Source organism: Cetorhinus maximus, chromosome 3, assembly GCF_964194155.1.
Source record: "Cetorhinus maximus chromosome 3, sCetMax3.hap1.1, whole genome shotgun sequence".
Taxonomy (NCBI): domain Eukaryota; kingdom Metazoa; phylum Chordata; class Chondrichthyes; order Lamniformes; family Cetorhinidae; genus Cetorhinus; species Cetorhinus maximus.
In genome coordinates, this window is record NC_135881.1 from 38,419,610 (window position 1) to 38,544,294 (window position 124,685).

The window sequence follows — 124,685 nt, forward strand, 5'->3', positions numbered from 1 at the left end:
TTCGGGGTGACCGAGTTGGTACCAAGCCAAAGAAGATCAGTAGCTCATTCTTAGAAGAAACACATTCTGTTTATTTACAAAAGAAACTCAGCAGCTACGCTTGTGTGGTCACAACTCAAAACTCTGTCTTTACTCTTCAGACTTTAACTCAAGACTACTGACTACAGAGGTAGCCTGCGCTACTCTGCTATTGGGTGTCAAGAACATGTAATCTTACATTACAACATTTGACTTAAAGGTATATTACACATCAGATTACTACAAGTATACAATATGCTTTTTTTGGACTCTTAAACAATTTCACCTGTCCTCCCACTTTGTAACTTAATTCTATGTGTGTACGTGAACTCTTGAATGCATATAAGTGAGAGTTGAGCGCTTCTTTAATTTTTATTTAGGTTGCTTGTTAAGTACAATAAATGCTATTCTTTTGTCTTTTAAAACCCACAAGAAAACCTTTCTGTGTGTGTCTTTTACAGTCACAGCACTTAAATAATTAAACACTCACTGAATTGATAAGCAAATACTAAAAAGAACACGTGTTGCAGTCAACTGAGAAGTGGAAGGAGAGGGGATTCGTTCTACCACTTCTCACCTGACCATAAAAACAACATTACCATCACTGAATCCCCACCATCAACATCCTGGGAGAACTACCATTGATCAGAATCTTAACTGGGCCAGTCATATAAATACTGTGGCTACAAGAGTAATTCAGAGGCTGGGAATTCTGCACCAAGTAACTCACCTCCTGACTCCCCACACCTGTCCACCATCTAGAAGGCATAACTCAGGAATGTGATGGAATAGTCCCAACTTGCCTGGATGAGTGAAGCTCCAACAACACTCCAGAAGCACAACACTCCAGAACAAAGCAGTCCACTTGATCAACATCCTGTCCACTACCTTAAACATACATTCCTTTCACTACCAGTGCACAATGGCAGCAGTATTGCCCATTGACAAGGTGCATCATAGCATTATTACAGCACACTGGAGGCCATTTGACCCATCAAGTCTCTGCCAGCTCTCTGTAGAGCAATCCAGTCAGTCCCATTCCCCGCTCTATCCCTGTCGCCCAACAAATTTATTTTACTCAAGTGCCCATCCAATTTCCTTTTGAAAGTGATTGATCATCTCCGCTCCACTTTGTAGGCAGTATGTTCCAAGTCATCACCACTTACTGTGTAGAAGTGTTCTTCTTCATAACCCCACCTGCATCACTTTCCAAAAATCTTAAATCTGCGGCCCCTAGTCCTAATATGATAAGTATTGGATATATGATTATTTCTCAATGTATATAGCTTTCAAAATATTGCTTTGTCTAATGTGGAGCTCAAACCCATGAACTTGAGATTAAGAGTCTATTACTCAATCAAGGGAGCCAGCCAGCAACTTGTTAAGGCTCTTCAACGGCACCTTCCAAACATGTGACCTCTATCATCCCGAAGAATAAGGACAGTCGACAAATGGCAACCAACTCCAAGTTCCCCTCCAAGTAATGCACCTTCCTGACTTGGAACAATGTCATGTTCCTTCACTGTCGTGAGGTAAAAATGTGAAAACCCCCTCCCTAACATGGACTGCTGCAGTTCTAAACACTGCACACCACCACCTTCTCAAGTGTATTTAGGGATGGGCAATAAATGTTGGCCTTGCCAGCGATGCTCACCTCCGATTAATTTTTTTTTAAATGGTGCTAGATCAATTTTTCATTTTAAAACTGAAATTGATAGATTTTTTGTTAGCTAAAGGTATTAAGGGATATGGGGCAAAGGTTTTAAGTCACAGATCTGCCATGATCTCATTAAATGGTGGAACAGAGTTAAAGGACTAAATGTTCTTCCCTTGTTTCTCTGTTCCCACTTTTGCTAATTTAAAGCCCAAATGACAAGAATTATTTTTCTACAATTTTTGCTCAAAATATCTGCAACAATTATTGTGAAAGGATTATTCAACTGACGGAATTTTCCGTGCTTGTTGGCGTCGGGCGTGTTCAGCGGCGTGAGAGGACAATATGGTGAGAAGGCCAAAAATTAGTTTCACAGCATCGTGAAACCAGTCTGCAGTCGTCCGCTCTGCCCTTCATTGGCAGGCCACGTTCCCTGCTGTCGAGACATCTCCAAGGAGATGAGGCCAGATGGACATGAGAGGGTGTGTGTGTGAGAATGGGTGGTGATGTCCCTTGTGCTGGCCGTGAGTGAGATGCCAGTGAATGTGTGATGGGCTTGAGTGTGTGAGTTTTGAGTGATGAGATGATACCTTACCCTGGTGGCACGGATGAGATCATTCATCCTCTATCTGCATTGGTTGGCCAACCTCTTCTCTGCAGCATTGGCACTGATCGCCACTGCCATCGCCTCTCAAGCCTGAGTGGTAATGTTGCTGCCCCTCCTGAGGCTAGAGCGGGGGTAGAGAACATCACGGCGGGCCTGCACGGGATTCAAAAGGCACTCGAGGGACATGTCACTAAACCTGGGGGCTGTAGTCTTCTTGCCTTTCAGGGCCATGTCTTCTTTGCAGCAGACCTGGGCTGGAAGCTCTGAGAGATGTGTGAATGGCTGCACTTTAAATGTGGCACCCAGCATGATGAAGCGGTGAGGTGATGGCATGGTGGACGAATTGGAACCCGCCCACCATCGAAATGGTGTGTTCCTGGAAATGCATGATTAATGAGGTGGGATTGGGACGATACAGCGTGAGAAGCCGCCATTGCGGCCAACGGGGGAAATGTTCTTTATCCCGCCCGCTACCACACTTGGTGCAAATCTAGGACAATTCTGACTAATATCTTTCCCATACCTTTATCCTAGACAATTATATTCTCATCTTCATCCAGAAGCAACAGCAACTTACATTTATATAGCACCTTTAACAAAGTTAAACATTTTACCCAAAACACTTCACAGGACTGTTGTGACACTGAGCCACATAAAAGTCAACATGATTTACAGCTCTAACATGATTTTCAACTGGGGGGGACTTTAAAGGTTACAGCAATTCATCTCTGAAGTCTGAATTCATGTGAATAGGCTTTTGTACATATAAAATGAAAATAGGTCTTGACATTTCAACATCAAAAATAAGTTATTGTTGCGTTCATTCTGAAGTGAGTTCTCAAGTAAAGTACAAAATCATTAAATGAACTCGTTTAATTTTTAACTCTATTTAAATTAATGCATTCATGAATCCTGCATCCTAGGATCTTAAAAAATGTTGCTACAGAGACAGTGGATGCATTGATTGTAGTGTTCCAAAGTTTCCTAGATTTTGGAAAGGTCGCAGCATATTGGAAAACTACAGGCCAGTTGCCTTGACATCTGTCATTGGAAAAATGCTGTAATCCATTATTAAGGAAGTAGTAGCAGAATATTTAGAGAATCATTAGACAATCAAGCAGACTCAACATGGTTTTATGAAAGGGAAATCATGTTTAACAAATTTATTAGAGCTCTTTGAGGGTGTAACAATGAAGCTGAATAAAGGGAAAGCAGTAGATGTATTTGTACTTTCAAAAGGCATTCAATAAGGTGCCACATAAAAGGGTACGGCACAAGCTGATGTTCGGAGTAATATATATGCGTAGACGGAGCATTGGCTAATTAACAGAAAACAGAGAGTCTGGATGAATGGGTCATTTTCAGGTTGGCAAATTGTAACTAGTGGATCTGTGCTGGAGCCTCAACTATTTAAAATCTATATTAATGATTTGGATGAAGGGACAGACTGTATTGTAGCCAAATTTGCTGATGATACAAAGATAGGTAGGAAAGCAGGTTGTGAGGAGAATGCAAAGAGTCTGCAAAGAGAAAGAGATGGTTAAGTGAGTTGGTAACAATTTGGCAGATGGAGTATAATGTGGAAAAAGGTGAGGTTGTCCACTTTGTAAGGAAGAATAGAAAAACAGAATACTATTTATAGGGAGGCCATGAGGGAGAGAGACTACAGAATGCTATGGTGCAGTGGGATCTGGGTGTCCTCATACATGTATCCCAAAAAGTTAGTATGCAGGTACAGCATGTAATTAGGAAGGCAAATGGAATTATGGCCGTTCTTGCAAGGGAGATGGAGTATAAAAGTAGGGATGTCTTGCTACAACTGTACAGGGTATTGATGAGGCCATACCTAGAGTACTGCATAGAGTTTTGGACTCCTTGTTTAGGGAGGGGTGTATTTGCATTGAAGGCAGTTCAGAGAAGGTCACTAGGTTGATTAAAAGCAAAAAACTGCGGATGCTAGAAATCCAACACAAAAACAAAAATAGCTGGAAAAACTCAGCAGGTCTGGCAGCATCTGCGGAGAGGAACACAGTTAACGTTTCGAGTCCGAATGACCCTTCAACAGAACTAAGTAAAAATAGAAGAGAGGTGAAATATAAGCTGGTTTAAGGGGGGGTGGGACAAGTAGAGCTGGGTAGAGGGCCAGTGATAGGTGGAGATAACCAAAAGATGTCATAGACAAAAGAACAAAGAGGTGTTGAAGGTGGTGATATTATCTAAGGAATGTGCTAATTAAGGGTAGAAAGCAGGACAAGCAAGGTACAGATAGCCCTAGTGGGGGTGGGGTGGGGTGAAGGAATCAAAAAAGGCTAAAAGGTAGAGATTAAACAATGGATGGAAATACATTTAAAAATAATGGAAATAGGTGGGAAAAGAAAAATCTATATAAATTATTGGAACAAAAGGCGGGGGGGGGGGAATCGGAAAGACAGACCAAAGGTGTTCTGCAAAGCGGTCACCCAGTCTGTGTTTGGTCTCTCCAATGTAGAGGAAACCGCATTGGGAGCAACGAATGCAGTAGACTAAATTGAGGGAAGTGCAAGTGAAATGCTGCTTCACTTGAAAGGAGTGTTTGGGTCCCTGGATGGTGAGGAGAGGGGAAGTAAAGGGGCAAGTGTTGCACCTTCTGCGGTTGCATGGGAAGGTGCCGTGGGAGGGGGTTGAGGTGTAGGGGGTGATGGAGGAGTGGACCAGGGTGTCCCAGAGGGAACAATCCCTGCGGAATGCTGCCAGGGGCGGTGAAGGGAAGATGTGTTTGGTGGTGGCATCATGCTGGAGTTGGCGGAAATGGCAGAGGATGATCCTTTGAATGCGGAGGCTGGTGGGGTGATAAGTGAGGACAAGGGGGACCCTATCATGTTTCTGGGAGGGAGAGGAAGGTGTGAGGGCGGATGCACGGGAGATGGGCTGGACACGGTTGAGGGCCCTGTCAACCACCGTGGGTGGAAAACCTCGGTTAAGGAAGAAGGAAGACATGTCAGAGGAACTGTTTTTGAAAGTGGCATCATCAGAACAGATGCGACGGAGGCGAAGGAACTGAGAGAATGGGATGGAGTCCTTACAGGAAGCGGGGTGTGAGGAGCTGTAGCCGGGGTAGCTGTGGGAATCGGTAGGCTTGTAATGGATATTGGTGGACAGTCTATCACCAGAAAAGGAGACAGAGAGGTCAAGAAAGGGAAGGGAAGTGTCAGAGATGGACCATGTGAAAATGATGGAGGGGTGGAAATTGGAAGCAAAATTAATAATTTTTCCAGGTCCAGACGAGAGCATGAAGCAGCACCGAAGTAATCATCGATGTACCGAAGAAAGAGTTGTGGGAGGGAGCCGGAGTAAGACTGGAACAAGGAATGTTCCACAAACCCCATAAAGAGACAGGCATAGCTGGGGCCTATGCGGGTACCCATAGCCACACCTTTTATTTGGAGGAAGTGAGAGGAGTTTAAGGAGAAATTGTTCAGTGTGAGAACAAGTTCAGCCAGACAGAGGAGAGTAGTGGTGGATGGGGATTGTTCGGGCCTCTGTTCGAGGAAGAAGCGGAGAGCCATCAGACCCTCCCGGTGGGGGATGGAGGTATAGAGGGATTGGACGTCCATGGTGAAGAGGAGGTGGTTGGGGCCAGGGAACTGGAAATTGTTGATATGATGTAGGATGTCAGAGGAATCACGGATGTAGGTGGGAAGGGACTGGACAAGGGGAGAGAGAATGGAGTCAAGATAGCAAGAAGTGAGTTCCATGGGGCAGGAACAGGCTGACACGATCGGTCTGCCGGTACAGTCCTGTTTGTGGATTTTGGGTAGGAGATAGAAGTGGGCTGTCCGAGGTTGGGAGACTATCAGGTTGGAAGCTGTGGAAGGAAGATCTCCAGAGGAGATGAGGTCAGTAACAGTCCTGGAAACAATGGCTTGATGTTTAGTGGTGGGGTCATGGTCCAGGGGGAGGTAGGAGGAAGTATCTGCGAGTTGACGCTCACCCTCTGCGAGGCAGAGGTCAGTGCACCAGACAACAACAGCACCACCCTTGTCAGCGGGTTTGATGACAATGTCAGGGTTGGACCTGAGAGAACGGAGTGCAGCAAGTTCAGAGAGAGACAGGTTAGAGTGGGTGAGAGGAGCAGAGAAATTGAGACGGCTAATGTCACGCCGACAGTTCTCAATGAAAAGATCAAGAGAAGGTAAGAATCCAGAGGGAAGGGCCCAGGCGGAGGGAGAATATTAGAGGTGGGTAAAAGGATCCATTGAACAGGGAGAGGACTCCTGCCCAAAGAAGTGAGCACGAAGACGAAGGCGGTGGAAGAAGAGTTCAGCATCGTGCCGAGCCCGAAATTCATTGAGATGAGGGCGTAAGGGTATGAAACTGCCATAAGCATTACCCAGACCTCCCTGTCGCTTGCCATTTCAACACTCCACCCTGCTCTCATGCCCACATGTCCGTCCTTGGCCTGCTGCATTGTTCCAGTGAAGCTCAACGCAAACTGGAGGAACAGTATCTCATCTTCCGACTAGGCACTTTACAGCCTTCCAGACTGAATAGTGAGTTCAACAATTTTAGATCATGAACTCTCTCCTCCATCCCCACCCCCTTTCCGATTCCCCTCCTTTTTGTTCCAATAATTTATATAGATTTTTCTTTTCCCACCTATTTCCATTATTTTTAAATGTATTTCCATCCATTGTTTTATCTCTACCTTTAGCCTTTTTTGATTCCTTCACCCCACCCCACCCCACCTCCAAACAGGGCTATCTGCACCTTGCTTGTCCTGCTTTCTATCCTTAATTAACACATTCCTTAGATAATATCACCACCTTCAACACCTCTTTGTTCTTTTGTCTGTGACATTTTTTGGTTATCTCCACTTATCACTGGCCCTCTATCCAGCTCTACCTGTCCCACCCCCCCTTAAACCAGCTTATATTTCACCTCTCTTCTATTTTTACTTAGTTCTGTTGAAGGGTCATTCGAACTCGTAACGTTAACTGTGTTCCTCTCCGCAGATGCTGCCAGACCTGCTGAGTTTTTCCAGCTATTTTTGTTTTCACTAGGTTGAATCCTGGATTGAAAGGGTTGTCTTATGAGGTTTGATCAAAAGCTGAGCAAGTTGGGCATACTATGTTCATTGGAGTTTAGAAGAATGAGAGATGATCTTATTGAAACATATAATATTTTGAGGGTAGGTGCTGGGATGAATTTTCCCTTCCTGGGAGAATGTAGAAACAGGGGCACAGTTTAAAAATGAGAGTCCCATTTAAGGCAAAGATGAGGAGGAATTTCTTCTCTCAGAGGTTCACCAATCTTTGGAATTCTCTACCCCAGAGAGCAGTGGAGGCTGGGTCATTGAATATATTCAAGGCTGAATTAGACAGATGCTTTGTCTACAAGTGAGTCAAGAGTTATGAGGTGGTGGGGGCGGGGGTGGGCAGCAGGCAGAAATGTGGAGCTGAGGCCATGATCAGATCAGCTACGATCTTACTGAATAGCCTCCACCTGCTCCTACTTTATGATCTGATGCAGTTACTTTAAAAGCAATTGATCAAAGTGTTACGAACTAGATATAGTTTAAGTAAGTTGTATTTGTAGATGTTAGGGATAAGCTTAGCTTTAAGTTTAAGTTTTCGTTTTACGTTTAAGTAAGTTATATGTTTTATTTGTGCATTAAAAGGGTGAAACTTGAGTTTTGGTTTCGCGTTAAAAGATGCCTGCATCATAATGAGGTTTTAGGACTCTTGAAGGGAAGCTAAAACAATCACAAGGTAGAAAAAAACTGTGCTGTTCCCTGGCTACAGGGGTCCAGAGAGATGGACACACAGAGACAGAGAAAAAGAGAGAAGTAGTTTCAGTTCAGTTGAAAGGAGTTGCCAGGAGAAGCAGCTTCAGAGAAGAACATATAGCAAGACCCAAACTAAAGAAGAAGCCAAAACCAGTGGGTGGGATAGGACAAAGATCCCAAGAAGGCCTTCTAGTAAAAGGGTAAGAACAGGAATCTGGAAAAAAGTCCTGTTAAGTGAAGTTAAGAGGGAGGACCAGAGGCTTGAAGTTTAAAGAAAGAAAGCTGCAGGATGCAGACTTAAAGCAAAATAGGCTTGCGAGAAGCAAGCAGGTCCGAGGAGACAGCCAAAGTTTGGTGATTCCTTATTATGGGCCTGTGAAGCAGTGATGTTCTGTTGGCACAGCTGAGCATCTGAGAGAGAGTGCATGGAAGGCAAAGCTTGAATGCATGTGGCAATCCAGGGGAGAGGAACGTCAGAAGGAGAGTTTGAAAACCTGGAGGTGGACCCTGGTGGAAGGTGTCCAAGAGAAAGCATCGTGTGTAGAGAAGAGTCCAATGTGAGTTTTTCAAGAGTGGAGATTGGAAACCCTCGTGTGATAGACAAAGTTCAATGAGACTGGTTGGCTCATGGTGGGGCAAGTGTCTCGGGTGAGTTGGTGAAGGATCCATAGCATTTGTTTGGGGTGGCATCTATCACTTAGTTTCAGAATGTGGTGTGCTTGAACACAGGTCACCTATTGGCTTTCATGGACTGAGTACTTACTGTGAACATGAGAATATAAGATAGCTTTTGTCACTTGTGTTATCCTATCAAATCTGTAAAAAATTTGTGAAGGTGTAGTTGTGGGTGAAGAAGTAATGTAATATAGTCATCGTTTCTTGTTTGATAAATGTTTTATTCTTTTGTTAAAAGTTCATCAGCTGACTCTTTTGACTCTGTTCAGTGGCCGCCTTCCACATTTCTAAACAAAAAATAAAAGTTAGGATCTATCAAGCCAGATTCTACCCTGAGACTTGCCTTGTCCAGTAGTAATATCAACTGGGATCATAACAGGAGATAGTCACGAATAAACCCACTGAGGAATTCAAGAGAAACCTCTTTACTCAGAGAGTGGTGAAAATGTGGAACGCACTGCTACATTGGAGACATTGGGACAAATAGCACAGATGCATTTAAGGGGAAGCTAGGTAAATAAATGAGACAGAAAGGAATAGAATGATACTGTGTACAATCCCCATCCACCACTACTCTCCTCCGTCTGGCTGAACTTGTTCTCACACTGAACAATTTCTCCTTTAACTCCTCTCACTTCCTCCAAATAAAAGGTATGGCTATGGGTACCCGCATGGGCCCCAGCAATGCCTGTCTCTTTATGGGGTATGTGGAACATTCCTTGTTCCAGTCCTACTCCGGCCCCCTCCCACAACTCTTTCTCCGGTACATCGATGATTACTTCGGTGCTGCTTCATGCTCTCGTCGGGACCTGGAAAAATTTATTAATTTTGCTTCCAATCTCCACCCCTCCATCATTTTCACATGGTCCATCTCTGACACTTCTCTTCCCTTCCTTGACCTCTCTGTCTCAATTTCTGATGATAGACTGTCCACCAATATCCATTACAAGCCTACTGACTCCCACAGCTACCTCGACTACAGCTCCTCACACCCCGCTTCCTGTAAAGACTCCATCCCATTTTCTCAGTTCCTTCGCCTCCGTCGCATCTGTTCTGATGACGCTACCTTCAAAAACAGCTCCTCTGACATGTCCTCCTTCTTCCTTAACCGAGGTTTTCCATCCACGGTCGTTGACAGGGCCCTCAACCGTGTCCGGCCCATATCCCGCGCATCCTCCCTCACGCCTTCTCCTCCTTCCCAGAAACATGATAGGGTTCCCCTTGTCCTCACTTATCACCCCACCAGCCTCCGCATTCAAAGGATCATCCTCCGCCATTTCCGCCAACTCCAGCATGATGCCACCACCAAACACATCTTCCCTTCACCCGCCCTGACGGCATTCCGTAGGGATCGTTCCCTCCGGGACACCCTGGTCCACTCCTCCATCACCCCCTACTCCTCAACCCCCACCTATGGCACCTCCCTATGCCCACGCAGAAGATGCAACACCTGCCCCTTCACTTCCTCTCTCCTCACCGTCCAAGGGCCCAAACACTCCTTTCAAGTGAAGCAGCATTTCACTTGCATTTCCCCTAACTTAGTCTACTGCATTCGTTGCTCCCAATGCTGTCTCCTCTACATTGGAGAGACCAAACGCAAACCGGGTGACCGTTTTGCAGAACACCTGCGCTCTGTCCGCAAGAAAGACCCAAACCTCCCTGTCGCTTGCCATTTTAACACTCCACCCTGTTCTCTTGCCCACATGTCTGTTCTTGGTTTGCTGCATTGTTCCAGTGAAGCCCAACGCAAACTGGAGGAACAGCACCTCATCTTCCGACTAGGCACTTTACAGCCTTCCGGGCTGAATATTGAATTCAACAACTTTAGATCTTAAACTCCCCCTCCCCCCATCCCCACCCCGTTTCTCCCCCCTCCCCTTTTTTTTCAATAATTTATATAGATTCTTCTTTCCCCACCTATTTCCATTATTTTTAAATCTAAAACTAAAACCTTGTTAGTCTTTCCACCCCACCCCCACTAAAGCTGTACTTTGAGTGTCCTGTCTTCCATTCTTAATTAGCACTTTTCTTAGACAAATATCACCACCTTCAACACCTCTTTGATCCTTTTGTCTGTGACATCTTTTGATTATCTGCTCCTATCACTGCTTGCTTATCTCCACAATCACCACACCCTCAACTTCTCTCTCCCCCCGCCCCCCCACCTTAAACCAGCTTATATTTCTCCTTTCTCCTAACTATGCTTCAGTTCTACCGAAGGGCCGTGAAGGCTCGAAACGTTAACTGATTTCTTCTCCACCGATGCTGCCAGACCTGCTGAGTTTTTCCAGGTAATTCTGTTTTTGTTTAGGATTTCCAGCATCCACAGTAGCTTTTAGCTTTTTGTTTTTATCTCTGTGTGTTGATGGTTTGAGTTGAAGTAAGGTGGGAGGAGACTTGTGTGTGTAATGAAAACCAGCATGGACCAGTTGGACCAAATGGCCTGTTTTTGTGCGGTAAATTCCATGAAAAATAAAATAACACCTCGGCTCTTTTTTGCCATACCTAATCCTGAACTAAACCTCATCAAAATATATCTCCTTCTTTATGGTGTGTTAGGTTTACTGTATATTGTGAGCATGGTGCAGAGCAATAAAGTGTCACTTGTCACTGCTGAAAGTGTGAGATTGTTTAATCTGAGGCCTTTAGGTAGTTTAAATTATTAAAATTACCTTCTAATAACATAATGCTTCAGACAGAAAGCAATATAAAAAGCATATGCCAGGGCTGTGAACCTGAAAAAACTTCAACATAAAGTAAAACTTGATAACTCATCATTATCGCAGTGACTAGGGTGAGCCAGTTCGCTAGCATGCAATTTGTGGAATCTTGGTCTAATTTTGGAGAGATTCAACTGCCAATCAATACCTACATTTAACTGGCTTCTATACTTGTTTTCAATATAAGTAAGTGAAGAAAATCCTATTTCATACAGACATTTCAGCAGCTTTTTGGGATAACATAGTGGTTATCCGAGACTTGGACTAATCCAGAGATGTGAGCTCAAATTTCACCACAGCAGTTGGGGAGTTTAAATTCAGTTAATTAAAAAACCATTCAACTTGAAAAAAAATTTGATCAAAAATTAGTATCAGTAATAGTGACCATGAAACTAGCGGATTGTCATAAAAATGCATCTGGTTCACTAATAACCTAAGGGAAGGAAACTTGCCTTCTTGCAAAGTCCAGCCTATATGTGATTCCATACGCATAGCAATGTGGTTGACTCTTAAATATCTGCTGAAAAGGCCGAGCAAGAAATTGCATCAGAAACTGTTCTGGTGGGCTGCAGCGGTTCAAAAAGGCGGCTGACTGTCAAGAAGATATAATAATGTCAACAATGATATTGAAAATTATTTTAAAATAGAGTTTAGTGACGTCTGTGTCTATGGCCAGAATATATTGCGCTCGTCGGGCAGGTGAGCGGCCAACCCGAACGAGCGTTAAATGACGCGCAATGACGTCGGGCGAGCATCCCGACGTCGTTGCACATTCGCACAATGTTTCGGTCAGTGGACGCACGCGGGGTTTGGCAGTGCGCCCTCTGACAATTGACAGGCCTATTAAGGCTATTAAAAATATAATTGAATTAAATTTTTCACTGCACATCCGACCTTACGGTTGGCGGGCAGGCGAAAAGGCTAAGCAGCCTTTGGATTTTTTGCGCAACCTCAACCACGGGTGGGGTGAGGTTTTGATCTGTCATTAAAACAAAATTTTTAATTTTCAAACTAATTTCTGTCATGTCCCTGCTCATGTGACAGAGTCACATGAGGGGACATGTTTTTAACATTTTAAAATTCTTTCCTTTTTTATTTTCATAAATCTTCATCTCCCTGAGGCAGCTCTGTGTCTCAGGGAGCTTTTCCTGTGCGTATGTGCAAACCTCCGTGCACACACAGGCAGCGCTGAGCGCTGCAGCACGCATTTCACACTGAGCTGGCCTTCATTGGCCTGCCAGCATGAAATTGTAGTCGCGGCCCAATCGCTGGCGGTGGTCGGCTTCCCAACTACTCCTGCTCACCCCCGCCAAGCCCACCCAATGAGGGCAAAATCCTGGCCTATGTCTGGTTTTTGTCTGTGTCTTAATTGGATTAAAGCCAGCTGGCCTAGGGACTTTGGTGCATAGAAGAGAAGTAGGTTTGAAGTGATAATTAGGTAAACATAGGAAAGTAAAAGGTGAGGTGTAAAGGGGGCAATTTGCATTTTTAAATAGACCATTCAAGAGAGCAGGTGAGCTATTACACCGAACCGGGCAAAGCTCAGAAACAATGTGCTTATTTTTTCCAAAGCTTACTAGTAAAGAGGGTATTATGAAAGGGTTTTATTGTTAAAAGATTTAAAGTTAAAAAAACCAAGTGACAATGAGAATTTGCATTCAAAAAGGAAAATATGTATAAAGGAGGGATTCTATGATCTAAAGCCTCCAGCCTGTAAGACTCAAGTCTGTCTGCAAGGACCCACAGCTGAAAGAAATTCAGTTTGAATGCGACTATCCAGGGTCTGCTTTGCCAGGGGTTTATTTAAATCGATGTGTTTTACTGTTGCCTTAACGAAGGAGTAACTGAGAGCCAGAGTTAGGGGATTTTTGTAGTTATTATAGTAGTAATTTTGTAGACATATATATGTGCTTACAATCTTTCTTGTATTAATGAATGTTTAATTTAGTTTTATAAAAAAAACCCTTGAGACTCGGTGGTCTTATTACTACTGAATTCAAAGGCTACATCTCGAAACATACAAATTGCAAAAATGGGTTATGATGGTTGTTTCAAGATTCCCTTTGGGATTTGAACAACTCGGCATTTACCATTGACTGTGTCATATTACTGACCACTAGCTTCAGAAAGGAAATTAGGAATGACAGTGGCATAGTGGTAATGTCACTGGACTAGTCATCCAGGGACATGGGTTTGGCCATTACCCCAGGGACATGGGTTTGGCTTTGAATCCCACCAAAGCACCTGGTGGAATTTGAATTCAATTAATTAATAAATTCAAAAAAATCTGGAATTGAAAGCTAGTCTCAGTAATAGTTCCATAAAACTATCAATGATTACCCATCTGGTTCATTAACTTCCTTTTAGGGAAGGAAATCTGCCATCCTTACTTGGTCTGGTCTACATGTGACTCCAAATCCACAGCATGTAATTGACCCTTAACTACCCTCTGAAATGGCCTCCCAAGGCACTTAGTTCAAGGGCAATTAAGGATGGGCAACAAATGCTGGTGACAAATTGCCAATGATGCCCACATCTCATGAAAGAATAAAAAAAAATTGGCCTTGCTGGTGATGCCCACATCCTGTGAATGAATATTAAAGTTGGGCGAGTGGCGGGAAAGAGCAAGACCAGGAGCAGGAATGTAAATAGCATGGAGAAGGTGAGAGTTCAGTTGGCGAGTGGCAGGAGCGGGTATACAAACAGTACAGAGAAAGTGAGACGTAAGTCGGTGAGCACCGGGAAAGGGCATGAGCAGAAACAATATACAGCTTGTCACCATTGCTGCCAGGAGCCAGTCAGAGCCTGCTGATGGAAAGAAAAATTGAGATGTGACATCACAGGGTCACGGGTAGGTGATTGGCTGGTGAGTATTTCCTATTTATTTTATCTAAACCAGGGAAGAAATTGGTGAGTCTTTCTTTTCTTTAAGTAAGACTTATTACTACCAGTAAGGTGTATTAAGTATTAGTAGGGCTTATCAGTATTTGTAAGGTTTATTAGTATTGGTAACATTTATTAATAGTAGTAAGGTTTATTAATATTGATAAAGTTTTATTCACAGTAGTATGATTTATTAGAAGTAGCAAGGTTATGAACTAACAGAGAAATGGCAGGACTGTTCCTTCAGCTGCTCCTCGAGAGTGCACATCCTGTGCTCTGTGGGAACTCCTGTGACCTACATAATCATTTGTGCAGGAAGTCTTGTCAGTTGCAGCAGCTTGAGCTCAAGGTTTCAGAACTTGAGCAGCAGCTGGCAGCATTGCGGTACATCATGAGGTTGGAAGCTTCATGGACAGCACGTTCATAGGCATGTTACAGCGCAGCTCAAGAGTATTTTTTTTTTATTCATGGGATGTGGGCATCGCTGGCTAGGCCAGCATTTATTAGAAGAGTCATGGTGGGCGAGATCAGGTGCTGCATAGGCGTGTGATCATTGGGTGGGCAGAGATGCAGGTCAGCTCATATGGACAATTGAAAGTGAACCCCAGCAGGCAGCATTGAAAATGCTCAGGATATTGAGGTGAGTGTGATACATGAAGGATCCGCATGTGTGAGAGAGTGCTTGCACGAGGCTCTGAAAGGCCCTGCCACACACACACACACTTCTCCCTCCAGAATAACTCATTGGCCTGCTGCTCCCTCTGCGGTGACGGAGGACAAGGTTGAGGGACTTACAGGCAAAGGGGACTCAGAGGGAGAGGACAGACTCTGAGATTCCTGAGTGGGTGACCCAGGGGTGTCCAGCTGTCACTCCTCCTCCTTTTGGGTGCCCAGGCGCCCCAGCCTGACTCCTTGAGGAGAACGAGCACCTGGAGGGACGTCGAGGTGCCTGTTTCCCTCTTGCATTGCCACCGCAGCAACTCACTGATGGCACCCGCGACAGAGTGCAGGTCTGCACACATATAAAAGGTTTTACTGGATCAGGGTCTCCATGGTGTCTGCCCCTTGGAGACGCCCATACATGCAAATGTGGATGCCACTTCATCAGAGAGCAGGCGGATGCATTCCTCCAACTCGCATGCCACTCTGTTGAGGGCTTCCAACAGCTCTGCGTGATGTTCCCCCACCTTCTGCTGACTTTCTACGAGGAGTTGGAAGACCAAATCCAGAGACTTGTCATCAGACTTTACAGAGATGCCTCTTCCCCAGCAGTCCTCCAAGTCTGGTGGGCTCAGCTGAACCTGCCTCCTCCTGCTGCGTGGTCCATGCAGTGACCACCAGATTGTGAACCCGAGTCTGCTCTAGATCCAGGTCCCACCGAGGTGTGTATCTCTGCGCTGGTGGAGAGTGTGGATAAGCGCTGTGAAAGGTCTTCCAGGCTGCTTATTTCCAGCTCTTCAATGGAGGAGGTGTCCGCTTGGCTGCAGGTGAGGACCTGGATGGAGCTGAGGGACAGTCTGGCTGAGGGTGTCAATCACTTGGCAGAGCTCCCTGTGAACCAAAGTAGAGATAATTAGTCCATGTCAGCAGAGTGAACAGCAGGGGAAAGAGCACACACAGTTGTGTTGAGAGAGGGATGATGTGGTGCAGGATGCTCACGAGGGTGTTCACCGCCGACCTCACCATCACCGCAGGCACGGTCCATGTCCTCACCAGTCAATGCAATAACACATTTCTCAAAGTGAGTGAGAGGCCTAATATGGGCCACTCCAGTTCTGGTCTGGAACCTCTCCCTGCTGATGTGAGCAGGCTTCTCCTGCATGGAAACAGATGGAGAGACTGTGAGCAGAACACATTGCACTGCATGGAATGTTTGTGTGGTGAGAGGAGCCATGGACAGGATGAGGACACGAGCTTGAGGGGGTATGAGCCTGATGGAGATGTGAGGGTGTGAGTTGAGAGTGCTGAGAAGAGTGAGTTACCCTGGCAGAATGGATGAGACCATTCATCGTGTGGTGGCACTGGGTGGCTGTCCTCTTTTGCAGGACATTAGTGCTGGCCACCAATGCCACCGCCTCCCATGCTGGATTGGTGATGTGGCTGCCCATCATGCGGCCAGATCGGGGGTAGAGGACATCACGGCCGCCTCTATGGCTTTCAAAAGACGCTCAAGGGACACATCACTGAAGTGGTGGGCTGTAGTCATTTTGCCTTTCGGGGCTATCCTGTCTTCCATGCAGTAGTCCTGAGCTGGAAGCACTGACAGGTGTGCACACGGCTGGACCTGAAATGTGGCACCCGGTGTAATGAAGCGGAGAGGTGATGGCATGGTGGGTGAATGAGAAACCGCCTGCCATAGAAACGGCATGTTTCCTAGGAATGCATAATTAATGCGGCAGGTTTGGGACAATACAGCATGAGGAGCCGCCATTACGGCCGGCAGGTAAAACGTTGTTTTACCCCATGTTGGACGATTGCGCCCAAAGTATTTGTTTATTTTGTCTGCCATTTCCTTATACCCCATTATAAAATCTCCTGTTTCTGACTGTAATGAGCCGACATTTGTCTCGCTAAATTTTTCCTTTTTACATAGCTATAGAAGCTTTTACGGTCTGTTTTTATATTTCTTGTAATATAAAGTTAATTTCATACTCTGTTTTCTCTTTCTTTATCAATTTCTTGATCCTCCTCCGCTGAATTCTAAAATGTTCCCAATCCTCAGTCTTACTACTTTTTTTGGGCAACTTTAATCAGCAGGAGATTTCCTTGCCCATGTTTGACCTGATGCCATGAGACTTCATAGGGTCTGAAGTCGATGTTGAGGACTTCCAGGGCAACTCCCTCCCGACTGTATATCACTGCGCCACCACCTCTGCTGAGCCTGTCCTGCTGGTGGGACAGGACATATTCAGGGATGGTGATGGTGCTGTCTGAGACATACATAATGTATGCTTTGTTAATCGCGTTCTCAAACTGTCCTACCACCTTCAATGGCTTACGCACATATACATCCCTCTGCTCCTGGTAATGTCATTGGATGTCCAGGGGTGATGGTCGGATTCTCTCTTGTTGGAGATGGTCTTGCCTGGCACTTGTGTGGCACGAATGTTACCTGCCGCTTGTAAGCCCAAGCCTGGATATTGTCCGGGTCTTGCTGCATTTGGACATGGTCTGCTTCAGTATCTGAGGAGTCATGAATGGTGCTGGACATTGTGCAATCATCAGTGAACATCCCCACTTCTAGCCTTATGATGGAGGGAAGGTTATTGATGAAGCTGCTGAAGATATTTGAGCCTAGGACACTATCCTGAGCAAATCCTACAGTGATGTGCTGTGGTTGGGATGATTGACCTCCAACAACCACAACCATCTTTCTATGTGCTAGGAATGACTCCAACCAGTGGAAACTTTTCCACCAATTCCCATTGACCCCCGTTTTGCTAGGGCTCCTTGATGTCACATTCATTCAAATGCGGCCTTGATGTCACATCTAGTCACTCTCACCTTACTTCTTGTGTTCAGCATTTTTTGCCCATGTTTGGAATGGAATGAGATCAGGGGCTGAGTGGCCCTGGCAGAGGTTATTGCTGAGTAAGTGTATTTTCCATCACTTTGCTGATGATCGAGAGTAACCTGATGGAGTGGTAATTGGCTGGGTTGGATTTGTCCTGCCTATAAACAACTCCTACCAATGTTTGCTGCCCCTTGTTGTTTCTTAGTTCCACCCAAACTGATTCTACATCTTGATCTTCTGATCTAAGAATCTCTCCCACTAATGTACTGATCTCATCCTTTATTAACTGTGCCACCCCACCTCCTTTTCCTTTTTGCCTATCCTTCCTAAATGTCAAAAACCCCAGCCTTCAACACCCTGCAGCCACGTCTCTGTAATGACAATTAGTTCATATCTGTTTCCTTCTAATTGTAATATCAATTCATCTACCTCGTTGCGAAAGCAAGCATTTACAAAGAGTGCCTTTAATTCTGTGTTTTTATTATTTCTACATCTAACCTTATCTGTTGGCGCACTCTTAAGTTTGTCGGCTCAGCCCCTTGCTACAACACTCTCTTAGTGTTACCTTGCTTTCTTGCCTTCTCCTCTTTCTTTAGTTTATCACATCTTTCCTCACATAATCCTTCACCCCACTGTCTAATTTAAAACCCTCTCTACTGCACTAGTTATTGGACTCACCAGAACACTGATCCCAGCATGGTTCAGGTGAAGACCATCCCAATGGTACAGCTCCCACTTTCCCCAATACTGGTGCCAGAAGCCCATTTCTCACACAACAATCTTTGAGACACACATTTAACTATCTAATCTTATTTACCTTATACCAATTTGATGGTGACTCATATAATAATCCAGACAGAATTACCTTTGAGGTTCTGCTTTTTAATTTAATCCCTGGCTGCTCAGATCCTCTAAGCAGAGCCTCTTTCCTCGTCCTACCTATGTTGTTGGTACCTATGTGGACCATGACAACTGGATCTCCCCTCCTCCTTTCCACTGCAAATTTCTCTTCAGCCCAGAGTAGATGTCCTGAGCCCTGGCACTGGGCAGGAAAACACCGCCTTATCGACTCTCACTCTCAGTTATACAGACAGTTCGGAGGGGAGGTGAAAAAGCACATAAGAGAAAAGAAAAGAGGGAATATGAAAAGAGACTGTAAGCCAACATAAAGGGGAATCCCGAAGTCTTCTAAGACATATAAATAGTAAATGGGTGGTCAAGGGAGGGGTAGGACTGATTAGGAATCAAAAAGTGGGTTTATGCATGGAGGCAGAGGGCATAGCTGGGGTGTTAAATTAATATTTTGCATCTGTTTAACCAGGGAAGAAGATGCTACCCAGGCTATGATGAAAAAGGAGGTAATTCAGACTCTAGAAGGGGTTAAATATGATAAGGAGGTGGTACTGGATCTGTACTTAAATTGATAAGGTACCAGGACTGGGTGAGATGCATCCAAGGATACAGAGGGAGTGGAAACTGAAGAGGCACTGGCCATAATTGTTTAGTCTTCTTAGACTCAAGGGTGAGTCAGAGGACTGGAGAATTGCAAACATTACACCCTTGTGCAAAAAAGGGTGTTAAAATAAGCCCAGCAACTTCAAGCCAGTCAGTTTAACTTCAGTGGTGGGGATACTTCTAGAAGCAATAATCCGGCACAAAATTAATAGCTACATGGACAAATGCAAACTAATTAAGGAAAGCCAGCATGGAATTCTTGAGGGAAATTATGTTACTGTAACTTGCTGGAGTGTTTTGATGAGGTAACAAAGAGTGTTGATGTGGTGTACATGGGCTTCCAAAGGGCATTTGATACAGTGCCCGCACAACAGACTTGTGATCAAAGTTATAGCTCGTGGAATAAAAGGGATGGTAGCAACATGGATACAAAATTGGTTGAGAGACAGGAAACAGAGAGTATTAGTTAATGGATGTTTTTTGGGCAGGAAGGAGGTTTGCGGTGGAGCTCCCCAGGGGTCAGTGTTGGGTCCTTTGCTTTTCCTGATATATATTAGTAACTCAGACCTTGGTGTACAGGGCACTATTTCAAACTTTGCAGATGATATGAAACTTGGAATCATTGTGGACTGTGAAGAGGATAGTGTAGAACTTCAAAAGTATATAGCCAACTTGGTGGAATGGGCAGACAGGTGGCAGGTGAAGTTCAATGCAGAGAAATGTGAAGTGATTCATTTTGGTCAGAAGAATATGAAGAGACAATACAAATGAAAGGGTACAATTCTAAAGGGGATGCAGGAGCAGAGGGATGTATATGTGCGTAAGCCATTGAAGGTGGTAGGACAGTTTGAGAACGCGATTAACAAAGCATACATTATGTATGTCTCAGACAGCACCATCACCATCCCTGAATATGTCCTGTCCCACCAGCAGGACAGGCTCAGCAGAGGTGGTGGCGCAGTGATATACAGTCGGGAGGGAGTTGCCCTGGAAGTCCTCAACATCGACTTCAGACCCTATGAAGTCTCATGGCATCAGGTCAAACATGGGCAAGGAAATCTCCTGCTGATTACCACATACCCCCCTCCGTCAGCTAATGATTCAGTGCTCCTCCATGTTGAACATCACTTGAAGGACGCACAAAGGGTGGCAAGGGCATAGAATGTACTCTGGGCATTCATGAGATGCTGTGGGCCATGAGCAGCAGAATTGTATTCTAATACAATCTGTAACCTCATGGCCTGGTATATCCTCCACTCTACCATTACCATCAAGCCAGGAGATCACCCCTGGTTCAATGAAGAGTGCAGGAGGGCATGCCAGGAGCAGCACCAGGCATACCTGAAAATAAGGTGTCAACCTGGTGAAGGTATAACTCAGGACTACTTGTGTGCCAAACAGCATAAGCAGCAAGTGATAGACAGAGCTAAGCGATCCACAACCAACGGATCAGATCTAAGCTCTGCAGTCCTGCCACATCCAGTCATGAATGGTGGTGGACAATTAAACAACTCACTGGAGGAGGAGGAGGCTCCACAAAATATCCCCATCCTCTATGATGGAGGAGCCCAGAGCATCAGTGCAAAAGATAAGGCTGAAACATTTGCTACAATCTTCAGCCAGAAGTACCGAGTGGATGATCCATCTCGGCCTCCTCTGGATGCCCCCAGCATTAAAGATGCCAGTCTTCAGCCAATTCGATTCACTCCACGTGATATCAAGAAACAGTTGAAGGCACTGGATGCTGCAAAGGGCTACGGGCCCCGACAATATTCCAGCACTAGTACTGAAGACTTGTGCTCCAGAGCTTGCTGTGCCCCTAGCCAAGCTGTTCCAGTGCAGCTACTACACTGGCATCCACCTGGCTATATGGAAAATTGACCAGATATGTCCTTTACACAAAAAGCAGGACAAATCCAACCCAGCCAATTACCCACCTCATCAGTCTACTCTCGATCAACAGTGAAGTAATGGAAGGGGTCATCAACAGTGCTATCAAGTGGCACTTGCTAAGCAATAACCTGCTCACTGATGCCCAGTTTGGCTTCCGCCAGGGCCACTCAGCTCCTGACCTCATTACTGCCTTGGTTCGAACATGGACAAAAGAGCAGAACTCCTGAGGTCTGGTGAGAGTGACTGCCCTTGACATCAAGGCAGCATTTGACAGAGTGTGGCATCAAGGAGCCCTAGCAAAACTGGAGTCAATGGGAACCAGGGGGAAAAACTCTCCGCTGGTTGGAGTCATACCTAGCACAAAGGATGATGGTTGTGGTTGTTGGAGGTCAGTCATCTCAGCTCCAGGACATCACTGCAGGAGTTCCTCAGGGTAGTGTCATTGACCCATCCATCTTCAGCTGCTTCATCAATGACCTTCCTTCTATCATAAGGTCAGAAGTGGGGATGTTTGCTGATGATTGCAAAATGTTCAGCACCATTCACGACTCTTCAGATACTGAACCAGCAAGACCTGGACAATATCCAGGCTTGGGCTGACAAGTGGCAAGTAACATTCGCGCCACACAAGTGTCAGGCAATGGCCATCTCCAACAAGAGAGAATCCAACCATCGCCCCTTGATGTTCAATGGCATTACCATCACTGAATCCCCCACTATCAACATCTTAGGGTTACCAATGACCAGAAACTGAACTGGACTAACCATATAAATACTGTGGCTACAAGAGCAGGTCAGAGGCTAGGAATCGTGCGACGAATGACCCACCTCCTGACTCCCCAAAGCCTGTCCACCATCCACAAGGCACAAGTCAGGAGTGTGATGGAATACTCCCCACTTACCTAGATGAGTGCAGCTCCCACAACACTCAAGAAGCTGGACAGCATCCAGGACAAAGCAGCCCACTTGACTGGCACCACATCCACAAACATTCACTTCATCCACCACCAACGCACAGTAGCAGTAGTGTGTACCATCTACAAGATGCACTTCAGGAATAAACCAAGGCTCCTTAGACAGCACCTTCCAAACCCACAATCACTACCATTTAGAAGGACAAGGGCAGCAGATAGATGGGAACACCACCACCTAGAATTTCCCCTCCAAATCAATCACCATCCTGACTTGGAAATATATCGCCATCCCTTCACTGTTGCTGGGTCAAAATCCTGGAACTCCCTTCCTAACAGTACTGTGGGTGCACCCACACGACCAGCCAGCAAATCCCACATCCCATGAATGAATAAAAGAAAAATTACAATACGGGCATACAGTACAAGATCAAGGAGGTTATGTTGAATAAAAATAAAATACCACAGATGCTGGAAATCTGAAACAAAAACAGAAAATGCTGGAAAAACTCAGCAAGTCTAACAGCATCTGTGGAGAGAAAGACAGAGTGAACGTTTCAAGTCCGTATAACTCTTCTTCAGAGCTGTTCAACTTGTAACCTTCAGAGGTTATGTTGAACTTGTATAAGATACTAGTTTCAGCCTCAGCTAGAATACTGCACCCAGTTTTGGGTGCCACATTTTAGGAAGGATGTGAAAGCTTTGGAGAGAGTGCAGAAAATATTCACTAGAATAATTCCAGGGATGAGGAACTTCAGTTATGAAGACAGATTGGAGAAGTTGGGACTGTTTTCCTTGGAGAAAAGAAGGCTGAGAGGAGATTTGATAGAGATATTCAAAATCGTGAAAGGTCTGGACAGAGGTCTGGATAGGGAGAAACTGTTCCCACTCAAAAGGTTTGAGAATGAGAGGGCAGAGATTTAAATTAATTGGTAAAAGAAGCAAAAGCGATATCAGAAAGAACTTTTTCATGCAGTGAGTGATTATGGTCTGGAATGCACTGCCTGAGAGTTTTGATGGTTCAGCTGAAGCATTCAAAAGGGAATTAGACTGTTATGTAAAAATGAAAAATATGCAGGCTTATGGGGAGAAGATGGGAGAATGGTACGAAGGGAAGTGCTCATTCAGTCAAGGTAAACAATCTGACATCAGTATGAGTGTATTTGAGCTGATGTCATTGTGGGACCTGGAGCTGAAACCATACTCAGTAAGTGAGCTGGAGGTGGGTCATTCTGTCTCAGTGATCTGAGTGTACTGGAGTTAGTATGATTGCTCTTCAGCTGGATTCAGAGTATGTGTGAGTGAGTATTTAAATCACATGGATCTAGAATTATTGTGAGTTGTCTGAAGTAGTGAGCGATCTGGAATCAATGTAAGTGATCCAGAGACAGTGTGAGTGATAGAATTAATGAATGCTCTGTTATCAGTGTAAGTAATCTAGAGCTTTTGTGAGTGAGGGGGCAAGTACTTGATCTGGAATCAGTGTAAGTGATCTTGAGTCAGTGTGAGTGAAGGAAGAAATGAGTGCTCTGGGAGTATAAATGATCTAGAGTTGATGTGAGCGAAGTAGCAATGTGCTTGCTCTAGAATCAGTATGAGAGGTTGATCTGGAATAAGTATGATTGAGTGAGTAGCCAATCTGGAGTCATTGTGAGTGTGTGGATGACTTGGAGTTAGTGTGAATGTGTGAGGTTGATCTAGAGTCAGTGTGAGGGTGCCTAATCTGGAGTCAGTGTGATTGAGTAAGTGGTTGACCTGAAGTCAGTCAGTGTGCCTGATCTGGAGTCATTGTGAGAGATTGCATATGGGCATACGAAATAGGAGCATAAGTAGGCCATTCAGCCTCGCGAGCCTGAACTGCCATTCAATAAAATCATGAGTGATCTGTTTGTGTTTTGAATTCCACATTTCCATCTATCTCTGATAACCTTTGATTCCCTTGCCCAAGAAGAATCTATCTAGCTCTGCCTTAAAAATAATCAATGACCCCACCTCCACTACCTTTACAGGCAGAGAGTTCCAAAGTTGCACAACCCTCTGAGAAGTTGATCTGGAGTCAGTGTGAGTGACTAGTTGATCTGGACAGCAAATGTGCCTGATCTGGAGTCAGTGTGACTGAGTGAGTGGTTGATCTGGAATGGCAGCTGGTGGAATTCAAATTCATTTAATTAATAAATTCATTTATTAAAAAAAACAATATAACAATTGAAAGCTATTGTCAGTAATGGCGACCATGAAACTATCATCAATTGTTGTAAAAAAAAAACCATCTGGTTCACCAATGTCCTTTAGAAAAGGAAATCTGCCATTCTTACCTGGTCTGGCCTACATGTGACTAAAGACCCACGGCAATGTGATTGACTCTTAACTGCCCTCTGAAATGGGCTAGCAAGCCATTCAATTATACCAAACCACTGCAAAAAAAGTTGAATCAAATGGACTGCATCTGTACAAGAAGGCAGCTTCTCAAGGGCAATTAGGGATGGGTGACAAATGCTGGCCTTGCTTGTCACACTAACATTCCATGAAAGAATACAAATCGTTTAAGAGGTTGATCTGGAGACGCTGGGTGAGGTTGGTCTGCAGTGAGGGTGAAAGGTTTATCTGGAGTCAGTGAGTAGTTGATCTGCAGTGAGTATGAGTGAGTGAGTGACTGATCTGGAGTTAGTGTGAGTGAGAGAGACATTGATCTGAAGTCAGTGTAAGAGATTGATCTGGGGACAGTGGTTGATCCGGAGTATGAGTGAGTGTTTGGTTGATCCAGAATCAGTCTAATGAGTGGTTGATATGGAGTTATTGATGAATCATTGATCTGGAATGGTTGATCCAGAGTCAGTGTGATCCAGCATCAATCTAAGATTGATCTGGAGTCAGTATGATCTGCAGTCAGTGTGATCCAGAGCCAGTGTGGGGTTGATCTGAAGTCAGTGTGTGGAGTGAGATGCTGATCCAGAGTCAGTGTGATCCAGAGACAATGTGATCCAGAGACAGTGTGATCCGGAGTCAATGTGATGAGAGGTTGATCCAGAGTCAGTGTGATCCAGAGTCAATGTGATGAGAGGTTGATTCAGAGTCAGTGTGATCTGAATTCAGCTTAATCTGGAGTTGGTGTGATGAGAGGTTGATCCAGAGTCAGTGTGTTCCAGTATCAGTGTGATGAGAGGTTGGTCTGGAGTGAGTGCGATCAGAGCTTGATCCAGAGTCAATGTGGTCAGAGGTTGAGTGGAGTCAGTGTGATCTGGAGTCAGTGTGATGAGAGGTTGATTCAGAGTCAGTGTGATCCAGAGTGAGTGTGATGAGAGGTTGATCCAGAGTCAATGTGATCCAGGGTGACTGTGATGAGAGGATGATCCAGAGTCAGTGTGATCCAGAGTCAGTGTGATGAGACATTGATCTGGTGTCAGTGTGATCCAGAGTGAATGTGATGAGAGGTTGATTCAGAGTCAGTGTGATCTGAATTCAGCGTGATCTGGAGTTGGTGTGATGAGAGGTTGATCCAGAGTCAGTGTGATCAGAGGTTGATTGGAATCAGTGTGATCTGAAGTCAGTGTGATGAGGTTGATTCAGAGTCAGTGTGATCCAGAGTGAGTGTGATGAGAGGTTGATTCAGAGTCAGTGTGATCCAGATTGAATTTGATGAGAGGTTGATCCAGAGTCAGTGTGATCCAGAGTGAGTGTGATGAGAGGTTGATCCAGAGTCAGTGTGATCTGGAGTCAGTGTGATGAGGTTGATTCAGAGTCAGTGTGATCCAGGGTGAGTGTGATGAGAGGTTGATCCAGAGTCAGTGTGATCTGGAGTCAGGGGGGAGAGACATTGATCTGGTGTCAGTGTGATCCAGAGTGAATGTGATGAGAGGTTGATTCAGAGTCAGTGTGATCTGAATTCAGCGTGATCTGGAGTTGGTGTGATGAGAGGTTGATCCAGAGTCAGTGTGATCAGAGGTTGATTGGAGTCAGTGTGATCTGAAGTCAGTGTGATGAGGTTGATTCAGAGTCAGTGTGATCCAGAGTGAGTGTGATGAGAAGTTGATTCAGAGTCAGTGTGATCCAGAGTGAATTTGATGAGAGGTTGATCCAGAGTCAGTGTGATCCAGAGTGAGTGTGATGAGAGGTTGATCCAGAGTCAGTGTGATCTGGAGTCAGTGTGATGAGGTTGATTCAGAGTCAGTGTGATCCAGGGTGAGTGTGATGAGAGGTTGATCCAGAGTCAGTGTGATCTGGAGTCAGGGGGGAGAGACATTGATCTGGTGTCAGTGTGATCCAGAGTGAATGTGATGAGAGGTTGATTCAGAGTCAGTGTGATCCAGAGCGAATGTGATGAGAGGTTGATCCAGAGTCAGTGTGATCCAGAGTGAGTGTGATGAGAGGTTGATCCAGTGTCAGTGTGATCCAGAGTGAGTGTGATAAGAGGTTGATCCAGAGTCAGTGTGATCCAGAGTGAGTGTGTTGAGAGGTTGATCCAGAGTCAGTGTGATCCAGAGTGAGTGTGATGAGAGGTTGATCCAGAGTCAGTGTGATCTGGAGTCAGTGTGATGAGGTTGATTCAGGGTCAGTGTGATCCAGAGTGAGTGTGATGAGAGGTTGATCCAGAGTCAGTGTGATCCAGAGTGAGTGTGATGAGAGGTTGATCCAGAGTCAGTGTGATCTGGAGTCAGTGTGATGAGGTTGATTCAGGGTCAGTGTGATCCAGAGTGAGTGTGATGAGAGGTTGATCCAGAGTCAGTGTGATCCAGAGTGAGTGTGTTGAGAGGTTGATCCAGAGTCAGTGTGATCTGGAGTCAGGGGGGAGAGACATTGATCTGGTGTCAGTGTGATCCAGAGTGAATGTGATGAGAGGTTGATTCAGAGTCAGTGTGATCTGAATTCAGCGTGATCTGGAGTTGGTGTGATGAGAGGTTGATCCAGAGTCAGTGTGATCAGAGGTTGATTGGAGTCAGTGTGATCTGAAGTCAGTGTGATGAGGTTGATTCAGAGTCAGTGTGATCCAGAGTGAGTGTGATGAGAGGTTGATTCAGAGTCAGTGTGATCCAGAGTGAATTTGATGAGAGGTTGATCCAGAGTCAGTGTGATCCAGAGTGAATGTGATGAGAGGTTGATCCAGAGTCAGTGTGATGAGAGGTTGATCCAGAGTCAGTGTGATCCAGAGTGAATGTGATGAGAGGTTGATCCAGGGTGAGTGTGATGAGAGGTTGATCCAGAGTCAGTGTGATCCACAGTGAGTGTGATGAGAGGTTGATCCAGAGTCAGTGTGATCCAGAGTGAGTGTGTTGAGAGGTTGATCCAGAGTCAGTGTGATCTGGAGTCAGTGTGATGAGGTTGATTCAGGGTCAGTGTGATCCAGAGTGAGTGTGATGAGAGGTTGATCCAGAGTCAGTGTGATCCAGAGTGAGTGTGATGAGAGGTTGATCCAGAGTCAGTGTGATCTGGAGTCAGTGTGATGAGGTTGATTCAGGGTCAGTGTGATCCAGAGTGAGTGTGATGAGAGGTTGATCCAGAGTCAGTGTGATCCAGAGTGAGTGTGTTGAGAGGTTGATCCAGAGTCAGTGTGATCCAGAGTGAGTGTGTTGAGAGGTTGATCCAGAGTCAGTGTGATCCAGAGTGAGTGTGATGAGAGGTTGATCCAGAGTCAGTGTGATCTGGAGTCAGGGGGAAGAGACATTGATCTGGTATCAGTGCGATCCAGAGTCAGTGCGATCCAGAGTGAGTGTGAGTCAGTGTGTAGCTGATCCGGATCCCCAGGCGGCCAGGGGTCGCTCTCTCTCTCTCTCTCAGTTTGAGTGCCGCGGCTGCCGTACACACGCTGCTGGGATCAGCCCCGTCCGGGAGCCGAGCGGCCGCCGTGGATTCAGCGCAGGCGATAAAGTTGAGGCCGGGCTCGGACGGTGAGAAGCGGGGATTGGGTGGGCGATGTCGCCTGTTGGGTTTGGCCCGGTTCTAGATCCTGCTCTACCGCCGGGCCGGCCTCTCCCGTGTCTGTCAGCCGGAGCCGGCTGTCCGCTCTCGGCCGCCGGGAAGCGGCCTTTCGGCCCCTGGCCGGCCGGCGCTACTTTAACGGTGACTCGGCGGCTTCGATCTGAGCCTGAGCGGAGAGGCCGCAGGGCCGCCGGCTGTCTCTGGCTGTGGGAGCAGGCTCCAGGCCTGTGTCCTCCAGGCCGGTCACTCAGGGAGGTGGGGGACACTGAGAGCCCGGACAGGCCGGGGGCCGAGGCTGCCACCCGGGGAATCAGAGCCGGGGTCCGGAGTGAGGGAGCCTCAGGGCAGGTCAGAGTCATCAGCTCAGAAATAATAATGCCCCTCACCTCCCATTACACCCCTCACCTCTCCCTCCTCCCCTCACCCTCCCTCCCTACACCCCTCATCTCTCCCCCTCACCCTCCCTCCTCCCCTCACCCTCCCTCCCTACACCCCTCCTCTCCTCCCTCCCCTCACCCCCCCTCCTCTCCCTCCCCTCACCCTAACCCTCCCTCCTCCCCCCTTCCCCCCCTCACCCTAACCCTCCCTCCTCCCCCCTCACCCTAACCCTCCCTCCTCCCCCCCTCACCCTAACCCTCCCTCCTCACCCTAACCCTCCCTCCTCCCCCCTCACCCTAACCCTCCCTCCTCCCCCCTCACCCTAACCCTCCCTCCTCCCCCCTTCACCCTAACCCTCCCTCCTCCCTCCTCACCCTAACCCTCCCTCCTCCCCCCTTCACCCTAACCCTCCCTCCTCCCCCCTCACCCTAACCCTCCCCCCTCACCCTAACCCTCCCTCCTCCCCCTCACCCTAACCCTCCCTCCTCCCCCCCTCACCCTAACCCTCCCTCCTCCCCTCCTCACCCTAACTCCCCCTCCTCCCCTCCTCACCCCCCTCCTCCCCTCCTCACCCCCCTCCTCCCCTCCTCACCCCCCTCCTCCCCTCCTCACCCCCCTCCTCCCCTCCTCACCCCCCTCCTCCCCTCCTCACCCCCCTCCTCCCTCCTCACCCCCCTCCTCCCCTCCTCACCCCCCTCCTCACCTCCTCACCCCCCTCCTCCCCTCCTCACCCCCCTCCTCCCCTCCTCACCCCCCTCCTCCCCTCCTCACCCCCCTCCTCCCCTCCTCACCCCCCTCCTCCCCTCCTCACCCCCCTCCTCCCCTCCTCACCCCCCTCCTCCCCTCCTCACCCCCCTCCTCCCCTCCTCACCCCCCCTCCTCCTCACCCCCCCCTCCTCCTCACCCCCCCACCCCTCCCCTCAGCCTAACCCCCCCACCCCTCCCCTCAGCCTAACCCCCCCACCCCTCCCCTCAGCCTAACCCCCCCACCCCTCCCCTCAGCCTAACCCCCCCACCCCTCCCCTCAGCCTAACCCCCCCACCCCTCCCCTCAGCCTAACCCCCCCACCCCTCCCCTCAGCCTAACCCCCCCTCACCCCTCCCCTCAGCCTAACCCCCCCACCCCACCCCTCAGCCTAACCCCCCCCACCCCACCCCTCACCCTAACCCCCCCCACCCCTCACCCTACCCCTCACCCTAACCCCCCCCACCCCTCACCCTAACCCCCCCCACCCCTCACCCTAACCCCCCCCACCCCTCACCCTAACCCCCCCCACCCCTCACCCTAACCCCCCTCACCCTAACCCCCCCCCACCCCTCACCCTAACCCCCCCACCCCTCACCCTAACCCCCCCCCACCCCTCACCCTAACCCCCCCCCACCCCTCACCCTCAACCCCCCCACCCCTCCCCTCACCCTAACCCCCCCCAGCCCTCCCCACCCCTTCCCACCCCTCCCCTCCCTCCCCTCCCTCCCCATCCCTCACCGACCTCCAGTCCCATACTCTCACATTTACCCCGCTCCCTCCCTCGCCCTTATATCCCCCCCGCCGTCTCACCTCTTTTCCTGCCCGAGGGACACCCTCCACCCAGAGGGACACCCCCCCACATCTCCTCCACATTTCCTAATCCCTGTTTCACTCTCTACCACCACAACTGCCTCAAATCCTTCCGCCCTTTCATCTCCCTTCTACTTTGTTTCAAAAGGCAACATCCTGATTGATCACCATTTAACTGACTGTTAACTTGTTTTCACATTGATTTATGAAATATTTTCTTATCATAGTGTAACATTTTTGATGGCATTAATTTCAGATCAAATTTTCAAAAGATAATTACAATGTTGTTTCTTTTTTAAGCGAAGCCATACAATGTCCCTGAAACCACGTGTGGTGGATTTTGATGAAACATGGAACAAGCTCCTGACAACAATCAGAGCAGTTGTCATGCTCGATTACGTTGAGAGATCTACCTGGAATGACCGGTTCTCGTATCCTTCATTCCTTAATGGCCAAATGAAAGAATTGTAGTTTTCAGCATAATTTCAACATTTTAAAATGATGCAAAATATTTGGTCATCAGAAAGTGGTTGGGTATTACCAAAATGGCAATCCCAGCAACTGCAAGGGATCCCAATAGTGCCAGAGATAATGTTTGTTTGGCAAGAATTTTTGTCCTCATTGATTTCATCAGCAAACTTCACACAAACAGTTGTGAATCTTTGGAATCTGTATCCTAGAAGGCTCTGAGTGCTCCTTAATATAACTCAGGCTAAACAGACTGTTCCAAATAAGTCACATTGGACTCGAAACGTTAACTCTGTTTCTCTTTCCACAGATGCAGCCTGACCTGCTGAGTTTCTCCAACGTTTTCTGTTTCTATTTATGAATAGGCAGATCTTTGGTTTCTTGGAATTAAGGGATATGGGGAGTGGGCAGGAAACTGATCAGCCATGATTGTATTGAATAGCAGAGCAGGCTTGAGGGGCCATTTGGTCTACTGCATTTTTTTCTTCTGCTCTTACAAATATATCTGTTACAGTCATGTGTGTTCGCTTTAACAACTTGATTATACTGTTGCTAATTGGTCATTGGTTTATGAGGGTTTTTCCCATAAATACTATATTTTTGGGCTTATTTAATACCGTTACTGCTTCATAGCATGCAGTTGGCCATCGTTTTGTTTTTAGGAACCAACTTTGGTGCCATTTCCCTTATGTTTTCAAATGAGCTCAATCATACCATTACCGAAACTGAAACAAAACAAGTCAAACACCCCAAAAACTTATTTCTAAAATTTAAACGATATTGTATTTAAAAGCTATTTATCATTTAGCTTTCAAAAGCCAATCTCTGATGTTGTAAATATATTCTGAAGTATATTTCTGTTGGTGATTTTGCTACATGGAAGACCACTTTGGAAGCTAGGCCACAACTGGAGTACTGCATGCAGTTCTGGTCACTACATTATGGGGAGGATGTGATTGCACTGGAGAGAGCGCAGAGGAAATTTACCAGGATGCTGTCTGGGCTGGAGGGTCTGAGCTATGAGGAAAGATTGGATAGGGCGGGGTCGTTTTCCTTGGAGCAGCAGAGGTTATGGGGGGACCTGATAGAGGTGTATAAGATTATGAGATATAGATAGGGTGGATAAGAAGGCACTTTTTCCATTAGTAGAGGGGTCAATAACCAGAGGGCATAGATTTAAGATAAGAGGTAGAAGGCTAAGAGGGGAGTTGAGAAATATTTTCCTCCAGAGGGTGGTGAAAGTATGGAACTCACTGCCTGAACGGGTGGTCGAGTCAGAAACTCTCGTAACATTTAAGAAGTATTTCGATATTCATTTGCATTGCCATAGCCTCCAGGGCTATGGACCAAGCGCTGGAAAATGGGATTAGTGTAGTCAGATCTTTGTTGACCAGCACGGACATGAAGGGCCGAATGGCCTCCTTCTGTGCTGTAAATGTCTCAGTCAATAATACTGAAAGGGAAAATTATACCTAAATTTTACTTCATAAGTTTTTATTTCTTCATTCAAAATTCCCAATTAGCGTGCTATTTAAGGGAGAGGGAAACCAGGGAATTATGGATCAGCTAACCTACCATCTGTTGTTGGGAAATGGCTAGAGTCAGTAATTCAAGATAAAGTGACTGAACACTTTTTAAAAATTTTCAGCTGATCAGAGAGCCAGCATGGATTTGTGAAGGGTAGATCATGCCTGAGACTCCTGACTAAGTTTTTGAAGAAGTGACAAAAGTAGTAGACAGAGGAATGTCTATGGATAACAAAAACAGAATTACCTGAAAAAAAATTCTGTTTTTGTTTTGGATTTCCAGCATCCGCAGTAGTTTTTTGTTTTTATCTCAATGTCTATGGATGTTGTTTATATGGAATTCCAGAAGGTATTTGATCTAATCCTTCATAAATGACTGTGAACTAAAATTATTGCTCATGGATTTGATCAAGTTAGGAAATTGGCCGAGTGGAAGGAGACAGAGTAAGGATAATGGGCAGGTTCTCTAATTGGCAGGATCTGATTTGTAAAGTTCTGTGTTAGGGCCTCAACTAATATATTATATCACATTATTATACCATAGTATACTATATAATACTACTATAGTTGTTAACAATTTAGATGGTTCAGTAGGAAATCACATACCTAAATTTGTGATGACACAAAGAAAGGTGACATTGAAGATGGAAGCATAAAACTACAAAGGGGGAGATTGATGAATTTAAATGAAAGAGAATACCATGACAAATAGATTTTAATGTAGGCAAATGTGATGTTTGAATCTAAATTTAATAGTGTGTTTTCTAAATGGTGAGAAGTTAGAAATGGCGGAGGTCCAAAGAGACTTTGAGGCCCAGGTACACCGATCATTAAAATATCATGAATGAATACAGAAAATAATTAAAAAGCCTCATGGAATGCTGGCCTTTATATTTATAGTAATGGGATACAACGGGGTAGAAGTTATGCTTCAACCCTACAAAGCCCTGGAGCACTGCACCTTAGGAAGAATGTATTGGCCTTGGAGGGAGTGCAGTATAGATTTCCTAGAATGATACCTGGATTCTAAGGGTTAAACTGTGTTTATGAGAAGAAATTAAGCAAACTAGAGTTGTTTGCCATCGAGTTTATCAGGTTAAGGGGTGATTGCATTGAAGTTTTCAATATGTTAAGGGGAACAGGTAAGGTAGATTGGAAGAAACTATTTCCGTAATTTGTAGAGGCTAGGACCAGGGTCATAATTTTAAAATTAAAGCAGCCTTTCGGGAGTGAAATTAGGAAACACTTATTCACACAGAGGGTAGTAGAAATTTGGAACACACTCTTCTGCAAACAACAAACATCAATAATATCACAGAATCTTTACAGTGCAGGAGGTGGCCATTTGGCCCATCAAGTCTGCACAGGCTCTCTGAAAGAGCATTCCACCTAGTCCCACCCCCCTGCCTTATCCCTGTAACCTTGCACATTACATCTTTTCAGGTAGCAATCCAATTTCCTTTTGAGCACCTTGGTCAAACCTGCCTCCACCACCCTCTCAGGAAGCTCATTCCAGACTTCAACCACCCTCTGGCTGAAAACATTTTTCCTCACATCACATTTTCTCCTTTTGCCAATTAATTTGAATCTATGCCCTCTAGTTCTTGATGTTCTCCTGAGTGGGAACAGTTTCTCACTATTTATCCTATCCATACCCCTCAGGATCTTGAATACCTCTACCAAGTCTCCTTTCAGCCTTCTTTTCTCCAAGGAAAAGAGTCCAACCCCTCCAATCTATCCTCACAGCTACAGTTCTTTCTCTCTGGAATCATTCACGTGAATCTCCTCTGTACTCTCTCCAATGGCAGGATTGAATTGGCTGAGTGGCAGGAAGCAGAGGGTGATGGTCAAGGGGTGTTTTTGTGACTGGATGCCTGTGTCCACTGGGGTCCCACAGGGATTGGTGTTGGGTCCCTTGCTGTTTGTGGTATATATAAATGATTTAGACTTGAATGTAGGCGGGTTGATCAGTAAGTTTGTGGATGACACGAAAATTGGTGGGGTGGTAAATAGTGAGCAGGATAGCCTTAGATTACAGGAGGATATAGACGGGCTGGTTGGATGGGCTGATCAGTGGCAAATGGAATTTAATCCGGATAAGCATGAAGTGATGCACTTGGGCAGGACAAACAAAGCGCGGGAATACACGATGAATGGTAGGACCCTGGGAAGTACCAAGGAACAGAGGTACCTTGGTGTGCATGTCCACTGGTCCCTTAAGGTAGTGGGATAGGTAGATAAGGTGGTTAAGAAGGCATATGGGATACTTGCCTTTATTAGCTGAGCCATAGAATATAAGAGCAGGGAGGTTATGCTGGAACTGTATAAAATGCTGGTTAGGCCACAGCTAGAGTATTAACGTACAGTTCTGGAACCCACAATTATAGGAAGGATGTGATTGCACTAGGGAGAGTGCAGAGGAGATTTACTAGGATGTTGCCTGGGCTGGAGAGTTTTAGTTATGAGGAGATAGACTGGGGTTATTTTCCTTGGAGCAGAGGAGATTGAGAGGGGGAACGTGATTGAGGTGTATAAAATTATGGGGCATAGATAGGGTAGACAGGAAGGAACTTTTCCCCTTGGTGGAGGGATCAATAACCAGGGGGCATAGATTTAAGGTAAGGGGCAGGAGGTTTAGAGGGGATGTGAGGAAGAATTTTTTCACCCAGAGGTTGGTGGGAACATGGAATTCACTGCCTGAAAGGTTGGTGGAGGCAGAAACCCTCATAACATTTAAGAAGCATTTTTAGATGTGCACTTGCGATGCCATGACATACGAGGTTATGGGCCTAGTGCTGGAAAATGGGATTAGAATAGTTAGGTACTTGTTTGACCGGCGCAGACTCGATGGGCTGACAGGCCTTTTTCTGTGCTGTAGACGTCGATGACTCAATGCCGTCACACCCTTCTTCATGTATGGTGCCCAGAACTAGATGCAGTACTCCATTGAGGCCTAACTAGTTTCTTTTACAAGTTCAACATGACCTCCTTACTCTTGTACTCAATGCCCCTATTATTAAACCCTAAGACACTGTTTGCTTTATTATCTGGGGTCTCAACATGCCCTGCCATCTTCAATGACCTGTGTACATGTACACCAACGTCCCTTTGTTCCTGCACCTCCTTTAGAGTCTCTCCCTTTATTTTATACTGTCTCACCATATTCTTCCTGCCAAAATGGATCACCCCACACTTCTCTGCATTGAACTTCATCTGCCACTTGTCTGCCCAATCCACCAACATGCCTATGTCCTTTTAAAGTTCAGAACTATCCTCATCACAGTTGACAACATTTCCAAATTTTGTATCATCTGCAAATTTTAAAATCATGCCCTGCACACCACAGTCTAGGTCATTAATATATATATCAGGATCCCAACACTGACCCTTGGGGAACTCCACTACAAACATTCCTCCAATCTGAAAAACAACCATTTATCACTACTCTCTGTTTCCTGTCACTCAGCCAATTTCTTATCCAAGTGCCTACTTTCCCTTTCATTCCATGCCCTAGAATTTTGCTTACAAGTCTGTTATGTGGCACTCTATCAAATGCCTTTTGCAAATCCATATGTACCACATTAACAGCATTTCCCTTATCAACCTTCTCTGTTAGATCTTTACTGTTAAAATACCTGTAACCTGCTGAACAATTAGTGCTGCGTTTTTCACTGAAATTCTGTATTACATGGATTGCATGAAAGAAATGTGGTTGATATTTAGAAGCAGAAAGCCCCTTTCAATGCTAAATTGGAAAACAGAATGCGCAGTATCCCTTTTGGAGATAAAACAACATTTGAAAGCCCAGCAGAATTTGTGATGAAGAAAAACAAAATAATATGAGAGAAATGTGACATGCTATTTACATTAACATCCTAAGGCAATACTCTATATATGGCCTAGCATTATAATTAGCACAATGCTATTACTACTTCATATTTAACTGTGCGTGGGTAATTTGTGAAAAATAATAGCCTGTAAAGGTCAAAGTCATAAATAGGTCAGGTAGTGATCCGTTTGATTAAAAATAATAAAATGATTATTAACTTTGTTCAGAGTGTATTGAAAACTCCGAGTACAACTGGCAAGGATTTAATTAACACAGCTCATAAATTTTCATGTAATATGAAAATATTGTACATACTGAGAAGAGGGATTATTAGTGCAAATAACTAATTGATGTTTATCAGCTAAACATGTGATTAAAACCATAAAAATAACTCCATTGCAGAATAAGTTGTGAAAATACTACATTGACTCAAATATATATAGCACTTTTTTTTTTAAAGCAATAAAAATTGTTTATTTTTATATATCTTTTGTATACAGGCTCTTTTTGCCTGGGAAAGAACTCCATTCTGAGGCATGTCAGCCTGCTTCATAGAGCAGCAATTTAGTTTAGTTTGTGTCTCAATGAATCATTAATAGAATTTTTAAGATTTACTTTTGATTGTTATTAAACCTGCTTTGTTCACTATTTTCCCCTCACTGTTTGCAATGAAGGTCCTTAACGTTCTATTCAGAGACATTTATGCTTTGTGTGTTGCCTACCCAGAACCTCTGGGAGAACGACTCTACACGGAAACAAAAATTTTTCTGGAAAATCACGTCCAACATTTGTACAAGGTACATCTTCACTTTGGTGAACTTTACTGCAGACTTTCACATGGCTGCATACTGTACAGAGTATAGAGCAAGAAAGGAATGACGGGCCAAATTTTCATTCCAGGATTGGGAACCCGACACCTAAAACATTTCTGAGTCCTGACCCCACACCATGTCAGCATCGGAAAGACAATGCAATTTTCAAAGCGCCAGCCACTCATTGGTCAGTAGCCAAATTCAGCACCCAGTTAGGGGCATTGGGTGCAGGCAGGAGATAAGCATGGAGAGATAATTTAAAAGGCAGCCTGCAGCAGTCACCACTCATTGTTGCCTTTGGAACAGGGAGAGTAGAGGGCCAGCATTGGTTTGGGAAACATTCCTGACGATCCACCCCCTTCCCCAATTTCTGATGCCTCCTTTGTGGCCCTGATTGAGGCTGTGGCAGACAGGAGAGCTGTAAATCTTCCCTACCTCTGGAAGAAGAGCTCCTGCGAGGTAGACCAAGCAGGAATGTTTGAGGTGACCACAGATTGCAGCAGCAGCCTCACATTCGTCAAAATCAAGCCACTTGCCTCAAGTGGTGACAACTCTCTGCCCCTACACGAGCAACTGGGTTTAAATCTCCCCTTTTTAAACACTGTTTTCACACTACAGTCATAAGCACTAATGGCTACCTGATGTGTTCCCAATAGCTATGCTCAAACATGTTCCAGATATTATGTTCCTCATGCTTGCCATGTGAAAATGAATTGTTGCTCCCTATACTCTAAAATGAGCTCAACAAGCGATTAATTGGAAGCATGCAAGTTGTCAGCTCCTCCTCTCCTGCCCTCCCTCTGAAATTCTAATTACATCACTGAGACAACAGGAACCAGTGACGCCTCCAGGTACACGATTTTCTGGGTCCATCCACACTCGAACTTGCCCCCACGGGTGAACTCTGCAATTTAACTTCCCTTAGGAAGTGAATACCCATAAATAGAACTTTAATTTTGTTAAAGACCCTCAAAGGTAATCGAAGGGAAATACTAATATATCTAAAATTCCAGTCTATGTTATTTAACATGGTTGGTTGTGTTCCACAGATAATACTTTTACAGTCCTAATAGGATCACAATCAAATATTCAATGATGCGGGTCAGTACTTTTCCTGCAACCACCCCGAAGTTCAAAAGTGGGTATTCAATAGTTTCCCTTTCAAACAAGGAGTTTTGCTAATGGGGATACCTTTTTAAAAATTGTACTTACTAGATGAACTAACATCATCAGTTGGTAACATTTTTTCCAGTTCCATACTTAAACGGTATGGACCAAAGAGTCTCGAGGTCAATCTCTTGTCAATGCTGAATTAGCTGGTGTAAACCGAGTTAAACTTATCTGCGCGGTCATTGTTTGGGATATTGCACAGCAGTTGATATGCTTCACTTAGCACCCTTTGCCATGATTCCCATTACTGATTTCTGCCCTGGGATTTGAATAGAAGATGCTTATTGTCTTTGCTCCATTCCTTCATGGACAAGTGTCTAATCTGTCACTTCCTCTTGATCAAGTGTTGAAGATGGGGACCTTTCTGTAATTGGGGCAACCTGTGTTCCATCATTGTTTAGTGTAGAGCTTACTGAAGCAGTTAAGCTGGAAGCCACCTTAATATTTTTATATCTTGGACTGCTGGAAAATATAAATCTGAATCGCGAAAACATATTTTTCAGTGTTCTTAATTGATGCAGAAAAATATAGGGTAGAAATTTTCTATTTTACCAAACCAGAAGCCATGTTATGCTAATTTTTCTGAAAGGAGTCTACTGGAAATATTTACTATTGTGATAATGCAGCTAGTTTTCACCTTTCCATTCTGAGAACCATTATATTACATATAGAGTACAGAATACTGCTTTTTTAATGAAATATAGGATATGCAGCACAGAAACAGACCATTTGGCCCATTGATATTTTGTCTATACAGCACCAGTGTTCATGCTCCACTTGAGCCTTCTCCCATCTTTCCTCATCTAAATCTATCATTATAACCCTCTATTTTCTTGTTCCTTGTATGCTTACCTAGTTTTTTTGCTTCAATCACTCCCTGAGACTGTGAATTCCATATTCTCACCTCTCTCTGGGTAAAGAAGTTCCTTCTGAATTCCCTTCTGAATTTCTTGGTGACATTTGGCCTAAATCCTACATCACATTCACTAAAATCCTATCCAGGCTGGTGGTTTGGCAATGGAGTGGTCAACTCTGATATAATAAAAACCCCAGAATCATGTGAAGTCATGACTTTAATGCAGTGGATATCTACAATACACTTCCAACTCCTTGCATCACGCATCAATAAACTATGCATTGGTAAACAACATGGACAGGAGATATCAGTCTATCCACTTTCCTCTAAAACTCAAGAGCACCAGATAAATATAGAGGGATGCTTCAAGCTTCATGGATCACCCAACTTTTGAATAAGTAGAACAGAGATAGTAAGTTCCCTGGTTCCAAAAATGTAACTGTTTTCAGGAAGAAATGTCCCACAAAGCAACTTAAAGCTAAATAAGGATATGAAAATAGCAGAAGTAATTTTGTACATCTTTCAAATATTGTACTTAAGAATGTCAGTGTATTTCTTAGTGCTGTGAAAGTTCCCACACAATCTCCAAATAAAATCTCCTTAGAGGTGTTAGACTTCGAAGTAAGTTGCCCTGGACTAGAATATTGACTTCTGCCACTTAGGTTCATCTAAATCATCCAGCTCTCATGATTTTGGAAATAGTTTTGTCCTTCAAAATGAAATGTTCTTTTATTTACAGAAAGTTCTGGATTCCGAAGAAAAGATTTTGACCATGTACCATAAATATTGGGAAGAGTACAGCAAGGGTGCTGATTACATGGACTGCTTATATAGGTAATACACTTTCTTTAAAAAAAAATTCAAAGTTGCTAGTTTTTTTTCTTTCAAGACACGTGTTGCAATTGACAGGTTAGAATCATAGAAAGTTTAAGGCACAGAAAGAGGCCACTTGGTCCATCGTGTCTGTGCTGGCCGAAAAACAAGCCACCCAGCCTAATCCCACTTTGTAGCATTTGGTCCGTACCCCTGCAGATTAAGGCACTGAGTGTATATACAGACATCTTTTAAATGAGTTGAAGGTTTCTGCCACTATTAGCTTTTCAGGCAGTGAGTTCAAGACCCTTACTACCTTCTGGGTGAAAAGAGTTTTCCTCATCTCCCCTCTAATCTTTCTATCGATCTCTAAATCGATGTTGAATCTAGTTTGAATTGGTAATAAAACTTTTACTTTTGTGTCCTTAGTTGACAAGGAGATCTACATGAACTGAACAGCAGTCGTGTACATATAATTTCCTCTACCTGTGATTCTAGCTTGATGAGGTCACTGTTAAAACCTCTTTCCCTAATTTGTGAGGATCAGAGTGCTATGTTGTTTCAGTAACAATCTGCTCATCAAATGTTTAACAAAAAAAATTAAAAACTTGTTGACCAATGTTGATCTTCCTCCCATCGTCATGATTCACTGTGCAGCTTTCTTAAGAAAAATATATAAAAATATGAATTTAAAACATATTCTTTGCGAATGCTTCAGGTTATCACTGTAACCAGTTGATTTCCCCTACGTTATGTGCATTTGTTTTCTGGCTGTGGGTGCCGCTGGCCAAGCTGCAGTTAATGCCTTGAGATGTTGGAAGTGGGTCGTCTTGACTTTCTGCAGCTCTTCTGATGATTGTGCACTCAGAATTGTTTTAGAAAGGAAATTCCAGTATTTTGATCCAATGAGGGAAGTTTGGAAGTGTTGGTGTTCTTGTGAGCTTTCTACTCTTGCTCTTGTAATAGAGGTTATAGGGCTTGAAGTGCCATCCAGATAAAATAGCCAAATTCATGTCTATACTGTAGCCACAGTGTGTCAGTAGTGGCGGGTAGATATTCAGCTCTGTCCTGGATGGCATTGATTGCTTGTCGCTGTAACTTCACCTAGCTAAGCCAGTAGTGAGTATCTTATCACAAGCCTGACTTAAGCCTTGTAGCTGCCAGAAATATTCCCTCTAAACTGCACAGCAACTTGGAAGTTGATGTGCAGGCTGCACTTAAGTCGGCTCCCTTAAATTACCATGTGTGCGTGACCCTGCAAAACAATTTCAAAAGGCCATAAACTTTAAGGAATCGCCTGCACACTCAACATAAAAATGACAGGGACCATTGGCTACCAGAGAACGTTTGAAGGGCCAGTAGATGAGCCTCTCATCGTAGTGTATCATCATCTCCCCTGTTCTTGTAACCATGTTGATATGGCTGGTGCAGTTAAATTTTTGGCCGGGGGTGACATCTCTATTGATGGCAGGAGACTTAGTGATTAAAGGTCAAAGGGAGCCAGATGGAACTTGTTTATGATGGTTATTGCTTGGTGCTTATGTAGTGTAAATGTTGCTTGCACAGTTCTAAATGTAGTTTCTTTTTAAATCATTTAAAACTTGCGAGCGGTTGAAAAACTAATGACGTGGAAAACAATCTGATGTGATTTGTGTAGTTTGAACAGCCCTTAGGCAGTCAGACACTGGTCAGCATGTGAGCTTTGCATACTAGCTTTGAATCAAGATATTCCTGTAGGATTTGAATTTACAACCTCCTTTTAAAAATACAACTGCAGCTGTTTAGATGTCTATGTGTGATGAAATATTGGTACAAAACACCATTCATCTGCTAATTACAACATACAGCAACAGTGTAGCACAGAATCTTAGAATTATACAGCTCAGAATGGACCAAATAGCCTCCTTGCGCCTGTGCCTGCTGTTTGGTAGAGCTAGCAATTACTCTCTTATTCTTTCCCATAGCCCTGCAGATTTTTCTGCTTAAAATATCTATCTAATTCCTTTGAAAAGCTGCCAACAAACCTGCTTCCACCAGCCCATCAGGCAGTGCATTCCAGATTACAACAACTTGCTGTGGAAAAATATTTTTCTCATTGCCTCAGATTCTTTTGCCAAACACCTTAAATCTGTGTCATCTCATTGCAAGCCCTTCTGTCATTGGAAACCATTTCTCCTTATTTACTCCATCAAAACCGTTCATGATTTTGCACATCACTTTTATCTCTTTCAAACCTCCTCTTGGCTTCCTCTGCTCGATGGAGAACAACCCCAGCTTCTCCGAGAACAAAATACAGCGGATACTGGAAATCTGAAATAAAAATAGAAATAGAAAATCCTGGAGGTACACAGGTTTGGTAGAAGCTGTGGAGAGAGAAACTGAGTTAAAGTCTCTCCACACAATTGAAGTCCCAGAATTGAACACAGTTACTCCAGCTGAACATAAGAACTAGGAGCAGGAGGAGGCAATTCAGCCCCTCGAGCTTGCCTCGCCATTCAATACGATCATGGCTGATCTCATTTCAGCCTCAACTCCAATTTCCCACCCTCTCCCCATAACTTTTCAACCCGTTACTAATTAAAAATCTGTCTATCTCCTCAAATTTATCCAGCATCCACTGCACTCTGAGGTAGTGAATTCCACAGATTCACGACCCTTTGAGAAAAGTAATTCCTCCTCATCTCTGATTTAAATATACTATAATATACTTAATTAGCCTAAAACTATGGCCTGTCATTCTAGAATGCCCCTCAAGGGAAAACATCCGCTCCACGTCTACTTTGTCTATCCCCTTTAGCATCTTATGTGCCTCAATTAGATCTCCTCTCATCCTTCTAAACTCTAGCGAGTATAGGTCTAAACTGCTCAACCTCTCCTCATAAGACAAGCCCCGCATCTCTGGAATCAATTTAGTGAACCTCCTCTGAACTGCCTCCAATGCAACTACGTCCTTCCTCAAGTAAAGGGACCACAGTACTCCAGGTGAAGTCTCACCAATGCCTTGTACAGTTGCAACAACACTTCCCTATTTTTATACTCTATTCGTTTAGCGTAGAGTATAGCTGAGGCCCAACCAATATTTTATAAAGTTTTAGCATAACTTTGCTTTTGTATTCTGTCTCTATTTCTAAGGCTGATTATCCCATATGCTTTATTAAGAGCCTTCTCATCTTGCCCTGATACCTTCAAAGATTTGAGCGCATATACCCCGGTCTCTGATCCTGTCCCTCCCTTCCTTAAAAATTATGCCATTTATACCGCTTCTCCTTATTCTTCTTTCCAAAATGCACCATTTCACAATTTTCTGCATTAAATTTAATTTGTCATGTGTCTGCTCTTTTCACGAGGCTGTCCATGACTACCTGAAGTCTGTTGCTTTCCTCCTGCATTTGAAATTCATGTCATTCGCAAACTTTGAAATTGTGCCCTGTATAACCAGATCCAGGTCACTAATATATATCAAAGAGCAATGGCCCTCATACCCACCCCTTGTGGAACACCATTGGATACTTCAAAACTACTCCTCTGCTTTCTGTCTCTTAGCCAGGTTTATAGCCATACCGTCGCTGTTCTTTTGATTTCTTATCGGCTGTGGTCGTAACAACGTTGTTATTTGCTGAGCAAGCCAAATCCTCGAGGGAAATTTGTCTTACTGATCAGAACCTTTTCTCCTCTTATTTTGAAAATGAGGGAAAGAACTACTGATCCCAGCAGCATAGAATCCCAACAACACTTTTAAGATTTTAAAATTAAAAGATTTATTAACAAGAAGGAAAAAAAAAACTAAAGCACACAAGATTAAAGTTACACAGTTAAAGGTTTTACAAAACATCTCCTCAAAAAACCCACTTGGCAAGAACACACAAGTAAACTACTTGGCAACAGTTCCCTTATAGATTTTTAACCATAAAAACCCAGTAATATTACCCAAGGCAATAACTGCTGTCACTTTAGTGAAGGTATGCCTCACAACTTTGCTGTGGTAATTTAAGAAAGTGCAGAAAACAGCCTGCTTTCTGAGACAAACACTTTTCTGGCCCCATTGGATAGCTTTTTAAGTTTCACACTTTTCCTCAGCACAGAGCTGGTCTCAGGATATCTCCCCATACAGCTACCACAACTCAACTAAACACCCTTCCCTTCCTTTCATCTTGGATTCCATTGTTCTCAAACACCTCTTTGAACTCAACTTGTCCAAAATATAAAAATCTTTCATGCTTTCCTATTGTATCTACTTTTGGGTCAAATAAAATTGAACAACCTTCCCTTGTTTACTTATGAAACCTTTGCAAGTTGTAAAAGTCCCTTGTCACTTTTAAACTCCCCTTGAAATATAACAGCTGAAAAGTTAAGTCCCTATCTATCACCTAATGCGAATTTTAAAATCCAACCTATTTACTTGTAAATCTACTTCACCAGAGCTTCTCATTACAAATTCATGCATCCAGCACCTTTACCTTTCATCTCTCAGTTCCCATAGACAAGCTGTCTCTATGAACCCTCCCCCGCCCCCAGTTTAATTGATCATGGACACACACACACATCCTTCTTTGCAGAATATCAGTATATTCTCAAAATATTTTTTTAAAAATCCATATTCACAACATGACGTTTTTTTTTCTCTCCCAGCCTTTTGGTTTTGCATGTAACCTGTTAGCTTTTTACTAGTATGAAAGATAAGGACAGGTTGGTGAATAATGCTGCAGTTGTGATTCAGAACACTTTGGAAGCGATTAACAGATTATCGTAGGGGTTCACAAAGTGGAGGTAACGGAGAAAGTCAGCTTGTGCTATAGCATACTTTGCAGTAGCTAATTCAGACAATACAGCAGGATTGGGATGGCAAATGTAATGTTGGCCTTCATTGCAAGGGGAATGGAGTGTAAAAGCAGGGAAGTGTAACTACAAAACAAAAACAAAAATACCTGGAAAAGCTCAGCAGGTCTGGCAGCATCTGCGGAGAGGAGCACAGTTAACGTTTCGAGTCCGTGAGTCTCTTCAACAGAACTAAGTAAAAATAGAAGAGAGGTGAAATATAAGCTGGTTTAAGGGGGGTGGGGGGAGACAAGTAGAGCTGGGTAGAGGGCCAGTGATAGGTGGAGATAACCAAAAGATGTCATAGACAAAAGGACAAAGAGGTGTTGAAGGTGGTGATATTATCTAAGGAATGTGCTAATTAAGAGTAGAAAGCAGGACAGGCAAGGTACAGATAGCCCTAGTGGGGGTGGGGTGGGGTGAAGGAATCAAAACAGGCTTAAAGGTAGAGATAAAACAATGGATGGAATACATTTAAAAATAACGGAAGTAGGTGGGAAAAGAAAAATCTATATAAATTATTGGAAAAAAGAGGGAGGGGAATCGGAAAGGGGGTGGGGATGGAGGAGAGAGTTCATGATCTAAAATTGTTGAACTCAATATTCAGTCCGGAAGGCTGTAAAGTGCCTAGTCGGAAGATGAGATGCTGTTCCTCCAGTTTGCGTTGAGCTTCACTGGAACAATGCAGCAGGCCAAGGATGGACATGTGGGCATGAGAGCAGGGTGGAATGTTGAAATGGCAAGCGACAGGGAGGTCTGGGTAATGCCTGCGGACAGACCGAAGGTGTTCTGCAAAGTGGTCACCCAGTCTGCGTTTGGTGTCTCCAATGTAGAGGAAACCACATTGGGAGCAACGAATGCAGTAGACTAAATTGAGGGAAGTGCAAGTGAAATGCTGCTTCACTTGAAAGGAGTGTTTGGGCCCTTGGACGGTGAGGAGAGGGGAAGTAAAGGGGCAGGTGTTGCACCTTTTGCGGTTGCATGGGAATGTGTCCCGGAGGGAACGATCCCTGCGGAATGCTGCCAGGGGGGGTGAAGGGAAGATGTGTTTGGTGGTGGCATCATGCTGGAGTTGGCGGAAATGGCGGAGGATGATCCTTTGAATGCGGAGGCTGGTGGGGTGATAAGTGAGGACAAGGGGGACCCTATCATGTTTCTGGGAGGGAGAAGAAGGTGTGAGGGCGGATGCGCGGGAGATGGGCCGGACACGGTTGAGGGCCCTGTCAACCACCGTGGGTGGAAAACCTTGGTTAAGGAAGAAGGAGGATATGTCAGAGGAACTGTTTTTGAAAGTGGCATCATCAGAACAATTTTAGATCATGAACTCTTTCCTCCAACCCCACCCCCTTTCCGATTTCCCCCCTTTTTTTCCCAATAATTTTTATAGATTCTTCTTTTCCCACCTACTTCCATTATTTTTAAATATATTTCCATCCATTGTTTTATCTCTACCTTTTAGCCTGTTTTGATTCCTTCCCCCCCACCCCACCCCCACTAGGGCTATCTGCACCTTGCTTGTCCTGCTATCTACCCTTAATTAGCACATTCCTTAGATAATATCACCACCTTCAACACCTCTTTGTCCTTTTGTCTATGACGTCTTTTGGTTACGTCCACCTATCACTGGCCCTCTACCCAGCTCTGCTTGTCTCCCCCACTCCCTTAAACCAGCTTATATCTCACCTCTCTTCTATTTTTACTCAGTTCTGTTGAAGAGTCATACGGACTCGAAACGTTAACTGTGCTCCTCTCCGCAGATGCTGCCAGACCTGAGTTTTTCCAGGTATTTTTGTTTTTGTTTTGGATTTCCAGCATCCACAGTTTTTTGCTTTTATCTAAGTGTAACTACAGTTGTACAAGGCCTTAGTGAGACTGCAGTACTGTGTACAGTTTTGGTCTCCTTAATTAAGGAAGGATATAATTGCATTGAAAGCAGTTCAGGGAAGGCTCATTCAGCTGATTCCTAGAATGAAAGGGTTGTCTTATGAGGAAAGGTTGAACAGGTTAAGCCAATACTCATTTGAGTTCAGAAAGATGAGAGGTGACCTGATTGCAACATAAAAGATCCTGAGGGGACACATAAAAGATCCTGAGGGGACTTGGCATGGTGGATGCAGGGAGGATGTTTCCCTTTGTAAGAAGTCTCGAACTAGGGGACACAGTTTTAAAAAAAAATAAAGAGTCTCCCACTTAATATGAAGGTGAGGAGAAATTCTTTCTGAGGGTCATTAGAGTTTGGAATTCTCTTCCCTAGAGAGCAGTGAATGTTGGGTCATTGAATAAAATCAAGGCTGAGTTACACATATTTTGATCAACAAGGGAGTCAAGGGTTATGGAGGGCAGGCAGGCATTTGGAGTTAAGGCCACAGCCAGATCAGCAGCAGTCTTATTGAATGGCAGATGCAGGCTCGAGGGGTCGAATGGCCTACTCAAGCTCCTATTCCTTATGATCTTTGGTGCTAAATTGATTACTTGCCATCGTGTCAGAGCTCTGAAGAAGAGTCAGATGGACTTGAAATGTCAACTCTGTTTCTCTCTATGTAGATGCTGTCAGACCTGCTGAGTTTTTCCAGTATTTTCTGTTTTTATTTCATATTTTCAGCATCTGCAGTATTTTGCTTTTATCTAACTGACCTTATGCTTGTATGTTAAAACAGATTAAATGCAAACCTTATAGGTCCTGGAAATCTAAAATACTACAGCCTGATATATAGGATGAAGAACATTCCTATAAAGTTGTTCTTCATTTTTAAGGAGTTTTTTGATATGTTTTCCTTTTATATCTTTTCTTCATCTACCTGACCTGTTGCCTGCAATCTAAAACACAGGGGCATGGACTACTCCTGGATCGTCATTGGTACCCATAACAACTTTTATTTATGTTGCACTTCTAACGTAGAAATAAAAATCACAAAATGGATCCGAAGAGGTTTCATAAAGAAATTGGATGCCAAGCTAAGTAAGATACTAGGAAGGATGAAAAGCTTAGTCAGAGGTGGGTTTTAAGGAGGGGCTCAAAGGAGAGGGTGGAGAGAGCAGGGTTTTGGGGAGAAAATCCTAGAACAGTATTCTTCGACAATTGAAGATACAGCTGTCAATGACGGACAGGGACATCCGAGTAGGGGATGTACTAGAGGCTAGACTCAAGGAACGGAGAGTTCTGGGCTTTAGCTTTTTCTGAATTTTAAACTTAAGAATGAACATTTTAACCTTGAAGATGTTGTGGGATTGAGCACCAGTGCAGGCAAGCAAGGAGGTGAGGTATGTGTGGGTCTTGGTGCAGGAAAGGATATAAGATAGACTGCAGATAACTATGACAAGGATGAGAGTTTCAGCAGCAGACTGATGGAGGCAGCAGTGTTACAGAGGTGGAAGTAAGTGGTCTTTGTGATGGAGAGGAAATTGACTCAAAACACGACTCAGAATCCAATTAGATGCCAAGGCTGGGAACGGTGTGATTTAGCATGAGTAACAGTTGAAAAGATACAGAATTTATGATGGGGACTAAAGACGATGGCTTTGGTCTTCCTGATCCTTAGCTGGAGGAAATTGTGGCTCAACCAGGATTGGATGTTGAGTAAGTAGTCTAGTAACACAGACAGCGGATGGCTCATGACAGTGAGCGCTGGGTGTGATCTGCATGCATTTAGAAATTGACCCGTGTCTGTCGATCATGTTGCACAGAGACAGCATATTTGATGAGAAAGAGGAAGGGACTAGAACAGACCCTTTGTGGGACTCCCAAGGTAACGATACACAGGTGGAAAGATGATGATCTGACTACAATTGGGTGGATAAGAGTGGAACGGAACTAAGCAATGTGATCAGCAATTTAGTGGAAATGGAATTAAGGGAGATGGCAGTGGTTCTCATGGGCGAGATGAGCTTTGGCGGGATGCAGGAGGGAAGATCTGGGAATGAAACTAGAGATTGTGCACAATTCTGGGTACAAACACTTCAGGAAATACGTAAATCCCTAAGAAAGGTTACAGAGGACATTTACCAGAATGTTAGCAGGAGTGAGGGACTTTGTTTGTAAGAAGTAGGAAAAGTTAACACTCTTATATTTGGAACAGAGAGGGTTGAGAGGTGATCCAGTAGAGGTTTTCAAGCTGCGAGGTTTTGATACAGTAGAAGGAGAAAATCTATTCTGGTGAGTCAGTGATCGTAGATTTAAAATCATTACCAATAGATCTAGAGGGGAGATAAGCAGAAATCTTTTTTCACTTTTTAATCATTTACAGGATGTTGGCATCACTGACAAGCCAGTGTTTATTTGCCCATCCATAATTGACCTTGAGAGATGGTAGCGAGCTGTTTTGGATTGCTGCAAGCCACGTGGTGAAGGTACTAGGTTTGTTATGTAGGGAATGTCTGGATTTTGACCCAGCAACAATGGAGGAATGGTAATATATTCCCAAGTCGGGATGGTGATATATTTCAAAGTTGGGACGGTAAGCGACTTGGAGGGATCTGGAACGGTCTACCTAAAAAGGCGGTGGAAACTGACTCCATAAGTAATTTTAAATGGGAATGGGACAAGTGAGGATTGAACTTGAGGATAATGAATTTTCAGAGTTATGGACAAAAAGTGAGCATATGGGACTAGACACAAGCACCCTTTCAATGAGCCAGCACGGGCATATTGGGCTGAATGACCTCCTATTGTTCAGTAAGTTTCTATTATAAAAATTGGGGATGTGCCAATTGGATTGGGCCAGAATTGGAGGAGGTAGAGATCTCAGAGGGTTGTCAGACTAGAGAGGATAACACAGATAGGGATATTTATAAGGGCTCAAAACATTCCTTTCAGTTATCTAACTCAAGAATTTGATTTAAGATGACAAGCTTGACAATTGGGGAATTAAGGTGACCTTCTGTGGCATACATGTGTGACACGAATGTTACTGATAAGTGGCAAATAACATTCGTATCACACAACTGCCAGGTAATGACCATCTCCAACAAGAGAAATTATAACCATCTGTCCTTGACATTCAGTGGTATTACCATTGCTCATTCCCCTACTATCAACATCCTCTGGGTAACCATTGACCAGAAACTGAACTGCTTCAGCCAAATAAATACTGTGGCTTCAAGAGAAGCCAGAGGCTGAGGATTCTGTGGTGACTCACGTCCTGACTCCCCAAAGCCTGTCCACAGTCTACAAGGCACAAGTCAGGAGTGTGATGGAATATTCTCCACTTGCCTGGATGGGTGCAGCTCCAACAACACTCAAGAAACTGGACACCATCCAGGACAAAGCAGCCTGCTTGATTGACACCCCATCCACCACCTTAAACAATCACATCCTCCCCACTGATGCACAGTGACAGCAGTGAGTACCATCTACAACATGCACTGCAGCACTATCAAAAGCTCCTTTGACAGCACCTTCCAAACCTTAGGAGCCGGAAAAGGCCGTTCTGCACCTCGAGCCTGCTTCGCCATTCAACTAGATCATGGTTGGTCGTCTGCCTCAATGCCATTTTCCTATGCTATCCACATATCCCTTGATCTCATTTGTATCTAGAAATCTAATGATCTCTGTTTTGAACGTACTCAATGATTGTCTTCCACAGCCCTCTGGGGTAAAGAGTTACAAAGATTCACTACCCTTTGAGTGAAAAAATTCCTCCTCATCTCAATCCTAAATGGCCTGCCCCTTATTCTGAGACTGTGTCCCTTATTAAAAGGTATGACAGGCAATGGCTAGCATTTAAAGAGTTAATACATGGTTTTCAGCAAATTTACATTCCTTTAAGGCACAAAACCCCAGCTCAAAAAGTGATCCAACCATGGCCAACAAGAGAAGTTAAGGATTGTATGAGATCAAAGAAAGGGACTTAAAAAGCTGCCCAAAAAATGTAGTAAGACTAAGGATTGGAAGCATTTTAGAATTTAGTAAAGGAGGACCAAGAAATAAAGAGAAAACAGAATATGAAATTAAACTCTCAAATAAAAAATGGACTGTAAAAGCTTCTATAGGTATGTATAAAGGAAAATATTAGCAAAGACAAATATGCACCCGTTACAGTCAGAGACAGGAGAATTTATAATGGGACATAAGGCAATGGCAGAGAAACTAAACAAATACCTTGTGTCTGTCTTCACAGAGGAAGATATAAAAAACCTCCATGAAATAGTAGAGAACCAAGGGACTAGCAAGATTGAGGACCTGAAAGAAATTAGTATTAGTAAAGAAGTAGTACGGGAGAAATTAATGGGACTGAAAGTTGATAAAACTCCCTGGACCTGATGATCTACATCCCAGAGTTTTGAAGTAGGTGGCTATAGAGATAGTGGCTGCATTGGTGATTATCTTCCACAATTCTATAGATTCTGGAACAGTTCCTGCAGACTGGAAGGTAGCAAATGTAACCTCACTGTGTCCCCTGGTTCTAGACCTCCCAGCCAGGGGAAACATCCTGCATGTACCCTGTCGAGCCCTGCAAGAGTTTTGTATGCTTCAAGAGACCACCTCTCATTCTTCTAAGTCGAGAAGATGGGCCCAATCTCCTCAATCTCTCCTCGTAGGACAGTCCTGCCATCCCTGGAATTAGTCTGGTGAACCTCTGCTGCATTCCCTCTATGGCAAGTATATAATTCCTTAGGTAAAGGGACCAAAACTGTACACAATCCTCCTGGTGTGGTCTAACCAAGATTCTATACAAGTGAAGCAAGATATCACTCCTGTACTCAAGTCCTCTTGAGAAGGCCAACATAGCATTTGCCTTCCTAATTGCTTGCTGCACTTGCATGTTAGTTTTCAGTGACATTTGAACACATACACCAGGTCCCTTTGGAACATCGTCACTTCACAATATCTCACTATTTAGAAATACTCTGCATCTCTGTTCCTCATACTAAATGGATAACCTCACACTTATCCACATTATATTCCATGTGCCATTTTCTTGCCCGATCACTAAACCTGTCCAAATCCCCTTGAAGTTTCTTTGCATTGTCCTCACAACACACATTCCCACCTGTATTCTACACATTTGGAAATATTTCATTTGGTCCCTACATCCAAATCATTGATATTGATTGTGAATGGCAGGGGCCCAAAATCTGATCCTTGTGGTACCCCACTAGTCAGAGCCTGCCAACATGAGAATGAACTGTTTATTCCTACTTTCTGTTTTCTGCCATTTAATCAATCCTTAATTCCATGCCAATATGTTACCTGCTTTGCTAACCTCTTGTGTGGGACCTTGGCGAAAGCCTTCTGAAAATCCAAATACACCACATCCACTGGTTCCCCCTTATCTATTCTGCTAATACCATTCTCAAAAAACTCCAACAGGTTTGTCAAACATGATACCCTTTTCATAAATCCATGTTGACTCTTCCCAATCAGATCCTTTTTAAGTGCCCAGTTATCACATCCTTCAACCCGTGACCTCTACCACCTAGAAAGACAAGGGCAGCAGATGCATGGGTACACCACCACCTGCAAGATCCCCTCCAAGCCACGTACCATCCTGATTTGGAACTCTATTGCTGTTCCTTCAATGTTGCTGGGTCGAAGTCCTGGAACCCACCCCCACCCCAACAGCACTTTTGGTGTACCTACACTGCAGGGATTGCAGCAGTTCAAGAAGGCAGCTCACTGCCACCTTCTCAAGGTCATTTAGGGATGGGCAATAAATGCTGGCCTAGGTGAAGGTCACATCTTGTGAAAGAATAAATTTCTTTTTAAAGTCGTTTGGTGGTACAGAACTTGGGAAACTGAAAAAAACAGCATGCTATCAAAGCTTTCCGTCTTGCACTCATCAGGATGGCCCGCAAGAAATTATCAAGAGTAAAGGGGAACAACAATTTATACTGCATGAGAAGAAAGTGCTGATTGGTTGGCAAGTGGACTCTGGTGGAGGCGTTGCCATGGAGAATGTAGCATGGAACAGTTAACCGCCCAGCTTTGTTCAAATTCAAACCAGGCAGGTGGACTCTGATCCCTGGGGAATGAATCAGGGAATGACTGTTCCCCAAGCTTTCGTTTAGTTGAAAAAGTCACAATGTGTGGTCATGTTCCTTCCGTCTGCAAAGGACAGGGCCATGTGTTTGAATTTATGTGGCTTCTAGCATGCCTAAGCGAGCCACACGACAAGCCTGACAATCTTCAATTGGTTTTCAGTATAATTCTTAGCACAATCAGGATCGTTAAGCAAGTGTTGTCCAATCATGAATTCACTTCTAATGTTGGACACTATGTTTTGAGTTTTGCAAGTACGGGCTGGTTGGTTACAGCCAATACTTTGCCTGTTGCGAGCAGCTAAAGGGACATGCTGTTTGATACAATCCACCAGTTATTGGGACAAACAGCCAATATACCTGGCATCACACTTGTTACTGAAATTCATATGCCATATATAGTTGCATAGCCGTGGAAGCTGAGGGTAGCAGAGATTTTGCATGGGCAACAAATTTTGTCTCGAGTTAACATCATCGTCGCCCAATTTAAAACTGCTCCTACTCCTTTGGCTAACTGTTTCCCTGTGTATTTGTACCCTGATCAGGAACTGAACCAAATAATTGATAGAACCACTTACTTTGTGGTACTGCATATTGGTGCTTCAGCACAGAGCACAGTAGCATTGTAAGCATCAATATTTCTTAATCTTTCTTATCAGCATGTTCACCAGAATAAAGTTAAAGTTCCTTGGTTTGCATTTTAGGGATCACTGAATAGTTGGTTACAGACTTAGAACTGTAAATGTACAAGATTTAACCCAGCTGATAATGTCATGAACAAATGTACATTTGTCATCTTGTACTTTTTACATAAATATGCGTATGAATAACCATAGAAGCGCTTGACATTTTTAAAATCTGCTGTTCTCCCAGATATCTCAACACACAGTTCATCAAGAAGAACAAATTGACAGAAGCTGACCTTCAGTATGGGTATGGTGGAGTGGATGTTATTGAACCACTGATGGAGATAGGAGAGGTAAGCTCTGCCAGAAAAAAATCCTTGAAAATATTTTGAATCATGGCATTAGCATGATCAGTAAGCTTGTTTGAAACCTGTGCTGGAACATTAACTGAAATTATGCAGTTGACAGGCCAATGGGTATTCTCTTCCGTGTAAAACTACGTTTTTAACTCCTGATTACATAATTTCTTTGCAGTTTCAAGCTACAAGAACATTCATCCAGATATATTGGGTGGTTAATAGGGTATTATTCAACGTGTAAGTCACAGGGCAATGCCTCTTACAATTTCAGATTCTCAGACTTGAAGGAATGCATGTGAGTCTCCTTAGAGCCAGTAAATTTGTGGTAGAAAGAAGTTCTCTAACCCATTGTGCCATCGTTGGTTTGTTTCTTTTTCAAGCAATTCAGAACGAAACCTATAGTCCCGTATGTTCCTCTACTTGAAATGTTTTACCCACTTGGTCCTTAAAAAATGAAATGGTCATTGTTTTGATTTCTCTCTTTCTCTCCCTTGCACATTGTACACTCTATAAATAACTGCTTTCTGGCCGCAGCCTTGACATTCTTCTGTCATCAGTGCCTTGCAGTTTTCAGGCAAGAGAAAGTTGTGTCCTTTGACAGTTATTCCATCTGAATGTTTCTTTTCTCTGTGTGGAATCTTTTTATGTTAGTCACTTCCATGACTTCCAGGCAAAAACTATTAGAATTTCTATGCAAAAGGGAGCTGCATTTTCAGAAGCAAGTTGAAGAGATGCTGGAACAATACAAATGAAATTAGATTGTACTGTATATTAATGATTAGTTTGAGTGCTTGAACATATTGGTTTTCCATCATTAAATATTGTAGTTCCTCTCTCTCTGTCTCTCTCTCTCTCTCTCTCTCTCTCCTCCCCCTCCTCCCCTCCCTCTCTCTCTCTCTCTCTCTCTCTCTCTCTCTCTCTCTCTCTCTCTCTTTTTGCTTGGCTTTATATTTGGAAATTTGCTGTATTTCAGCTTTGTCAATCAATAATTATATATTTCTAGCTAGCTCTTGACATGTGGAAAAAACTGATGATTGAACCATTACAGACCATCCTTATCCGAATGCTTCTCCGTGAAATAAAAAAGTGAGTGGGTTTCTACTTAAAGTAAACGTTTTCTCTTGCTCAGAAATGCTAATCACCTATTAACCTGAATGGTTCTTCTGAAACATAAGTTCCAATTCAATCTTTTTATTTTCAAGTTCAAATTCTATTTAAGACCTTTCTAGCATGGTGACAAGACAGTAGCTTTGGTCCCATGACTCTTTAAAAATCTATTCTGCAATGAATGGATTTGACAGCTTCAAGTGAAAGTAGAAAAATGGAGGATGCTTAAGTCATAAAACTAGAATGCAGCCAGACTAGTGGGACAACTATTGCCTCTTTCTATTGGCTATATGGATATTACAGGGAATAATAGTTGGAACAGAGTCAGTCTCAGTTCTACTGCTGTGTGCTCAGAGATGAAATTGCCTGTAATCTGACCTAGTTAGTACAAAATCTGGAAATTTGGTATGGATAGTATAATATTTCACACTGACATAGTAGGAAGTGCTCTGAAGATTTGAACCAAGACAAGTCAACTTATTTGCACTTAGTGTAACACCTTTCACAACCTCAGGATGTCCCAATACATTTTGTAGCCAATGAAGTACATTTATAATAAAAAAAATCAGCCACTGTTGTAATGTAGGGAAATGTTTCAGCCAGTTTGCACACATTTCCGTTTGTGATCTTTGGCCAGAACCAAGAGTATTTGGAGATGCAAAAGTTTTTAAGCCAGGCAGGGCAAGGGGGGAGGGGAGGGAAGAACAAACGAGAAATTCTGTGATAGGATAGAAGGCATGAGGACTTAAATGACAAATGGGATGATGGTGAAAGCAAACATAAGTGGCAATGGAACAAGTAGAGGAACAAAAGATGTGTCTAGAGGTGAAGTAAATGGGAAAGCAGAATCACCACCATCAGCTGGCATCCAAAATAAAGAGGTTATGATCTGAACTGTTACAGCACTACTCTCACATCTGATGAAGGGTCACCAATCTGAAACGTTAAGTCTGTTTTTCTGTCTACCAATGCACCAGACCTGCTGAGTACTTTGAGGATTTTAGAATTTTTCTGCCTTTATTTCAAATTACCAGCATCCACAATAATTTGCTCTTGAGGCCATTGCTAGTAGGTTAGGAAGTAGAGCTACAGGAGGTTGCAGAAATAGAGTGGGACATTGTTGCGGGAGGAATATGCAGAGAATGTTGATCATTTTTAGTTCTTTTCAAGGTTCGGGAACCATTGAAGCTCTGTAAATGCAGGTGGCGATGCAGCATAAGATGTGGGTAGTGGAGTTTTGAATACCTTCGACTTTATGCTGGCAAGAAGAGTGCAGGACATGTCAAGTTTGAAGGTAGCAAAGGTGTGAATGAGGACTTCAGGAAATAATTGATCTTGTTGATGTCTTAAACATTGTGTTCAAAATTCAGGACGCAAGGATTGTGCACCGTCAGAAATAAAAACACACAACGCTGGAAATAATCAGCAGGTCTGGCAACATTTGTGGAGAAGCAAACAGATTTAATATTTCAGGTCTGTAACTGGATAGCCTAAGTGAGCAGCTGAAAGGGAGGTGGAGTTTGGAGCAACTGTATGGAGCTTGTCAGTGTTAAGTTGAAGAAAATGATGCCTGATCTGAACCTTGACATGCAGTCCGACAGCACAATGTTAGTCATGGAGTCAAAGGTAGTGCCAGAGGGATGGAACGTTTTGTTGTATATATGTGTAAGTTGACCCCTATGTGTATATGCAATGCTGCAAAGGCAAGGGGGATGGGACTTCAGCATATCCTTGTTGCTACTGCGCTGAGCCAAGAGGAGCAGCCAATACAGGAGATGTACTGTCTGTGTTAGGGCAACTAGTGATGAAGGCTAGTCATGAAGAAGCAGTGAAGGAAGAAGCATTAGTGAACCAAAGCATTTGTGATGTCAGTGATTATTTTGAAGGAAAGATAGTTTTGTAGATGAGGGTTGCGAGCATAAGGGTGGGTTTCAGACAGGAGATTCGGCTGAACAGAAAAGATGAGAGTGATCTGGGCCATGACTGGTGCAAAGGAGGTCTTGGATGCCATGTTGAAGCTAAGTAGTCTTGACCTTGCAGAGATGAAAAAGAAAGCCATTACTTGCCCACACATAGTGTATACAGTTGAAAGTGGATACTCATCATTCAGGAGTGGAATCTGGATTATTCTTCTCCAGGAAGAAAAAATGATTTGGCCAAAGTGGAGGAAGAGCACTATTCTTTCATCATTCATGCCTAGGGTTAATTCTAAGTAGATATCTAAACTCCATTAACAACTTGAGTAGTGCAGTTTAGTGAATCAGAATGACCTAAAATGAAACCAATATGAGCTGGAGACTGGGAAAAGGCAACCTGTGATTCACATCGAAACTGAAATTCTGCAAGTGGAAATATTTGAGAAAATATTTCTTGAGGTAACTTAGCAAAAATAAATTAGATGCTATGTAAATATTTCTACCATGTCATTTTGAAACATCCTGAAGAACTTCCCATACAATGCAAAAAGGCTGAACTCCAAAGATGAAGAGAGAGTGACTGCCCTTGATATCAAGGCAGCATTTGCTGTGTGTGTGGCATCAAGGAGCCATCCCAAAACTAGAGTGAATGGGAATTGTCTGGGGAGAACTCACCACTGGTTGGAATCATACCTAGCACAAAGGAAGATGGTTGTTGTTGCCCCAGTTCCAGGACATCACTGCAGGAGTTCCTCAGGGTAGTGTCCTAGGCCCAACTTTCTTCAGCTGCTTCATCAATGACTGTTCGTCTATCATAAGGTTAGAAGTGGGGATGTTCATTGTACAATGTTCAGCAACATTCATGACTCCTCAGATACTGAAGCAGTCCATATCCAAAAGCAGCAAGACCTGGACAATATCCAGGCTTCAGCTGACCAAGTAGCAAGTAACATTCATGCCACACAAGTGCCAGGCAATGACTATCTCCAACAAGAGAGAATCTAACCATAGCTCCTTGACATTCAGTGGCATCACCATCACTAAATGCCCCAGCATCAACATCCTGAGGGTTACCAGTGACCAGAAACTGAACTGCTTCAGCCAGATAAATACTGTGGCTACAAGAGCAGGTCAGAGGCTAGGAATCCTGCGGCAAGTAACTCACCTCCTGATTTCCCCAAAGGCTGTTCACCACCTACAAGGCACAAGTCAGGAGTGTGATGGAATACTTGCCTGGATGGGTGCAGCTGCAAAATACTCAAGAAACTTGACACCATTCTGGACAAAGCAGACCACTTGATTGACACCACACCCACAAACATTCACTCCCTCCATCACCAATACACAGTGGCAGCAGTGTGCACCATCAACAAGATGCACGGCAGGAGCTCACCAAGGTTCCTTAGACAGCATCTTCCAAACCCACAACCACTACCACCTAGAAGGACAAGGGCAGCAGACACGTGGGAATGCCACCACCTGGAAGTTCCCCTCCAAGTCACTCACCATCCTGACTTGGAAATATATCGCCGTTCCTTCACTGTCACTGGGTCAAAATTCTGGAACTCCCTCCCTTACAGCACTGCGGTGTACCCACACCACATGGACTGCAGTGGTTCAAGAAGGCAGCTCACCACCACCTTCTCAAGGGCAATTAGGGATGGACAACAAATGCTGGCCTAGCCAGCGAAGCCCATGAATAATTTTTTTAAGAAGTAGGAGTGATACCAAGCTAATATCAGCTAACTACTTCATGATTATTTTACATTTGAGGTTGCTTTAACCTTTGAAGGTTAGCTACAGTTGTGCCTTAAGCAAACGGGTTCTCAAAATGAAATACGTAAATTAAAACTAAATGAATTTAAAAATCAACTTGTTACATTTTTCAACAAGGTTTCTTTCATTCCTTTGCAATGTAGTGATCGTTGTGGAGAAAACCCAAATCAAAAAGTAATCCATGGGGTTATCAACTCCTTTGTTCATGTTGAACAGTACAAAAAAAAGTTCCCTCTTAAGGTAAGAAAATTCTGGAATCATATGTTGATAACAAGGAATACGTTTTTATCTTTTGTGTTCATGAAGGGTGTTGGAAATGTGCATTTAGTTTAAGCAAAGTAAAAGGAACTGTTAGTGATTTTTGATGGCAACTCAACATACATTACCAAAGCCGTACAGCATCTGTCTGTTCAAAGTGTACATGTGATTTTTATGTTGCTAATGAAACTGAAAGTTTGTGAGGGTGTTCACTGCACTTTGAGACACTGGCGTGAGAATCATTGGCTTGGATGTTAGGTACAGCCTGATATCTGTCACATTTCCAAGCCAGCTCTTTCAGTTCATGCACCGTGAATCTGAAACAAATATGTTCATGTATTTACATTTAATTTACATTTTTATTGCATCATCTTTCCTGTTTATCTAAATTCTTAAAGAGAGATGTGGTTTTCCTTATATTGCTCTTTGCCCCTCCTACCTTTAAGATATTCAACAAGAAAACACTATTACACTATTACACTATGGGTGTACCTACACTACATGGACTGCAGCGGCTCAAGAAGGTTACTTGCCACCTTCACATGGGCAATCTCTGGCCTAGCCGGCGACACCCACATCCTGTGAAAGAATTAAAATAATGAAATCAAAGGGGAAATTGAGAAGAAACTTCTTCACCCTGAGATTAGTTAGAATGTGGAACTCACTACCAAAGGGAATGATTAGGCAAATAGTATAGATGCATTTAAGGGAAAGGAAAAAGAGGGCTATGCTGATAGGAATCCTTCCATTCTTCCTCATCTATGTAAAATGCACAAAGCTATTTGAATGTCAGGAATAATTATTATATGTAATATTATTCATCTGTTGCTAAAATGTACACTTACAAATACAATCTAAAAATAAGCAACATACTGCTCAAACTGGATACTCTTATTTTTCTACATTCTCTTGGTTTTATTTCAACTTCACTTCTGGTTTTTTTTCTCAAAGTTTGTTCAATGATAACATTACAATTTAAACACTTGAATTGCATTCCTTTCCAAGCTTTCTGTTCATGTTTCCCTGCTGAAAACCCAATAAAAATCTAAAGGCTAACGTTTTTGTAGATCAAGTGAGTCCTGGAATTCTGAAGAATGATCTAGTACGACCAGGCCAATTTTTGCTGCAGCTCTTATCACATTATGTCAAGATCTCCTACCACTTTAAGAATTATCTAATTGGCAGCTCTCCAGTGCTTATATAATGAGCAGCTTTCCTCTTCTTTTGAATCAGTCACTATGACTCAGAGATATTCAGCTATTTAACTTATAGAAATGTATAATGTACTTGGTTATTCACTGAAATTGGAAAGAGTTTAAACATGATCTCTTTATGATTACTTGCATGTTTTAGTCTCTCTCCTCTCTCTCTCTCTCCTCCCCTCTCTCTCTCTGTCCTCTCTCTCTCCTCCCCTCTCTCTCGCTCTCTCTCTCTCCTCCCCTCTCTCTCTCTCCTCCCCTCTCTCTCTCTCTCCTCCCCTCTCTCTCTCTCTCCTCCCCTCTCTCTCTCTCTCTCTCTCTCTCCTCCCCTCTCTCTCTTCTCCCCTCCCCTCTCTCTCTCTCTCCTCCCCTCCCCTCTCTCTCTCTCTCTCCTCCCCTCCCCTCTCTCTCTCTCTCTCCTCCCCCCTCTCTCTCTCTCTCTCTCCTCCCCTCTCTCTCTCTCTCTCTCTCTCTCTCTCTCCTCCCCTCTCTCTCTCTCTCTCTCTCCTCCCCTCTCTCTCTCCTCCCCCCTCTCTCTCTCCTCCCCCCCCTCTCTCTCCTTCAGTAGTGTTACCTATATCTAAGTTAAAACAAAATCAATGGTGGATGAGAACGAATTTAAAATTAAAGTTAGGATTTATGGCTTCATTCAGCTTCATACTTTTAAATGCTTAACCCTTGTTATTTTGAGGTATTGTAGCCATCCTTCCTTTCTTAGTAATTGTTCTTCCAACTTCAGTTTTATCAGGATCTCTTTGAAGGTTCATTTCTAACTGAAACAGGAGAGTATTACAAGCAAGAAGCTTCAAATTTACTTCAGGAGTCAAACTGCTCACAGTATATGGAAAAGGTATGTTGTAAAGTTGTACTGAAGTTAAACAGCTTTCAATGATGGTCATTTGGATCTTCAACTCAAAGATTAGAATGTTCAGTGTACTCCTGTTGCTGTAGGTTTTAGCAAGGTTAAAAGATGAAGAAGTTCGATGTCGGAAATACTTACATCCTAGCTCATATGCCAAAGTGATTCATGAATGCCAGCAACGAATGGTAGCAGACCACCTGCAATTTCTTCATGGGGAATGCCAGAATATCATTAAACAAGAAAGGAGAGAAGGTGAGAAATATGGTCAGTTTCTAATTCATTATGTATAAAATAATTGTTGTTGACCTGTACAAAATTGGAAAGGAGGGAATTGAACCTTGGCTGACATCCAACCCTACTTTCCAATCTAAGACACTTGAACAAATTGTACCTTGTGCTCTGGTCTTCCGTCTCCCAGAAGCACCTCTTTAAATCCATTCTGTGTTACTCGGTTATAAAGGATGCCCTTTGTGATAGTATAGGTGATACATTATCCCTCTATATTAGATACAGTCAGCTGTTTCATTCACCCACACCCACTAACTGCTTTCACTTGATTTCACTCTTATTTATCCCGATGTATCTCTAGCAATGACTTCTCATCCAAGTAGTGACATCTGGAATATCCCAAGTTACACTCTGTTCTCCTCCCTTATTTACACTCGATTCCCCTGAGACATCATCCAAAACTGGGGGCATGGGGTTAATTTTTATATATATGTTGACTACATCAAGTTTTAGCTTTCCATCACCACGCTTCCTTCCACAACTGTCTCTGTATTTCTGTCTATTAGGGATGGCCAATAAATATTGACCTTGCTTGTGAGGCTCGCAGCCCATGAATATATGGGAAAACGAATCTGATATCAAGCTGTAGATGAGTCAGAACTTTCTCCAGCTGAGTGTTGGGAAAACAGAGTGCGCATTATTCTGCTGGCACCAAAAATCATAGTTTTGCCTCGTATTATTGCTCTCTTCAACTGCTTGTCCAAGCAGAACCAGGCAGTGCTTTGGAGTCGTCTTTGACACCAAGCTCGAATCTGTAGATCCTATCCATCACCAAGGCCACTTACTTTCATCTCTATAACATTGCCTGCTTCTGCCTTATCTCACTCGTACCATTGCTCGAACTCTTATCCACGCTTGAGTTAGCTCAATTCCTATCCGATGTGTTCCTTGTGGAGCTCCCAAGTTCTAAAAACACAAATGCCAACTTTTCAAAATCTCACTGTCCTCATTCAGTCCTGCAGCAGGCTGCACTCATCCGTAATCCCTGCCTTTGTCAAAGTCCAGTGGCTTCCTGCCCTCCAGTCCACTGAATTTAAAATTTCTGTTTTTTAAAAACAATCCAATCCTGACCTGACCCCCGTCTCTGTAACTTACCCCGGCCAAAATCTTAGCTTAGAGCTTTGTTTTTCAGACATGTCTTTCTTTATTGAAATGCAGCTTATTGTTTCTATTTGCTATAACATGGGCAAATGTGTGCAGACAACTGCAGACCAGTCCTTCTCTTGGACTTCCAATTAAAGCCAATTGACCATCCTTAGTTCTGATTTATTGTTGCTGGCATCAGTTCTTTTTGTATTGTTCATTCCAGGAAGGAGTTGAGAGTATGGACCATAGGTGCCTGAAGGTATAGCCACTGGTTTAAGTTCAGTGCAGTGAAGGTTAGGAAGCCATTAGAGGGGACAGGAGGGAGGTTTGAGGATGGAGATGGCAAGCGGGAGGGCTAGGGAGGGGATGGCAAACGGGCAGGCAGGGGAGGGAGGCAGCGAGCAGAAGGGTCGGAGAGGAAGCGGCCAGTAAGAGGGTCAGGAAGGAAGGGGGAGTGGGAGAGATGGAAGCTGGAGGCGGGGAGTGACAAGCAGGAGGCCATTGCAAGAGTAAGTTATTAAGAGATAACAAGAAGATTTTTGGGCCAGTTAATACCTCTGACCTAATCATTCTGCTGCAGCTGTATTATAGAATTATTAAAGGAGGCTTGATCCCAAAGACATTCAACACATTAAAAACATAAGGGCATTTCGAGGGAATTTGGGCCTTGACAACCTTCTGGGAATAGTACCAAAGACTTGTGCTGCAGAACTTGCTGCACCCCTAGCCGAGCTGTTCCAGTACAGCTACAGCACTGGCATCTAACGGCTACAGGGAAAATTGCCCAGCTGTGCCCTGTACACAAAAATCAGGACAAATCCAACCCGGCCAATTCCGCACCATCAGCCTACTCTTGATCATAAGTAAAGTAATTGAAGGGGTTATCAACAGTGCTATCAAGCGGCACTTGTTTAGCAATAACCTGCTCACTGACACCCAGTTTGGGTTCCGCCAGGACCACTCAGCTCCTGACCTCTTTACAGCCTTATTTCAAACATGGACAAAAGAGCTGAACTCCTGAGGTAAGGTGAGAATGACTGCCCTTGACACCAAAGCAGCATTTGACCGAGTGTGGTATTAAGGAGCCCGAGCAAAACTGGAGTCAATGGGAACCAGGGGGAAAACGTTCTGCTGGTTGGAGTCATAACTAGCACAAAGGAAGATGGTTGTAGTTGTTGGAGGTCAGCATCTCAGCTCAAGGGTAGTGTCCTCGGCCCAACCATCTTCAGCTGCTTCATCAATGACCTTCCTTCCATCATAAGGTCAGAAGTAGGGATGTTCGCTGATGATTGCACAATGTTCAGCACCATTCGTGACTCTCAGATACTGAAGCAGTCCATGTCCAAATGTAGCAAGGCCTGAACAATATTCAGGCTTGGGCTGACAAGTGGCAAGTAACATTTACGCCACCAGGCAATGACCATCTCCAGCAAGAGAGAATCCAACAATCGCCCCTTGACATTCAATGGCATTACCATCACTGAAACCCCCACTATCAACATCCGGGGATTTATCATTGACCAGAAACTGAACTGGACTGGCCATATAAATAATATGGCTACCAGAGCATGTCAGAGGCTAGGAATCGTGCGATGAGTAACTCACTTCCTGACTCCCCAAAGCCTGTCCACCATCTACAAGGCACTAGTCAGGAGTGTGATGGAATACTCTCCACTTGTCTGGATGAGTGCAGCTCCCACAGCACTCAAGAAGCTTGACACCATCCAGGACAAAACAGCCTGCTTGATTGGCACCACACCCACAAACATTCACTCCCTCCACCACTGATGCAGAGCAGTAGCAGTGTGTGCCATCTACAAGATGCACTGCAAGAATTCACCAAGGCTCCTTCGACATCGCCTTCCAAACCCACAACCGCTACCATCTAGAAGGACAAGGGCAGATCGATGGGAACACCAGCTGATCGATGGGAACACCACCAGCTGGAAGTTCCCCTCCAAGTTGCTCACCAACCTGACTTGGAGATAAATCGCCGTTCCTTCACTGTCGCTGGGCCAAAATCCTGGAACTCCCTCCCTAACAGCACTGTGGGTTTATCTGCACCACGTGGACTGCAGCGGTTCAAGAAGCCAGCTCACCACCATCTTCTTAAGGGCAGCAAGGGATGGGCAGTAAATTCTGACCCAGCCAGCAAAGCCCACATCCCATGAATGAATAAAATAAAAGCACATTACCATGTCAAAGGCTGGGGGTGATATTCTTGCTTCTCCCTCCATACCTTTGGTAACATTTTAAAAATATGTTATGTATAGGGTTTTTGTTTCTATTGGTGGCACATTACCTTGATATTGGTGCACATTCACAAAATTCTGCACGTGGATGGAAAAAATTAGAGGGAACATCGCTCCGGTGTATTCATCCAGACCTAGCATAACTACTATGCCATCAGCCAAACATTGTTGCACTTAATGAGAGATGTGATACAATCCTATGTAAATACCAAGGATTTATTACAAAAAAGGTGCAAGAATAGAACAGGTAATGTGAAATGCAGTTATTGAAAGAATTCACTCCCTAAACCTCACCTCCCCCCTCTTTCTTTAAACCACCCCTTAAAGCCGACGTCAATAACACAACACTTTTGGTCACCTGTCCTAATATTCCCTTACGTGGCTCTGAGTCAAATTTAGTTTGATAATGCTCCTGTGAAGCCCTTTGGGTCATTTTACTATGTTAAGGGTGCTTTATAAATATAGGTTGTTGTGCAACATATAAATTAATAAAAGTTAAATTTCAGCTTTTTAACACTTTGCACTTAGTTGACACACTCTCTAAATCAGCAGTATGTACAAGAACCACTAGATCTAATTATATGAACCAGTGAACAATGCAGCTCTGAATTTTGTCAAGTTGCCATCTACTTCATTACTGGCTAGACTTGTTCAACCAACATTTCCTTGAACTGATGAAAAATTGTACTTGTTACATGTTTAAGTGCAAATGACTGAGCCAGTTACATCAAAATTTAAAAGTACTATTTGGAAGAAGCTGCAGCTTTATAATGCCATTATAATCTAGTTGAAACTTGTGTTAAAGGTCTTGCAAAATGGTTGGAAAACCACATATTGCATATCAATGTTGAGAATATTTGAGCAATCTGAATTTGTCGGTTTGGTTCATCAATAAAATGACCTGTCAGCTCAAATCTCAAGATTATGCATGAAGAATGGCCACTTGAGGTGCTGGCGGACTGTCAGTGCCCTAGGGAGTTCCACCTTGAGTCCCATTTACTCTAAAAATCAGTGCTGACCTGCCATTGGTGCACTGATTTCTGCCACTAAACTTGTTCATCTTGCATAAGGATTTCGGTATTTGTCAGGATCAGAATTTCTCCATGCACTGTTGAATATTTTGTACCATAATTTATGTTGGATTCAGTTGGACAGTGTTGAAAATTATTTTTTTCCTGTTCATCTAGTTAGTGATAGATATGCTTTTTAGAGAAATTTGTCCATTAAAATCCATTAAAAGCTTTTTTTCATTCTCAGGATCATTATTAGCAAGGCTGGCATTTTTTACCCATCTCTAATTGTCCTGAGAAGGTGTTTATGCAGCACCAAGTGGATTTCTAGAGCACTTCAGAGGACAATCAACCACAAAGGTCTTCCTTCCTTAAAGAACGTTAATGAAACAGTTGTTTTTATGATGAACTGACAGTTTCATGGTCATTCTATTTTTTTTACTGATACCAGTTTTTTTAATTCTAGATTTTTAAGTGTGAGTTCAAATTCTCAAACTGCCCAAGTAGGATTTGAACTCTTATTCTTTTGGATTAGTAGGCCTAGCTGCTGGATGGCCAGGAAGATAACCATTATGGCATCATACCCTTTTAAATTAACAAATTTTGTTTACAGCAGACTGGTAAATATCACTACCCTTCTTGTAAGGTCATTGAACAAGTACATGCCAATAAAGATGTGCAATTTCCCCTTTTCTCCCTATATCTTTTTCACCCTCCAGCAGACATGGCAAATATATATACTTTGCTTCGAGCTGTCTCAAATGGTTTACCTCACATGATTCAGGAGCTTCAGAATCACATTCATGATGAGGGCCTTAGATCTATCAGTAACCTCTCTCAGGAAAACGTGAGTACTCCTTTTAAAGATTTCCTTACTCTTAATCGTGAAGTTGAATAGTATGTTGTGGGCTATCTATTAGCTGTTAAGAGACATTTCTGTTCCTCGTAAATACTATCTAATTTTAAGCCTTGAGAAGTAAGAATCATCAGAAGGTGGTGTGACATGAGCACAACTTTGGCTTGTGATTTCTGTAGTCACAGAAAGTGCCTTTCACAAGTCACCCCAAAGCACTTTACATCCAATGAAGTGCTTCTAAAGTGTAGTCACTGTTGTAGGGAACATGACAGCCAACCTTCACACAACAAATTCCCACAAACAGTAATGTGACAATTGTTTTTTTGCCATGTTGATTGATAGATATTGTAAATAAATATTGGCAAGGTCACAGGTGAAATTTTATTTCTTTCCCTTCAGTAGAATTACTTCTTTAGTATGAAAGTTTCTCTTTACTAGAAAACAATCTATACAACAATCTCCGACTGTCATGTTCACCTTCTCTGTGTCATTGATATGCCCATGACTTGTCAGTTAATACTGACCAAAGTGTAGGAGGTTTTACTGTTTTTAAAAATTTAGGATTTTGAGCAGGCTGTCATGTCGTAATAGCAGAGGGGCTTCAGAGTGTTAGAGTAACACCAATCAAATCAGTTCTAGATTCACCCCAGAACTTAAATACACACTCTAATCTGAGGCTTAAGGGCAATTTTGAGGTTGCTTCCTTCAAATTAAATTTTAAACCATCTCCAAGAATTTTTCAAAAAGAAGAGGATAGTTGCCCCAGTATCTGAACTGACAACCATCCCTGAAGCAACACCACCAAAAAGGGTTAACTGGCTCTGCATCGCTTGCTGTTTTTGACATTTTGTGTGCAAAGTGACTGCCTTATTTACTTGAAAAAACCCCACAACACTGACTATCCCTCGAGTAATTTGTTGGGCATGAAGCACTTGAGTTTTCCTGAGGATATGTGAGGCACTATATACATATATATATATATAGCTACATGTTATAAGCAGGCTGCTTGAGGTGATGTACCCCAATCTCTTGTCTGTTTGTTTGCAGCAGCTTTCTTCCCTTTCCGTTCGTTGTTTTCTCAAGCTGGCTGATGTGTTAGGAAACTCTTTCCCGACCTTCATCTGCTAGGCAAAGAGTGCCCCCTTTCTCTCTGAGCACCCATTAGTGTACCTTATTTCTAGGGGCCGGTTGTTTACCCAATGTCAATCACTTGTTCTAGTCCGTCTGGCCAATAGCCAAAGGACAGGTACCCATGGTGTCACCTCCCCATTGTCCATCACTTTAGCTGAGGTCATCTTTTAGCTTAATTCATGCTGGATGCCATTTGTTAACTCCTGCCAGACACTTGTGTAGATAAGAGGGTACAAGACACCATCCTAACAACTTAGGAATATCACCATGAAGGCCTGTACAGGAAACCTCGACATGAGACCGTGAGAGCATCATTCTTCTTGGCCACTCAGAGAGAGAAGAGAAGCAGCTTTCTCCCAGATGGCCTCATACTGTCTCTGCTACTGCTTCCTTAATAATGGATTCTAACATTTTCTCAATGTTAGGCTAACTGGCCTTTAGTTTCCTCTCTGTCTCCCTCCTTTCTTGAACGTGGGCATTACAATCTAATTTTTTTTCGATTCGGGTGGGACCTTTCCAGAATCTAGGCAACTTTGGAAGATTACAGCAAATGCATTCGCTATCTGTGTAGCCACTTCTTTTAAAGTCCAAGAATGCGGGCCATCAGACCCAGGGGACTTGTCAGCCTTCAGCTCCATTCGTGTTCCTCGTACCTCTTGTCTAGTGATAATGATTGGTTAAAGTTCCTTCCTCCCTTTTACCCCTGATTTTCTCTGATTATTGGAACGCTTTTAGTGTCTTGTAGCTTGAAGACAGACACCAAATACTTATTCCAAGTCTGTGCCATTTCCTTGTTTCCCTTTATTAATTCCCCTGTCTCATCCTCTTAGGGACCAACATTTACTTCAGCTCCCTTCCTTTTTATATATTTGTAGAAGCTCTTTTTGTCTCTTTCTATATTTCTTGCTAGTTACCCTCCTAATCTATCCTTTACCAGCTTTTAAAATTTTCCTAATCTCCAGCCTAACAGTAATCTTTCAATTCGATGCTATCTTTAACCTCTTCAGTTAGTCACGGATGGTTCATCCTTCTTGTCGTGCCTTTCTCTCTCAATGGAATTTATCTTTGTTGAAAATTATGAAATAGCTCCTTAAATATCTGTAAATGCATATTTACCATCTTATGTTTTAATCTATTTTAGCAGTCCACTTTCACCAATATTGTCTTCATACTTTGTAATTGCCTTTATTTAAGTTTATGGCATTAGTTTCAGACCTACATTTCCTCACCCTCAAACTGAATGTGAAATTCTGCTGTGTTATGATTGTTCTTCCCTAGAGAATCCTTTACAGTGAGATCATGACTCAATTCTGTCTCTGTACGTGTTACCAGATCTAAAATAGCCTGGTTGGTTCCACAATGTATTGTTCTAAGAAGCTGTCTCAAATGTATTTTATGAACTCAATCTCAAGACTACCTTTATCAATTCGGTTTGTCAAATCTATGAAGTTTTAAGTTGCCTGTGATTATTGTAATAGCTTTCTTACCAGTCCCAATTACTTATTGATTTATACTCTGTCCTAGAATGTAGCTGCTATTAAGGGAACCTACACACTACTCCCACCAGTGCCTTCACTGCCTTGCTTATTTCGACCCTAACTGATTCTATGTCTTGATCTTCTGAGCCAAGATCGTTTCTCACTACTGTATTGATCTCATCTTTTATTAAAGCCACCCCACACCCTTTCCTTGCTGCCTATCGTTCCGAAATGTCAAATACCCCTGAATATTTAGTTCCCAGCTATAATAGTTATCAAAATCATACCCATTTATTTATATTTGTGTCATCTATGCATCTATCTTGTTACGAATGTGTGCATTCGGATATATGGCCTTTAATTTTTGTACAGTTTTTCTCTACTCTGACCCTGTTTGCTGGTGCACTGTTTGTACACTCCACTGGTTGGAGTCATACCTAGCACGAAGGAAGATGGTTGTGGTTGTTGGAAGTCAATCATCTCAGTCCCAGGACACCACTGCAGGAGTTACCTCTCCTACCTGTCCGATGACATGACAGCAGCCTATCACATAAAATTCTGTTCTATCCTGGATTAAGAGACTGATTAAAAATTTGGTGATGAGAGGGAAATTATAATCATTGGTTGTGTTCAGCTGGAATAGTTTAAATATTTTTATGATAAAATATGGAGCACAATCATCCTGAGAGGTGACAGGGGAGGAGCTGATTCATCTTTGTGAATGCCTCTGCACATATTTTCCTATTTAAAGGCAAAAAAAATGCGCAATACTTAGAGCTCCATTTGTGGCTTGATAGACAGGTAGTGAAAACATCCAGTGATGTGTCCAGGTAACGTATCAAGTTCATATTTGTTCAAAACTTCTGCCCAAGCTATACTGTTTTAATTGCTGCAAAAATCATGTAGATTTATTTAAAAGGGAACAACTGCGTGTTTTTGAGGGAAAGTAAGGAAAGAATGAGCAAGACTCGAAGACAAATATACACTAGAATGGCATGAAATTGTGAGACAACCACATGGAAGAAAAGAGAACAGGAGACAGTGAAAGACAAAAAAAAAACTAATTAAACCAATCCAAACTGATTCAAGAAGGCAGCTCACCACCACCTTCTCAAGGGCAACTCGGAATGGGCAATAAATGCTGGCCCAGCCAGCGAAGCCCACGTCCCCTGAATGACCCCACCTCCACCACCCTCTGAGGCAGAGCCCAAAAGTCTCACAACCCTCAGAGAAAAAAAATTCTCACCCAGTGAGCCCAACAGCAAACGTGGGAGAGAAATGGCCTGTAATTAGAGGAGCAGCCCCTTGCAAAATCTCCAACTTCACTTACCTGCCTAAACAGCATTTTGAACAGTGAACACATGGCTTCGGGGGCCACAATCCAGGCCGCTGAGTGGACAAGTCTGCGGTAAAGTGAATGAATCGTGCTAAAGTACGGTTTGTTGGCTTTCAGGGCTATTGGCCAAATAGTAATTTTTCACCTGTGGCCCCAATGGTAAATTTTTGCAGCTCGTTTGACTTTTAGGATTGTCCTCAGCACCTCACGGCCTGATGCCCATGCATTCATTCTTTTCACCAGTGAATAAGAATCGGCAGTGAAGATCCTGACTAATTTACTTGCTGGTTCCTTTCATCCCCGCCAACTGAAAAAGAAAATAAGGGATGGAATCTGGGACTTTACAGGTCTGTGTTGCTAAATGTGATACTATGGATGTATTAGTCGGCCTAGTCAGCCGTTGACGGAATTAGCATTGGTTTCAATCAATCCAATTGCCCGTTCTGTCTAACATTCATTTCAAACTGGACCCCATACAGTTGGCCCTGTATTCCAAATTGAGATTTTAGCTTTTCTCCCAAGATTTACTTTTTTTTGTCTTTTTGATCAGATGCCTACGCAGTTTGTGGAATCTGTTCTTGAAGTTCACAGTAAATTTCTTCAACTCATCAGTTCAGTCCTGAATGGTGATCAGCATTTTATGAGTGCACTTGATAAGGTAAGTTACTTTTAAATAAATCTAAGTTTTTTTTAAGACTTGCTTCTCTGCTTCTTGTGAGCATTACTAGACCTGAAATGTATGATTTTACACTCGGTGAAAAATGTGCATAATTTCTCTGATAGTTTAGAAAACTTTGAACTATTTTAAAACATTTATCTTTCATTTTTTAAGAAGATGACCCTCAGTGGCCTGGGGGCCTGGATTAGGTTAAATGAGCCAGTACATGTCTTGATACTGTTTTATGCTGTACAAAGTAGTAAATGGAGATGAGGTGCTTAGAGTTGCCGACTCTCTCACTTTAGTCATAAAAGGAAAAAGCCGTTCTGAAATTGCATAGAAAATAAAGCATAATAAAGAATCTTTTAAATGTAAAATTTTTAACCTGGTAAATTCAAACACTGACGAGTGCAGTATGGTATAATAGTGCCCTCTATTGGTAGAATATTTTCTCTGTTTAAAAAATATATTGTGCTCCTTGGATTAAATCACAGATCATCTGAATTACAAATGACAACTCTTTGTTAAGTAACCACTTAAATCCTGAATCTTCGGTTCCCCTTACGTCCTTCTTGCTGTCAGCAGGGCCCCAAGGTATATACAGTATTACATATACCTTAGAGTAACACAATGTTGACCCACTATTTTCTCCATGTAACTTAATCTTGTTCAGACCAGTGAGGTGTACTGGGTGGAGGTTAATTGCTGCCTGCCTTACAAGATGGAGAAAATGTAGCCCAAAGTCTTATGTGTTTTTGTATACCAGATAGAGATGGTTATGGATTGGTAGTGGCAGAATCCAGGGATCTGTTCACTTGCTCATCTTGGCCAGGTAAATGATCCATGACATACATAGGAGGAAGGAATCCAAAGGAAGGAATAAAGTAAATAACTGTTGCAAGGTACAAAAGTCAAATTTGCTAGCTCTGTTCTCTATTAGAAAATAACTTGTCCATGCTCCTTGCCAACCTGTTCAACCTGTGAAGTATCTCGAGGTAAGGAGTGCCCTATATTGCAATACCTCTGCAAGGCAAAGTTCTGTGTTTAATCAATGGCCTTGGTTCCACTTGCTGAGAAATCAGGAACTTGCTGCCTGGGGAGTCATGCACATATCAATCTAAGTACTTGACTTTCTGGCACATGGCATCAGGACACCAGGATGCTGTACCTCTGGTTTGCTCCCCTTCCCACCAGTTCTAACTTTGATCCACACTGCTACTGTAGCGCTCCCCAGCTCAGGCTCTCCAAGCCACGAGGACAATTTGTGAGTGTGACACTAGATTACTGCCAGCCCCCCAGCTGTACCTTGTACACCAGGTATTCATTCAGTTGTGTGAATTTCCTTGTTTTCACTAGGGTTTACAACCTGTGCAACTTTTTTGCTGAAGTGAATTTTGTGGTCATCAAAAGAAAGCAGCAATTTTCTACCCACTGTCTAGCATGGTTAAGTGGAGGGGAGTTCTCTTTTCTGAACTTTGCAATGCATTTCCAATCTGAATCTCTGAAGAGTGCTGCACCAGTGAAATTTTTCATTTGTATCCTTATGGCCACAGAGCAAGGTGGCAAATGTTTCATAATTTTTAACAGCAGTGAGTGTTGTGAGCTTGCATGCACCAGGGACTATCTTAAGACTGCCCAAATTAATTCTGTGCAACTTTCTTCCGACCTACAATGTGGCAGAAGGCATTTTCTCTCTCGGAATGAATTAGATTTAGATCTTGGCTCCTGAGATGCAAGAGTAGAGTGCTTGCCCCAGTGTACCCTCTAGCAGCAACTTTTTGAGGATGAACGAGAAGGCTGTCTTCCCCTTTATGCCATTTTTCCTCCTGAAGACATTTGATTTTCTTCACCGAGTTTGGTGGAGCACTCACCTATTCCTCCTTCTGTGTGCTGTTTCTGAAAATGTACTTAGCATGGTTGTAATCTGATTGGCAAATTAGAACAATGGAAAATTACAATGTTGCCAACTTGTTGAAATACTGTTTGAGAGGTTTTTATTTGTTATAGGCCCTAACGTCAGTAGTAAACTATCGCGAGCCTAAATCTTCCTGCAAGGCTCCAGAGTTGGTAAGTACGGCAAATATAAATGACCACAATGTTTCTGTCCTCTTCTCACACTGACATTGAACTAATGCTCTGGACCAATATTGGCAGATTTAGGCATGCTGACTTATCTTGTAAACAAACTTCTCAAAATAAGCTAAAAGCAAAACACTAAAGATGCTGAAACTCTGAAACAAAACCAGAAAGTGCTGGAAACATTCAGCAGGTCAGGGAGCATCTGTGAAAGCAGACCGGTTAACAATTCAGTTGGGGACCCTTCTTCAAGCCCCATCATTTTCTGGTTTTGTTTCTCTCAAAGTACATTGCAGCATCACTTTTACCACAAAATCAAGTTAGACTTCAATTACACTGGAATTTGCCTTTGGCCTCCCCAGTCTTTTCATGGTTTAAAAGCACAGTTTTACTGCTATAGATACCAGGAAGACACTATTTTGAATCCTTAGTGAATTGATTTCATGGAATCGTAGGAATTTATGGCATATAAACCAATTCAGCCCACTGTGTCTGTGCTGGGCGAAAAAGAGCTATCCAGTCTAATCCCACTTTCCAGCTCTTGGTCTGTAGCCACGTCAAGCGCCGATCCAAGTACTTTTAAATGCAATGCGTGTTTCTGCCTGGCCCACCCCTTCAAGCAGTGTGTTCCAGACCCCCATCTCCCTCCGGGTGAAAAGGTTTCTCCTCAACTTCCCTTTAACTCTTCTCCCAATTACTTTAAATCTCTGCCCCCTGGTTATTGACCTCTCTGCTAAGGAAAATGGGTCCTTACTATCCCTTATAATTTTACACGCACATCTCTGTCAAAGCCACTAGGGAACAGAGTAATTAGACAGGTTTCCTGCCATGATCTCTTTCTAGAGACATTTTCTGATAACTGCTTATTTCAGAGATGGGGATAGGATCGCACATAGCAGTAATGTTGCCTCTTTTTCCACCCTCGCTGTCAAAGTTGCCTTTGGTATTCACTCTTTGGGCTCACATATGAATATGCACTTACAGAAGTTACCAATGGGCTAACGCACCGATAGAAATGGAAAATGAACCACTGTCTTCAGAACAGAAGAGGAAAGAATGGGAATGAAATCTGAGTCTGTTTTCTGTTGCCTTGAACTTGAGTTAAGCAATAATGTGGATGGAACCAAATTAATGCAGAGAATATAATATGAAAATTGTGAATCAATGGTAATTACTTGATCCCTGTTGGAAAAATAATAGGTTTCTTAATCTAATTTTTGTTGCAGCTAGCTAAATACTGTGACAATCTATTAAAGAAGTCAGCAAAAGGAATGACAGAAAATGAAGTTGAGGACAAACTGACCAGCTTCATCACAGTCTTCAAGTACATTGATGATAAGGATGTCTTTCAGAAGGTAAATAGAAGTCCTCTCTGATTATGACAGAACTAGGCAGCATTTTAAAACATTTGACGTTCTTTTAGCTTGAACTTCTTTGATTACAGCTAAGCTATTGCAATTAAGTGCAGAAACTATTCTTGTTTTAATATGTGAATAATTAAACGGTACTCATGCATTGTGAAGTCATGTGATCTTCAAAGCAATTGAATTGCAATTTCTCACATTTATGTTCAGGTGCCACTCTGAATCCAAGTTTTCTATTTACTTTTTCTCCAACCTCAGTTCTATGCCAGAATGCTGGCGAAGCGATTAATACACGGTCTTTCTATGTCCATGGATTCTGAAGAAGCTATGATCAATAAGCTCAAGGTTCGTAACATGTCCTTAAGAATAAATAAAAGCACGACCCCTTTTCAAATGTAGTTCTTTAAACACACACAATATGTAATTAAGAATTTAGTAACTAACCAAAAGCAGATGGTTGTACTTTTCAGTACTACTTAAAATAGAGCTTAACTTTTTCCAATGGGGGAGGGTAAGCCTGTGAACCCAAATGAATTCTGAAGGAAAACCGTAACCATACGGTGAGTAAACATGTATGTTGAATTATGAAATGTTGCACAATTGTGATTTATTTAACCGTTGGCCCTAAAAATTGTATTTTTCCTTAATTAAGTTATAAGCTGATCTTTAAATGTTGGCAAGGTTATTGTGATTCTAACATTAAATTTAATTTTGCAGCACAGTACGACAAAAATAATTGGCTGACTGGAAAAAATAGAGCAAGGCCAGTCACTTACAACTAGCTTAAATCTGTAAAATGTGGAAAAAGTGAAACTGAATAATATGTTCCAGAATAGCATATCCTTTAAGCACCTCAACTGAACATTCTGAAAATGTGCAAACATTGTTTAGAAAACTATTAGCAAATTAGGTATTTATGATTTTTTTGCTTGCACTAAATTTGCCTTAAGTTATATACTGTATTTCTTTTTATCGTTTTCATAGCTTAAATATTATTGAAAAAAAATCACTGATCTTCAGAAAATGTCATCTGCAGAGTTCGATGCTTTCATTAAAAAAAATGACCATAACTAGTTATTTTAGGGAAGTGCCAGTGGGGGGAAAAAATGTTAAATATGGTAAAGTCATGAATGTTTAAATCATATTAAAAATCAAGGCAAATTTATGGGCGGGATTTTTCAGATGGCGAGGTTTTGTGCCCGACCACTCAGGGGATCGCATCCCCACTGATCACAGCAGTCCCACAGCCACTTAACATTTTGACAAGTATTAATTTGCTGGAGGTGGGACTTCCACCCTCATGCAGGCAGAAGTCCCTCCTCAGAGAGCTGCTGGTTAATCTGATTGGCCAATAGCTTTGTAGCCCCAGCAGAGCCAATGGCAACAGTGGCCAAGACTAGGACTACAAGCAATCCCCAAATTCTAAGTACAGGACCAGGCAAGTGCAGGGTGGTCTCACAGCAGGGGAGGTGAGGCCTGGGAGGTGTGGGGGTCTTGATGGAGAGACTGTGGGGGAGGGGGCATCTGATGTGGAAAGGGAGTCCTTGAGGGAGGCACCCCCCCTCCTCCTCCCTGAACAGGATGACCTGCTGAGCTTCCCCCACACACACACACACACACACACACACCCACCCCCCACCCCTCATAAAATTGCAGACAGGTTGGGGACAGGCAGGAATTTTATGGGCCTAAGAGCCTGCCAGTGCGGGACTGTAAAATTCTGCCCTTTATATATGTCTTTGCAAAAGTCTTAAATATTCTTGTGGTTGTGGTAGCACACAGCTCTGAGGTAATAGCAATATTTTTCTGTGCCATAATAAATGTTATTCTTTCTATGCAGCAAGCCTGTGGATACGAGTTCACCAGCAAGCTTCACAGGATGTACACTGATATGAATGTCAGTGCTGACCTAAACAACAAATTTACAGCCACTTTTTTAAGGCAACAGGACACTGTAATAGATCTTGGGATCAGTTTTCAGATCTATGTGCTTCAGGTAGGTTGGATCACCGCTTAACTCTAACCAAGCACCCTAGCCCTCACTTTATCCTTTTCTGATTAAACTACAACCATTTGTTAAAGCCCATACAGGTGATTCTAGAATAGCAAGCGTACGAAAGACGCTCAAATGTATCCCCATACATGTTTGTGAAGCAAGGTTTCCCATGGCATGTTTCAAGAAGTTTTCACCATGTGGGAACTAAAAACTTGGAGAGGACAAATGTGTGGTAACCAGGTGTTACTGCAGTTGCAACACTGAGGTGAAGATTTTTGTGACATGACATACATTCTTTTGAAAGCATTCTGAAAAGAATTCTGTTAAACACGGTATTAATTGGAAAAGTTAATTTGGTAACTTTGTCAGTACTTTATTTAATAAATGCTTGTAAAGTGGTATGTTTAAGATTATTAGTTTGAGTTCGATTACCTCAGTGCAAATGAGATGTCATTTTTTTTGAAGCTTCCTGGTCTGCACAGCTTAGTTGTGCTTGATTGCATTCACTTATGGAGTTGGCAAGTGATTGATTTAATTTTAAATAGGCCAACTTTCAGCTTTTTAAAAACTTGTTCCAATACTTGCAAAAATATCCTTTTGACTTTTTAACACCTTTCACTTGTGTATTAATACACATGAATCCCTTTGTGATCAAACAGATTTCAACATGAAACGTGGGTGCTGCCCAAAGGGACATCAAATCCTGATTGCCTAACTCATGGTATAGAAATCTCTGCTCTGTGACTGAAATTGACCAGCAACCAACTTTGTTTCTTTGCTGAAGATATGTAGTGGCCAATTAGCAGATAATGTATTTTGTAAAAGACTAACCAAAAGCAGAAAAATTGCCACTCATTCTGGAGGGTCAAATTGAGGGAACTCCTGCATTATTCATCATTTTATAACTATTTGAGAGATGTCACAGATGATCCTGGTGATTTTTGCATTCTTAACCTATTGTTTTTCTTGGCCTCGCTAATGTTAATTGACATTGGTTTCATTTCCATTTTCTTTAAAATAAGCTTAATAAGATGCTCGATAAATGTAAATTGTTTTTTTAGTTATTACGGCTAACTAGTTAATAACTATACCATAAGACATAGGAGCAGAAATCAGGCCATTCGGCCCATCGAGTCTGCTCCGCCATTCAATCATGGCTGATAAACTTCTCAATCCCATTCTCCTGCCTTCTCCCCATAACCTTTGATCCCTTGACCAATCAAGAACCTATCTATCTTGGTCTTAAATACACTCAATGACCTGGCCTCCACAGCCTTCTGTGGCAATGAATTCCATAGATTCACCACTCTCTGGCTAAAGAAGTTTCTCCTCATCTCTGTTCTAAAAGGTCTTCCCTTTACTCTGAAGCTGTGCCCTCGGGTCCTAGTCTCTCCTACTAATGGAAACATCTTCCCCACGTCCACTCTATCCAAGCCTTTCATTCTGTAAGTTTCAATCAGATCCCCCCCCTCATCCTTCTAAACTCCATCAAGTATAGACCCAGAGTCCTCAAACGTTCCTCATATGTTAAGCCTTTCATTCCTGGGATCGTTCTCGTGAACCTCCTCTGGACCCTCTCCGGGGCCAACACATCCTTCCTGAGATACGGGGCCCAAAATTGCTCACAATATTCTAAATGTGGTCTGACCAGAGCCTTATAAACCTTCAGCAGCACATCCCTGCTTTTATATTCTAGTCCTCTCAAAATAAATGCCAACATTGCATTTGCCTTCTTAACTACTGACTCAACCTGCAAGTTAACCTTAAGAGAATCCTGGACTAGGACTCCCAAGTCCCTTTGCACTCCAGATTTATACACTCATTGTAGAGGTAGAAGGCCACAGATTCAGGGAATGTATGATACAAAAATCTCCTGTGATATGTACTGAAGACAGTTCAGAGCTACAGGGCTATAATATAGTACCAAGAGGACTAGGTTGTGAGAAAAACCTGGAAAAGCTTAGGTTTTTCAGCCTTGAAAGGTGGTAATTGAGTGGATACCTCAGATGTGTATATATATGATAGTAAGTAGTATATTTTTAAAAAGAACCTGAAAACGAATTAAAATTAATCTTTGACTGTAGAACAAAGGGCAGAGATTTAAAACGTTGAAAACCTGTTCAGGTCTTTTTTTAAATTCATTCGTGGGATGTGGGCATCACTGGCTAGGCCAGCATTTACTGCCCTTCCCTATTTGCCCCTGAGAAGGTAGTGATGAGCTGCCTTTTTGAACTGCTGCAGTCCATGTGGTGTCTATAGGTACATGCACAGTGCTGTTAGGGAGGGAGTTCCAGGATTCTGACGCTGCGACAGTGAAGGAACAACGTTATATTTCCAAGTCAGGATGGTGAGTGGCTTGGAGGGGATCTTGTAGGTAGTGGTGTTCCCATGTGTCTGCTTCCCTTGTCCTTCTAAATGGTGGTGGTCAGGGGTTTGGAAAATGCTGTGTCAGGAGACTTGGTGTGTTCCCGCAGTGCACCTTGTAGATGGTACACACTGCTGCCACTGTGCATTGATGATGGAGGGAGTGAATGTTTGTGGAAGGGGTGCCAATCAAGCAGGCTGCTTTGTCCTGGATGGTGTCAAGCTTCTTGAATGTTGTTGGGGCTGCACTCATCCAAGCAAGTGGAGAGTATTCCACTACTGACTTGTGCCATGTAGATGGCAGACAGGCTTTGGGGAGTCAGGAGGTGAGTTACTCATCGCAGGATTCCTAGCTTCTGACCTGCTCTTGTAGCCACAATAATTATGTAGCTAGTCCAGTTCAGTATCTGGTCAATGGTAATGCCCAGGATGTCGATAGTGGGGAATTCAGCGATGATAATGCCATTGAATGTCAAGGAACGATGGTTGGATTCTCTCCTGTTGGAGATGGTCATTGCCCAGCACTTGTGTGGTGTGAATGTTACTTGCAACTTGTCAGGCCAAGCCTTGTTATTGTCCAGGTCTTGCTGCATTTGGACATGGACTGCTTGTAACTGATGCAACAAAGTTGTTATGCGCACACTAAAATAGACTTCTGGGTTGGATAGTAGAGTCATTTGAAAAATTGATTGCTGTGCTGGGAGCTACAGGGCCTTTCTGGTTGGATGACTTATGATCTGAATGGCTTTCCTCGTCCCTGTCTATATGGTGAATTTATTCAATTTTGACTCGTAATACTAGATGGAATTCAGTCACCCATTTTAAGTACTTGAAAATTAATCTAAAATTTGGCATTTACTTGCTGTTTTTGATGTATAAATCTTATTTTATGATATTAATTATTTCAGGCTGGTGCATGGCCTCTGACTCAAGCACCTTCATCAACGTTTGCCATTCCACAAGAACTGGAAAAGAGCGTACAGATGGTAGGTTAGTAGGTGGCGCCTCCTTTGAAATTTCAAGGATGAAGTTAAATTGACACATATTTTAGATACTATAGAATCTCATGTGTGATTGTTCATGCAATTTTAAGTCAGTAATATATATGCTGCTAAGCTTGTCCTGTTAAGGCCACTGCTCAAAATAGGTCACACGTGAAGGGGTGCTGTGAAAGCAAACTTGTTAAGTTTCTACAGTGTATCCTGGACATTGCACATGCTTGCAGCTCTGGGTGTGTCAGTGGCGGGGAGAATATTGAGGCCAATGCTAGTGGCATTTTTAAACCAACAGCTCTGTTTTGGCTGGTATCAGGTCCCTTCAGTTTTACAGCTGCAGTCATTCCAGGTAAGTGGTGAGTATCCCATCACACTTCTGACTTACGCTTTCTAGATGGTGCAGTCTTTGGGAAGTGGTCAGGAAATGAGTCACTCATTTCAGAATGTCTAGCCTCTGCTTCTGTAGCCAGAGTGTTAAAATGGCTGAATCAGTCAAGTTTCTGGTGACCCCAAGATGGTGGGAGTAATCAACAATGTTTGACTTTTTATTGAGGCTTATTATTTCCATTAAAGCATCTATGTGTATATAAATATATGTATATATTACTTCGATTTGTCCAATTACTGCCTTAGGCTGGCAGGGGCTGCTTTGTCATTGGGAGGTGTTGGGAATGGAACCGAGTGTTGGAATTATCAGTGATCTGTCTCATTCCTAATCTTACCCTGAAAGAATGGTCATTGATGAAAAAGGTGAAACTGGTTGGGCTGAGGCCTCAATGTTGCCAGGCTGCAATTCTTTTCCTCTAACCATTTTTATTTATGTACAAATGATTTCGGCTGCCGAAGAGCTTTCCCATTGACCTCAGTTTTGTGAGAGTTCCTTTACATGATCCAAGATGCAGCATATATGTTGAGGATGGCTATTCTCACCTCCCCTGTGACATTCAGCTCTTATGCCAATGTCTGGGTCTAGTTTGGGGTGGGTCAAACAGTACCCAAACTGTGTGTCCATCAGCTAGTTATTTGTGAGTAGGCATTGCTTGATGGCAGTATTGATAATGCCTTCCAAGACTTCACTCATGATCGAAATGAAGCTAACGGGACACTGATTGATTGGCCAGCTTAGATTTATTTCGGATAGGATACATCTGAGCAATCGTCCACAGTAGCAGGTAAATGCCAGTTGCATGTCTGAACTGAAATAACTTGGCTAGGGAAGCAGGTGGCTCTGGTGCACAGGTCTTTAGCACGACAGCTGGATGGGCTAATGTGTCCAATGCAGTCTGCTGTTTAATGTCAATTGGAATAAACTGAATTGGCTGGACATCAACATCTATGATGCTGGGAGTCTCAGGAAAACGTCAAATAGAATTGTTCAATCAACAGTTTTGGCTGAAGATGCCTGCAAACATTTCAGCCTTATCTTCTGCACTTGTGCTGGGTCCACCATTGTTGAAGACGGGGATGTTGATGGATGTTAATTGCTTGAGCACCCATTATTTGGTGGAGTGCTTTGTTTTGTTGATATGACTGATTAGCTCTAACTATGCCCTGTTGCTTTTGGTGTTTAGCCTCATTTTAAGAAATGTCTGATGCTGATTCTAGCATGCCCGTTTTAATTCCCATTTTGGCTAAATTTGGTCTCCTAGGTTGATGGTGGTGGATGTTATAAGTACAAAACTTATAAGATTGTTTTGGGACTGCCTCTTTAATTTAGGTTAAAATGGCAATAGGGGTAATGTGACCAGGATTCTGCCTGACTACAAACCCGGGTGGTTTGGATGTTAAGGGGGGTTGGTTTGAGGGTATCTTACTGGGAAGAAGGTGCTTCACCTGATATTCACACCTGACTGTTGGTATCCGAGTCTCACAGGGAGATGTTAGGAATGTCAGATTTTATAAATGGTTATACATAAAACTATCTATTTAATTCCATGATTGAATGGAGTTAGGGATTTAGAAGATAGTTTCTTCTCAGCATTTCAGCAAAATCAGCATTTCTACTTGGATACAAGACCCATGTAATTTGCATCGCCTTTGAGAGGGGAACGGGCCATAGAAAGCCATTGTAGTTTCTGCTTACAGGGTTTTCTTAAGATCTCACTGAATCTCATAGGTCAGTCTGCAAGAATCTGAGAGGGAGGGCGAGAACAGAGGAATAGAAGCATCCGGTATCTCTCATTCACCACACAGAATGCAGTTGGGAGCTCACACTCTGAAGTAACCATGTTCATGAGGATTTAAACGAGGCTGGGAGATTTGCCTAGCTTTGGCTAGAGAGAAGAACCTCCAGGCTAAGCCTCACAGTATAAGTCAGTTTGGGGATTAGAAGTTATCTGACTAGAGGAGGGGATAAGAAGCAAGCCATCAGGAGCTGCGAATAGCTTTGGACTGGTCCCTAGAGAATGCAGTGTCCGTTTAAGGGGCAGAGTAAAGTACAGCCATTGAGGGGGATTTTCATCATGTTAAATGGGGAAACTTTTCTGTAGAGTACAAGTTGCCGACTGAAATAGCGTTTAGTCAGTGTTGCTTTTAGTTTGTCACCATAAATGTCTTAAAACTTGAAATCTTGTGTGATCCTTCCAGTCAGTCACTGGAAATTCAAAGACCTTCTTAAAAGCTAACTGTCTGTACAGAGATTGTTACATTGAAGAGTGAGGGATGTGTCAAGCCATGAATTGTCAAATGATATTAGTATGCAATTCTGCTGCTGTTCGTGGAACAGAGCACTTCATGGATGTTCAGTTTGGGCTGCTAGATGTATCCTTAGTCTTTTGGTGTGTACCACTTAGCACAACAATTTTGCCCTTAAACAGCGGAGGATATCCGCATTGCACAGTTGAGGCTTTGTGTTAAAAGCACTGTGAAGTGATCACTCGTATCAAAGCTGTCTCTTCAGTTTGATGAATGTGGCATTAAGTATGTTACTCCCTTTCTCTATTTCACCTGATGCAAACCCAGCCTGGCACCTGAGGGTATGGCCAGCTCTGTCAGGAAATGGTAGGTGAAGAAGAGCAGGAGATTTCTTTGGCCATGCTTGACCATGAGACTTAACAAGGTCTGCAGTTGCTATTAAGGATTCCTATCAGTGCACCTACAACTCTAATGGGTCTATCCTGACAATAAAACATACCCATTGATGAACATAGACGTGTCTTAGCTTATACATTGCAGTCTTCAAAATTCAGCCCACTGTATATCACATCCTTCCTCCACTCATCATCTGCGGCAGGATCGTTAACCAAGGCCCTACGCTTGGCGGTTTTCTTGCTAAACCTATCTGCTCTGCTACATCTCATCTCACCTTCAGAAATCTCCTAAATATTTTCCTTCCTGTACCTGTGTTCAGTCAGTTCCCTTACACTTGAAAATTCCAGCCCCTTATGTGAAGCTCCCTGGCATTTAGAGTCATAGAACGGAATTTTATGGCCCCGTCATGACGGGGGTGGGGCCGTAAAAGGCGCCAAGCCATTCAAAAGTCCATTGACTTCAGCAGGACAGTAAAATCCCACCGGTGTAAAATTCCACCCATAGAGCCTAACAGCATAGAGGGGAGCCTCTTAACCCACTGTGCCAATGCAGGCTCTTTAGTCCCACAGAGCTGCTCTTTCCCCATAACTTTGCAATGTTTTCTTTTTGAGTGTATATCCAAACCTCTTTTGAAAGTTGCTATTGAATCTGCTTTCACCACCCTTTAAGGCAATTAATTCCAGATCATCCAGAATGCTGCATAAAATAAATTCTTCTAATCTCCAGTCTGAATCTTTTGCTTCACCTAGCTACTGCCAGTGGATCGTTTTTCCTTATTTACTTCATTAAAACTCTTCATAATTTTGAACACAGCCATTAATCTCCCCTTAATCTTCTCTGCTGTAAAGAGAACAAACTAGTTTCTCCAGTCTCTCCACACAACTGAAGCCCCTTATCTCTAGGGCTGTCTGGTAAATCTCCTCTGTACTGTTTCTGAGGCCTTGACACCCTTTCTAAAGTGTGCCACCTAGTGTTGTATGCAGTATACAGAGGCCTAACCAGTGATTTTAAAAGTTTTATCATAACTTCCTTGGTTTTGTACTCTGTGCCTCTATAAAGCAAGGATCCTATATGCATTTTGATAACTATGTCAACTTGTGTATACCCTTTTAAAAATGTGCCATTTAGTTTATATTGACTCTCTTCATTCTTCCTTCCAAAATTCATAATTTTGTAAGATTTAAGGTTGCACATGCCATAAATACTGGCAACCAGAGAAGAAACTATTCAGTTATGAAAATACATGAGAAACAAAGAGACAGAGGTAATCATAGCAAAGGGGGCTAAGAGTTAAATTGTGTAGGAATTTTACAATGTTTTCATGCCATTGTAGTAGTATGGATATAGATTCTGATGCTATTAATGGCTATTGGACATGAAGAACCATACAGTATATGCATATTGTAGTTAATAATTTCATCGACTTCCATGGTCTGACCCCCCCCCACCCCTCAATGCAATTATGTGCTGAATAATTAGGACTATTTTGGGGGGGTGGGGTTTTGAAGTGATCTTAATCCCCAATTTATAACCTCTTTTTAAAAAAACTAAATGCTTGAGATATTTTGTATGTTAAATTTGGCAGTAGATCTGCTTGGCATTATCGTGATTTCAGTAATGGATATTCTGTGACACTGATATTGTTTGGACTCCGACTCCTCCTTAAGGTAAAACGCTATTTTTTTTAAAAAGAATCACCAAGGTTACTGAAGCAAGCTTTTGACCTCCAGGTACTTAACATTGCAGAACTTGCTTGCAAACCAGTAGGTATTGGATTTTCTTAAGCCCTTTCTTAAAAGTCTGTTTCTCTTAAGATTTGTTATTGAAATTATGTAATCATCTCTAAGTTTCCATTACACTAGTACAGAATCTTTGGAAAATATAATCAAAGAAAATTTTTGAAATGTTTTGTCTAATGTGATCAATTTTCCCCTTGCAGTTTGAACTGTTTTACAACCAGCACTTCAGTGGTAGAAAACTTACTTGGCTGCACTACCTATGTACAGGTAAGCTCGTTAATAACAATACATCAAACTCTCCATAATGTCCTCTGTTCTCCCCTCCTCAGAAAAGAAAGTATTTATGGATGTCTGAGGAATTCTGCTTTGCAGTCTCCGGATGTGTCTCTTTCAGTTATAATATACTTGCATAAATCAGAACTGAAGCAAAACTTGCACAGTTTTGTGGGGTGAGAACATTGGTGTCCCTTAGCTATTTCTGTACAATTATAAGTTACTCATCACTTGCAATAGGACACTTGAGCCACTGGTATTGGAAAAATTAAGTATTTGGGAATTTTGGAAAGGCTTTGTTTCCCACAAAGAGGCAACTTTGCAATGTAATTTTCACTTTTTCCTGCATATCTATTTTTTCCTCATTCATGGCAAACCTGATCAGTGTGCATTTTGTCCTTTTAAAGAAATCATTTTATGGGATGTGGGCATCGCTGGCTAGATCAGTATTTATTGCCCATCCCCGTAATTATCCTTGAGACAGTGGTGGTGAGCTGCCTTCCTGAAACACTGCAGTCGTGTACTGTAAATACGCTGAGAGTGCTGTTAGGGAGGGAGTTCCAGGATTTTGACCCAGCGACAGTGAAGGAACGGCGATATATTTCCAAGTCAGAATGGTGAGTGTCTTGGAGGGGAGCTTCCCGATGGTGGTGCTCCCATGTGTCTGCTGCCCTTGTCCTTCTAGATGGTAGAGGTAGTGGGTTTGGAAGGTGCTGTGTAAGGAGCCTTGGTGAGTTCCTGCAGTGCATCTTGTAGATGGTGTACACTGCTGCCACTGAGAGTCAATGGTGGTGGGAGTGAAAGTTTGTGGGTGGGGTGTCACTCAAGTGGGCTGCTTTGTCCTGGACGGTGTCAAGCTTCGCGTGTTGTTGGAGCTGCACTTATCCAGGCAAGTGGAGAGTATTCCATCACACTTCTGACTTGTGCCTTGTAGATGGTGGACAGGCTTTAGGGAGTCAGGAGATCAGCTACTCACCACAGGATTTCTAGCTTCTGACCTGCTCTTGTAGCCATAGTATTTATATGGCTAGTCCTGTTCAGTTTCTGATCAACAGTAACCCCAGGATATGGATAGTAGGTGTTTAAGCGATGGTAATGCCATTGAATGTCGAGGGGGCGATGGCCAGATTCTCTCTCTTGTTGGAGATGGTTATTGCCTGGCACTTATGTTGTGCGAATATTACTTGGCACTTGACAAGCCAGGCCTGGATATTGTTCAGGTCTTGCTGCATTTGGACATGGACTGCTTCAGTATATGAGGAGTCGCGAATGGTGCTGAACATCCCCACTTCTGACCTTATCGTGGAAGGAAGGTCATTGATGAAGCAGCTGAAGATGGTTGGGCCTAGGGCACTACCCTGAGAAACTCCTGCAGTGATGTCCTGGAGCTGAGATGATGGACCTCCAACAACCACAACCATCTTCCTTTCGTGCTCGGTACGACTCCAACCAGTGAAGAGGTTTCCCCCTGATTCCCATTGACTTCAGTTTTGCTAGGGCTCCTTGATGCTACTCCCAGTCAAATGCTGGCTTGATGTCAAGAGCAGTCACACTCACCTCACCTTTGGAGTTCAGCTCTTTCGTCCATGTTTGAAAAAAGGCTGTAATGAGGTCAGGAGCTGAGTGGCCCTGGCGGAACCCAAACTGAGCATCAGTGAGCAGGTTATTGCTAAGCAAATGCCGCTTGATAACACTGTTGATGACCCTTCCATCACGTTACTGAAGATTGAGAGTAGATTGATGGGGCAGTATTTGGCTGGGTTGGATTTGTCTTGCTTTTCGTGTGCAGGGCATACCTGGGCAATTTTCCACATTGCCTGGTAGATGCCAGTATTATAGCTGTACTGGAACTTCTTGGCTAGGGTTGCAGCATGTTCAGGACCATAAATCTTCAGTACTATTGCCGGAATATTGTCATGCCCCATAGCCTTTGCAGTTTCTAGTGCCTTGAGATGTTTCTTGATATCACGTGGAGTGAATCTAATTGGCTGAAGACTGGCACCTGTGATGCTGAGGACCTCCGGAGGAGACCGAGATGAATCATCTGCTCGGCACTTCTGGCTGAAGAATGTTGCAAAAGCTTCAGCCTTGTCTTTTGCACGGATGTGCTGGGCTCCCCGATCACTGATCTTGAGGATATTTGTGGAGCCGGCTCCTCCAGTGAGTTGTTTAATTGTCCTCCATTCATGACTGGATGTGGAAGGACTGCAGAGCTTAGATCTGATCTGTTGTTTGAGGAATCGCTTAGCTCTGTCTTTCGCTGGCTGCTTATGCCGTTTGGTGCGCAAGTAGTCCTGTGTTGTAGCTTCACCAGGTTGACACCCCATTTTTAGGTATGCCTGGTGCTGCTTCTGGCATGCCCTCCTGCACTCGTCCGTGAACCAGGGTTGGTCCCCTGGCTCAATGGTAATGGTAGAGTGGGGGATATGGCAGGCCATGAGGTTACAGGTTGTGGTTGACTACAATTCTGCTGCTGCTGATGGCCCACAGCACCTCATGGATGCCCAGTGTTGAGTTGCTAGATCTGTTCGAAATCTATCCCATTTAGCACGGTGGTAGTGCCACACGACACAATGGATCGTATCCTCCATGTGAAGGCAGGACTTCATCTCCACAAGGACTGTGCCACGCTCTCTCCTACCGATACTGTCATGGACAGATGCTTCTGCAGCAGGCAGGTTGGTGAGAATGAGGTCAAGCATGTTTTTCCCTCATGTTGGTTCCCTCACCACCTGCTGCAGACCCAGTCTAGCAGCTATGTGCTTTAGGACTCAGCCAGTTCGGTCTGTGGTGGTGCTACCGAGCCACTCTTGATGATGTACGTTGAAGTGTCCCGCCCAGAGTGAATTCTCTGCCCCTGCCACCCTCAGTGCTTCCTCCAAGTGGTGTTCAATATGGAGAAGTACTGATTCATCAAGTATGGGGAGGCGGCATGTGGTAATCAGCAGGAGGTTTCCTTGCCCATGCTTGACCTGATGCCATGAGCCTTTATGGGGCCCAGAGTCGATGTTGAGGACTCCCAGGGAAACTCCCTCCCGACTGTATACCACTGTGCCGCCACTTCTGCTGAGCTTGTCCTGCCTATGGGCCAGGACATACCCAAAAATGGTGATAGTGGTGTCTGGGACATTTTGTGTAAGGTATGATTCCGTGAGGATGACTATGTCAGGCTGTTGCTTGACTAGTCTGTGAGACAGCTCTCCAAATTTTGGCACAAGCCCCCAGATGTTACTAAGGAGGACTTTGCAGGGTCAACAGGACTGAGTTTGCCATTGTCATTTCCAGTGCCTAGGTTGGTCCATCCGGTTTCATCCTTTTTTATGGCTTTTTAGCGGTTTGATCCAACTGAGTGGCTTGCTAGACCATTTCAGAGAGCATTTAAGAGTCAGCTACACTGTTGGAGACCTGGAGTCGCATGTAGGCCAGATCAGGTAAGGATGGCAGATTTCTGACCCTAAAGGACATTAGTGAACCAGATGAGTTTTTAACGATAATCGAGAATAGTTTTATGGTCATCGTTAGACTCTTAATTCCAGATTTTTTAAAAATTGAATTCAAATTCCACCCCCTGCCATGATGGGCCTCAAACCCTGGTTCCCAAAGCATTACCCTGCATCTTTGGATTACCAGTTCACTACGCCACCGCCTCCAATCGAGGTTTTAAATTGCCGATACAGTAATAAAATACTGCAGATGCTGGAAATCTTAAATAAAGACAGAAGTTGATGCTGTATAAACAGAAAATGCTGGAAATACTCGGCAGTTCTTACACCATCTTTGGAGAGAGAAGCAGAGTTTGGGCAAAACAGAGTTTCACCGAAATGTTAACTCTGGTTCCCTGCACAGATGCAGTCTGACCTGCAGGGTATTTCCAGCATTTTCTGGTTTCAGTTAGTAATTGTCAAAGTTGACAGATTCATTTTAACATCGTACTGGGGAAGGAAAGAATATTCCTTGTCACTGTCTCAACTGTGCATGAAAATGTGAGGTTTCAGCAAAGTAATGTCCAGCTTAAGCCACCTTTGCCTTTGGCATGTTCCAAAAATAATGGTCTGTTGGAAAGTTATTATGCTTTAAAATATGTTTTTCTATTAATTCTTGATTTTCTAAGTTTCCAATAATTATTGGAACACAAATCTCAGATGTGAAACCTGAGAACCATAACAAAAACTGAACTTGGAAATTAATAAAATAATTAATTTTTTGGCATAATTGTTCACTTCCTAGAACAATTTGGAGAGAGGCTAAGATTATGGGAACAAATGCTATATTTGTAAAACTATAAGTAACATTTCAGCTTCTCCCGGTGACTCTTAGATAAATGTATAGGTGTCAGAAAGATCTTGAGATTGGTATAGGGGCTGTACTGAGCTAGCTAGCTGCCACCGAGTTACTTTAGGAGTGCATCACTTGTTTTCAGTTTCCCTGAGCTAGGGAGTTTGGCAGGCCACAGCGTCCTTGATGCCTGCTGGAAAATGCATGTTTGTGGTTGTGATTCCTTCACGGTCAGTTAGCATGTTAACATAGACATGAGATTGTACAAGGCACTGGTTCAGCCCCAGCTGCATTATTATGTACCGTTCAGTTCACCATGCCACAGTGAAAGATGATTATACTTGGATTGGCTACTGGGATGCGTGCACTGGAGAATTGAGAGCCTCAGGGACAATCCTACTGAGATACTCTGGCTATAGAAAAATTAAATGCCAATGATATGTTTTAACAAGTGGACGGGTATCCAATCTTAAAAGGGGAATGGTGAATGGACAGTTTCATTTTAACTACTTAGCACAAACTGACAATAGTCACGTTTAAGCCTTGTCTCAGGAAGTATATCTTCACACAAAACATAATTAATGCCTGGTATGGTCTTCTGAATTGAATAGTGGAGACACAAACTCAATCATTCAAGAGGCAGTTAAATGAGGTGTTGGGGGAACCGGTGATTTCTATGGATGGATCAGCTAGATTGGCCTTTCCTCATCTGTACTCATGTTTGCAATCTTTAAATATGGTGTATATATATGGAATTACCTACCCATCAACATAGTGGGGCAAATAGATTTGGCTTGTTCAAGAAGAAACTGGTAGAAAGAGAGCTATGTGAGAGAGAATTTTTTTTTTATTCATTCACGGAATATGTGCGTCACTGGCTAGGCCAAGATTTATTGTCCATCCCTAATTGCCCTTGAGAAGGTGGTGGTCACCTGCCTTCTTGAGCCGCTCCAGTCCCTGTGGCGTAGGTAATGTACAACAAATATCATTTCTATGTTCTTGTATGTCAAAAATTCAGTTAATCGTGTATTAATATATCTGTTGATTTCTAGTTCTACCACTCAGTTCAATTACAGTGATAGCTTCACAGTTTTCTGTTTTTAATTCGAATAACCAGATGGCATTGGAATGTATTTTAATGCAACTGTTTCTCAGAATGTGAAAACTTTTAAAATACAATGCTTGTACATTTTACCTGTTTTTTTTTTTTCTCCTGTGTTTTTTTTCTTGTGGGGAAAAAGGTGAAGTAAAAATGAACTATTTATCCAAGCCTTATGTAGCTATGGTTACTACATACCAAATGGCAGTGCTGCTGGCATTTAACAACAGTGAAATAGTCACTTACAAGGAGCTCCAAGACAGCACACAGATGAATGAAAAAGAACTTACCAAAACCATTAAATCCTTACTTGATGTAAAAATGATCAACCATGATTCAAACAAGGCAAGTATGTTGATGAAATGGGGATAACACTTTCATTTGATATAGTTTATTACTTTTTCCTGCTTTAATACTGATTTGGAAGAATTAATGTATAGTTAATTCTTCTGATGTATTTGAAGTGCCGGAAATATTTAGCAGTGTGTGCAACATGTGAAACCTGAGAACAATAACAAAAACTGATCTTGGAAAATAATAAAATACTTATTTTCTTGGCTTAATTGTTCACTTCCGAGGACAATTTGGAGAGGGGCTAAGATTATGGGAACAAGTGCTATATTTGTAAAACTACAAGAAACATTTCAGCTTCGCCCAGTGACTCTACGATAAATGCATAGGTGTCTGGAAGATCTTGAGTTTGGTATAGAGGTTGTACTGAGTTAGCTGATTGCCACCGTGTTACCTTAGGAGTGCTTCACTTGTCCTTGGCTAGGGAGTCTGTCAGGGCATGGCATCCAAGATTTCTATTCTTAATTATTCCTTGACCCCTGCTGGAAAATGCACGTTTGTGGTTGTAATTCCTTCATGGTCAGTTAGTATGTTAACATTTGCTATCTCAGCTCAAACAGAAAAACAGGACTTGTATGAGAAAGAGGAAGGAAAATCAACATTTAAATTCTGAGTTAAAGGTTTAGAAAAAATAAATGAAATAAGTCACCAGATCAACAAATTATTTCATAATAAGTCAGATGTCCATGTAAGAGCGCAGGTAGATCTTGTAGTATCTCAGGCACAATATGATACTTGACTTGATGCAAATCAGGGGAAAATGAATTGCACTCAGGTTGCCTGTTGTTTTAGAAAGTCATGATTGTATGTGTGTTTTCCTCTCTGCAGGAAGATGTTGACTTGGATTCAGTTTTCTCTTTAAATATGGGTTTCAGCAGTAAAAGAACAAAATTTAAAATTACAACTTCCATGCAGAAAGATACACCACAGGTAAGAGGTTTATTTTCTTGACTAATCATCTTTATAAAACTAGTTATTTTCTGGTTGAAATGAGTCATCGAAAAGAAAGTACTCTATTTCCACTTCAGTTCTGTTTAATCTTAGATTTTATTTTATAGAATCGTAAAATGGTACAGCAAGGTCCCGTTCGGCCCAACAGGCTTTTAGTAGTTAACAGTTGCTCAAGTTAATCTTGTAGCCCTGTAATTTTTTTTCCAAGTATTTATCCAATTCGTTTTACAAAGTTACGATTTGAGTCTGCCTCCACCACCCTTTCAGGTAGTGCAATCCAGATCAGAACATGTTGTGTAAAATAAAAAAATTGTTGCTTTGATCCTTTTGTTAATCACCTGAAACATGTGTCCTTTGTTTATTGACCCTTCTGCTACTGGAAACAGTTTGTCCTTATTTACTGAATCAAAACTCTTGTCATTTTTCCTACCAGAATCCCTAGAGGTACCCAGAATTGAATGCTAGTTGAGACCTAACCAGTAGTTTCTGAAATTTTAGCATGACTTCTTTATTTTTATATTCAATGCCTCAATTAAGAAAGCTAAGTATTTTGTATGTTTTTTTTAAGCAACCTTCTCAACTTGTCCTACCGCCTCCAATGATTGTGTAAATACACCCCAGTGTCACTGTTCTGAACTGCCTTTAAAATTTTACTATTTAGTTCATATTGGGCTGTAACTTCCGAGCTCCAAGGCAGTGTAACTGGGGAGCACCCCAAATATGTACTAAGGAACACCCTCCCACCTGTGCAACGTCTCGGGTAAGGTTTTCATGGCAATTGCCTTGTAAGTGCAAACTTCCCTTGGCCCTGCACTGGGAACCATCCGAAAATGCGATTTAAATCGCAAAATTCGGATGGTCCTGACTGAGTTACATCAATAGTTGGAATAAGTTAGAAGGATTAAAACCACTTATAAGTTCTGGGTAACTATTGTACAGACCCATACCAACCCCACCATGGGATTCCTCCCACCCTGCCCTAACTCCGAACTTTCACCATCTCCACCCCGGGGCCAAATCCAACCCCCTCCGAGGCACAATCTGACCTGACATCCACCCGCGCACCCCCCCACCCCCCAGTCTCCAAAATCCTACCCACTTACACACTTGCCTTCTCCCTGGCGTGTCAGGGATTAATCAGAGATCATCAACATGATTTTATTAGGGGAAATTCATGTCTTACTAATTTAATCAAATTTTTTGAGGAAGTAACAAGGAGGATTGATGAGGGTAGTGCAGTGGATGTTGTCTACATGGATTTTAGTAAGGCATTTGATAAGGTCCCATACAATAGATTGATCAGAAAAGTAAAAGCCCATGGGATACAGGGGAATGTGATGATTTGGATTCAAAATTGGCTCAGTGACAGGAAACAAAGGGTCGATGGATGTTTTTGCGAATGGAAAACGGTTTCCATTGGTGTTCCACTGGGCTCAGTGTTTGGTTCCTTGTTGTTTGTTGTATATATTAATGATTTACTTAAATGTGGGTGACATGATTGGGAAATTTGCAGATGATAGAAAAATTGGTTGTGTAGTTGATAGTGAGGAGGATAGCTGTTGCATCCAGAATGATAGCGACGGCTTGGTTGAATCAGCAGAAAAGCGGCAAATGGAATTCAATCCAGAGAAGTGTGAGATAATGCGTTTGGGGAGGGCAAACAAAGTTGGGGAATGCAGAATGAATGCAAGGATATTGAGAGGGGTAGAGAAAGTGAAAGACCTTGATGTGCATGTCCACAGGTTCCTGAAGGTGGCTGGACAGATGGATAAGGCAGTAAAGAGAGCCTATGGAATGCTGTCCTTTATTGGACGAGATATAGAATACAAAAGCAGGAATGTAATGATGGAACTGTATAAAATGCTGGTTAGGTTACATTTGGAATTTTGTGTACCATTCTGGTCGCCACATTACAGAAAGGACATAATTGCTCTGGAGAGAGTACGGAAGAGATTTACAAGAATGTTGCTAGGGCTTGAAAATTGTAGCTATGAGGAAAAATTGAATGGACTGGAGTTGTTTTCCCTGGAACTGAGGAGGCAGAGGGGTGGCCTGATTGAGGTATACAAGAGTATGAAGGGCCAAGATAGTGTAGACAGGGATGCCCTGTTTCCCCTAGGAGAGAGGTCAATTACCAGAGGGCACAGATTTAAGGTGATTGGTAGAAGGATTAGAGGGGACATGAGGAAAAACCTCTTCACCCAGAGGGTGGTGGGTGTTTGGAATTCACTGCCTGGTTTGGTGGTGGAGGCAGAAACCCTCAACTCATTTAAAAGGCACCTGGATCTGCACCTAAAGTGCTGTAACCTGCAAGGCTACAGACTGGGTGCTTGAAGATGGGATTAAAATGGGCAGCTAGTTTTTTTTTAAATTTTTCGGCCGGCGTAGACACGATGGGCTGAATGGCCTCTTTCATTGCTGTAACTTTTCTATGGTTCTGTGGTTCAAAGGACCTCTTTAATCTTGGCTGGACCTTTAATTTACTTGGTTTACAGCAGCTAATGCTGTAAAACAAAAAGGGGGCGTAGCCTCCTTACACCCAACTGATCTGTCCTCCACGCTAGGCCTCCGGGACGTGCTCCAATGCCCAGATCTCACCCGGCCTGAGTCGGAAGGTCGGGTGAGAGAGGATCGAAAAAAAATTCAGGTAAGAAAGTAGGAGTGGAGTGGCAACCTGACTTGGATTGCCACTCCGCAGAAGTTCAGGCCCATTACTTTCACATGTTTTTCCTTCCAAAGTCTAACCACTTCTCGCTTTTTTGCATTATATTTCGTCTGCCGTGTGTCTGTTCCTTTCACCAATCTGTCTATATCCTGCTGAAATCTGTTACTATCCACCTCATAGTTCACTACATTTCTGAGTTTCGTACCATCTGCAAACTTTGAAATTCTACCTTGTATATTCAAGCCCAGGTCACTAATAAATATCAAAAAGAGCAATGGTGGGCCTAATACTAACCTAACCTGTCGGGTGCACCACTGCACACTTCTCTCCACTCTGAAAGACAACTGTTTACCACTACTCTCTGCTTTCTGTCTTCTAGCTAATTTCTGGGGGGAAATCTGGTGTGTATTGTGTCCAAATGATTTGGCTTTTTATTCTTAATCATTTACACCTCTAGTGAAAGCTGCAGCAAATGGCTAGTGTGTTTATATGTGTGCCTGTAGTGCATTGTTTGTAGCTTGTTTTCAGACAATTAAAATTAAGCCTCTAGTTTATTTCTGGTCTCCAATTCTGCATTTGTCTGCAACATGGAAGCTGGATCATTGAAGAAGAAAAAATGTTGCAGTCGTTTCATTTATTGAGGTGACTATATCATAATTGGACTAGCTCTGATCTTTTAAATTGAGTTTATTTCAGATCTAAAAAGTACTGTAAAAAATGCACAAATGGCTGACTTGAGAGACTAGGGAAATCAGATGTTCATAACTGCAACCTGCTCTTATATATAATCTCATGGATAAGAATACATCATTATTCCAAATTCATGAGTAATTAGCCACAGAACTCTTAAAAGTAATGAAGAAAAATCTTAGGATTATTGGCCAGCTTTCCAGCTGGGGGTCTAGAACCAAGGGGCACATTCCCAGAATAAGGAGCAGGTCATTTAGGACTGAGATAAGGAGGAATTTCTTCACTCAGAGGGTGGCAAATCTTTGGAATCCTCTGCCCCAGAGGGCTCTGAAGGCACAGTCATTGAGTATGTTCAAGACTGAGATCGATAGGTTTCTACATATGAAAAACAAGAAGGGATACAGGAATAGTGCAAGAAAATAGTGTTGAAGTCGATCAGCCATGATCTCATTGAATATGGAGCAGGCTCAAAGGGCTGAATGGCCTACTCCTGCTCCTATTTCTTATAGAATTTTCAGGACTGGAAGCAGGCAATATGTAGCACTGAACAATTATCAGATGGCAGAAAAATAAACATCTGTTCTTTAATTGCAGCATATAGGGAACAAAACTGGTGAGTTTAGTTTCTGTTCACAAAACAAAAGTGAAGGTAACTTATATGAGCTTTTCTGTTTTTGATTTCTGTTGTACTAACTACTACTAAGCTCTTTGGCTAGTTTAAGAAATGCACTGTTTTGTTTCTTTATTCACTAAGTACAGCTGTATGCAATATTTTTATATATAAGTGTACATAGCTAAAGCACAAAGCATAGCTCACATCAAAGCTCTGTTGAAACAGTCATGTTGGGTTTCTAGTTCTTGCTTCATTGCTTTCAGGAGATGGAACAAACTAGAAGTGCAGTCGATGAGGACAGGAAAATGTATCTGCAGGCTGCTATAGTCCGCATCATGAAAGCACGTAAAGTGCTCCGACACAATGCACTTATTCAAGAGGTAAAACATTCTTTTTAGGTGACCAAAGTGTTAGCGAAACATAAGATTTGTTTTATGTATAAAACAAATTGAAGATATTTGAAATAAGAAGATATTTGACCTCTGTAAATTGAAATGCATTACTCCTAGGGGGCCACATAAATGGAATGTCGTCTTTCACTTGAATCTAGACCAGGCTGATTGGGGGAAAGTTTCCTCTTTCTCTACTGGCTCTTAAAAGTTCATGTGAAATTAATTTAAGCAGTCTCAGCTGAGTTCCTAGTAGGCACACAGCTCATAAGTAGTTTAGGAAATTGGATTAAAAGCACATTGTAAGGCTGAATAAAAGAACTTAGATATTTATCTAACCTGCCCTAAATCCACCAGGGAGTGCTTGATGACTGGGTGACAAATGTAGGACAAGTGTTCCATTCCACAATACTGACATCCTTTGCCTTGGGTACATAAATTGATATGCCCACCCACAAAAATCTTCAACAGGAACACTGTACTGCTCTAATGCTCCTATTCTATCAGGTAAGCATAGAGCAACTGTGTGTGGTTTCTGATAGCTGCAATGGATAGATTCAGATGGACGTGATGATTATGAAGGTGGACCTCGTGCCATCACTTTGTGTTCTGTACTAATAAAATATAGTACCTCTCTCAAGGTAATCGCAAGTGACTTGTTCTTAATTCCTGATGCCCTGTGCATAATGGTTCTGAAGTTACAAACTCCATGAAGAGTCCAGTATAATTTTCTCAGAGATAGTAACCTTGTTTATGTTTTTCATTAATGCTCAAGTTATTCCTTTTGAGAAAGGAAACTTAATTATGATTTAGTTGCAAAACTGTTCTAGATTTCCCCCAGTTTCCTCTTCTGCCTGTTCTATTGGTGCCAGATATCCAAGCAAGCTAGCTCACTGTTCACCCTTTATTATGCCGCTCTAACCTGTGTCAGGGTGGTGTGTAGTATAGCTGCAGGTGACTCATTAGCCCAAATCGTTCGGTCTCCTGATCGCCAGAGAATGGACGTATATCTGAAGATGCACGTTGGAACCCTATTTAAGTCCTGACACACAGACCTAAGTGGGAATTGCCCATCGGCAGTTTCACCTTCTGCGAATGTCTCCGACTTCAAACAGTTCCACATTACTTACATAAATAGTTACCCAGGAAATGTTAGATTAAAACCTAGCTTAACTCCTCGGTAACTACAGAACTGACCCCCAAACAACCCTCCTGACTACCCCCAGACCAGCTGATTAACCCCTCTCTCACTGACCTGACTACCCCCTGATCCAACCAGACCACCTGCCCGACCCCACCGCCCTCCCGACTCCACTAGCCCCTGACTGCCACCTTACTCGCCCTGCCCACTTACCCAGCTATCACCCTACCCATTCACTCATTCATCAACTCACGCAGTCACTGATTTTCAAACTGGACTTTAAACTTACCGTAAGACAGCGAGTGCCGTAAAAAGGGGGCATGTCCTGTCTTTCCCTTGACTCTGCTCCGCTTCAGTGGAACTGTCCGAGGAACACTGCTCCACATTTCTGGAAAAACTGGGCTCAGAATGTCCTGGAGAAATGCGGAGTAGCATCAAGTCGGGGAAATATTCGAGTGGAGCAGCAGTCCGGCGATGATTGCCATTCCTCAGAAGATCTGGACAGTTTTAATTTACTTTCAGCATCTGGCCCTTCCTCTGGCTTTTTCCCATCAGTGCAACTGAGATTGGGAATTACAGCCACACACTAGTTTCCTGTCATTCCATGCCACATTGTGTTGATCATGTCAATCAGCTAGACCCCTGATCTAGCAATGTTGGAAAAAAGCTAGTGGCTTATTCTCTTTGCTGTTTATGGGACCTTGCATTAGCCAAATTGGCTGCCATGTTTCTCAACATTACAGCAGTAACTACACTCCAAAGGAGTGCGGGAGAGGCAATGCTGCAGTGGTATTGTCACTGGACTTGTAATCCAGAGACCCAGGTCAAACTTGGGCAAGGAAACCTCCTGCTGATTGCCACATACCACCCTCCCTCAACTGATGAATCAGTGCTGCTCCATGTTAAACACCACTTGGAGGAAGCACTGAGCGGGGCAAGGGAGCAGAATGTACTTTGGGTGGGGGACTTCATGTCCATCACCAAGAGTAGCTTGGTAGCACCACTACTGACCGAGCTGGCCGAGTGCTAAAGGACATAGCTGCTAGACTGGGTCTGCGGCAGGTGGTGAGGGAACCAACAAGAGGGCAAAATATACTTGTCCTCATCCTCACCAACCTTCCTGCTGCAGATGACAGATGTCCATGACAGCATCGGTAGGAGTGACCACCGCACAGTCATTGTAGAGACAAAGTCCCTCCTTTACATTGAGGATACCCTCCATCATGTTGTGTGGCATTACCACCGTGCTAAATAGGATAGATTTCGAACTGATCTAACAAGTCAAGACTGGGCATCCATGAGGCGCTGTGGGCCATCAGCAGCAGAATTGTACTCCTATGCCCAGCATATCCCCCATTCTACCATTAACATCAAGCCAAGGGATCAACCTTGCTTCAATGAAGAGTGCAGGAGGGCATTCTAGGAGCAGCACCAGAAATACCTAAAAAATGAGATGTCAACCTGGTGAAGCTATAATGCAGGACCACTTGCATGCCAAACAGTATAAGTGATAGAGCCAAGCGATCCCACAACCAACGGATCAGATCTAAGTTCTGCATTCCTGCCACATCCAGTTGTGAATAGTGGTGGACAATTAAACAACTCACTGGAGGAGGAGGCTCCCCAAATATCCTCATCCTCAATGATGGAGGAGCCCAGCACATCAGTGCAAAAGATAAGTCTGAAGCATTTGCTACAATCTTCAGCCAGATGTGCCGAGTGAATGATCTATCTCGTCCTCCTCTGGAGGTCCCCAGCATCACAGATGCCAGTCTTCAGCCAATTCGATTCACTCCACGCGATGTCAAGAAACGTCTGAAGGCACTGGATAGTGCAAAGGCTATGGGCCCTAACAATGTTTGGCAATAGTACTGAAGACTTGTGCTCCAGAACTTGCTGTGCCCCTAGCCAAGCTGCTCCAGTACAGCTACAACACTGGCATGTACCCATCTATGTGGAAAATTGCCCAGGTATGTCCTGTACACAAAAAGCAGGACAAATCCAACCCAGCCAATTACTGCCTCATGAGTCTACTCTTGATCATCAGTAATGTAATGGAAGGGGTCGTCAACAATGCTACCAAACAGCACTTGCTTAGTAATAACCTGCCCATTGATGCCCAATTTGGGTTCCGCCAGGGCCACTCAGCTCCTGAACTCATTACAGCCTTGATTCAAACATAGACAAAAGAGTTGAACTCCCAAGGTGTGGTGAGAGTGACTGCCTTTCACATCAAGGTTGCATTTGACCTCCTTCAGTCTTTAATGCTAACATTAACACTCCCAATGTAGCGTCAAGGAGCCCTAGCAAAACTGGCGTCAATGGGAATCACGGGGAAACTCTCCTCTGGTTGGGGTCATACCTAGCACAAAGGAAGATGTTGTGGTTGTTGGAGGTCAGTCATCTCAGCTCCAGGACATCACTGCAGGAGTTGTGCAGGGTAGTGTCCTCCACCTAACCACCTTCAATGACCTTCCTTCCATCATAAGGTCAGAAGTGGGAATGTTCATTGATGATTGCACAATGTTCAGCACCATTCGTGACTCCTCAGATACTGAAGCAGTCCATGTCCAAATGCAGCAAGACCTGGACAATATCCAGGCTTGGGCTGAAAAGTGGCAAGTAACATTCACGCCACATAAGTGCCAGGCAATAACAATCTCCAACAAGTGAGAATCCAACCATCACCCCTTGACGTTCAAAGGCATTACCATCACTATCAACATCCTGGGAGTTACCATTGACCAGAAACTGAACTGGACTAGCCATATAAATACTGTGGCTACAAGAGCAGGCCAGAGGCTAGGAATCGTGGAACGCGTAACTCACCTCCTGACTCCCCAAAGCCTTTCCACCATCTACAAGGCGCAAGTCAAGAGTGTGATGGAATACTCCCCACTTGCCTGGATAAGTGCAGCTCCCACAACACAAGAAGCTTGACACAGTTCAGGACAAAGCAGCCCGCTTGATTGGCACCACAAATATTCACTCCCTCCACCACCAACACACAGTAGCAGCAGTGTCTACCGTCTACAAGAAATTCACCAAGGCTCCTTTGACAGCAACTACCAAACTCACAACCACTACCATCTAGAAGGACAAGGCAGCAGATAGATGGAACACCACCACCTGGAAGTTCCCCTCCAAGTCACTCACCATCCTGACTTGGAAATATATCGCTGTTCCTTCACTGTCACTGGGTAAAAATCCTGACCCTCCCTCCCTAACAGCACTGTGGGTGTACCTACACCACATGGACTGCAGCGGTTCAGGAAGGCAGCTCACCACTACCTTCTCAAGGGCAACTAGGGATGGGCAATAAATGCTGGCCCAGCCAGCGAAGCCCACATCCCGTGAATGAATAAAAAAATTAAAAAACAGAGAATGCTGGAAAAACACAGGCCTGGCAGCATCTGTGGAGCAAAAAACAGAGTTAACGTTTCGAGTCCATATGACTTCAGAGCTAAAGAGAAGTAGAAATGTGATGGATTTTATACTGTTTAAAGTGGGTGGAACAAAATAGGTCAGGGATAGGTGGGAGCTAAGGAGAAATTTGACTAAGATGTCAGGAGCACAGGACAAAGAGTGTTAATATTAGCATTAAAGACTGAAGGAGGTGCTGTTAGTGATATAAAGGTAAGATTGCAGAATGTGTTAATGGCAGAACAAGGGTCAGCGCTCTGAAAGCACAACATAGAAACAAGTGACGGATCATTCTGTGGGGTGGGTGGTTGGTGATAAAGGATAAAAAATTTTTTAAGAGTTAGTAAATAAAATAAAAGTTTTTTAGAAAAAACATTCGATTAAAAAAAAAAGGATATAGATGGAGGAGAAAGTTCATGGTCTGAAGTTGTTGAACTCAATGTTAAGTCCGGAAGGCTGTGAAGTGCTTAATCAGATGAGGTGCTGTTCCACCAGTTTACGTTGGGCTTCACTGGAACATTGCAGCAGGCCAAGGACAAACGTGGGCATGAGAGCAAAATGGTGTGTTGAAATGGCAAGCGACAGGGAAGTCTGGGTCATGCAAGTGAAGGTGTTCCACAAAGCGGTCTCCCAGTCTGCATTTAGTCTCCACAATGTTAAGGAGACCACATTGGGAGCAGTGAATACAGTAGACCAAGTTGAAGGAGGCGCACATGAAGTGCTGCTTCACCTGAAAGGAGTGTTTGGAGCCTTGGACAGTGAGGAAGGAGGAGGTAAAGGGGCAGGCGTTGCACCTTCTGCAATTGCATGGGAAGGTGCCATGAAAGGGGATGAGAGAGTTGGGGTGATGGAGGAGTGGACCAGGGTGTCCCAGAGGGAACGGTCCCCACTGATGAAGGGGGGGGCGGTGAAGGGAAGATGTGTTTGGTGGTGGCATCGTGCTGGAGTTGGCAGAAATGGCAGAGGATGACCCTTTGAATGCAGAGACTGGTGGGGTGAAAAGTGAGGATAAGCAGGACCCTATCATAGTTCTGGGAGGGAGAGGAAGGGTTGAGGGCAGAGGTGCGGGAGATGCGTCGGACACGGTTGAGGGCCCTGTCAACCAGCAGTAGACACTGTCTACAATATTCATTACAAGCCCACCGATTCCCACAGCTACCTCAACTACAGGTCCTCACACCCTGCTTCCTGTAAGGGCTCCATCCCATTTCCCCAGTTCCTCTGCCTCCATTGCATCTGTTCAGATGATGGTACCTTCCAATTTGGTCTACTGTATTCGCCACTGTCAGTACAGATGCTGCCAGACCTGAGTTTTTCCAGCATTTTCTGATTTTATTTCCGATTTCCAGCATCTGCAGTATTTTGCTTTTATCTCCAAAGGAACTTCATTGACTATGTAGCACTTTGGGACGTTTTGAAGTTGCGAAAGGCACTAGATGAAATGCAAGTCCCTTCCTTCAGAAAATAGTTTACAGAGAGAACTGTAAATATGAGGTAAAGCTAAGAATAAAAAGTTGCTAGAAATACATAGCTAACCAGTCAGTATTTGCAGGAGAAATGTAGATTACCATTTCAGTGCAAAAATAACCTTTTTGTTCAGAAGCTGATCTACTTGCTGTTCATGGGCAGCATTTTTTTGTTTTATTTACCTTTCTACTATCTCTTCAGAGGGATTTAATTTCATGATTATCTGTATTGAAGACTTCCTAATGCTTGTTCGCTTCTCAACAGGTAATAAGCCAATCAAGAGCAAGATTCAACCCTAGTATCAGCATGATCAAGAAGTGCATTGAAGTTCTCATTGACAAACAATATATTGAGCGTAGCCAGACCTCAGCAGACGAGTACAGTTATGTAGCATGATGCAAGCTGTTGGTATTTTGGCTTTGTCTGAGTATGGGTGCAAAGACCTGCTGTGTCACTGATATGTTCCTGTGAGATGAAGCAGAGCTGTGCCTCCACCAGGTTCTTCAGTCCATCACCTGGCAGCCCTTTCTCTGCTGTTTACAGTCTAACCAGTGCCACATTGCAAGTGTCAATGCCTATAGATATCCCAACTCGTCATCACAACATTGCTGTAATGGGGGAGTGCTTTGGTGCCATGTTTATCTCACAGGTGCAGTTGATATATTTTAAAACGTAATTTAAAACTAAACACTGTAACATGGCAGATAAAATAATTGTGTTTACACTGTAAATTTTTCATCCAAGACTGCAGATAACAAATATGGCACTTGTTCCTTCACAAAATAAAGCCTGTATACTACCTGAGGTATATGTAGGTTACGGTGAACTAGACCATTACATCAGTGTTCTCTGCAGATCGCCCAGATGAACGAATCTATGTACATCAAAAATACAGAAGTTTTCCTGAACTGTCACTACAGGAACATCATGGGGAATGTCTATACCAGTTTGCACTTCCATTAAAGGGATTTTTTTCAGATTGATTTCTTTCAGTGTTTCTCGTGTGCATTGATGATTGTCAGAAATCCTCCAAAGCCTTAATTATTCAGTCTGAATGCTGCAGTTTTTTTGGAGGAATTGTCTTTTGGGCCAGTGAAAATGGTCATGGCTTTAGTAATATTTTCAGAATTTTTGCCTGAATGTACTCCACGTGCACAAAATAAAAATCCAAAATGCATTTTAAAATATTACACACAACCAATTGATGGTGGAGTTTAAAAAAAAAAGTCCCCAGGTCACAGAGCGGCCCTGGCAAAGAGGAGGAGGCCTCTGCTGCTGCTGCTACTATCAGTCTGAATCAGCTGGAATGATCCAGTATTATGGGCTTTCCCACTCCCTCTACCTTCCAATGGGGAAATGACTGGCTCCCACCAGCCACCCACCCATGGATGTAGTTGAGACTGAGAATTCATTGAGCTGGGAAGCCGTCACTCCATGGCATTCCCCATTTGCTGATAGTTTTTGAACTGTTATACACAATGGTCCACAAGAACGATCCTGTGTCAACAGTTCTGATCTGATTTATGTTTAGCAGCACCAACTTCTTAAAAAAAAAAAATTCTGTTTAGGTAAATATATCTAATGAAATTATAGATATCTATTATTAACATCCAGAAAAAATTGAATTTCCCGCTTGTTAAATCAGGAACTTTGCATGAAAATATTTTTAACTTGTTAACTTATTTGATCGAATGAGGTCAGATGGCTGGTCTGTTAATTGACTAGTGTGCTTGAAGTCTTGGCAGGCTTCAACCCTGCATGGTGTTGACAGTTGTAGGTTTTTAAGAGGATTGGCTATCTCCATTATTACCAACAGTGTCCGCAATCTCTTTTAAAGACTTATTTTATTTTTTAACTGTTTGGTCTGACCTTTGTATTACCAGTAGCCAAGTGCAGCTGGAATAGTGAGGAATAAAACTGTTTTACTACAGTTTGAGTTTGGCTGTTCTTGCCCTGTGTAAAACTTTTTTTTGTTGCAAATGCAGTTTTAAAATCTGTATGTAATTTAACATTTGGTCTTTTCAAACAAATGTGGTAATTTGAGAAAGCCCATCAACGTAGAGGGTCTTGCTGCATCCACCCACACCCCTCTTCCCCTGCTCTCCCAGCCTCCACCCTAATCTTAAATTACCAGAGAACAAGCACAGGAGAGCCCTCTACCCTGGAAAGGCAAGAGCCTATCTTACATTGGAAAGGCGCGGCCTGATTCAGTCATTGGTGCTGCAGCAGCCTTTTAATTTCCAGATCCAGGAGGCCTACATGCAGCCAACTCTAATAGTCAAACTGGAGTGGTCAGAAAAGATCACTAAGTTTCAAAATTTAACTTTTCTGTAGAATGCTAGTGGGTCATGAGCAGGAGTGCTCCCCTCGGTTTGGGTAAGGAGTCAGTGGGCCTCCTCATCTCTGGCCTTGCCTTTGCCTCCTAGCACTGATATGACTACCACCCTCACCACCATTCTAATTTAGTGTTGGGGACCATCTCCTTGCTGCAGCCTGGGCATCACATCCAGCCTGTTAAGGGCTGGAAACTGTCCTACTGTTACTCAAATGAGACCTGAGCCTTATGCTGAGCTCCCTGAGGGGGTTTTCCCTCCTGTCCCACACCCCTTTCCAATTAAAATTCAACCCATAGTTTCTGTTTTAGTGCACCATAGTTGCTTTTTTTTAATTATATGATGCTTTATTTGCATCTTAAATATAGACTGAGGTATGTCTCAGGAATTAAATTGTTTGTATAACCAATGATATTTGCACATCTAACTTTTTTGTAAAGAAATTATCTTCTACTTGCTGTCATTTACACATGCAATGTAATTCTCTTAGTTGTAGGCCTTGCTTCAAGTTATCCTGTCACAAGATACAGAATGGGCAAAATATAAAGTGAACATCATTGTTTACTGTAAGATCTGTTACTTACATTTTATGGGACCAGTCAGGTTTTGATCAGTATTAAATAGGCAAGTGTCACTTGGTTGCTGATGAGAGGATTGTGGTCTCTGGAGGGCAGAACTGTCCTATTTTATTCAAATTCTGCTGCACAACAGAGTATTAGGAAACTCATCAGTTACTTTTAAAGTACCAAAACACTTGTGATATAAAAGGTCTTTTGTAATACCTGGATTAAGTCGTTATGCCTGCTAAGGAAGGAGTTGCTGAATTTCTGAAACCACTTTACCCCCAAAATGTTTTAATGGTCTGTAACCATTAGTTAATCTGGAGAAACTGATCTGCAAATTCTCAAAATATAAGAGCCATTTGTATTTAAGCGATTCATAGGATTAGATTAAGCAAGCTGGGGCAGTCATTCAGAGAAGGCAAAACTTATTAATTACAACAATGACTACAATGTTTAACTGAAAAACTACAATTGATGCCATCGTAAACTAGCAGTTTGATTATTTTTTTTTAAAATAGAGAATAAGCATTCACTATTCTTTCATCCCTTCCCAAATCATATTTCTTACATTTACGTTGCATCAGGTACCTACACCCAAGAGCAAAGGTCACCTATTCAAAACTCTGTCAGTGTTTTTAAGGGCCAGTAACAGCTCTGCCTTTTGAGTTGTAAGGTTTTTCCTTCTCACTTTAAGAATGTGTGTGGTCTCGGGAAATTGAGTTTGGGAATTGGTGATGTTGCCTCCCTCTGGCAAGTTCTAGATTTAGATATCCAATTGCAATTTATCGGTTGGGTTGGGTTAACATTTCAAAATTGAAGTTGCAGCTTGGAAAAACTAAAGCCAAATCATTCTGTATTCCAAGGATCTGGACTTTCTCCATTTGTAGAATCCTTTGCGGTGGCTAAAGTGAATTTTTATCCTGTGCTGTGAGTAACAAGACATTGCCAAGTGTGCCACTAAACTATACAGGCTAAAATATCTCTGGCTGAGCTCCTGATTTGTTTTCAGTTAGTTGAAATCAAACAGGAATTTGGAGCAGTTTATAATTGGCTTCAATTTTCATGGGCCAAGGAGAGGGAAAAAAATCTTGGGTTCCCCTTCTTGATCACCATCAGGTGCAAACTTGTAAAAGTGCATGTGTACAAATACAGAATGAGAATATGATCAGATTTGGCTGTGATGCTGTCCACAGTTGAAAAGCCTGGCAGGATCCATTCGCTATTGAAGACTAGCCAGCTGTGAGCTACCAGAAGACTGTTGGCATCGATTGAACCTTATACCACCAATGAGCAGGAAGAGAAAATTGGACAACAAAATAAGCTCCAGCAATTTGAGTGACATCCAGAACTAATCTTTCCAACCACAATTCTACCAATGAGATGAGAGGATGCCCACATTCAGGGTATTTAATAGCTGGTCTGCAACATCTAAGGATTACTGTATATTTAGGGTTTGCTAAATGAAAGTGAATGCAATTAAAAATAAATTGGTCTGTGGCCTTTAAAAAGTAAGTCATTTAATGGTCTTTCATTTTCTGATATCCTGAGCTCAAAAATCTGAATTATCATGTTTCATATGAGCAAATGCCATTATTTTACAAAAATAAACATATTCAAGGCAGGCCACTGAAGCAGAGTGTGAATTCAGATTATTTTGCTTATCCCCTTGGTCTTGGATAAATGAGTTCATTGGTTAACCAAACTTTAACTGCATGCCTTCCTATGTTATCATCAATTGCTGCTTGCAAACAATAACAGGGAAAGACTGATGGAAGAATAAAGAGTGAAGGTTTATTGAGACATAGGGCAGAGCACCAAATCATACGTGCTCACTCAGAAACCTCCAGAACTAGACTTAGTTTCCAGTTGCCTGTGCTGTACAGTGATTTGTCAGTACTGTCACATGATCAGTGCACTTGCATTCTCTTAAGGGGACAGGGTACCTCACTTTACCACATCTCTCCCCTTTTACTTAAAAGTACAACTAACAAGCTTAAAATACACTAACTATTTACAGGCCAAGTCTCTCAGGAGGCTTTCTCAGATGCGCTGAGCATCTCGGCTCAACAACCTTGGCTGGTTTTTCCAAGACCTTTTCAGGGGACAGTTGTCCACTAGGTTCCTCAGTGGAAATTGACAGGTTTGTCTCCCCGACCCTCTCGGGTCCCACAGGCCCACCGGTGCTTCCAAATCATGTGACCTGTCCTCTACATGCGGCACAAACTCGAGCATAGATGAAGACTGCATTGCTTCTTGTGGGACTGGTGTTCTTTGTGGAGATGATCCATGTGTCGTCTAATTATTTGGCCATTTACCAATACATTATAGGAGAGGGGCCCAGCTACTGCACTCACCTCACCTAACAGCCAATTAGGCTCATGTCCAAAATTCTTCGCAAGGACCACATCTCCCACTGTGAACGTTTTTTTCACAACCATGACCATCATACCTGGTCTTCTGTGCCTGTTGGCTTTTCTCCACCTTCTCCGAATTCAACCAGATAAGGGTCTGTTAAGAGTCAACCACATTGCTGTGGGTCCAGAGTCACAAATAGGCCAGACCAGGTAAGGATGGCAGATTTCCTTCCCTAAAGGGACATTAGTGAAACAGATGGGTTTTTACAACAATTGAAAGTTTCATGGTCACCATTACTGAGGCTAGCTTTCAATTCCAGATTTATTTAAATTTAAATCCCACCAGCTGCCAACTCAGGTCCCCAGAGCATAAGTTTAAATCTCTGGATTACTAATCCAGCAACATTACCATTTCGCCACCATCTTTCCCCCAAGTTCAAGCTAATAAGTATTTTATTCAAATATCCAGCACAATTAAATGGACTGGATATTGAAGTATTATAACCCTAAATTATTTGAAGATGTTAAAAATGGTTATTGAGAAACATTCCTTGCTCCCACTCCACTCCCCCCACCCCATAACATGCTCCTTCCAAAGTAAGAATGTCTTGTGACTGAGTTAGCGTTTGAAAGGTTCAGCATATCTCTGGTACCTCATCAAGATGATCATTCTTCATTTGGAGATGAGATGGCAAGTACAAAATAGAGTTACGTGGCTAGGGAGCCATTACAGTGCACACAAGGACTGTCCAACTGTGGTTGCAGGTGAGCGATAAGAATGGAAATCCTGCCTGATTTATTCCTTCACCTTTCATGAAACCTTGGAAAACAATCCAACTGAAGTGTACCAACATAATTGCATAATCACAGAATTGTTACAATACATACAGAGACCATTCAGCCTGCCATGTCTGCACTGGCTCTCTGAATGAGCAATTTACTTAGTGCCACCTTCCCACCTTCTCCCTACAACCCACACATTCTTCTTTTTCAGGTAATGATCCAATTCCCTCTTGAAAGCCTGGATCGAACCTACCTTCACCACACTCCCAGGAAGTGCATTCCAGATCTTCACTGTTTGCTGCATGAAAAAGTTCCTCCTCATGTTTGGATTTTTTGTCAATTGCCTTAAATCTGTGCCCTCTGGTTCTCAGTCTTTCCACCAATGGGAACAGTTTCACCCTATCTACTCGGTCCAGATCCTTCATGATTTTGAAAACTACCATCAAATCCCTCAACCTTCTCTTCGCCAATGAAAACAGTCCCAACTTCTCCAACCTTTGATTCCAATTTATCTGAGTCAGATCCATTCTTACCTCACTGAATTTGGCTTTCCCTCAGTTAATTATCCTTACTGTGGATTGCTCCTTGCCCTTACTCAAAGTCAACCTAAACCTGATGATACAATGATCACTGTCTGCTAAATGTTCCCTTACTTACGCTTGATCCATTTGGCCTACCTCATTCCCAAGAACCAGGGCCAGGATGCCTTCTTTTTCACTGGACTGGAAACATACTTCAGTAGAATATTTTCCACACTTTAAGAACTCTTTTCCTTCTCTACTACCTCGTCCTAGTCTATATTTCAATAATTGAAGTCCCCTATATGAGGGACTAAAACCTCACCCTGAATTTTTTAAAATATAAAATATATAGACAGATATGCTCATTGCTATCTCTCAAAATTTCAAACTGGACAAAGACCTAAAATGGTTAAACAATGTCTGTCTGTGACCCTGAAAAAAAGAAGCAACCTGGTAGTATCAGGGAAACTTGCACATCATTATCCCTGAGGAGCTACTTAACGATCCCCTGTGGTCTGCACAGACCAAATCCAAAGAGAGCTATACAAAGACCATCTGTATTTCAATACTCAGGCTGGCCAACAGGAGTCGGCTCGTCTGCTAAGACAAAGGGCCCTGCAACCCTCCTTTCAATTCTTAATGGTTGAAACATTTAACAATCTCGGAGACTCAAACGAGAGATACATGTCCTTTGACAGAGTGGAGATGTGGGAGTCATGTCACATAGGCCTCTGGCTTGTGGAACCAGTAATATTATCTTGCTGAACTGCAAAGTCTCAGTATGCCATTTTATTATCCGACAAGCAGCATCACAGACAAGGAGCTCTGGCCCAGGTTGGACACCTGGCCCCAGCTACACTGCTTCTGCTGGAAATTCTGTACCTTCACTTACAAGACTGATTCATCTTGTGTGAAGTCAACACCGCTGGAAAAGTGAATTATCCAGCATTGGTTTTCAACTTGCAGACCTCCATGAAGGAATACCTCATTGGAGTTTGATTCTGGACTCTGGGACACACCTGAAACAATATTTCTTTTTCTGTGGTCCCTGCACTGTAAATCTTTTCTCCATCCCTCTTTTACTATATGAATGCAAAGGAGGCAACATTCTAACCCTCTTCTTGCATTTTAAATGTGTGCAAATAAACTAACCCTTTGAGTTCATCCTATCTCGAGTCTGTTGTAGTGTTATTAATAGAAAATTGGATCACACCAAAACTGAGGGATTGGGAAATATGCCACCACTTATAAAGAGGGAAACAAATCAAAACACCTTTCTGTTTACAGACGAGTGCTGAGAGGAGAAATTAGTGCTATTTAAATGAACCGCCCTCCTGTCCGTAACAGAAATTGGGAGCTCAAATTCGGAATCATCCATTTGAATTTGACTAGAGGCCAAGTAAGACACAAGCCAAATTGGATATAAAAGAGTCAACTGGAAGCTAAGAGGAAAATTTGGTGGCTGGAACAAATTTTAAAACAGTAATTTACCACAGCAAATTTATTTTCCCTAACACTAAGAAAATGGCAATGTTTGATGCCCAGTTGTGGGTCAAGCAAGGAAATTTGAACAGTGAAACATAAGCATCCCTTAGCACAGAGCTGTAGCTGGGGAGGTACAATTAAAATTACCCTGTAAAGTGAAGAGAAGGGAACTGATCCAGTTGTTGGTAGAACATTTGGATCTCACGTTACCGATAGAGCAGTTAGATGTAGAGCTCAACCATGACTCCGAATCCCCTCCCCTAGCCAAATTTGAGCTGGAAAAACTCAGAATGCAGCTAGAATTTAAGGAAAGGGAAAAGAGAGAGAAGAAGTTCAAGGAAGGGAAAAAAAGAGAGAAAGAAAAAGAGAGAAAGGGAGAGAGAAGAATTACAGCTCTGAAAATTGGAAATGGAGCTAACAGCTCAAAGGGAGAGAGAGAGCAGACAGCTGGAAGCAGCGAGGGAAAATCTCTCTCTACCTGGTAGACCCCCTATCTCCCTAACGCAGAACCACTCTCTGAGGCCCTCCAATATACTAGGTTCCTTCCCAAATTCAAAGAGAGTGATGTGGAGCCATTTTTTGCCACTTTTGAGAAAGTAGCAGGACAGCTCAAATGGCCATCGGATATCTGGACTCTTTTAATTCAAGGGCATCTGTCAGGAAGAGCCCAAGAGGTCTACTCTGTACTGACTCCTGATGTGTCCATGAACTATGAGCAGACTAAGGGTGCCATCCTAAGTGTCTATGAATTAGTCCCGGAGGCCTAGAACCCATAATTCCGGAACGCTCATAAGAAGCCCACGCAAACCTACATTGAGTTCGAATGGCTGAAGTAAATCACGTTCGACTGATGAGTCGACAGACTCCCTAAGAATTCCATGCACTGATGAGGGATTTGTGAATTGGTGTTGTTAGAGGAATTTGAAAACTGCTTACCCTTCAGTCTGAGGATGCACTTGGAGGAGCAGAGAGAATGCTCTCAGCCAGAGATGCAGCAGTCACAACAGACAGCTACGATCTCACTCATAGCCTGGAACCTCAGACAGACTATTTCAAAACCATTCCCATGAATATGAGAAAGATAATCAGGGTGATCTAGATAGAAAAGACCCCCCACCCAGAAAATAAAATACAAAGGAGGGTGTGAGAAGCCCTCCTACAGCCTGAGAGGACAACCCCTGGAAGTGGTGTGTTCCCATTACAATAAAATAGGCCATTCCAGACCTGAGTGCTGGAGATTATGAGGGAGGTCTGTTGGTCTAATAGGGCTCCATGTGAGTAATCCCCCAAAGGACACCCCAATGGGTAGGGCAGCAGAGCACTCACTACCCAAACTAAAGTTTTGGAGGGCTTGGCACTATGTGTGTCCAACTCGGACAAACTCTCGGACTTCCGGAGTTTTGTCCTTTCAGGAACAGTGTCTCCCTACCCATCCCAGGATGTAAGCAAGCCCATTATACTGCTCTGGGACACGGGCCACTCAGTCCTGGATGTTGGAGGGAAACTTAAATCTACCCCTGAGTCCTCCCTGAAGGCCAAAGTTCTGATCAGTAGAGTGGGAAGAGAACATGGATTTGCATTCCTCCTAGATTGTGACTTCCTTTCAGGCCCTGTCACGGTAGGAATTGTCCCTGAACTACCAGTAGTTCAGTACCATTGGGGAGGTGATGGCGTAGTGGTATTGTCACTGGACTGGTGATCCAGAGACCCAGGGTAATGCTCTGGGGACCCGGGTTTGAATCCCACCACGGCAGGTGGTAGAATTTGAATTCAGTGAAAACCTAGAATTAAAAGTCTAATGATGACCATGGAACCATTGTCAATTGTTGTAAAAACCAATCTGGTTCACTAATGCCCTTTAGGGAAGGAAATCTGTCGACCTTACCATGTCACTCCAGACCCACAGCAATGTTGTGGACTCTTAAATGTCCTCTAAAATGGCCTAGCAACCCACTCAGTTCTAACAAAGTGCTATAAAAGTCACAAAAAAGGAATGAAACCAGATGGACCACCCAGCATCAACCTAGGCACTAGAAATGACAATGGCAATGTCAACCCTGCAAAGTCCTTCTCACTAACATCTGGGGGCTAGTGCCAAAATTGGAAGAAATGTCTCAAGCAACGTAGTCATCCACATGGAATCATACCTTATAGATAATGTCCCAGACAGCACCATCACCATCCCTGAGTATGCCCTGTCCCACCAGCAGGACAGGCCCAGCAGAGGTGTCAGCACAGGGATATACAGTCGGGAGGGAGTTTCCCTGGGAGTCCTCAACTTCGACGCTGAACCCATGAAGCCTCATGGCATCAGGCCAAACATGGGCAAGGAAACCTCCTACTGAATTACGATGTACTGCCCTCCCTCAGCTGATGAATCAGTGCTCCTCCATGTTGAATAGCACTGAGGGTGGCAAGGGTGCAATGCCCGCTGGGTGAGAGACTTCAATATCCATCATCAAGAGTGGCTTGATAGCACCATTGCTGGCTGAGTCCTAGACTGGGTCTGTGGCAGGTGGTGAAGGAGCTAACAAGAGTGAAAAACATCCTCACCAACCTGTCTGCCGCATCTCCATGACAGTATCGGTAGGAGTGGCCACCGCACAGCCATTGTGGAGACAAAGTCCTATCTTCACATTGAGGATACCCCTCATCGTGTTGTGTGGCACCACCACAATGCTAAATGGGATAGATTTCAAACAGATTTAGCAACTCAATACTGGGCATCCATGAGGCGCTGAGGGCCATCAGCAGCAGCAGAATTGTACTCAAACACAATCTGTAACCTCATGGCCCGGCATATTCCTCACTCTACCATTACCATCAAGCCAGGGGATCAACCCTGGTTCAATGAAGAGTGTAGGAGGGCATGCCAGGAGCAGCACCAGGCATAACTTAAAATGAGGTGTCAACCTGGTGAGCTATAAAACAGGACTACTTGTGTGCAAAACAGCATAAGCAGCAAGTGATAGACAGGGCTAAGCGATCCCACAACCAATGGATCAGATCTAAGCTCTGCAGTCCTGCCATATCCAGTCATGAATGGTGGTGGACAATTAAACAGCTCACTGGAGGAGGGGCTCCACAAATATCCCCCTCTTTAATGATGGAGTAGCCCAGCACATCAGTGCAAAAGATAAGGCTGCAATCTTCAGCCAGAAGTGCTGAGCGGGTGACCCATCTCGGCCTCCTCTGGAGATCCCCAACATCACAGATGCCAGCCTTCAGCCAATTCGATTCATTCCACGTGATATCAAGAAATGGCGGAAGGCACTGGATACTGTAAAGGCTATGGGCCCTGACAATATTCTATGTACAATGTAATAGTACTGAAGACTTGTGCTCCAGAACTTGCCATGCCCCTAGCCAAGCTGTTCCAGTACAGCTACAACACTGGCATCTACCCAGCTATGTGGAAAGTTGCCCAGGTATGTCCTGTACACTAAAAGCAGGACAAATCCAACCCAGCCAATTACTGTCCCATCAGTCTACTCTCGATCATTAGTAAAGTAATGGAAGTGGCCATCAACAGTGCTATCAAGCAACACTTGCTTAGCAACAACCTGCTCGCTGACACTCAGTTTGGATTCTGCCAGGGCCACTCAGCTCCTGATCTCATTACAGCCTTGGTTCAAACATTGGCAAAAGAGCTTAACTCCAGAGGTGAGGTGAGAGTGACTGCCCTTGACATCAATGCCACATTAGACTGAGTGGGGCATCAAGGAGCCCTAGCAAAACTGGAGTCAATGGGAAACAGGGGGAAAACTCTCCACTGGTTCGAGTCATACTTAGCACAAAGGAAGATGGTTGTGGTTGTTGGAAGTCAGTCATCTCAGCTCCAGGGCCTCACCATAGGAGCTCCTCAGGGTAGTATCCTCAGCCCAAGCACCTTCAGCTGCTTCATCAATGACCTTCCTTCCATCATAAGGTCAGAAGTGGGGATGTTCCCTGATGATTGCACAATGTTCAGCACCATTCGCAACTCCTCAGATACTGAAGCAGTCCATGTCCAAATGCAGCAAGACCTGGACAATATCCAAGTGGCAAGTAACATTCACACCACACAAGTGTCAGGCAATGACCATCTCCAACAAGAGATAATCCAACCATCGCCCCTTGATGTTCAATAGCATTACCAACATGGAAACCCCCACTATCAACATCCTGGGGGTTACTATTGACCAGAAACTGAACTGGACTAGCTATATAAATACTGTGGCTACAAGAGCAGGCCAGAGGCTAGGAATTGTGCGACGAGTAACTCACCTCCTGACTCCTCAAAGCCTGTCCACCATCTACAAGGTACAAGTACCTGGATGAGTACAGTTCCCACAACACTGAAGAAGCTGAACACTGTCCAGGACAAAGCAGTCCACTTGATTGGCACCACATCCACAAACATTCCCTCCGTCACCAACACACATCAACAGCAGTGTGTACCATCTACAAGATACACTGCAGGAATTCACCAAGGCTCCTTAGACAGCATCTTCCAACCCACGACCGCTACCATCTAGAAGGATAAGGGCAGCAGATAGATGGGAACACCACCACCTGAAAGTTTCCCCCCAAGTCACTCACCATCCTGACTTGGAAATATATTGTCATTCCTTCACTGTCACTGGGTCAAAATCCTGGAGCTCCCTTCCTAACAGCACTGTGGGTGTACCTACACCACATGGACTGGAGTGGTTCAAGAAGGCAGCTCACCACCACCTTCTCGAGGGCAAAAAGGGATGGGCAATAAATGCTGGCCCAGCCAGCGAAGCCCACATCCCATGAATGAATAAAAAAAAAATCAGGAATCAATTTCCTCCTTGGGAATGATTGATTGGCAGCAAGGTGTCAGCCAGTGAAAGAAAAGAGGCCAATGCCAACCAGCAGAAATCTGCAGGAGTGCAGAAATCTGGGGAAGATCCAAAGGCCCAAAAGGGTGAAATGGCATCCATAAACATTGAGTGAGGACTGTTCAAATGTAGCAAGGCTGAAACCAGGCCAGTAAAGTTAAAAGAGGAAACAGCCCCACAGATTATCCCCAAATTAAATAGGGACCAGAGAAATCCTAGAGCAGGGAAAGAGATAGTGAGGGAGATGCCACACGTAGTTGATGAGTCATAAGGAAGGCAAGCTATTAAACCAGGAAAGACAAAGGTTAAGGGATTTCCAGAGTATGGCTGGCAGAAACCTTCATTTCGATGTTAAATATGGAGAAAGGGAATTACCAAACTGATGAGCAAATAGGGAGTGAGATGCCTCCCCCAGTGGAAAAGCCACCAGGGAGTGTACCCGGAGCTGCACCTCACTTGAGGGCAGTGGTGTTTCAGGAGACATGGAGCAAGTTAAGAGAGCACGCCCTCCCAATCCAAAGGCATCGGCTAAGAAGCCATTGATTGGTCTGGTTGGCAGGTTTATGACGAATTTAAAGGGGATCAGGAAAGTTCCCAAATTGGCCCAGAAAGAGTGGGGGTGATGCCTCACTTTATTGAAAAGCCTCTAGGAGGTACACTGAGAGCTGTAGTGTAGCCAGAGTGCAGTCGTGTTCCAAAAGACATGGAGCCTACTGACCAGCAGAGGGATCGCAACCAGATTGGATCTCATACCTACCTCACACCTTAATGCAGAATCATGAGGTTGCCCACTGCATTTAAAATTATCCATAACAAACCCCCTGGCTACAGCATTGTAACCCTACCTTGTATGGATGCGGGAGAGGCCTCTTCCAGAAGGCAGTCTTCCTATCATTTGGGCCCAGAATGGCTGGCTCGAGTTCAGGAGCAGACTGTCTGCCTCTATCAACAGAGACTGGGACTCCCCAGTTGTGCTAGCGCTTGAGCTGGACACTGAGCCGGAATCTTCGAAAGAGGCCAAAGTCCCATTAAGACACCCCAATCTCTTGACAATCAGCCTAACCACAGTCCCTGGGTCTGAACTCCTGAACCCACAGGTTACCAAGGTGGACAGGGAGGAGCTAAGCTGGACAAGAGCCGCTCAGCCCCATGATCAAAAGGCCTGGCACTCACAGAGTGAGGCGACCAGCATTCCCCTGCGAAAGCCCAGGGCAGCTTGACCATCACTCGCCCACTGAGTGCTGACCACCCTGTAAAACCCCCAGACCCTTTGGAGGAGTTGGACAGGCAGAGTTCTGAAAACAATGGTTTTGCCTATGTCTGATTCCCAACAGAGGAAAATTCAGAGAACTCCAACTCCGACTAGACTTTCTCATAAAGACAGATTTTGAAACCTCCCAAGTCAACCTACACATCCCACATCCCAGGAAAGGGCCATGTACTTAGTAATGCACTAGCCCAGATTTAAACCTCAAAAAAAAGGCAACAGGGAACTGCCATTGCCCCTGTTAGCTGTGTGTCTGGTTTGCCAGTGTGAATGAGAGAATGAATGCATATGAACAAACAAACAAGGAGCAGGAGTAGGCCATTCAGCCCCTCGAGCCTGCTCCGCCATTCAATAAGATCATGGCTGATCTGATAGTGACCTCAAATCTGTATCCTGCCTACCCCCGATAACCTATCACCCCCCTTGCTTACCAAGAATCTATCCACCTCTGCCTTAAAAATATTCAAAGACTCTGCTTCCACCGCCTTTTTAGTAAGAGAGTTCCAAAGATTCATGATCCTCTGAGAGAAAAAAATTTGCCTCATCTCCATTTTAAATGGGCAACCCTGTAATTTTAAACAGTGGCCCCTAGTTCTAGATTCTCCCACAAGAGGAAATATCCTCTCCACATCCACCCTGTCAGGTCCCCTCAGGATCTTAAAGGTTTCAATCAAGTCACCTCTTACTCTTCTAAATTCCACTGGATACAAGCTTAGTCTGTCAAACCTTTCCCACCCATTCCCAGCATTAGTCTAGTAAACCTTCTCTGAACTGCTTCCAATGCATTTACATCCTTCCTTAGATAAGGTGACCAATATTATACTTAGTACTCCAAATGTGGTTTTACTAGTGCCCTGTACAACTGAAGCACAACCTCCCTACTCTTGTATTCAATTCCCCTCGCAATAAATGATAACATTCTATTAGCTTTCCTAATTACTTGCTGTTCGAGCATACTAACCTTATGTAATTTATGTACTAAGATACCCAGGTCCCTCTACATCTCACAGAATCACAGAATCACACAGTGCAGAAGAGACCCTTCGGCCCATTGAGTCTGCACATGACTCTGCATGAGAAACACCTGACAGCACTTGGCCCATAGCCTTGAATGTTATGACATGCCAAGTGCTCGGAACTCTAAAATCTCTCACCATTTAGATCATATGCTTCTCTTTTATTCTTCCTGCCAAAATGGACTATTTCACATTTTCCCACATTATACTCCATTTTTCAGATCTTTGCCCACTCACTTAACCTATTTATATCTATTTGTAGCCTCCTTATGTCCTCTTCATAACATACTTTCTTACCTATCATTGTGTCATCAGCAAATTTGGCAACCATCCCATCCATCCCTTTATCCAAGCCATTTATATAAATTGTAAACAGTTGAGGTCCCAGCACTGATCCCTGTGGCACACCATTCATTACATCTTGCCAACCTGATTAAATGTCTCATCTAATATCATCATTAACTAACAGAGCCACCCCTTTACCTTTTGCTCGCTTCATGTCCTTCCTAAATATCCTGAACCCGTCAATATTCAGGCCCCAATCCATGTCCCCCTGTAGCCATGTCTTTGTAATGGCTATCAAATCATACTTATTTATTTCTATTTGCATTCTCAGTTCATCTGTTTTGTTTCGAATATTTCGCGCATTCAGATACATACTTATTTACTTCCTGTTCTTCCTTCATACGACTACATATATATAAAATTTCGCGCATTCAGATACATACTTATTTACTTCCTGTTCTTCCTTCATACGACTACATATATATAAAAAATGAAATAGGATTCAATTTTTTCTCCGAGGCCGCAAGGACTGTGAGAAACTAAGGCCTCACTCTGTATGTTTTTTTCCTAAAATATATGGAGATGTGTTTATTGCCATCTCTAAAAATTTCAACCCGGACAAAGACCTAAAATGGCTGAATCTATGTCTGTAAGACCATAAGACGTAGGAGCAGAAGTAGGCCATTCAGCCCATCGAGTCTACTCCGCCTTTCGATGAGATCATGGCTGATCTGAAAATCCTCAATTCCACTTTCCTGCCTTTTCCCCATAACCTTTGATTCCCTTACTGATTAAAAATCTGTCTGTCTCAGCCTTGAATGTACTTAACGACCCAGCATCTACAGCACTCTGTGGTAAACAATTCCACAGTTTCACTACCCTCTGAGAGGAGAAATTCCTCCTCATCTCTGTCTTAAATAGGCAACCCCTTACTCTGAGATTATGTCCTCTGGTCCTAGGCTCTTCCACAAGAGGAAACAACCTCTCAGCATCTACCCTGTCAAGCCCCCTAAGAATCTTATATGTTTCTGTAAGGCCGCCTCTCATTCTTCTAAACTCCAATGAGTACAGGCCCAACCTACACAAACTCTCCTCTACTCAACCCCTCCATAGCCAGGATCAACCTAGTGAAACTTCTCTGGACTGCCTCCAATGCCAGTACATCTTTCCTTAGATAAAAACTGTTCATAGTATTCTAGGTGTGGTCTAACTAGTGCCTTGTATGGTTTCTGCAAGACTTCCCTATTTTTATCCTCCATTCCCTTTGAAATAAAGGCCAACATTCCATTTGCCTTCCCTATTTCGTGTTGAATTTGTATGTTCGCTTTTTGGGATTCATGCTTGAAGACCCCCAAATCCCTCTTTGCTGCAGTTTTCTGCAGTCTTTCTCCATTTAAATAATATTCAGCTCCTCTATTCTTCCTGCCAAAGTGCATAACCTCACATTTTCCCACATTATATTCCATCTGCCAAGTTTTTCCCCACTCACTTAACCTGTCTATATCCCTCTGTAGACTCTTTGTGTCATCCTCAGCACTTGCCTTCCCACTTGGCTATAGTACATTCATTTCCCTCATCCAAGTCATTAATATATATTGTAAATAATTGTGGTACAAGCACTGATCCCTGTGGCACTCCACTGATTACAGGTTGCCAACCTGAAAATGCATCCCCTTATCCCAACTCTCTGTCTTCTATTAGTTAGCCAATCCTCTATCCATGCTAATATACTATCACCAATACCATCGCCTCTTATCTTAATAAGTAATCTTATGTGTGGTACCTTACCAAAAGCCCTTTGGAAATCTAAATATATTACATCCATTGGTTCCCCTTTATCTATCCTGCTTGTTATCTCCTCAAAGAATTCTAATAAATTTGTCAGGCATGATTTCCCTTCATGAAGCCATACTGACTCTGCTTGATTAGATTATTTATTTCTAAAAGCTCTGATATTACATCTTTTATAATAGACTCTAACATTTTGCCAATGACAGATGTTAAGCTAATTGGCCTATAGTCACCTGTTTTTTGTCTTCCTCCCTTTTTGAATAAGAGCATAAGAAATAGGGGCAGGAGTAGGCCATTAGGCCCCTCAAGCCTGCCCCGCAATTCAATAAGATCATGGCTGGTCTGCCCCAGACCTCAACTCCTCTTTCATGCCAGCTCCTCATAACCCTCAACTCCCCGATATTTCAAAACTCTACCTCCTCTTTAAATACTCTCAGTGATCTAGCCTCCACAACTCTCTGAGGTAGAGAATTCCAGACATTCACTACCCTCTGAGAGAAAAAATTCCTTCACATCTCAGTTTTAAATGAGCGGCCCCTTATCCTGTAACTATGTTCCCTAGTTTGAGATTCCCCCACTAGTGGAAACATCTTCTCAGCATCTACCCTGTCAAGCCCCTCAGAATCTTGTACGTTTCAATAAGATCACCCCTCATTCTTCTAAACTCTAATGAATAAAGGCCTAACCTGTTTAGCCATTCTTGAAAAGTCAACCCCTCCATCCCAGGAATCAGCCTAGTGAATCTCTTTTGAACTGCCTCCAATGCCAGTATATCCTTTCTTAAATACAGGGACAAAACTGTACATAGTACTTCAGGTGCGGCCTCACCAACACCCTGTATAGTTGTAACAAGACTTCCCTATTTTTAAACTCCAGCTCCCTAGCAATACAGACCAAAATTCAATTAGCCTTCTTAATTACTTGCTGCACCTGTGTTTCATGCACAAGAACATTATTATTTAAATGGAGTCTCTCTTCATTTAAATAATAGTCTGCCTTTTGATTTTTCCTACCAAAGTGCATGACCTCACACTTTCCTACATTAAACTCCATCTGCCAAGTTTTTGCCCACTCACTCAACCTGTCTATATCCACTTGCAAATTCCTTATGTCCTCATCACAACATGCCCTCCCACATATTTTTGTATCATCAGCAAATTTGAATACATTACAGTCTGCCCCCTCCTCCAAGTCATTAATATTGGTAGTAAATAATTGAGGCCCTAGGACTGATCCTTGTGACACCCCCACTAGTTACATCTTTCCAACCTGAAAAAGACCCATTAATCCCAACTCTCTGTCTTCTGTGTGTTAACTAATCCTCAATCCATACTAATACATTACCCCCAATACCGTGAGCTCCTATCTTGTGCAATAACCTTTTATGTGGCACCTTATCAAATGCCTTCTGGAAATCCAAATACACTACATCTATCAGTTCCCCTTATCAACTCTGCTTGTTATGTCCTCAAAGAACTCTAGCAAATTTGTCAAACATGATTTCCCTTTCACAAAACCATGTTGACTCTGTTTGATTGTGTTAATCTTTTCTAAATGTCCTGCTATTTCTTCCTCAATAATGGACTCTAGAATTTTCCCAACGGCAGATGTTAGGCTGGCTGGTGTATAGTTTCCTGCTTTTTGTCACCCTCCCTTTTTGAACGGGGCGTCACATTAGTGGTTTACAAATCTGCTGAGTCCCTCCCAGAATCCCAGTGAGTTCTTGAATATTTTGACCAATGCCTCCACTATCTCTGCAGTCACTTCCTTTAAAACCCTTAGATGCAGGCCATCAGGTCCTGGTGACTTGTCTGCCTTTAGCCCCATTAGTTTGACAAATACTTGGTCCCTCGTGATAGAGACTATTACAAGATCTTTCCTCCCACGGCAGTTTTCCAATCCTCTGGGACTTATCCAGAATCTAAGGATTTTTGGAAGATTACTACCAGTGCATCCACTTTCTCTGCAGCCACTTTCTTTAATATCCTAGGATGCATCCCATCAGGTCCAGGGGACCTATCGGCCTTTAGCCCCATTAGTTTCCCTAGTACTTTTTCTCTAGTGATAGTTATTGTATTTATTTCCTCCCTGCTTTTTGCCCCCAATGGGGCTAAAGGCAGGCAAGTCACCAGGACCTGATGGCCTGCATCCAAGGGTTTTAAAGGAAGTGGTTGCAGAGATAGTGGAGGCATTGGTCGAAATATTCAAAAACTCACTGAGATACCGGGAGGATTGGTAAACCGCTAATAGTTAGTATTTAGTTAAGATTAGTTAGTATTTTTGGAAGCTACCTGGCAGTATTGGGGAAACTCTCATATCATTATAATAAAAGCAAAATAGTGCAGATGCTGGAAATCTGCAATAAAAACAGAAAATGCTGGAAAAACTCAGCAGGTCTGACAGCATCTGTGGAGAGAGAAACAGAGTTAACGTTTCGAGTCTGGTATGACTACTCTGAAGAAGGGTCATACAGGCTTGAAATGTTAACTCTGTTTCTCTCTCCACAGATGCTGTCAGGCCTGCTGAGTTTTTCCAGCATTTTCTGCCTCATATTGTTATCCCTGAAGAGCCACTAGTGACCCCCTGTGGGCTGCACAGGACAAATTTAAAGAGAGCTATACAAAGGCCATCTGTATTTCATAACCCAGGCTGACCATCAGGAGTCTGCTTGTCTGCTAAGACAAAGGGTCCCGCAACCTTCCTTTCAATTCTTAATGGTTAACATATTTAACTATCTCAGGGACCCAGGGGAGGAATACACATCATTTGTTAAAGACAGTGTGGGGAGCTGGGAGTCATGTGACATGGAAACTCTGGCTTGTGGAACCAGTAATATTTCCTTGCTGAACTGCAAGGTCTCAGGGTGGAATCATCTAGTCCTGTTGGTAGTGGGCGTCATGGTGGGTAGAGGGTGGAGGGGTGGCAATTCGGCGTGGGGGCAGAAATCAGTTTCACGCTGGCATGAAATCACAGTGGGATCATCTGATGGTGTCTGCCATGGCAGAACATGATTCCCACTGGAAGCCGGCGTGAACCCGATTTGCATCCTGGGAATGGGATGCAAAGTAAGACACAACCAGAATTGTCCCCTGACGCCTGATTTACCTTTACGCTGGTGGGAAAAATGCACCAGCCTAGAACATGTCTGTACAAGCAAGGCATGCAGAAGTCGGGACTCACCTCCAGGGCCTTGGTCAGATTGCAGACACCCGAGGAAACGAAGATGCTGGAGGCCCACAGCTACTGGACCCTACGAACCAGTAATATTGCATTGCTTTGGGTGATCAGCGAGATGGCGGATAGGAAGATCCAGCTGTGAGTGGAAGAGGAAGGTGTACTGGGGATGGGGGGCGGGGGTGGAGGTTGGCAGGGGGGGGTTATCAAAGGTGTCGGGGGGGGGTTGCAGTTTGGGAGGAGGAAGGAGGGTGTCCTGGAAGATGAGGGGGTAACGGGGGAGAATGCGGCAAGTGGGGAGGTAGGTGTAAGGGGGAGGAAGGTGTAAGGGAGGGGGTTCAGAGGGGGGAAGTTTCTAGGGGAGGAGGGTGGAGGAGGGAGTAAGCGGGGGGATATCCAGGTGAACGTGTAAGGGAGGGGTCTGTGGAGTCAATGACTGCCTCCTGGAGAGCGAACTGAGAGTGGGCATAGTAGGAGTGAGTGAAGAGTGTGAGAGGAGGAAGATGGAGCCAGTAGGGTGGGAGGGTGAGGATGCTTCATTAACTGTAGAAGGGATGGCGAGGGTGGTTGGTCAGGACTCGGAGGCAGACATGGACCCTGGAGGTGGGAAGGAGGAGGCCAGGGAGGTCAATGTGGATGGGGGTGGGATTCTTAGGAAGGTAGGGAACGTGCACATTCACCTGGACATCCTGGAATGACAAGGGTTCGGGTTGGTAAGTGACAATGGGGAGGTGGAAGGTGAAGTCAGGGGGGTCCACAGTAATGGGGGAAAGGACATATGTGACTGGGGGAGGGGAAAGGGCAGGGGTGCTGACAAAATACTTGACTACGACCATATTTGTCAAACCAAAAGTGAGCGGAACCTCGTGCTGGACAGGCACAGGTACTGCATGGGAGTGTGGTCAGTGGGTGGGCGGAGATGCAGGTCAGCTCAGATGGACACCTGGAAGTGAACCCCAGCAGGCAGCTTTGAAAATGCTCAGGACAGTAAGATGGTGTGATGGATGAAGGCTCCGCGTGCATGGGACAGTGCTTGTACGAGGCTCCAAAAGGCCCTCATACACACACACACACACACACCACACACATTTTTCCCTCCAGAATCACTCGTGGCCTGGCTGCGTGCAGCTGAACTGCTATTGGGGGTGGGGATGCAGTAGGAGGACTCGTGAAGACTGTCAATGAAGCTGAAAGACATTACACATTATTCAGTGAAAGTGAATATATTTCCAGATTATAGTGACAAAAGGTGTTCATCCATGCAACCCCTTGGTATCAGGATATCTTAACTTTTCTAGGCCAAACACTTTTTCTAGGTGCTGCCCTGACATCTGCAGCAGGGGTGGAGACAGCCTGTGCAACAGTTGGCCCTGTTGTCTCTGATGACTTTGGCATAGATCCTCTAGACAGCCAAGGTCTTGGAGGCCCCAGTTTGCTTTGGCTGTCCGCCCATGGGCCAGCTGCTCCCTCTGTGGTGACAGAGGATGAGGTTGAGGGGCTCACAGGCAAAGGCGACTCAAGGGGAGAGGACAGCCTCTGAGAGTCCTGAGTGGATGACCCAGGGGTGTCCAGCTGCTGATCCTCCTCCCTTCGGGTGCCCGAGGGCTCCAGCCTAACTCCTTAAGGGGAAGGAGCACCTGGAGGGATGTTGAGGTGCCCCATTTCCCCCTTGTGTTGCCGCTGCAGGAACTCACCCATGCTACCATGATGGAGTGCAGGTCTGCTTGCACCTCCGCATTCTACTGGACCAGGGTCTCCATGGCGCCTGCCATCCTTCACATGGAGATCTCTATACGTGCACATGTGGACAGCACTTCATCAGAGAGCAGGCAGACGCACTCCTCCGACTCGTGTACCACCCTTTGAGGGCTTCCAACAGCATCGGTTTTCAACCTGCCGACCTCTGTGAAGGAATATCTCATTGGACTCTGATTCTGGACTCTGGACCCTCCTGAAGCAATATTTTCTCTGTGGTCTCTGCACTGTAAATCTTTCTTTTCTCTATCCCTCTTTTACTGTATGAATACAAAGGAAGTAACGTTCTAACCCTCCTCCTGCATTTTTGGAGTATGCAAATAAACTACCCTCTGAGTTCATCCTATCTCGGGTTTGCTGTGGGGTTATTAATAGAAAATTGGATCAGACCAAAAATGAGGGGTTGGGAAATACGCCACCGCTTATAAAAAGGGAAACAAATCAAAACACATTTCTGTTTACGGATGGTGAGAGGAGAAATTAGTGCTGTTTAAATTAACCTCCCCACCCTGTCTGTCCGTCCATAACACCTTTCATAACCACTCCATAATTCTTGCTCCTCTCCATATTTTCGTTTAAAATTTGTTCCTCTACATCTTCGCCACTAGATGGCGGCTTATAGACAACACCGAGAAATGTAACAGAGCTAACAGCTCAGGTCTGTGTCCTTTCATCAGAAATAGTCACAGACCTGAAAATATATATTACAGAGTTGACAAAAGCTTGTCTGATTCATTGTTTGATGATATATACCATAACTATATTTAACTAAACTGGCAGAGCTCGGTGTACAGCCTTAACTCAAGAGGAACACATGGTAATGCAAATACTTCATCCCTACTAACCAGTGGGTTTTTGCTAGATGCAGTTCGAAGTTGTTGGAGTGTTAGAGTCTGAGTGCCAATTGTCACTGATGCCGGAGCTGGCCAAGGGGGTGAGCCCTGGCTGCTTGGACTGAGTGCCTTGAGCTCAAGGGCCTCGACTCGGATGTGCCCTGCAAGATGTTCCTCAGCTGGGGTTGGCCAGGCTGCAATGGCGCTGCAGGTAGAGAGCGGACTAATCAATGTTCCTCTGTCCTTTCAGGAGAGGAGCGTCCATAACAACATTGAAATGTCATGGGCTGGTGGAGACCCAGCTAATCTCCTTATCCTAACCAGTTACAAGCAAGACACCTTGGAGCTAGAGAGGTGCCGCGCACCCCAGT

General features: G+C 43.4%; 1 protein-coding gene across 7 annotated transcripts; it reads left to right on the forward strand.

The window, feature by feature from the left end:
* The first annotated feature begins 27,519 nt into the window (after positions 1–27,519).
* On the forward strand, positions 27,520–102,284 carry cul2 (cullin 2). Of its 7 annotated transcripts, none has more exons than XM_078537582.1 (21): positions 27,520–27,976; positions 30,248–30,373; positions 36,460–36,562; positions 39,343–39,437; positions 53,082–53,187; positions 54,197–54,279; positions 58,136–58,232; positions 60,189–60,299; positions 60,401–60,575; positions 65,670–65,794; positions 70,299–70,406; positions 72,414–72,473; positions 73,709–73,837; positions 74,105–74,191; positions 75,687–75,842; positions 79,115–79,192; positions 84,171–84,237; positions 89,760–89,966; positions 90,801–90,898; positions 95,151–95,267; positions 101,572–102,284. In XM_078537582.1, the coding sequence occupies exons 2-21, from the start codon at positions 30,255–30,257 to the stop codon at positions 101,701–101,703; spliced, it is 2,253 nt and encodes a 750-aa protein (XP_078393708.1). In that variant the 5' UTR covers positions 27,520–27,976; positions 30,248–30,254; the 3' UTR covers positions 101,704–102,284. The 7 variants fall into 7 exon arrangements, with proteins under 7 accessions (XP_078393708.1, XP_078393701.1, XP_078393714.1 ...); XM_078537575.1 differs by having other exon boundaries at positions 27,784–27,976; positions 30,243–30,373; XM_078537588.1 differs by having other exon boundaries at positions 27,784–27,976; positions 30,243–30,373; positions 60,401–60,563; positions 65,667–65,794.
* Positions 102,285–124,685: the final 22,401 nt, after the last annotated feature.

What these genes read in the sequence shown, in the direction of transcription:
- cul2 (XM_078537582.1), top strand. Translation starts at nt 30,255, where the DNA reads ATGTCCCTGAAACCACGTGTGGTGGATTTTGATGAAACATGGAACAAG. An exon ending in CTTCTCCGTGAAATAAAAAA is followed by an intron (nt 54,280 to 58,135) that starts GTGAGTGGGTTT and finishes TTTGCAATGTAG; the next exon opens with TGATCGTTGTGGAGAAAACC. An exon ending in GCTCACAGTATATGGAAAAG is followed by an intron (nt 60,300 to 60,400) that starts GTATGTTGTAAA and finishes CTGTTGCTGTAG; the next exon opens with GTTTTAGCAAGGTTAAAAGA.